At 39.1% G+C, this 144,179-nt stretch overlaps 2 protein-coding genes across 14 annotated transcripts in view; one reads left to right on the top strand and one right to left on the bottom strand.

Moving 5' to 3' along the window:
- Positions 1-21,730, top strand: part of USP13 (ubiquitin specific peptidase 13) — a 48,936-nt gene extending 27,206 nt beyond the window's left edge. Inside the window, exons 7-21 of one of the 4 annotated variants that reach the window (XM_033068272.2) lie at positions 902-996; positions 2,603-2,790; positions 4,151-4,222; positions 4,479-4,572; positions 7,676-7,801; positions 9,047-9,200; positions 10,446-10,620; positions 11,006-11,094; positions 11,454-11,576; positions 12,970-12,996; positions 13,691-13,834; positions 14,814-14,980; positions 15,473-15,635; positions 17,211-17,295; positions 17,917-21,730. In XM_033068272.2, coding sequence (XP_032924163.1) covers positions 902-996; positions 2,603-2,790; positions 4,151-4,222; positions 4,479-4,572; positions 7,676-7,801; positions 9,047-9,200; positions 10,446-10,620; positions 11,006-11,094; positions 11,454-11,576; positions 12,970-12,996; positions 13,691-13,834; positions 14,814-14,980; positions 15,473-15,635; positions 17,211-17,295; positions 17,917-18,010 — 1,796 coding nt within the window. In that variant the 3' untranslated portion in view covers positions 18,011-21,730. Of the gene's footprint in view, positions 1-901; positions 997-2,602; positions 2,791-4,150; positions 4,223-4,478; positions 4,573-7,675; positions 7,802-9,046; positions 9,201-10,445; positions 10,621-11,005; positions 11,095-11,453; positions 11,577-12,969; positions 12,997-13,690; positions 13,835-13,917; positions 14,981-15,472; positions 15,636-17,210; positions 17,296-17,916 lie in introns of those variants that run through there. The other 3 variants (XM_033068273.2, XR_004418817.1, XM_033068274.2) reach the window with 3 other exon arrangements.
- Positions 21,731-23,890: 2,160 nt separating this feature from the next.
- On the bottom strand, positions 23,891-130,450 carry PEX5L (peroxisomal biogenesis factor 5 like). 10 transcript variants are annotated; one of them, XM_033068245.2, is made up of 18 exons: positions 130,344-130,450; positions 129,349-129,455; positions 66,090-66,155; positions 64,213-64,317; positions 62,902-62,940; positions 52,241-52,352; positions 50,248-50,457; positions 49,052-49,178; positions 48,447-48,543; positions 47,947-48,021; positions 42,289-42,384; positions 35,766-35,882; positions 34,702-34,845; positions 33,838-33,908; positions 32,904-33,101; positions 31,429-31,594; positions 30,903-31,060; positions 23,891-30,268 (listed from the first exon to the last, which is right to left on the bottom strand). In XM_033068245.2, the coding sequence occupies exons 2-18, from the start codon at positions 129,367-129,369 to the stop codon at positions 30,064-30,066; spliced, it is 2,007 nt and encodes a 668-aa protein (XP_032924136.1). In that variant the 5' UTR covers positions 129,370-129,455; positions 130,344-130,450; the 3' UTR covers positions 23,891-30,063. The 10 variants fall into 10 exon arrangements, with proteins under 10 accessions (XP_032924136.1, XP_032924135.1, XP_032924133.1 ...); XM_033068244.2 differs by lacking the exon at positions 130,344-130,450 and having other exon boundaries at positions 129,349-129,730; XM_033068242.2 differs by lacking the exons at positions 47,947-48,021; positions 130,344-130,450.
- Positions 130,451-144,179: the final 13,729 nt, after the last annotated feature.

The raw sequence follows: 144,179 nt of genomic DNA, 5'->3' as shown, positions 1-144,179 counted from the left end.
GCTGAAGTAGGTGAAACCTCCTCTGAGCTCAGTGTCATTATAGGACTTGCTTGGTAAACTCTAAAAAGAATGCTTTTACTCTTATTTTTTTGTCCTTCTTTTTGATTTATTAAACTTGGTTTCATATTGAAAAATTCATCATTAGAGATACTACTTCCCTTCACAGTCTGAGCTTTGCCCTGCCAGAACGTTTATGGCCTTTTACTTAAGGCTATAAAGGCCTATCATAGAGAACTGAAATCTAAATCTCTCATACAATAAAGCAAGACACCTCACTCAGAAAACCAGCCTTTCTCCCTTACCACAAGGTTTGATTAATCTTGGAAGTCCAGTCTCGTGGTGTGTAATCAAAAAAAACCCCTCTTTATTCTAATAATTTCTCTGTTCTTCCTGCATCTCTGTGTGAAAAGGGCAAAAGAGGATTTCTTAAACTGTACTAAAAATTAAAATACTATTGTCAATAGAGAGTTGGTTTGATGTACTCACAGCTTTAATGGGTCTGTCTGTATCTAGTAGCTCTACAAAAATTAATAATCTCTTGTTGTCATGTTAAAAATGTGGGCTGGATGCATATCTGAGAACTTTGCATGCTCTGCTCCTTGCTTTCCCTACAAATTTCTAACTTTGAGGAGAGGAAATACTGTGATCCCTTTAAATGGTTTTAGGTTTAATACTGTGGAGGCATATAATTTATTCTGAGGAGAGTGCTTGAGGTGATTGTGTTGATATTTCCTGAGCTATGTTGTGTCCGTGCACTTCTCTGCTGGCCAGAACCAAACTTGGAGAATATAAACAGGAAATTTTGTATAGGCAGTCCTGTGCTGACACTGCAATGTTGGTAAACAAAGAGAAGGGATAACATTTGATACTGGGGCTCACTGGTTTCTCTCTGCCTTTGCAGATGTCTATTCCTTTGATGAAGAGGAGCCGGTTTTAGATCCACATATAGCAAAACATTTGGCACACTTTGGAATTGATATGCTGCAGATGCAAGTGGTAGGAAATCCATCTTTGATTCAGCTTGTTGTTCACTTGTTTGTTCACCTGGGGTTGGGAGAGAAACAGGAGGAGAACAACACTTATAGCTTATTTGTGATTCCTTCAGACTGTTACAACAATATTCAGTTCTGTAAAATTCAGCCAGCTAATCTGAGGATTATTGTCTGAGTTCTGAGTAAACCATTGTTCTCAAATCCAGAAGGTCCCTTCTGAAAGAGGTACCTTGTAGTCTTTAGTTTACATTTTTTACTTTTCCTGTATGATGTACCATTTGTGTTCAAGATTAAGAACCTCATTCAATTAGAGAAGAATGTCTGGAATATTAAATTACAGCGAGTGAAGGAAAGCCTATTGCATGTGTAAACAGATACAATTCAGAAGCAAAAAGAAGCTAAGCAATGGATAAGTTAAAAAGTGGCTGAAAGTTCTTTATGTAAATTTCAGTATAGATTTTGTCAATAAATACATTAGAAAATGAGAAAAATTCATTCTCTCAGGTCTAGAAAACAGCATAGTCAAAGGTGTGACATGCTAGAAAGGGACTGGGGAAAAAAGGATTCTCTGTGTGTGTCTGTATTAGTAAAGAAGTACTTTTAATTACTTATGGATGTTGATTCCAGTTCTCTTTAAATGATGTAAGAAATCAGAATAGGACATCCTTAAAAAGGCAGGTGTGGTTTTTGTGGTTGTGTTGGTTTTTTGTTTGGTTTGATTTGTTGTTTTTTGATATTATTTTTTTAACCCAAGCATATAACCTAGTGTCACTACCACAACAGAGCATGAAAATGTTAGAAAGGAAAAAAACCTACTACTGGTTAAGTGTAGTTCATTGTCCAAGTGGTGAGAAAAGGATAATAATTGAAATAATAGAGAAGAGTTAGAATGTGTTTTCAAAAGTCTTCATAATACTAATAATATTTTTGGTATACTAATGTCCTTGCCAGGATCATGAATAAAAAGTTTATTTTATCCAAATCATTCTGGAAAGCCTGTTTTACTCAGAAGCCTTGAAAACCTAGTCTTAACTGTTGCAAAGGTTTCACCTCTGGTCTTTGGTCTGTGCAATTCTTTGAGAAGTGGCAGAGTAGTGGCAGCAGTAAATGACACTGTAGTGACCTGCACCTACAGGCTGAAGGCTGAGTGTAAAGGGGAGAAACTTCAATGTCACAAATTATTGGCTTTTACCATTTGAAAGAAGGGAAGAGTTCTTGGATCTGCAGCTTTTCAGGTGGTTTGTTTGTTATAAGCAGCTTCTACAGCAGCAGCTGTTCCTGGCCATTACAAATGGAATAGGAAACCTGAAAAAATGCAGTGTTTGATGCTGAGGCCTGAGAGAAATGAAGCTCCCAGCTGGGACTGAGGTCACGACTGGGAGCACTCAAAGAGCCAGTGGCTGTGCTAAAGAGCTAAGGGTGTACTGGAGGAACAAACCACTGCCTTTCTGACCTTCATCTTGCCCTACATGCAGGATTTACGTCCCCTTGCCCATTGATTTGGCTCTTCCTTTCTTGGAGTGTAGCTCACAAAGTTGGTGGTGATGATGGCAGCAGCATAATTATGGCAGAAGTTAAAGAGACTAAGATGAAAATCTTACTGCTTTCAGACAGAGAATGGGCTAAGAGATAATGACATAAAGCCAAGAGTCTCAGAATGGGAAGTGATTCAGGAAGCTGGTGTGAAGCTCAAGCCTATGTATGGCCCAGGATACACTGGCATGAAGAACCTGGGAAATAGCTGCTACCTCAATGCTGTCATGCAAGCCATTTTCAGCATCCCAGAGTTCCAGCGAGCGTAAGTAGCTCCAAACTACTTCTTGTCACTAGCTGCTGCATTCATCCATTTGTGGTTTTTCTAAGAAAAGTGTTATTTTAATTTTTGTCTCACCTGCAAACAGGACTCTTTCAGTCAGTTCAGTGGCTGCTTGGAGGATTTAGTGATTATTTTGGTCTGTTCTGGAAACACAAAATCCAATCTGTCTTCAAAATAAAAACTTAGTGTCTCAACTTCAGTGCTGGGAAATCATATATCACCTTGTAAATTTGATGTCTCAGTTCTGCTTTTTATATACAGAGGCACCTATCCCTATTTACCTGGGTATCATCAGTATCACATTAGGGGGGTTGTACTGGCCCAGGCCAGTATCACTGCAGGAGTCATTCTGTGCTCCAGTGTGATCTGTGCCAAAAACTGGCACAAACATGTTGATATTGACCCATGCTAGTGAAAAACACTGCACCTGTTGCATACAGGTCTGGCTAAGGGGCAGAGGCACATTTTAATTTTAATTAGAATTTAAAAAAAAAATGACAAGAATAGTGTAAATGTATTCTTCCACTGAATAATTGAGAGTAGAAGGACAGAAGCACAACAGAAAGATATTAAATACTCCCAACTGATCAAAACTGAACACATCACTCCTGGGAGAGAAGCCTTTTTATAAAGTCTGTGGTTTGAAATAAAATTTAGAGTACTCTTTCCTTCCAAAGCAGCAATAGTGTATGTGCTGGAAGTGGAACTTTTAGATTTTGGAAAGCCTCCCTGGTTTTCATGTTAGAAATAACATTCTGGAGAAGAAGAGAGAGAAGACTCGTATTTATTTTCTTTGTTAGCCATATAGAGTACAGTCTGTAGATTCATTAAGTGCCAGAGATTTTTGATGAGAGAGGGACAAGCACCATGGCCATACCTACCCAACCTGTTTTTTCTTGTGCTCAAGGGCAGCAATGCTCAGAGTGCTGCTGAATGCTTCACTTTCCAGCAGGCTGGCTAGAACAGTGTTTCCCTCAGTGTTATCAGAATTGCTTCTCTTGTGAAACTCAATAGAAACATTCTTTTTACATATTTTGGTCCTGATACAAACCTGAATTTACTTGAATTTACAACGTGGTTGGGAGTAGAAAGTAAGCTGGTTCTCAGCTCTGAGGTTTTGACCAACAGTATCCTGCAACTTTTGCAAGATTAAGGAATAGAATGTAAATTTCAGATGAACAACACAGCCATATTCTTTATAGCAAGAAGCTTCCAAGTAAACCTCAATGTCCATTTTTAAATTTCTTTACAATTATTTTTGCATGACAGAAGCACTCATTGGTGTAGATTGAATAATTAAACTGCAATATTTGAATGTTTCTGCTTTGTTCTTGCTGGCCAGGTATGTGGGAAACCTTCCACGAATATTTGACTACTCCCCTCTTGATCCAACACAAGATTTCAACACTCAGATGTAAGTGACATTTCTCAGTTATTTACTTGGTCAGGTTAAATAGAATCTAACTGATTGGCAGGGCAAAAGAACACTTTTTCATGAGATCAGAAGTGAGATATGGGAGAATGAGAAGATTTGATCACTTAGTTGCAGGCAGTGATGGTTCATCAAGGAGTCAAAAGCAGTAAACTTCTTTTTTTTTTTGCTTGAAATAAGTCTTCTTTTCTGTTTTTCTCACATGTTTGTTTCCACCCCACCACTTTCTTCCTTACAGGGCTAAACTGGGACATGGGCTCCTTTCAGGCCAATATTCTAAGCCCCCCATGAAATCTGAGCTCATTGAGCAGGTGATGAAAGAAGAACACAAGGTATTTGCCTGAGTTTGTACAGCCTGGTAACTAGGTAAAAGTGATATCCTGAGAAAAGGGAACAGGTGCTGGGCATTGAGGATCCAGCATGGATGGGATGCTTAGCAAGGTGGAATGTGCAGATTACTAAGTCAGGGATAAATTAGTCAGGCACTATTTGTGCAGTGCATCAAAGCAAGCACTAGTTCTGCTGATAAAGTGCTCTGCTGCAAATGTTGTGCAAATGTTCACAGAACTTGCAACCATGGTTTATCTTCTCTGGGCAACAACAACAAAAATGTTATGCAGAGAGTCCTGGAAGCAAACTTCTAAACCCTCTTTAAATTTTTGAAAGAATGAAGAATTGTTTCCAGGAAGTGTCTGACAATACTCCACTTGATTTCAGGAGGAGCTGTCTAGATAATGCAAGATTAGCTGGTGCTGGAGATGGAGGGGCCATGGAGAGCCACAGGAGTAATAATGCATGTTTCTGCCACAGAGGGATGGTGGTGGTTGCCATAGAAGTAGATATTTCCTCTACCTTCATCTGTCAATTACTGACATAGGAATTTCTCCTGAAATCAGACTGCCAATAAGATTTTGGACAGACAGAGCATCTGGTACAGAGTAGTTTGCATGATCTGGAAGTCATGTGTTTCCCAAGGAATTGCTTTGTACAGTGGCAATTCACTGTTTTGGAACAGCAAATGAATTCTGCTTGTTCCCATTAAGTAAAGTTCAAGACTACTCAGCACTCCCCTGAGACAAAGGAGTAGTGGGACAGATCTCAGCAAATGCCATACATTGAATTATGTGTACTGACTGACCTGCTTTCCTAAATACACACAGGATGTGACTGGAAAATACTGTGCTGGAAAGTCATGGATCTGAATCCTTGGAATAAAACTACACCTCCATGTTTAACTCAGCAGCCACTATTAGATGAGATATTGAGAACTCTTTAATGACAGTTTAAAAAAACTCTGTCAGGTTGTAGTAGGCATCTACTGACAGTTCACTTTAATGAAGCTGGAGTTACATGCACAAAGTTACTTATCAAGCAATTCAGAGCATATATTAGGATTTGAAACAGCTTTTACAGCTTTTGTTGCTTGTTGTATTGATGATTTATTTACAGAAAAAGTCAGATATAGATATTTTCTCTATTCCTTCACTCTTGGAATATAAATCTATGATTTTTTCAAGTTGAGGATGCTTTTCTTGTTGTTGTTTGTGTAGCATTTTGGCATTAAATGTTTTAAAGTGCTTCTGCTTTGTGTCTATAATATAAATTATTCATTTTACTTTTATTCCTTTACTTTTTTTCCCTTTCTACATGCAAAATTCTCAATCTTTTTGAACCTTTGGAATTCATCCAAAGTTTTGGGGAATTGTTGCCTGTAAAAGCATTCATATGAGATCTGCAATGGTCCAGCACAATCTATATTTAGCTAAACTGTTTTGCAACTGTTGATGGGGAAAGTATGCCAGGTATTCTGTAAATATTCGCGGTGTTGTGGAGTTGAAATTTTTCACCACAGAAGTTTAGCCTGGAAATGGCAGAATTTTTCTTGGACCCACTTTAGGATTACAAAGAGGTTGAATGCCTAAAGGGTCATCAGCCAGGGCTTGGTTTTCTGCTTAGAGCTTTAACATTTCTTCTGATCTATTGTGGGGTTTTTTTTTGTTTCCCCTTTTATTCTGCTTGAGGTGACAATGCAAGATTCAATCCTTTTTTTGCACACTGCCACACATGGCTTGTTTCTCCTCTTCCTGCTCAAGTGGCTGAGTACAAAGTGTATAGGTGGAAACAAGGCTTGATTCCAGCTCACTGCATTGTACAGCAGGGCAAATGTGCCTTGTTCTTGCTTCTGTCATAGGAAGAAGTTTGGGATGTTGTAATGTGAGCTGCTTTATGCCCTTCTCTCCCCAGCCCTAGTTTTGATGAAAGGCAGTTGAGGACACTGATGGGCACATAACCCAGGATGCACAAATCCCTAGAGCACCTCTGTCCAAGCAATGCTGAGACTCTGTCTCTTGATGGGAGCCTTTAAGGATCATCTTAGCCTGATGTGGTTGGTGGTGTACTGCCAAAAATTGAAAAAGCTTCTAAAAGAATCTGCTTCTGATTTCAGTGGGTCAAAGAATACTGCATCCTGGTAAAACAAAAGCATTTACTCCTCTAGTGTGTATTTTATATGGCCTCCATTTCATGCTGCTTATTCTATTTTTATTTTCATATGACAGTGCAAGTGTTGTAAGGAATGAGATTGGCTGAGGTTTTAACAGCCTCTTCAGAGCTCCTAAAGATTATACTTTTGCTTGCATTGTCCAGAAAATTATTTGGTTTCATGGATGGCAAAGGCAAATCTGAGAAATAGATTCTGATCCCTTCAAAAATGTTATTTAAAAGGCATAATAGCTAGTGTTGTCTTGAGGATCTGGAATGGTTGGAGAGGTTCTTAAAGTGGTATAAAGGATTAGAAAGTCAAAACCAGGGCTGTCTTGGAAGGCAGAGATTTTCTAGTTTAGGGCAGTCTCCTCCTGATGTAACTGAATGGCCAAAGGCAGTAAGTTACGGTTTTTCAACATGACCAACACCTGGAAATTGCAAATTCATGTCTGCTCTTGACAACCCCCCTGGGAATGCATGCTGCACACATTAGTTGTTCTCTGCTTGGTTCTGCACAGCTCTCTGGAAAGGTTTTGTCCTGAGGAAAGCTGCCAGCTGATGCACCAGAGTGCTTCAGTGCTCTGGCACAGGGTTCTGAAAGCAATATCATATGTTATGTAACAGTGTAGGCTCTCAGACTTTCTGAAAACTACTAACCTTTAAAAACCTCCAGTAATCTCTTTAAAATGCCAATTGCCAAAGGACAGGTAGAGTGAGTGCTGTGGGAACTAAGCAATAAAACATATTCTAACCACCACCCCCTGCCCACCAAAATCTTGTTTCAGGACCCTTCTCATTTTTATAAAAATGGAAGAATAGGTGAAATGGAAACTATCATTCCTCCAGTGCCAGAAATGGGCCATAGATAGATTTAGTGGAGTAATTTTGAGATATTTGGTCCATGATTGAATAAAAATCACTTCTTAAAAGGTTTTTCTCTCTTTTATTTAGCCTCAACACAATGGAATATCTCCTCGAATGTTCAAGGCTTTTATAAGTAAAGGCCACCCAGAATTTTCATCTAATAGACAACAAGATGCACAGGAATTTTTCCTACATCTTATAAATCTAGTAGAGGTGAGAAAATCTGAATTGCTGCTTCTTTTTCTGGTTATATTAGACAATAAAGGCAAACCTGTTACATGAGGGGGCTCATTCTTTAGTTATATTATTTTTAGCCTGACGTGGGACTAAATAAAATGTATTTTGTTTTAGAAACCTTTGCTTCCTTAATTCTTCCTCTTCTTTACTTCAGACTCTTGCATGACCATGAACAGGGCCAGTGATGCTGCTAACAAATATAAAGAGGTCAAGCATCATTGTACAGAAAATAAGACTCATAAACATATATGATCTTTTAAATTGTTTTTCCTGTTTACCATATTGAAGTGTGTCATGGAATATTAATGAATTGGGTATTGTGATTATTATTGTTATTGTTCCAAATTCATATAATTGTTGGGAGAAAATTAATTACCCTGTCCAGCTGTTTTACAAATCCCAGCTATGTGTTACTGAATCATGGGAGGAAGGATTCCCCTGCTGAAGGCAGAGTGGCTGTTGAATATTTCTGTATAAAGCTTTCGTTCCACCAAGCTCCAGCTCAGTGCTCTGTGTAAAGGAATCATACTGTGAATTTTAATGCTGTCTTTCTAAAAAGGAATTTACAAATACATGCAGTTTTGATGTAAAGCATTTCTTGTTTACCCTTCCTCCCTCGTTTTCCCATTTTCCCCAAGAATCAAGGCTATTTATTCATGTGTTCAGTCTCTAGATGAAGTTACTCACATTTGTATGCATAATGTTCCACATCCTTAAATGCATGTACTGATTATAGGGTGGTTAGAAGAGACTTTTCTGTTTCTTGCCTGATAACAGACATTAACATGAGCAACAAAGAGGAGGTATATTATTTGCATGACATTCCCATCTGGATAATGAGCTACAAGTTGCTTGTTCTGTTTCAGTGCAGATTCAGAGTGGTAGGAGCAATTCTGTTTGCTGAGAGGATGCTCCATGTTATTTATCTGAGCTTTCTGTCTTTACTGTAACTTGCCAGCTTCCTACCTTCTGTTCTTGACTCAGGTTCTTGGGGTGCATACCCTGCAAGTTCCTGTGTGTAGAAAGATGCTGCTGTGGGTGTAGCAATTGTGGACTTCAGCGGTTTTCTCTGTAGGTGCCAGAGCTCTGCACGCACTCCAGTGTGAGCTGAGCTGCCAGATCAGTGTCTTTGTGCTTGCCTTAAAACAACCAGCAGCCTTTGGGTTTTCTGGTCATTTTAATGATGGCCACAGAAGTGATTTGGTGTAATATTCCTTTCAGAGGAACCCTGTGGGTTCGGAAAACCCCAGCGATGTTTTCCGGTTCCTGGTGGAGGAGCGCACACAGTGCTGCCAGTCCAGGAAGGTGCGCTACACGGAGAGGGTGGACTACATCATGCAGCTGCCTGTGGCCATGGAGGCAGCAACAAACAAAGGTAAAGGAGCAAACTGCTCTGCTTGACCCAGGGATTTGCCACTTTGTTCTCAGAGATCCCCACCAGCACTGAATTTCCTTTGTCCTGGAAGTGAAACTTCTGTGAAAACTTCTTCGTTATAAAAAAGGAACTGAACATCTAATGAATATCTTTTAAAAACACACACAAAAAAACCCCAAACCAAAATAACCAAAACTCAAATCTGCTTTCTATTCTTCGGCAGCAGATTATAAGATGTAATATGGCAATAGAGAATAGGGGTGGGTATAAGGTAGTTTGTCATCTATAAATCTAAAATACACAATTTGGATGTTCTGGGCTTTAGAGGAGGAGGGAAGGAGAGTGACATGTTGGATGTTGATTTAATAAGCAGGATTGTTTTTCTCTTGCCTGTGAAAAGCATCCTTGTTTTTAAAGGAGAAAATGACCAAGGAGGCTTGAAGACCTGGGAGCAGGAGGTTGTGGTTGCATCTGCAGTCAGTGGTGAAGAGCCTTGCAGAATAAATGTATGCTTGAGGTAGAAGTGAAGGGGACATCACAGGAACATGAAAGGAGATGTGCCTCTGATTTCCTACATAATCTGAACATTTAAAATATTTTAAAACCAGAAGGTTCTATTTTGATTGTTTGATGAGATCCTCTGAAATACCTTAAGGCAGAGAATTCTGCTTACTTTTTATCTAGCCTACAACTCCTTGCACTGGACAAGAAGTTTAGGAGAACTTTGTGTTCTTTGTTCATCAGTTTTGGTGATGACTCCATTGCTTATAAAAGAACATGTTATTTCCAGGTAATGACTCAGGAGACAGATTAGTTTGTGAATTTACCATATGGCACTGCTCAGCTTGCCAGTGTCAAGACTTTTTCTAGCTCATGCATAGTCCTGGCCTGTCTGAAAAATCAGATGACACAGATAGACAGCAATAGCTTTCCAACTCAGATTGAACTCTGATAAAGTGAGTGGCATTACTGTTCACATAGGATTTTGGCTGTCATGGCAAAGTTTTCATTGCCTCTGTCCTGGTATTTTCAGTTCTGTGTTGTCACCCTGAACAGAAACCTTATAGATGTGGCTCTAAGTGTAGCTCAGTGCAGACAAAAAGATTTGATGTCTGGTTAAAAACATGTAAAACTTTTATTGCTAAGTAGATTTTTGCATTTCTAAAACTTGCAGAAATAAGCCTGATGAGGAGCACATAGCCATGACAATGTTCATTAGCTTCTAGTGTTGTGTGTATTTCCCAGATGAATTAATTGCCTATGAATTGAAGAGGAGAGAAGCAGAAGCTGCAAGGAGACCTCTGCCAGAGCTGGTCCGTGCCAAGATCCCATTTAGAGCATGTCTGCAGGCCTTTTCTGAACCAAGCAATGTAGAGGATTTCTGGAGCAGTGCCCTTCAAGCAAAATCTGCAGGAGTTAAGTAAGTGTGTGTCTAGCTGCCTGTTAAAAACTGTGCTCTGTGCTTATCTTGCTACATGAGCATGGTGCAGAGAGAAACACAAAAGCACAAAAGCACAGTGAGCTCTGGCATCACATTAGTGTTGGGGCTCATCAAGGTGATGTGCAGCTCAAGCCTTGCAAGAGTTGTAATGATGAACTGAGCGGAAATTAATTGTTCTCAATGGTCAGACTCCAAGAAGTGATGCAGTCTGGTTGTTGAGAGCTTGAACTTTAAATGCTTGTAGGGTTGGATCCTTTGTATCAACAAGTGGTAGCTCATCTCTGTGTGCATGAGGAACTGAGATCTGTGCTGCTGGGGATTCTGTTGTCTGATTTCAATAATTTGTGTTTCTTGTCCTTCCCAGGACTTCCCGTTTTGCTTCTTTTCCTGAGTACTTAGTGGTGCAGATAAAGAAATTCACCTTTGGCCTTGACTGGATACCCAAAAAGCTTGGTATGTGCTTGTTTTACTTACCTTTCTATCTGAGATAATTAATAAGATGTGCACACTTGTAGTGAGAACCTGACTCAAGTCTTAAGTCTGTACTGTGAAGATCCTAATAGAATCTTCTTCCCTTTTGAAACAAATTTAACCAATCCATCAGGTCTGTGGAGTTAAAACACAGTTTCATGTAATCTGAGCTAGTTAAATTGTGCTTTGAAGTTCCAAATTTCTCAAATAACTCTTTTCAGAAAGAGAATCCTGGCTGTTCCTGTACCTTGAGTGCCAAAGTCCCCTCTCTGAAGGGTAGGTTGCACCATAAGGTCGTTTTGCTGGCTGCAGAAGCTCAGCCCATCTCTCTGCTCTTGTAGATGTTTCTATAGACATGCCAGATTTCCTGGATATCAGTCACCTTCGGGCCAGGGGCCTCCAGCCAGGAGAAGAGGAACTCCCAGACATTGCTCCTCCCATTGTCATTCCTGATGACCCAAAAGGTATTTACTGATTTATTCTCCTCTGTATTCCCCTTTCCTTCTACCACACAGGGATTCTCTTTAATCTTCACTGTTTGGAACTATGAACAAAAACCCATCTCTGTTCTTCTGTGATTGAAGACTGTTACAACACCCCACAGCCTTTCTTCCTCCCTGTTGGACAAACCTAGTTCTTCCAGCTTTTCTGTTTTGGGGATTTATTATAGAATTAGAGTGTTTTGGATTGGAAGGGATCTTAAAGATTATCTAGTTCCAACCCCCTTGCCATGGGTAGGGAGACCTTTCCCTAGAGGGTTTGGTGGTGGATGGTGCTGTCCTTGACTCTCTCCAGAAAACCTTCAGTGCATGTCCATGACTCCCCTGGAGTAAATCACTGTGCACTTCCCAGGTCCTGCACATTACAACAATACTCAATACACAAAGGACTACAGTTCAAGAGAGCAGCTTTCCAGGCATAGACTAAAACTCTAAATTTTATTAATTTTAGAAATACAAGAATTGTTAGGCCCTAGCAGCTGTGCCTGCATGCACAGTCCTCTTCCCTGGATGTACATGGGCTGCACAGCTCACTAAAAAATGCTCTGTCTCAAGGAGAAGATGGCAAACAGCTCACTATAATGTTTGTGGAGCAGAAAGAAGGAGGAGTGATTAAAATGCTATGGTGTATTTTTTTCTTAAATATTGTTTCTTTTATGCTAAAGTTCAGAAACAAGAATATTAATATATCCCCCTTCTTTATTCCCTGGGTTTCCCTGGAGAATAAAATAGTTTACAGCAAGTAAAATCATGTTTTTATGGTGTGACCTTAAACCGAGGTGGTTACACTTTCCCCCACATGGCTGAAGTCTGAGTGACTATTTAACACAAAGCCAGTTATGAAACTTCTGTCATGACATGAGTGCCCCTCTTTGCTTGGATATTTATAATAATATTTATAATACCATGCTGTATGTATGTGAAAGAAACCTAGTACCTGGAATTGTGTGCAGAGCAAGGATATGACAATCTTCAATTCTCTAAAGGTTTTAATTCCATCTCTTAGCTATGTAAGTTCCTCAGAGAGACCTGTGCCTTCTTATCCTCTTGCTGAATGGACTGACCTAGTTTTAGTGTAAATGCATGGGTGATGGTACTTTGTTTATAAGAGTCTTTCTTAGGCCAGTCAGCTTTATTTCCTGCTGGTTTATAGTATCAGTGACACTTTGCTCTGAACTGAGAGAAATATCCCTGCTCTAATTCATGGCAAAACCATCTGGGAAGTAGGGATGAAACTTCCCTGTCTCCATGAGGTCAAATATTTCTGTGAGTTTAAAAACATGGAATTGTTTTATACATATGGATCTCCTTCATATAAGCTCTTTTCCCTGTTTTTTTTCCCACTGCTGATTTTCAGATCACATGGCGAACCATTTCGTGGAGTGTACGTATCTCATTTTTCTACTGCTTAAAAAATTGTTATGCTTTTGCTCAGCTGATGGCTTCTCTCTCCTCATAGAGATGCATGAAGCCTTGCCCTGCATGCTTCCAAATAAAAGCTGATTTCTGTGCTTGTTCAGTGTTTACTTCCATGTGTGCAGGACTCTCTTGGAGAGTTAGTATAGCCAGAATATGAGCTCCTCTTCAGGAGGATCTTGCAGTTCTGGGGGTCACAGCCACTTGATGCTTGCTCCCTGTGCACTCTGATCTCACATAAAGCTGTCTGACCCTGTCATCCAGAGGCTGTCAGATCTGTTATTTCTTTGACCTGCAAGATCCTGCTTTTGAGAGGTGCTTGGTTTTGGCTGCCATCTCTAGCTGAGCTCAGCACTTGACTTCCTCACCCCTTGAAATCCAGTGCTGAGGTATTTTAAAATAAATAAAGTCATGTATGAATTCATCAAGATTTAATGATCGATGTGGGGATCTGTGTCCCTACTGAGACAAAAGATTATCAGTAAGTGCATAACAACTGCTGTAATGCTTTGTACAAGGCTGTTTTCTGATGGGTGTGGGTTTATTGAAGTGCTAAACCAAATCCAAGCAATATGTAATGTATGGCACCATGAGTAACAACAAGAAATATAATACAATGGATGAAATTAGGCTTTTATGTTTTAGAAGGTCCTTTCTTGTAGCCCTAGATATTGATGAGTCTTCAGTTATGCAGCTGGCAGAGATGGGCTTTCCTTTGGAAGCATGTCGGAAAGCTGTGTACTATACTGGCAACCTGGGTGCTGAAGTGGCTTTCAACTGGATCATTGCACACATGGAAGAACCAGGTCAGTGACTTGAGGGTGTAAGTTAAACTCAGCTCCTGGTTGTGGATTTTGGCAGTCAGTAGAAATTTTATGATGTGTGACAGAGAAACAACGGCCCCCCTTCCCCACCTGGGAAACCTGGAGGTGTGAGTGAATTTTCCTAAGCTGCTCCTGGGATGTGCAGATCTTGACCATTATGTGGTATCCTCTGCCTAGAAGAAGACAACAAACTAAGCTACACCAGAAGTCCTGTCCTCACCACTGGTGTGGGCCAGCTCTGTTTCCACCCTTTGGCTAGGTCCGTGCTGCTAAGGGGGAAGCTGACTTGTGACCAAGTGTAAGTACCAAGAATCCTGTGGTCTGGATGCTTTTCTTCCATATCAGCCTTCTCTAGCTCAGGCTGGAGCATTCATGCCATACTTGGGCTGTCTAGTGATGGATAGGGCTGCTAGATGTTCTTCACTTCCTGTGTTTCATCCATGCAAAGTTTGGACTCATGATTCAGCACTGAGTGCATCTGAGCACTCCCTTGCCAGGAAACTCCAGATTTGGTTGAGTTCACGCTTCACCATGAGCTTTTGTGTTGCTTGTGTAAATGGGGAATGAGTTTCACTTGGGCTTAGCAGGCATTTTCAGATATGGAATCAGTTCATTTTACATCTATGCACTGGGTTGTCTATAATCCTGATGCCATCATTGCTTCCATACCAATCTCTGCTGCTTTCCTGCAGTTGTTTCACTTCTGCAAGTTATGTGCCAAGTTATTCCAGTCTACTCAGTATGAGCATATTGCACCTAGATATTTTGTAATGTGCACATTCACTTTGTTGTTTTTAAGGCTTTCCACACATCTAAGTCTGAATTTAGTTGCCAGTGAAATGAACTTAAATTGATTTCAGGACTGCTTTTGAGATCCTGTGTGTTGTTTGTTTGTGTTTGTTGTTGGCTTTCCAGTTAAGTGAGGCAAAAGAAGGAACTGATGAATGTTTGTTTGTTCCAGACTTCGCTGAGCCATTGGTCACACCTGCATTTGGAGAAGTTGCTTCCAGTGGGGCAGCTGCTTTAGGAGCTGTAGGGCTAGATAACCAGCCCCCTGAAGAGATGGTTGCAATAATCATTTCCATGGGATTCCAAAGGAATCTGGCGATTCAGGCGCTGAAGGCAACAGTGAGTTCATGGTTTATTGGTGGCACTGGGGTTTTGTTTTGTCTTCTGTGATTTGTGCATGTGTGTGCTCAGATGCCTTTGAAATGTGTACAAAAATCCAATTAGTGGGTGATGAGCCTGGAACTATCCTGGCCAAGTGTGGGATGCCTGACTTCTCTGGAGTGGGGAAGGGGTTTGTGTGTTTCACTGGAATGGTAAAGTGTGAAAGGCAGTGAGGAAAACTTACCTGTTGAAAAATAACCTGGATGCCTGGAGACTATGTGTCTGCAAGATAAGAACCTGGGGCAGTGGGTCTTAGCTGTGGGATTATTTCTTTTCCATATGTCAAGCTTTTGCAGAGTGCTTGCTGGATACTATTTCCCAGGGAGGTAGAGGTATCTTAGAATTTTTAAGTGCTGTAAACATACTCCTTACTCTGTTCAAAGGCTGATGAGTGGCAGTGTGATGTTGGAGAGTGTGTTAAAGGCTGCTCTTTTGATGTTTGACTGGCAGAACAATAACTTGGAGCGTGCACTGGAGTGGATCTTCAGCCACCCTGACCCTGAGGAAGAAAGTGACCCTTCTTTGGACACGATGGATATGGAGAACAATGCTAATGCCAATATCCTTGCAGACACAGGCTCTGAGGGACCCAGGATCAAAGATGGCCCTGGAAGTAAGTTCTGCCTCACTTGGACCTGGCTGTCATTTTGTTGTGTCACACCCACTCTGTTCATAGAGCTCCTTCCTGTTTTGAAAGTGGTTATTGTGGGTGTTTTTGGACATGATCCAGACAATTTACTTCCAGTCTTGTTTCTGGGGCTGAATCCAACTCAGTGGGCTGCTGAGCTCTGTGGGCTGTGTTTGCTCAGAAAACTCTCCTTGAGCTCACTAACCCAAGCCCAAAGTTTCTTGCTACCAGAGCACGCAAGTCTCTCCTGGCATAGGTTTACTTTTTGTTCTGTTGCTATAAGATAAAATTCAAAGAAAAGCTAGAATACTTAAATCTTCAGAGGCTGAACATCCTAAAGACAACACTGCTGTTACAGACCACCTGAGTTTGTGTCTTCCTGTGGTCTGCTGGCCGATTTGATAATCCCTTCAACCAAGTCCTTATTCACAATACCACAGGTATAGTTGGTGTCCTGCATGTTTTGTTGTCTTCTGGTTGAGATCCTCTGTCATACTGCTGCTAAATAAACCACAAGATGGGGCTAATGTACAGCAGGCAAAGCTGAGAAGAACCTCCTGGAGGTGTCACAGCACTGGAGTGGTGATGCTAAGGATGTCACAGGAAGTTTTTTGAAGGTGACCAATTCTAATACCTGTAGTATGTTCTAAACTTCTACCTCTGATCTTGAATGTAAAGATCTTAGGGAAAAAAATTACCAGACAATTTGATTTTTCTGTCTCTGGTTGCTACTGTTATATTAACTTTATAAATATCAACCTTAAGTCTTTTGGAGACATGGGAAACATTGATTATCACTAGGTTAAAAAAAAACCCCAAACTTGGAATAATTATTTTTTGTGGTACTTAACCTTTATAGACTGAGACCCTTTACTGAGTGCCTGAAATCCTGATAACAACATGATTCTGTAAAATGGCTTCAGAAAGCCTTCTCCAGCAAAATCCAGGCCCATGTCCTTATGCAATATCCTGAAAGAAGATACCCTTTTCTTTTAGTGGGGATTCAGGTGAATAGCATGAATGGGTGGGGATCAAGAACCAGTGCTAAGTTCTCCAGAGACTTTAGGCATAAAATTTGTTTTTGTTTTTGTTTTTTTTTGTTAAAGGAAGAGCTTTCTTTCCTGCCCTCTCTTCTATGGGCTGCTGAATACAAACTTCTGTGTTTTTGTATTTATAGAAGGTCTGTGATCACATGCACGGATATAGCTAATTTGTGTGCAGAATGAACTCCCTGTTGGGCACTTTGTATGGTACTCTCTGTCAACTGGGAATGAATCTGCTGTTTTCTTTCCTAGTAGGGGCTGTGATCACAGCCCTGCTGTATGTGCACAGGTCTCTGTGGCTTTGATTTGGATTGGTCTGATGTTTGACAGTGACTCTGAGCCACTAGTTAAGTTTGGAACATGCTACAGTGTTAACAGAAACTGAGTTTGGGGATGCAGAGTCTGAGTTGGGAGTGCTTAGCTGCTTCTCCAGTATTAGAAACAACATTTTCCCTGGAGTCATATTGCAGTGGTAGCAGTAAAGGACTTAGGGTACCATTTATATTTCTTTAAACAGGGTATGAGCTCTTTGGGTTCATCAGCCACATGGGAACATCCACGATGAGTGGCCACTACGTTTGTCACCTCAGAAAGGAAGGAAGGTGAGTCTGCTGGGGGAGACACACAGGGTGAGAAAATGTTTGATTTGAAGCATCTGTACAGAGCAGGGCACGCTCATGGCAGACAACGTGGGCTGTTACCATCTGTAGGTTTCCCACCAAAAAAATGAAAATTATCACAGAGTCAGTTCTGGTCCCACTGAAGTCTATGGTGAAATGCACCATTGGCTCTCCTGTGCTTGCCATTCCAAATCTCTGTTCAGTCTGGGGCACTGGTTCTGTATCTGGCTTAGTTTATCTGAGCTCTCCCCAGCTTCCTTTTGTTGCCCATCAATAGAAACCCATGAACTATGGACTGATACCAGTGTTGCTGGTACTGTGGTGCTGGTTTTGACTGTGGTTTTGAGATAGTCCCATTATTTGACATTGGGAATCCCTGATTTCCCTTCATTTGAGCTGTAACTACACGTGCCACTGCGCATCCCTCCTCCTTTTCAATTCCTGACTCTGCCAGCTGGCTCTGCTGTTTCTCTGATCCTTTGTTTTCGTTGCAATGCCTAATTTTAGATTTAAACTCTTTGAGATTTGGGTCTGAGAAGTCCCTGATAAACCTGTGGTGATTTTTATACTCATGGAATGTCATCAATCTTGTTTTCCTTTCAGATGGGTGATCTACAACGACCTTAGAGTCTGTGCCTCAGAACGACCTCCCAAAGACCTGGGCTACATTTATTTTTACCACAGGATACCAAGTTAGGCCTCAAATCTATCACCTGGCCTTAAGAAGCCATAAGCCTTTTTAACCTGCCCAAAAAAAGCATACAGTAAAAACGTAAAACCAACAAAAGACCCCTTAACCCTTGGACTGCCAAAAAGCAAAGGAAAACATGGGATGTTTATAGTGTACTTACAAACAATCATTTGATGCCGCCTTAAGTGTTAGACGGAAGATTTCTATTAGGTGCTGTATAGAACATTGTTTTAAATTTATACACCTTACAGGCCATGTGGATTTCTGGTGGAATTTGCAGCTAGTGTGTGGAGAATATGGAAGCTTCAGTGTTGAGCAAAAGCAGTTCAGCCCAGCTCCTGCCTGTCCTGTCCGTGCATCCTTTGAAGACCACAAACAAATATTTGTGTCTTTGGTGACTGGGAGCCTGTGTTTTCATCCAGAGTCCAGATCATGTAGAGAAATCATTTGAAGGGAGGGGTTTTGTGGCTGTTCTTCAATGCAGAATGTCTTATTTCAGAGGTTATTTTCAGTGCAGTGAAAAGTCAGCTGAAGTTGTATCTGTTGGAATTCAGTGGAACAGTATTTGATTCGACTTTTCCAGGCATAAGCCTAAGAGACTAATGGAGACAGGAGCAATCTCCTGTCTGCGCCCTCTACATTTTTTGCCAAAGAGAAATTTTATTTTTGCAGACATAGGTTTCTTCATCTTCACTTGAATGTTAATTTTCTAAGTTCCACCAACAGCTTCAGGATTACAGATGGCTAAAAGCAGGAGAGTTTCTGACTATGAAATTAAATGCACACCCTGAGGAAAGGCAAGGCTGTTATTTAAATTCTGTTTTCTTACAGAGGAGGTGAAGAAGGGTCTAATGTCCCATTACATTTATGTCAGGGAAATTTGTATCTAGACCACTCATATTCCATCTGAAATCAACCCACTGACAAAGTACTCACAGTGCAATCCTGCTTTCTGCTAAAGATTGCTTAAATATTGACTTCTATATCTAAGTGGGAGAAATTGCTTAGTAAGTTTGCTGATGTATTGATTTACCCCTCTCTTCCTCCTTGAAAAAATCCAAAACAACAACAACCAACAAGAACAAAAACTAACCAAAAAAAAACCAAACCCTTGAATTGATATTTTTGCTTTCTTTAAACTTGCCAATGCATCAATAATCTTTCTCTTCAAGAGACACCTTCTAAAAGGGGTTTGATATCTCTGGCAGGGATGATGGGGTGGGTAGGCAGGGGCTGGCCTTTCCTGTCTTTTTTTTTTTTTTTTTTTCTTTTGGTGTGTGTTATTTAAGTGTTTTTCACAGGTGGAAGTATGTATGTGGATTTAAAAATTATATTTGAAAACACTCATTCTAGAAAAATTACAATGGTGAATGCAAAACCTTTCATGATTCCAAAAAAATGAAGGAACCCAAAGGTTGGACACTGCTTAGAGGCTGTTGCTGGAGTTGCCTTGTACGATGTTACCAAGCCCTCACAATAAATTACAGCAGTCAAAAAAAACGTTTTTTTTTTGCAGAGTGCAAGAGAGGCAGAGAGGTGTTATTAAATTTTCTCTGCAGGTAATGCCTGCAAGTTTTAATAGCAAAATTCAGGCAGCTACACATTAGAGAAGAGAACCCAAATTGAACATCTGGTTACGAGAAGGGCATTTTAGTTTTTGCAGTGTCTGGGGAAAAATAATTCTCCCTCTGGTCATAAAGCCTCACAGAGAACCAAAAAACCACTGTTGGTATTTTAATCAGGTTTTTATCTTAAAAAATTGTGAGAGAAATTCCAGTGCAATAATTCTGTAGAGTGTAAAGGTGTCTAATTGCTGGGAAAGCTCCCTGCACTTAGAGCTCTTACACACACATTAGTGCAGTGTCCTGGCACATTAATGAGTGGCCCCTGTGAGATTCAGCTGCCTTGTGCTTATTGAGCCACCAGTTCTGGGTGACATAAAAGCTGCCAGTAATTTCCTTCCTTCTTCCAGATTTTGGGTATTTGAGGACTTTACCAGGAAGTGACAGGTTTGAAAATGGGATCAGCAAATTATGCAGTGATACATCTTGTATTTAAAGTGAAAGAGCAAAACTTCTGTATATCTCTGTGTTTTTTCATTCTGGCAGTAGAAAAAGGACAAAAGGCCTTTTCCCCCCCACTTTCTTTAACTTTTCATTCTTTTTTTTTTAATTCCCATGTATATTCCAAGGAAGTTCAACACAACAGCTTCTCTCTTGCCTCATGATCTTAAAGGGCTATTTAGAAACTACCAAGATCTGGTGGCTGCTGCCTTTTATTTAGAAATGTTGTGTAAATAAAAAGGGAGGGCCCTTGGCTGGCTGTGGAAAGTGAATCGGAGCGGCTCAGATCATGGAGTTACTTTCAGTTCATCACTTTGATGTTTTACCTGCCCAAACCACAGTTAGTCAGGGGTGCAGGGAGCAGATTAGGTGAAAGGATCCAGGTTTTCTAAAATGTAGCAGTTAAAAATATGTTAGAAGTTCTTCAGTCAGGTGCTTGAGGAATTACTTTATTCTCTCCCAAAACAGTGGCCTCCCTCCTTTTTTCAAGTGGCTGGTTCACTCATCTCCCTTTGTGATGGGTTTTGTGTGAAGAGCATCATGAACCTGGAGGAACAGGATGTCAACTCCTGACTCCTCAGCCTAATGGAGGGAGAGGAGTTCTGGTGGGTTTGGGATTTTTTTAAACTCCAGCATTGCAGAAGCCCCACTCAAACTGTACTGAAGAGATGGCTGATCTGCCAGGCTGTGCCTGGATGTGCTAAACCAGAGGCACAACCTGGGCACTCCCTGTCTGGGTTCTGGAGGAGCTCCGTGAGCTGGGAGTTTCTGGACAAAAAAGAATGGTGGAAGAAAAATCACTGTGAGCTGTTTGAGACAATCTAACCCAAGAATCATGGCAAGCCAGGACTTGGCAGTAAATAATACTCTTATTTCTCAGACTTATTTTTACTTTTTTTGTATGATACATTTAAGTTAGGAGATAGGAAGGAAGAAAAAACTCAGTAACTTTTCCGTGATTTCCTCTTCTCCTCTCATTCCTAGCAGCATGCTGGATCCAGTAGACTCCTCATTCTGAGTCACAATCTCCAATCTCCAAAATATGTAGACACAAACTCCTATTTAATCTTCCTAGCTAAAATATAATTAGGATAAAAATTAATTTATTCAGAGCTGTGGTTTTAAAATGAGTGTAGATATTTCTGAACTCCAGTCACTTGTAACTCTACTGGGTTCAGTGCATTACCTCTGAGTGACTTTGGTGTAAGTGAAACCCACATCAGCCCAGGTCTGTGATTCAGGCAGCCTCCACCAGGTCCCAACACACATTCAGAATGTGGATGCATCCAGAGCTCATTTGATTTCTTTAGGAACCTCTCCAACAGATTCCTTTTGTTCTCCATCCTGGCAGCAGCCATTTTTACCCTCTTTGCTGTTTTTCATGCATTGGAAGTCTATGCAAAATATGTAACTGGACATTTCATTGTTCTCCCTGTCGCCCTTCCTACCTTAATGGCTGAGATTGGTGTCTGATTTCTACTCACTCTTCAGTGGTTTTACTGTTGTATCCTGGAAGTGTCTGTCCTGGTTTACTTTGCACCATTCAGAGTTGTTTGCTTGAAGCACTGTTAACTTTCTGGAGAGTATTTGTCTGAGATGAGAAAGGCTGTGAATGACATTGTTGCAACTGTTTTAAATTAAAAAGAAATATTCTCACATCTGGTGACTGTGTGGATTCTTGCTTCTTTATTCCTGTCTGCAGAGGAACAGACAGAATGTGTTTTGATGCTGCCTCTCACTCTTTGTGGTCACATTTGGTGTTTTACTTAAAAAAAAACTGTGCAGTGAGGTTTCTGAGAGTCTTGATTTCTTGTGACTCCTGAAATTTGTGTGGATTTAAAAAATAATACCCAAACTCTGAGTGGATATACAACATGGCAAAAAATAGAAAACAGGTTTTAAGTTATATTGGTTTGTTTGGTTTTAACTTTTAAGCTGTTGATGTCTTTGATCACAAGAGTTGGCAATGTTTGTGTGGAAGAGTGCTGTCATTTTACCCCAAATTTCTGCTTTATCATGGTCTGCAATTCCTCATACTCAGAAATGTCTTCTGCTGCTCAGTAAAGGAGAGGTCTGTTTTCCTCACATGTAAGGACTTCACATAGAAATGTGACTTTTGAGACTCTGGTAGATGCAATAGGCTGAAAAAGAAAACTGAGGGGTGACAACTTCTTATAGAATCACAGGACCAGCAGCAGGAGGAGAGGTAAGAGGTAAATTTGCTGGGCTCAGTGACACTTCTTGACATAGAAGTAGAGGACATGTGACATGTTGAGTGGTAAGAAATGTAGAGATAGTTCAGCTTCTGAAGCCTAAACTAAATGATCTGTTTCTCTTCTATCACAGATGTCCTTTGTGACCATGGCAACTCAAGCCACACTGTTCACACTTTTGGCAACTGGAAGAGGTGGGAGAGTGGCTCCCTGTACAAGCTTAAGAGCTCTGTTCAGAATTTCCAGGAATTTCCTGTATGGGATTTGTGCCTTCTAGCTTTTGCAGACTGTTTGTGGGAGGCAGGATTGGATAAGTGACAAGTTACCACCCTCTGCTCCCCCTCACTGCAGTGGGAAGCAGCCCCTTTGTGTCCCTCAGGTGTTCTACAAGCTTAACCTGAGTAAGGACAGCGCTGACAGCCATGGTGGGAAAAATTCTATAAAATTATTAAAAAGAGTTACTGCATGACTGGCAGCTGTTTGGAGTGGGTGATTATGTTTTCAGATCTCTTTACCAGTGATTTTTGAGCAGTTTTCTGTGTGGATTTGGTACTGATGCTTTTCTCCTACTGTGTTCCTGTGTCAGTGCTGTTTGCTGGTCTGGGTTCCCTATGCAGCACATAACCAAAGGATTTTCCTGCTGCTGCTTTGTCAGTGCATTTGAGCAAAAAGAACTAAACTAGCCTTAACATCTCCCAGCAAAGCACACCAGTGTCAAGAGCCCACAGTCAATTTTGTCCTAACCTAAGGGTTAATGTGGTTTTTGTGTCTGTTCCCTTTGTTTCTTGGTGGAAGGTTCTGGTTAAAGCCATAGGTTTTAGCCAGTTGTTTTTCTGACAGAGCTTTCCTTCTGCAGGCAAACCATGGCTCTGTCTTCTGTTTGTTTTTCTGGAGCAGTCCACATGTCCATGGAGAGAGTCCTGCTTTTTCCATAACCCTGTGCTGTCACTGTCACAGCCCCTCGCTGGCTGTCAGCTTTTCTGTCCACAGCAGCTCACAGGAATTCTTATCCCTCATGTCTGTGCTTATGTTGGTGTCTCACAGCAAAAGCAGAGTAGGAATGACACCATCCTTGTCAGCACTTTCACCTCATCCCATGAAAGACAGAACTGAAAAATGCTGAGAGCCAATTCCTGTGGTGGTGTATGGGAAATTGCTTGACTAGTGATTTCAGTCACTGCATGTTGGCTTTGCTTTTCATAAAGGTTAGTTTGTGATATTGTTACTTCTGTTTTAATTATTGCATGGTCTTCAGGAAAAATTCTTACCTACTTTTTTCCCATTTTCCTCATATGGGCTGTATGTGCAGAACCCTTTGGGGCAGGCCTCAGCTGGTATAAATTCCAGTTGTAAACATAATTGATCAACATGTTGAAATAAAAATCAATTCTGAAAATAACTCTGCCTCAGAGAAACAATGAATTTAGGAAAAAGGAGAACAAAAGCATCTTTTGGACCTAATTTTTAAGCAGAGAAGCATGTTCACTTGGTAAACAATAGGATAGAAGACCTCACTGAAAAACTCCTTTCAGTTGGAGACTTAGACCTCTCTTTTCAGTTTAAGTAATTAAGTCAAGACCCTTTTCAGGTTGAAAAGAGATTTTGAAATATTTGAAGCCACAGACAAAGTTTATTTTTAAAACATATTTAAAAATTGCACAGTTATAAATACAGGTAAATAAATACAATTTAATATGTGGAAAAGAACCCAAGGAAGGCATGCTTCCATTACAGTACAAAAATACTACATTAAGTGTGGTGCTCTGCAAATAGTCATCTATGACCTTAATAAATTTAACACATCCAGTATGCACATCATTCTTTTTTGAGGAAATAGATTATTTTAAACAGCAGTGCAGGGAAACACCAAATTAAAGCATCAGTAAACTATAGGTCTGTGTTTAATATTATACACAGCTGATAATGCACTAAGCATACAGAGGCAGAGTTACCTGGAGTAAGAACTGACCTTTTACCCCGTATGTTCTTACATTCAGATTCTGAACTGGGTCAATATGAGCCTTTGTAAGGGAATGTAAACATTCAGGTGTCGGGCTGAGCTCCCACCTTGCCCAGCCCTGCCCCTGCACTTCCCCAGGGATACCAGGAGTTCTGCAGCCCTGGAAGTCAGTGCAGCAGCAGGGCTCTTCACATGGCCCAGGTGGAAGGATCTGCCAACCCTGTAATCACTTCTTTCCTCTATGTTGGCTTAAAAATAAAGCCAAAAGAACTGATGCAAGATTGCAAAGGTTTTCAAACAGTTTACAGCATATAGAAGAAGCCACACAGAATGCCTCTCAAAACTATATAGTTCTATTTTACTCTAGGTATGTTATACTCTGATATATAAAATATATTTATAAATTTTTTTTTATTTTCTGAATTTACAATAGCTTACTGATATTAAAAAGGCTGTTTAAATTAAAGGTTTAGCCAATGTTGATGGCATTCTGTAAATGTAGAAGGGGAAAAGAGATCAAAGCACATCAAGTCTTGACCATGCAAGCTTGCTCAATGGGCTGTCACATATTGCAAGCATTTGTAAAGTTACAGCATATTTTAGGAAAATTTAGATTCCTTCTGTCTCTTTACCTTGCCTGATGCCTGTTACTTTGTGGGCTGAGGCTCTGAAACTTCCCATGGATTCTCTGACACACCTGCTTCTCATTTTGCCTACGTTTGCTCAAAGTGTCAGTGATGTCTTCATGCATGGCACTCCTGTTCTCTGATTTATTTCACCAGTCCAAAAATCAGTAGAACCATAATGAAGGAATCTGATTCTAGCCTAGGTAAGGTTTGAATAGTAGATAATACTGTATTGCATATCCACCATTTTTTTTTTTCACAACGTGCAGTGCATTTGGTCTTACCATTTTTGTGAATACTTGGTATATTATTAACATTTATTACATAAATTCACTGTACAGACTGCTAAGCTGACAACACTGGTGACCAGAAATCACATTTTTTCAACTGTGCAGGTAATTCATGCGAAAATAACGAATATGTCTCGTTTTGCAGATGCATGTTTGGGCAAAAGAGATCTACAACCAATTTATGCTTTGCTCCATTTCTCACTGGCTCCAACAGACAATGATTTAGGCCTCGGGCTCTGGCTGTGCCAGCAAGGACAGCAGTTGTTATTTCTGCCATGGAGGCCCTTGCTCTGGGATACCTGGCTCTTCTGTGGTTGAGACTAGAGATGAAAATGTGAAATTCCAAACAACCCAGCTTCACTGTGAAAGCTGTGCAGATTTAGCTTTTTAGTTCTTGAGAGGGTACTAAAACATGTCTGCAAAAGCTGTTAAACAGATGTCTGTTATTAATCAAGCACTTGGAGCAAACATGAAACCCACAACACAAGGTGAATTCTAAGGATGGGATTTTAAAAGGGCTCTGCATTTGGTCTAATATGAACAACTCAGATTTGAGTGGCAGATGCAAAGGAGTTGTAAAATGTTCCACAGATGATACAAATCAATAGTTTAAGAATACCCTAGGTGTGAGCCTTCTGCATGCATTCTCTAAACACATGCTCAGGTAGCATTGCTGCATGCTCAGGGTTAATATTGCATAGTGGTTACTGGTTAATGTAGTTGCATGCAATATTGTCATATGAGGTTTTGTGTCATTTGAACCTCCCCCTCAGTATTTTTACAGGTGCTGTGATTTATCAGATCATAAGAAAATGCCACTAGATACAGATGTGTTTATGTGTGTGCCTAAAAGTCCAATCAGTTCTCCAAGCTGACATAAACCAGTCTGTGGCCACAAGGCTCCTGTGGTCATTCCAGTTTAAAGAGGTCAGCCAGAAATGAGCCTTTTGCTTTCATGGCAAAGCCTCACTCCCTAAACTGTGATTCCACTGCCTGTTCAGCACATGCAGTGGTTCCAGACCAGCCCTCTCCTGGTAATACCTGCACATGAACTGATCATGCCAAGGGCTGAGCACTCTTGTGAGACTCCAGGCTTACAGGGTTCAGCAGCTTGATGGATCAGGCTTCTAGGTCATAACTATTCCTAAAGCTTTGCAGAGGACAAGGACAGTCCCAAGCTGGGGTTAGGAAAACTTTTTTTTTAATTGCATGAAATATAAAATAGAAAAAAAAATATTCAAAAACTTGGAATCAGTTACCTGGCAGTGATAAATCACCTCTGGAAAAAGAGAGGAGTAACAAGAAAGGGAAACAGAGGTGGGACATGGTGATACACCATTGCAGCACTCTAATTGGGCCTCACCTCAGAGATGCTCTACAGCACCCTGAAATGTCTGAGTCTCTCCTCTGCTGAAATCAGTAGTCTGTATGTGAAACTGCTTCCCTAGACCTGAGCAACCTTGTGTTTGTGTTACCTTCCTCCCCAGGAGAGATGTGACCTGAGCCTGCAGTGTGAGACAGTGACACTCCCCTGCTCCCAGGCAGTGAAGGAATGCTGCTTCCCATCTTCCTTCCCTGCACACCTGGGCAAGTCAGGGATGGCAGGAGGCTTTGACTTGGTCCCAGGGAGTGCTGAGAACAGGACCCAGATTTGCTGTCTCTCACTCTCAGGCTCAATCTGCTACTGTTCAGCACCTGCCTTATTTATCCCACCTCATGCTTGGTTAGCAGCACGAGTAGATGAATTTTCTGTTCAGGTTGTTAATACGCTGCAGCCTCCTCACATGTTTCCTCTTGCTGTTTCAGGCAAATATACAAACTTGTCCTGAATATTTAAGGAATGCCAAGAGGAGGTCAGCTCAAAGCTGTATCTAATCCTGTCTGCTGCACTGACAGTGCTTGGCAGAGGGGGCTAAAGGAGGATGATAAAGCCCAGGATCCTAAGGAATTGCCCAGAAGTCCCAAGAGTTGCTGGGCCTGACCTATTACAGTGAGGTGAGCTCAGTCTCCAGCCACTCCCCCACACTGCCCAGTCCAGAGCCATGTGAGATGTGCCACTGTCCCCTGTCCCCTGCCCTGCTTTAGCCTTTCCCAGGGCTGTCAGTGGCACACGGCTGACTGGCCACAGGCTACCTACAACAGCAGAGAGCAGCTGGGACAATCTCCAGGACCGTGCACCTCTTTGGACAGGCTTTGTAGCCATGTCCTGCACAGCAGAGCTGGGATGGGCTGGGGGCTGAGCCTCCCCTGGGAAGGCAGAGCTCAGATTTGTCTCAGGGTTACACACACAACTCGTGCCAGTCCCATGGGTGTGGACATAAATCAGCAGATAAATGTAGTTTTGAGCAGTGAATCCCAGGATAAATCAGAAGCTACCTACTTAGTCTGTTCTTTTTGGAGAAGTTTGGACTTTTATAAGGTTTTCCTGATGATTTCTTTGTTACTCATCCACAGGCTGGAGGAGATGTTTAGTGAACTGCCATGAGAATCAAATACCCCTTGTCCTTCTGACTCTGAGAAGTACTTTTTTCTTTTTTTGTTTATTTCAAAGATACAAAAACAAAGTCCCTGAACAGCTAATTCCTCTGGGGAAGCGCTGATTATCCTACACCACAGCACAAAGGATATTCTAGAAGAACTTGTGTGATGGCAGGGCATCAAGCAAAATCTAAGCACATATGCCTTTGCTTTACAGCCTCTTCTCAAAGCTGCCTCCCTTCTCTCTTATCACTTCCCAGATTCAATTGCACTGCACCTTCTGCTCTGCCTTATCAATAAAGAGCTGTCATCACACATCGCTGTCAAAGCAAAAGAGCAAACTGTTGTCAGCAGATATGCATACAGCAGCCCACTTAGCTGAAATGACATTCCCAGGCAGTCCCATCCTTAGAGAAAGCTGCAGGAATCAGTTATGAAACACCTGATAGATAAACAGGAATATATGTGCAAACAGTGAATTAATAAAGCACTCTTTAAAAATTTCAGTAGCTGTTTTGGCATCTCTATTCCATGGAAGAAAGTGAGTGAGGGGTAAGCCTTTTATTTTTCTAATGACAATTATTTTTATTTAACAACCTATATATGGTGGTTAGATGCAGTGATTACACTGTCTTACATGGAATTTTCCTTCAAGTGGTGGCTCAAAATAACAGACAGCTGCAAGAAACTTTAGGTTTGTACTGGTGAAACTGTCCAACTCCCACAGAGCATCTTTCTCTGTGATCTGTGCAGTTGGAGTTCTTTTTTTATCCCTCTGAGCTGGATTTTTCTTCTAATGTTGTTTATAGGAGATGTGCTATTTGCCCCACTTTAACATATTCCAGTAGCTGCTCTGCACATTGAATTCCTGACCACAGATCAACACATCTAATTAACGCTTCTTATCTTTCACTATTCAAGAAAAATATTCTAAATATCAGCAACTGAAAATCACCTCCTCAAAAATTCTCTTCTTTCTTTGATTGATGCTTTCACCCTGAGCTAAATGTGTTTGATTGTAGATGAATCAATCCATTCATCAGGGATTGGTTCTGCCCCAACCCTGCTCCCCATTCATCCAACCAGGAAAAATGAAGAGTGTGTTTATATACACGTTTGTAAGCAGCTACACATACTGGTGTTATCTAAGGATTTTTTCTGGTATCATGGAGGTCAAGGAGACTTTTGCTGCTGTTTGCCATAACAGCAGGATCAAGCCTTGGTCTCAATCCTACAAGCATTATATTGACCAGTTTCTTTAGGGAAAGTTTCCCCTTGAGCATGGTCTGCAGGCAGTAACTCCTACAAATATTTTTCTTCATTTGCAATGAAGATCTGTAGCTTGTTATGTTCTGAAATGACATCATTTGCATACAACATGTATGTGCATGCACATGCATGTACATGTGTAGTACCTGATGGATGCATATAATAATCTTTCTAGTTAATGCAGTTTATACTGTATTTGCATTTTAAAACATAAGAATATTGAAAACCCACTTATTAGATTTCAGGAAATTACATTTGGTTCTCCCTACCAACAAGGCCATCCTGTACATTCCATTGTTGGTGGCTAAAATAAAAGCAAAGCACTATTTTACAAAAAGAAAGATTAAAGTGCATAAGTACACAGAAAGGTGCAGACCCTGCCACGAGCTCCTTCAGACTGTCCCACATCAAGGACAGCTGGTTTGAACAGTAACAATTCCAGTGCAAATTGCCTCTTCTGCTGGCAGCACTTGGCTTCCCCAAATGCACCTGGCCTCATCCCATAGCCCTCCATGGACTGTGCTCCTCTTGACATTGCACATGGCTTAGGAGCCTGCACAACTGGGCTCAAATTAATCCAGGTACCTTTGGAAGCAAAAAATTGATTGCCAGCTAATAAATATATTAAAAACAGAACACATCCTTTTTACATCTATTTTCAGAGCTGTGTTAAAAATGGACCTTGAGAAGATTTTTCACCAAAGAAACCAAAGGATAAGGAATCGCCACTGTGGGGCAAAGTGGTGTCAGCATAGTGCAATGAGCTACTAAGCAGGTTCCTTGGATGCACTGCTTGCCATTCTAATGTGCAATAACTTGCAATAACCATTATCTAGGTTTCTTCTTAAGATACTTTTCTTTTTACAGCTGTATGTATATAGAGAGCTATAGCTTGCATGGGATGAAAATTCTTCAGAAATTGCTATTTCATCTAGTTCAGGGCTTTGTCCCACTAGCCACAGCTCATTTCAATCCTTTGAGTTTGAATTTATTCACGCTATTTTTGTGCTTTTGAACTTTTCCTTTATGAATAATGTCTGAAGGAATTCCCCTACTGATCTACAGTCATGATCTTTTGGAAAATGTGGTCATTTGGGGATGAGTAATAAAAAAGTTCTCTGTTTCCTATTACACTTTAATCAATTTTCGAATCCTTTTTATTACGGCTCTAGATTAAAAGCTCTTAGGAGAATGTCTAGATCACCCACGTTGGCAGCTTGAAATAGTTCTGGCTGGTCCATCATAGACAGAGCAATCCGAAGTGCTGCCCAAATATTGCCTGATAGAGCAGGGTGGGGAACCTGCTGTTGATTTCTGCTTTTTCTTTGCAAACTGAGAGCAGTGAGGAAATTGCTGACAGCCTCTCTGTAGGGAAAAAGAAGAGAAAAAAAAAAAGAAACAAGCAATATAATTTGCTTAACAACTACAGGCAAACTTTCTAAAGTTCCATGCCAGGCTTAAATAGATTATTTTACAATTTAGTTCATCAGTCCCCTTGTGTTGTTCTTGCTGGATTTTCATCAAGTGGGGGGGTGTGGCTTGGGGGTAACACAAAACTCAGTTCACCCAAACTTTTGGGGTTCTGTCTTCATTGCAGCAAAGCTCTCCTTCATCTTCTCTGTCTTAACCTGACAGCTGGGACCCTGGAAAAATCACCTTCATTCCCGAAGGATGTTTTTGATGGCATGAACTACTTAAAGCAGTTTAACTCGAGTTTCCCTTGTAAAGACAGGCTCTTACATTTTCTTTTACAAAAGCTCTTAAGAGCAGGACTATTTTAAGTGCAAGAACAATCCCATTGATTATAAGAGTACTTGCACTTAGAGCTACAAAAATTCTTTTCAGTCCTTTGTAAAAAGTTATGAGCAAATTTCACAATAGCTGAGATTATGTAGCTATATTCTGATTATTTTTTTCTTAGATACCTCCAGCTTGAAAATGAATCTTCACTTGGCAGTTGCGATGCCTGACATTTTGTTCATAGATTTTCCATGCTCACCTGTATGCCCCTAGGTTGATGCAGCTTATCCCCAGGTTGTATCTGGACCTGATGAAGCCAGGCTGTATTTCCAAAGCTCGTGTGTAAGCCTCCACAGCTTCCTCACTGCGATCCCCGTTGGCCAAGGTTGCCCCAAGGCGGTTCCACAACGTGTAATCCTGGTGAGAAAAGGAGTTTTCTATTTTAGGTGTCAAAACCCAGACATGATATCTCATCTTTGCTTGCAAAGGAAGGAGGACTGCTGAAAATAATACTATTGTATATTAATTGACAAGGAATGTGAGGTTCTGACTTGTGATCAAAGGCAATTTTCTATATCTAATAGCATTCATCAGCACACAGGTAGGAACTGGACATGCATAAATCTGCTTCTAAACAGGGCTGTCTTGTAATTAAAATTTCTATTTTGGGTCTTAGAATTTTAATGGCAGAAGTGGCATGTCATTAATAATAGCCTGATCCAGACAAGGAAAAGGAATTGGTCTGTAAAGCTAAATTTTAAAAAATGTGAAAGTATAAAATGTACCTCTGGTCGAACAGTTAAAGCAGCACTAAATGCATCTATTGCTCTGTTAAATTCTCCATTCAGGTGAAAAAGAACCCCAAGTCCTGTCTGCAGGTCAGGGTCTATCATATCACCATTCTGGTGAGCAGCCTCCAGGTACAAATCCTTTACTTCTTCAAGTAATGAGCTAGACAAGGGAGAAAAATAACTTAAAGATCCATATTACAGTTATTTACAAATATTTCAATGTTGATTGCATAACCTGAAATGAAAATCTTTGAAGTGGATTTATCACAAGTGTTACATTCCTCAAATTTGCAAACGAGCTTCTTCATCATGGCAAAGGTTTACTTCAGGGTGCTGCTGTAACTCATGCCTGAAATTAAAAAAGTTCATCTGTGAAATGAGGTCAAAGTACAGCTGTGAACCCAAGTGGATTGACATGAAGGTTTATTAAAACTATTCAAATTAGATTAGTTTCTCAGACATAAAACAATTCTTTAATGGCAAAAATAGTAGTATTTTTAAGAGGAATAGGTAAGGCACCTGCCAAGGCCCTTGAAGGAAGATGCCAAAACATGACTTCTGTGCCCACTACAGCTTCCTAAAACCTTTGCACTAACAGCACCACATGTCAGTGGGATGAAGCCAAAGCAGAATAACACACTTGGCAATCAAGCAGAACTTGCATATTTTATTTATGTTCATATGAAATTATCTTGTCAACCCAGGACTTGTAAATGATGAGGGTAAAACATAAGACCTGTCTTCAAAATGACAAGCAGTGAGATAGCTTGAGTGGTTTGGTTCTCTAAATCATGTTTATGCCTTTAATGGCTTTATTATGCATCTCACAGTCCAGAGGTACTTGTTTATTGTCCTCATGAAATCATGATGAAGGGCTGCCAAATCATGAATTTTATGTCATATAAGGTGGCTGAAGATAAATCAAATGACTGTGTTGTCTCTTGGTTAGAACCAGAACAGCTTTTAAACAAGCAGGTGCCACCTCTCATTAATCTCAGTGAACTCATGTTGCACTGCAAAACAGCTCATTCCTGGACTCTGCTGGGTTGGGATATGGGAAAACAGTGGGAACAGTGAACAGTAGGAAAAACACACACAGGTGGAGCTGGATAAAGGCTTAGTATGGATGTGGAAGCAGCTGAAGGATGAGGGTGCAGGATGTGAGAATACAAAGGCAGGAGACAGGGAGGAAAGTGATGGGAGCTGAGGAGAAGCATCTTTTTTTTTTTTTTGGTGTGTGTTTTTTTTGTGTTTGTTTGTTTTTTGATTGTTTTGTTTTTTGGGGTTTTTTAACTTCCAGGGATGGTGTAAAAGATAAAGCTTTCAGTCATTAAATCAAATATTCTCTGTTGGTTTCCCTCTCCTGCTATTAGAGACATGTTCTTCCACAGAACAGTGGGACATAGCAGGCACCATCAGTTCTAGGGATGTCACTAGTATTTCCACATGAGGATTTCCAGGGCATTTACCTTTCATCTGCTGTCTTAGACATCCTCCTGGTAAGTGCTGGGGACCCTTTTTTGCTTCTCACTATATACTTGTATTTTGGATTTTGCTTTATCCAGTTTCTCAGGGATTGATAAGCTTCTTGTTGATGGCCAGTGTTGGTATAACTCACAGCCAGGGCCATCAGAGCTTTCAGGTTGTTTGGCTGCAGTTCCAAGCACCTAGGCAGAAAATTAAAAATATATTGAGATATTTCTGCAGCCAAGCACAATGCTTGAATTGTGTCCAAAAGAATCCATGTGAAGAAAATGACAATCATCACAGCCCCTTGGATTTCTATCCAGGTAAGCTGATAAGGGACAAATCAACAAGTTTGAGTATCCTTAGGTGAAATAACTTCATGGTTATCAGTGCTGATGCAATTGAATATTGCTTCAAATAGAAACATAAAAACCCATTGCAGAAAGATAATAATAATAGTAATGCTGTTATTTTGGAGCTCACATTTTATGTACAAGAATTCTGTGATCTTCACATCTCCACCAACCTAAAAATGCTGGGAGTTTAGCATTCAGCAGCTGAAGGGAGCTCACTCCAATTAAGAAAACCTCTTCATTAAAGGACAGACTAGAGAAAATATGCCAAGTGGCTGGAATGTAAAAAAGGCACTTCATTTGCATCATGCCTAACTCATATTTATTAGGCCATGTAACTTCTCTTTTGTGTATGTACTTAAATTGTACTAAATGTACTCCATGAAATATTGCACTTATTTAATAAAACAGAAATATTAATCACTAGTCATCCCTCTGAAGTCACTGAGAGGTTCTATATCTGTGTCAATGCTCTACTCTGTCAAATAAATCACATTCCAAGATAGTAATGACATTAAATATCCCCAGGTCTCCATTACCCAACACTCATCAGACCCCAGATTTCAAACTGATCTCCCTCTACCTTTGGAGGGCCACGATGGCTGCCTGCTCATTTTCATTTTCTGCCTGTGTTATACCCAGGAACTGCCAGGCCTGCAAAAATAATAATCATTTAGTTTGTTAAATACATCCATGTGCAAACAGAGTTATGACCAACATCACTGTTAAACACAGGGGTGAGGAAAAGCAGCAGATATGTCCAGCACTAGCCACACATTTCTCTACAGTGTGCACACCAACAGTCCCAACCAATGCACTTCTGAATATCTTTGGGCTTAATAAACATTTATAGTCAATGAACACATGGGTATTCTGTCAGTGTGTAAACACACTCTGATTTCTTAAATTTGAGTTACTGTGCATTTTAAATTTTGCCACAATTTTATGGAAAACAGAGAAGAGGAATTTTTGGTTGTGTATTATATATGTTAGGAGTTTCTAGGGAGCTTGGGGTTCTCTGCTTTTTTAAAGTATGCTGTTTAATTTAATGTGCAGTAGATTCAAAGAGTCCTAGATACAGTACAAATATTTTTAACATTTCACATGAAACAGACTTTAAATGTAAACTAGTTGAAAACAGCAACACTGAAGAAATTTATATAACTTTAAGAATTTTTCAACAGTCTTGTTAAATCAAAAATATTCATCTTTTTGATAGCAGTGTTTACAAGATAGTTTGAAAGCATCATGATATGAAGGGACAACAATATTTCAAAAGCAGATTCTCGTCCTGTGAAAAACCCATTGGGATCTATTTACAGGCACACACTAATTCCTAACCCTTAGAATCCAATGTTTCAGTCGGTCCTGACTGAAAGGTTAGAGCCCAGAAATCATTCCATCATTCCATGCTGAAGGGAGCTGCCTTTTCCTTTGCAGTGAATACCTCAGCATCGTTGGGTTCCTGGAGAATTGCAGCCTCCAGGTACAGGATTGTAACAGGCAGGTCACCTTCCTTCATTTTCTTCAGTCCTTCCTCAAAAGCACCCGGCCAGTCTTTGAAGGGATTGTCAGTGTGGAAATAATAACCCTGGAGAAGAGAGATAATGGACCCGTGATGAATGACAAGTTGCAGGGAATGATGAGTCTAAAAAAATGCAATGACTCACTATTTTCCAACTGGATGTAAACAACCTTTGTTCTGTGGAAATGGCACGAGCACCCCCGTGGAATTTCAATGACAAAAAGTGTGAAAAGTCACATCACCGGGCATTTCTGTTTCCGATATTTTATTTTTACTTTAGCTCTGGAGTTATATTTACAGGTACTTATGCTGGGCTCTCCATCAAAGATAATGTCAACAACTCACAGTGCCTGAGTAGGAGCAGAACTGAACCTCTGAGCCCAGGACATCCAAGGTGATGGTAAAGAGCACACAACTCCCTGCAGTGCTCAAAACATCCTGGCTGCTCAGTTAAAATCCTGAAATCTTCAATTAACCTTCCAGTTACAAAACAGTCCTGCAAGCACCTGAGTTTATTTTAGTATTCCTTTAAGTTTTGTCTTTTTGTCTTGTCACTGCAGTGCAAAGGGTGTGTGGTAATATCAGCAACATAACAGAAATCCAATTAAAATGCGGAGTGGAAGGAAGGAAGAAAAGAGGTGGAATCTCCATAATTTCTATCCTCGACAGTGTTTGAATGTGCTGGCCCAGATATTTTTATTTGGTGCTTTTCCTTAAGTGCCTGTCTTCAGAAGTGCCCAGAAATCCAGCAGTTGCTTTGTGATCCTTACAGCTGAATTTATGCTGTGTGCAAGACTAAACATAATTCTCACTGCGGCAAGGTTCTTCCAAATCTGCCCCACCCACAGGCAGTTAAAGAGGATCAGCTCCTTGAAGTAAAATTAACTTCCATGTCCAAAAAGTTTCTTTGGGCTCTCTGGAAAAGCTGAGGCTCATCTCAGATTTGCACAGGGGGGATGTGCTGCAATAAAAAACTCGGGTGTTACCTTCTCAATGGTTGAGATGGTGACTTGCCCTGGTGCTTCCTGATTCTCTGAAATCCAGTTTCTGCGAGCCATTTCTTCCCATTCTGCTTGCATTTTATCCCAAAACTCTGTGTCAGACTAGAAGAAAAGGAGGAAAAGAGAAAATGAACAACAAAACTTTAAAATAAAAGTTGTTGGTTTTTAAAAAATTTTTGAATTTCTTTCTACCAGTGTTCTGACTGTCAGTTTTGCTGAGCAGTATTAGTTCTATTAATAATCACATGGATTGAAATTCTACATCTCCTGCTTGGAATTCCATATAATTAAATTTCATCTCTTTTATTGGAATGCATTTTGTCAACAGAAAACTCTTTATCTCAGAGGCAGCGTGTGTCCTGTTTGAAGCAGGATTTGCAGCAGCTTACACGGCATCTTATTGATGCTAACAGCAAATTGTTACATAAAATTTGAAGGCAATTAATGCTGCAAGTCCCTGGACAAAGAAAACAAAAAAATAAAAAGCAAAATCAACTAAGTGTATATGCAAAAGAACAACAATAGATAAAACAGTTTGAAAGAGAGAAAGCATTGCTTACTTTGGTATATTCAGCATAATTTTCAGCTATGAGAAAGAGAAATGCCAAAGCTTACACAGAGGGTGTTTTCACAAGGAATGTAATACAAATTGGGCTTTTTGACAAAGTGGAGAAATCTTAATACTGCATTGTATAATCTGCTGGTGAGAGGAATCTACAAGAAATTATAAAATCATACAGTAAGATTAATATTCAGCTCAAAGATGAGAGAAAAATGTACATCCAAGGGAAAGAGAAATTATGAAAAACAGATGAGATTTAGGAGGATGAATGAGATTAGCAATGACCAGAAGGAGGGAACAACTGTGGCTACTAGAAAATGATGCCAAGAAATAGAAACAGAATTAGAGAAGGGGAGAATCCAAATTAAGGTGCTGCTTTTTCAGCCTCCACACACTAGTCATAGGTCTCCAAAAAGGAGATCCATAGCAGAATATTTGTAGAGTACTAAAACCTTTCCAAAATTCTCCAGTTCCTACAAGGACATGGCCAGTGTTTCAGTGAACTGACATCACTGGGGGCACAGTTTCTCAGCTTATTTATATCAAAAATGAATAAATAAATAACACCCAAATAAATCTATTGAGATTTAGAACCATTTGAGATCAAGGTGCTAATCAAAATTAACTGAAGATTTTATGAACTGGTCAGAATAGTTTTGTGTGAATCTTTGTTACAAGGCTGACAACTTCGGTACAGCTGCACAGCCAGGCATGATCGGAAAAAGAGAGCTTAGACTGTGATTGCATGGCTCTGCAATGCTCCTTAGGTGCTGGGGATAAGGAAAACATTCTGTCTTCCATTCAGGAAGAAATTCAGGATTGTCTGAATTCAGTCTTCAATACAGGATTGTCTGAATCATGCAATTATTGGGTCTGTGAAGGAATCTGCTATGTTCCTCTGTGGAAAAGGAAATAAATTGGGAATCATTCACTCTTGGAGAGGAGGTTTCACTCCAGGCAATAGAAGTGAACTGCCCCAGTCCACTCTGTTACACCACTCCAGAATTTGCTTTCATTCCAGACTTGAAGAAAATACATTCATATAAAGAGTTATGAAATCGCACTGAAATGTCCATTTAGGATTTGAAAAGGCTGGGATAATGAATCAGATCACTCCCTCTTTAACTCTTATCAGCCATGACCAGAGGCAGTTGAATCCCTAAAAAGATCCTGTTCAACAGATGCCTCCATCAACCACTTCTCATTCAGCACAAATCTGCAGTGCCCTGAAATAAACATTCTGTGATCATGATTTAAATAGCAGTAATTTTGAGATTCAGCATGAGGTAAAAAAATGGAAATTTCCCTTTCCTTCAGATTAAAATTATTACAACTACTGAAAACTAATTATTAATGGCCTTAGTGACCCAGATTAATTTATAGAAATAATTATATATATATATATATGTATGATATTTATATCAGGATTTTTGCTTGCATTTTTCCCACAAAAATTCCTTGCGAATCAATGGTATGGAAACATCAAATCATATTTCTGCAGATAGTAAGCAAACGTATAAGTGGATATAGGTCTTAAATTCAAACTCTGCTGTTTAATGATATATTTATAACTCTCACAGAAGTTCACTGTGTTTACACTGCACATAAAAAGCGAATGAATTACTGTGCACTCGAGCAGCCACTGATTTCCATCTACAGAGAGTCAAAGGAGGAGGGAAATGCAATGAGGAGAAGATCAGCTTTGCTATAACCTCTCTCAGCTCATGCTACACTGCTTGGACTCAGCACCAGCAGTCATTTTGCAATAATGGAAAATAAGGAAAGATTTGCTGGTTTGGGTCAGGCTGCAGCACTCTGAGGATATTCAGTATGAGGGCATCTGAAACTGCTACAGCAAAGCTGCACTGAGCACCTGGAGCAGGCACTGACCCAGTGCCTGGAACCAATGTAACAGCAGAGCAGCTCAATGTCCTTGGGGAAAAGAATTGTAAATGCCACACCCATTTAAATATTGTAAATATTGCAGTCTTTACTGAAGGCCTAAGTTTATTTCAGCAATTTTTTCATTGACTTCAGTAGCAGGAGGGTTAAATTAATACTGAGCCTTTTTGAAAAACTGGCTTTGGATCAAGGCTCCTAGATCTAATTTTAGCTCTATTTGCTACACCACCAGTGCCAATTAACCTCATTTCAATGTTTTTGCCACCTTAAGGCTGGTGAAATACTTTGCACCAACCAGAAGTTTTCAGACCAGTTGAACACATTTAACACATTCTCAGATCATCTGCAGTTAAGAGGAATGACAACCAGGAAAAATGTTCGTACCATCTGACTGCTTCCAAGCAGAAAATTCTGCATTTTGTCAAAGAGGCTATTTTTACTTTTAGTATTTAAAAATATGCTGAAGCAGTAAAACAAATGGGAGGCAAAATATTTCAGGCTTTTTATTTCCTATGAGCCAATGAAAGGGGGCAGGGGATGTATTTATAAATTTACCTGTTGTCATAATTTTTAGAATTTTGCCTGTCCTGTATTGCCAAAAATTAATTTGCAATATTCCTAATTGACCAATGCATAAGAAATGTTCTGTCATTATTCTCTGAATTACTCCATTACCATGCTCTTTGGTGTGGAAGACACAGTAAGTTAAATTGTGTGCTTAACTAGGTAAGATTTCCTTGGCTGATATCTACTTGAAACAAAATCTGCAATTTTTACTGAGGTTTAAACATAAAAAATGTTTATCAAGGCAAAGATTCCCACTGTGTTTTGCAAGAGTATCAAATAAAATGCATCTGAATGTCTCAAGTTCCTAGTTCCTGGTTTAAAATATGGTTTGGCCAGTTTTAGGCACGTCCAGAGAAATGAGACAGGAATATTGGAGGTACAGAAAGGACTCCAACCAGAACTCATGGGAACCACCAAGCTGATGGTCCTGGAATATGTTTTCCTAGGCTAGAACAAACTAATCCCATCTTTTTCCTCCCATTGTCACATAATTTAGCTGTAATGTGCTCTGATGCTTCAAAGCAGTACATTATACAGCAGATGGTTCATGTGACATTGTGTTGTAAATAAAATGATGCTGGGAAGGACAGCTCAAAATTTCTTATGCATAAGCTCACAAAACAGTGTGGCATCTGCAGTTTAATCAGGGAAATGTGGAATAAGAAAATAACAAAACAGCTTTTTTTCCCCAACTCTAAGACTTCTCAGTTGGAAAATTTTGCACCTTCTTGCTTTTATTTTTATTTATTCTAACTCATCACCAGTAGGATGGTGGTTGATAAAACAATTGTTTTAATGGAATAGAAGTACAGGATGGATCTGAATCCCCACCCTGGCTTTTTTTAAAAATTCAAAAGCACCAATTTTTGGTGAATCAGAGATAATTATTACAAAGATTGTGTTAAAACATAGTTCTTGTGGCACTTGGAAATTATTGAGACAAAAAATCACGAGGCAAAAATAAAATCCAGTTTCAAGAATAACATAAAAGGTAGTGAGGTCTGCAAGCACCCAAACACTGCAAGGCAATCTGAACCCTCTCTAGTAAAAAAGCTATTTTACTTTATTCTTAAAAAGATTCCCTAATGGCATAGACACCTTTAAACCTTCTTAGGAAAGAATTACCTCACAAATCTTCATTAATCTCAAAGTTTGACATCTTAAAACCATTCCCAAAGCTCTGAAGTGAATACTGGGTGGTGGAGGATAAAGTTTGGTGTCTTCATTTACTGAATTGTTAATTAATTCCTTTCGAAGTAGGCCACAAAGAACCTGAGTTTTACTCCCTTTTCTTGATCAGTTTTCTGGCTAATCTTTCCACTTGGAGCTCTCCCAACCGAAGACTATTACAGAAACATCCAAAGCCTAAAAAAGGAAATTTTGACCTGTATATATTCTCTGCTTAAGAAAGCACTAATCTTTTTGAGATGGGTTCCAATTTATTTCAATCACTCCAGCTTTCTTACCACTTTATGTTAACTAGGATGAAAATTCAGCTCTTTTCATATGCAAATGGAATAACTGCTCTATAAGGTCTTGAAGGATCCTTTCCTTTACATTTTAACTACCTGGCCCAAGGTTCTATTTTAAGCTGAAAGAATAACTTAAGGCTGCCAGCTACAATTGGGGAAACATTTAATTTGATTCTTTTTAATAGCTATTTTTGAGACTACTTTAAAGTATTTTAACAACCTGTCTCTGTTGCCTCAGAATAACCTCTTAGTCTGCAGGGTGGGTTTTTTTTTTTAATTTTAACAATACATTCTCCTCCTTACTTTACTCTGCAAAGTAATTCAGTAATGTCTTGTAATCTGTTGTTGGACTCAACTCATTTTTCTTCCTGCTGAGTGTCTGGAAACTCCCCATCACCCAAGTTTCTGGCAGTTGCAGGAGTACTGACATGCTGAGATGTTCAGCATCAGATTCGCTGTGCTGCCTTCACAGGGCACAGCACAGCACGTCCCACCCTGAGCATCAGCCTGCAGTGCAAGTAGGAACATCTAAAACATCTAAAGCAGTGGCAGTTTGAAAGCAAGTTCCCTCCCTGCCTGCCAGGAGTGAATGTGTATGATGTGTGACATCAAAAACATCTCCTGTGCCTCACCAGCAGTTGCTGAAGAAGAAATTATTTGATCTGGAAAGAAAAAATGCCTTCTGTGCTTAGTTTATGAAAGAGCTAATTTACTGATTGTGTCCATTTCAGACTTGTATGCTGAGACCAGATTTTTTTGTGTGTGCAGTAAAATCCCAAGAAACCATGGTAGAAACTCTTCATCTCACCATAGCAAATCATGTAAAACCTAGCAATCAGCTTAATTACTTCAACAAGAAATTCTCTTTCTAGCTAGAAGCCAGTATCAGATTTAGATTTAGGCATAGTTTTTATTTCTCATCAGCCAATATTAATCTAGAATAGTTCAATTATCAACACTGGAATTAGAATGGTATAAAACTTGAGTTAGAAGAGTATTAAAATGCATGACTAAAATTTAAATCTAAACTCAAACATCCCTAAAGTGCTCTAGATGGTTTGGAGACTAATGAGCCTACAGTCCATGCTAAAAATAACCAGTTTTGAGGAACTGGTTTCACAGCTTCATCCTCTGCACCCTAAGAACTCATTTCAGAGGCTGTTACATAATTTAGCCTGAAATTCTGTCCTTGCTGGAATGGAGCTGTCTTGGCTCCTTGTGGCAATGGGATTTTGAAGGGCTGCCCAAGGAACCCCTGAGAAGATAATGATACTCCAGGCCAATACTTATATCTAATTTTTTGTTGAGTTCTGCTAAAAAAAACCTGTATTCTACTTTGTGTCTAGACAGGATCAATTTTGACTAGTGGTACAGGACAGCACTCAAGAGGTGTTTCAGATGTTGGAAATGTAGAAATTAATGAAAAAGAAACCAGAAGTGCAATAGGGGAACTATCCAAATACCTTTATCTTTTCAAACCAAATAAATTCACCAGGAAACAAGAATACTCCTGTGCTTAGCATTCTGCCACTAGTTGTAAAACTGTGAAAATGATGAAATGATGCATGGTTGGTGCTTATGTACAGCTCTGCTTTACACCAGGTAATTGTGCTGTTCATCAGTGATTCTGAGCTCTGATTTCACAGTGGAGACCTGGTTTGTGTCTGGGCTTAAAGAACTGATGGCACACAATTGCTGGGGAGAAATGTTTCCCTCCCTTTACCTGTGGTTTGGAATTAGTTACATTTATAGGGAATTTACCCATTTGTTCTAGCAATAAAAATCCAGCTCAAAAACTTGGTTCTAATGTTTTTTTGTTTCTAAGGGTTTAGGATTTCCTTTTTTAAAAGAGACAACCTGTTATTTTAAATTAATAGCTCAATGAATTGCATCTTTTCTCTGCTTAAATAATCCAGTTCCAACTTTCTCCTCTGCTTATGCTGCAAGATGAAAAAGAAATCTGTAGAACATCAGCTGAAAATGAAAACAGTAAATGAAATAATACCTCAACAGCTGCCTTTGCTCTTTCAAATTCCTCCTCCAAGGAGTGATTTCTGGAGAGAAGAGGAGTTCCCCAACGCTGCTCCTTACTTGACCGTGCCTAAAAACAAAAAAATAAATCAGAAAGGGATGATGGACTCTCTGTCACACTTCTGAGTTATTTCCTTAATTGTCTAGAGCCCCAAATGGCCTTTTTCTTGGGAAAACTATTTGTTTCCCTGCATGAATTCCTCTGAATTCTCTTACACTGTAGCAGAGACCACTTCTCACGGGAAGCAGGGTAATTTATCTTTTCCAGATTTTTCTTCTCACTCAAAATGTATGAAAGATAAAGAGACATCTGAGAAAAGGCAATGCAAGGGTTGGACTACAAAAGGAGAGAGCTGACTGTTTTTTATAAGACTTTTCCCTCCCTTGTTCCTTCTGCATTATGACTGTGGGAATGCATTCCACTGACTACAATCCAGGAAAAAAAAATTCTTTTCCCTGCCCATTTTGTGGTTTTCTTTCAGGGTTTTTTGGGATCACATTGGAGAGACAGGTTTGCCCTGGATTCCACTGGAAGGTCAAATTCTTTTTACTATCAGCACCTCTCTTATGTACCATACTATTGGCCAATCCCACTGGAAGCACTTCATAACTTTTTCCCTGTTCTTTTTCTAAAAACTGTGAGGTGGGAGGGTTTGGGTTTTTTTTAATATTTACAAAAAGCACTGTACAAAACCAAACTATATTTAAGGATGGCAGAAGAAGCACAAAGTGGCCTAATCTTGCTAAACAAAGCTCTGACTGCTAATCCTTCCCTAGTGTTTGTCAAGAGGTTAAACTCATTAGCCACTTGTGTGCCTGTGCTTCCAATTGCATTAATTTCCCCGATTATATTTCTGATGACTCTACTTGTAATATTCAATTTCTGTGAACCATACTGCTAAAAGGCTAATTTTGATCACATCAGACTCATTGGGCTGGCTCTGCAAATGTTGGAATGGGCGCTGCTGGGATGGGACATCTGTCTGAGCCCTCATATGTCACGTGGAAACACATAAACACATTTCTCTGGTTGTACACACTTTTTTTTCCTAGAATGACATTAATTTTTAAAATGAGCCCTAGGTTTTCTGTTTTGTTCCTGAGGTTTTGGTCTCTCAGTTGGAAAGTGAAGAGTGAAATGCACATAGAGTGGATGAAACACGTAAGTTAAGGAAACAACACAACACAATTTCTGTGAGCAGCACGTGGTGGTGGGGGGCACTGTGTGTGTTCTCCTGGGCTGGCCTCTGGCCTTTGCTCTGACAGGACACTCAGAGTGGGAGGGAATGTCTACACTGAGGATCTATTTCTGCTTTCACATCTTCTGCCTATAGTCCATGTCTGGAAAATAATATTTTCCTTTAGTGAGGTCAGGAAGAGATTTCAGGTTGTCATTGAAAACAAACCAAAACCCAGCCCTATACATAAAGTTCTTTTACAGATTAATAGAATTTAGGGCAGAAGAGATAACTGGTTCAGATCCTTCATTTGTCTGTGTATCACAGGATGGCATTTGTCACTCAACACCCATGGAACCAAAATGACATTCTTCAGAGAATGAACTAAGGTTATCTGGAATAAATGTCTTTGAGGAAACTGCTTGGGTTTAATTTAAAGTTATGAAGAGACCTTAATGTCATCACTTTCTCTGCAATTTGTTTAAATGTCCTCCTTGTTTCTATTATTAATTTTAATTTCAGTTTCTCTCTATTACTTCTTTTTTTCCCCATGCTTTTTAATACTCCTTACTCCTTACAGTTAATACTCCTTACTTTCTCTGTAGAAAGATATTGATAATTTTAACCAGGTCTTAGTGATACAAAGATGTTTAATGATATAAAAGCATCATAATATGCAATATTAAATATTCTCAACATGAGACATTCAGATTTTAACCTTTTTGTGTCACTTTTACTCTCTCTCTTAATTTTTTATAGCCATACAGACAAGCAAAGTGAACCCTTTATTCCAACACCTATCCTGCTGTTTCTCTATGCAGAAATCTCCTGTCTCTCACTAATTATGTTTGTTTTTACACACTCCTCTTCCCCCATTACTGCACAGGGAACTCTCATAGTGCTGTAAGCAGAGCCTGCATTCTTGCTCTGAAATGTGTGATTTTCCAAGGGCTATATTGCAATACATATTTGTACAGATGCCTTGATCACCAGCTCCTTTTAACACATCCCTTATTTTCATTTTTTTGATTCCACTGTTGCATCATATAGAAATTTTCTGAGGAATTGGCTTGTTAATTATTTTCAGATCAATAAAACTGAAGAACATAATTTCTCTTTGGAATCCCAGAATAATCTCTACGTGATTACAATTCCTAGTAAATAACTACTGCTCCTAACACTTCAGGTTGGCCAGTTTTAATCTGTTTAAAAACTGCTTTATTCACATTGTGTGGTGCCAATTTTGCAATCAGAATATGACATATTAATTCAAAACTCTTGTAGACTATCACACATCAACATTTATCAATTTAACCTGTAATCTGATCAAAGAATTAAATTTGTTTTTCTTGGCACAGGACTCTGTTGATAGGTTCTAATTATGTTCCTGGCCTTTTCATTATTTATGAGTTGGCTCCTGCAAACTGATTACTTCTGCTTTTTACCCATTTGTTTCCAGTGACTGCTATTCCTTAGGTCAAGGACAACGCTGTAAATGAGGCTGTTCAGACTGAGCTGTGCTGCAGAAGGGCAGAGTGAGCTTCCAGGGGCAGCAGAGATGGGGGGGAAGAGGGTAAGGGGCACAGAAATCCCCTCCCCTGCCACATGACAGAGTGTAGGCTTTGTCCCCACATCATCCCCCAAAAAACAGAATTTCTCCTCCATTAAACGAACAGCAGGAGGGGAAAAAAGGTCATTAACAAAAGCCACATAAGCTGCACTTGCAATGGGCAGTGCAGAGTCGTGCTGTGGGTTGTGACACCCAGAAATGAAAAGCCCCATGAGAAGCCCCAAACTTGCTGTTTTTTGCTCATTCAGGAGGTTGGGAGTGGAGTGCCAGCACTGGAGAACTGCCCAGCTGCAGCAGGGGATGGGGTGGGAGCCTGCAGCTGCCTCCCCAAGGTGGGTCAGGCTGTGGCCGAGGACTGCACTCTGTGGTGAGAATATATTTGATATTCTCACCTCTCTACAGTGGTGCTGTAGCTGATCATGGTGTCTGTGTTCAGGGACAAAACCTTCCATTCCAATGCATTTGCACACACTTTCCTGCACTTGTATTCTCCTCATGTGCTACTGAACCTTAACTTGGTGAGAAGCTTAAATTACAGCATTCACTTTTGAGCAAGTTTTCAAATAATGAGCTAAATCTGTCCCGTGCAACTCTTAACTTCCTTACAGTAAGTGGCACATCCAAGGAAAGTTAGGGCCATTTGTCTTTCTGTAGCTATTTGGGAGAAGTGGGGAATTAATTTCACATTCTAAATATTGTTGCTTCAAACTGGAGATTTCTAAGTTTTACAAGATTTGCACTATACCTTTGTCTAAGAGCATTGACATATCAGAATTAGGTACAGATTTTTAGCATGTTAGGGGTTTTGTATACTCTTTGTGAGCAATGAAATATTTAAAATATCTAGGAAAATATTTAAAGAGTTAAAATATGAGTAGACTCTATGCATAGACAATGGAACATATTATCTCCCTCTGTGGTTTATAATTTTAAGATTAAAAATAAACCTTCAAAATCCCTCCCCATCTCCCCCAAACACTGTAGGATATCTCATACCAATAAAAACATAACAAGGAACTTTTCAGAATGGCAGATAAAAGAAAGAACAAGGATACTTTGGGCCAATGCAGTTTAAGAGTTAATAACACGTAAAATATGATGTGAGTAAATGCTGAGAAGCAAGACAACCACATCAAGTGGCAGCCACCAGTGACCACTGCCCACTACAGCCTTCAAACACATTTCTCCCTTCGTAGTTCAAAGCTTGTCTTTTGTATTGGCACAAGTGCTGGTAAACAAAGGATTTTGTTAAGAAGATTGCATAATTTTAATGAAAATATGGCCTAGTTACTTAGCATTTCACTCTGAGGAGCTAAATCTAACGTGTCAAAGATGAGTGATGAGGTGATTGGGAAACTGCTGATGGAAAACTGCAGCAAGTTTGACAAGATGAAATCTTTAGGGTATGGCAGAATGTGTTGCATTTGCAAAGGTTACCCTTAAATGAGATAGACAAGACCTATAGAGGACAAAGTATGGAAAACATATGCTTTGATAAAAGCCCTAATGTGATTTCTTTTGCAAGCAGATTAAGAACTCGGTCAAGACAGATGAGCCTGTGAGTTGGGAGCTGACAACTCTGACAGTCCAAGTATGAGCAGGATGAAGCAGGCAGTGAACAAAACCACATTTCCAAATAACCTACCTAGAATAAGAACACATTCACACTTCACTTTCTCTGTATTAATAATTACCAGTTTAACATTTTGTTGCTCAAATGTACCACAGGTTTGAAACAAGCAGGTTACGACAAACCAAAACAAAACACGAAACGTACCAAGACAACAGATAAGAAATTTGGTCTCTGCTTTTTTTTCATGTTGGCTTATTCAACTTCATGGTTTTTTGTTTTGAAGTATCAGTCATTTTACAAAACATTATGGAACCTCAACTGACTGAACTTAAACTGAGTGAAAAATGTGGATTTTTGCTTCTGCAGTGGAAGAGAAAAAGGAAATAGACCATATAAAGTAGAGATACACTGCATTTGTAATTGCTTTTGCAGAAAGATACAGCATTTGAATCCTGTGACTATCTACTTGATTTAAAAACATCTTGTCTGAGCTCAAATGTTTTGGAATTTAGATCTATTGGGCTGAGGAACAGCTTCCTGAAATAGGGTCAGAGGTGCTTCCATATGAGCAGGATAAAGCACGTGAGAACACACCATCCATTTCAAGTGGATGGCTCTGTGTAATAGATCTTTTCCATTACTGAGATGTACAAATCTATTGTAGAGAAAGGAAAGATACCATGCATTACAATTATTGTGAGGCTTTCCAGAGGGAAAAACCCCCTATTTGTAATGTAGGGATCACAGGGAAGTAAAGGACACATTTCCCTACAAAAATCCCCAAAATGAATCTGATAACTGGGTTCTATTTCTACTTTCAAAAAAAACCCCCAAACAAACAAAACAAAACAAAACAAAACAAAACAAAACAAAAAAACCAACAAAACCACAAAAACCAGAAACAAGCAAACAAAAAAACCTCAAAAGTTGTATAATCCCAGGATACACATTTGGTAAGTAGAGTCTCACTGTTCCATTTTCAAATGAGACTATTATTTTTCATTAATTTCCAGATATTTTATCTGACAGAAAGTTTTTCAAGTCCAGGCCTAAAAATAGTTGTGGAAGGTGAGAAAATTATTTTCAACTAAAAGCTGATCCACCAGAAATCTCTCTCTTTCCCCTTCCAGTGGCAATGGCTGAAATATTTTAGATAAAAAGTAAAGCAGCAAAGAAGGTGTGTGAACAACCTGGTCTATTTGAATGCACATATAAATACTTGTGCAGACATACATGCAACCCTCAGTAATAATTTCCAACAAGACCTGTCCAAGACACAATACAACAGTGGAATTGGGCAAATCTACAAACCTTTAGCCCAGAGCCCTCCGTATTAGAGTTTCTTTTCCAGCAGGAAAAAGTCCTGTGACCACACTGCTCCCCCACCTGTGGAGATAAACTGCTAATGAACAGTGGTGCAATGATTGCTTCCTGCTTTCCTCAGCCATTTCCCAATTCTGGGGATTCCTGCCTGACCAAGAGACCAAAGGATAGATATTTCACATGGGTAGGGAACCACTAGAAGTCTGAATTTCAGAACTGGAGGAAGGGAAAAAAGACGGGGCTGTGAGTGTAGTTTGAAGTTTTTCCCTGTGTACAGCAAGGTCACAGCTCACTGCAGTATCAAAATCTGGATGTTTCAGATGCTGACAGTTAATTTCAGAACCTGTTCATTTCAGAGGTGTGTGAAGATATTTTCCCTGATGATCCTTAAAATATCCCTTAAATAGTTCTCCCAGAATGTCAATGGCTAGCCAGTGGGAAGTTCCTCTTTGCCTTTTTATGTTAATAAATCTACCAAATCCTCTTACCTGTATTGCAGGTGCAAGTTCTAATTCTGATGCTGAATCAGAGTCCAAGGCACTCTTGACATTAGTGAGCTCAGACTGTGATCTGTTTTCTGTGGACCTAGAAATAATGCATTTACACACTCAGCACCAGGACACTCTGCCCTATGTCTTTCAGGTTCACAAGCACACAATTATTAATTAGGCTATTTATTTCAACTGAATTGTTTAACTTGCAGTTATCAAAAGTGCCTGGACCCTTCTTTGTGTTCTCACTCCTGTAGTTCATAGACAGGGAAACTGAGGCTAGACAAAGACAAAAGACTGGGTCTCAGTACAAATCTAAAAATCAATCACCAAAATAAAGGATTCCACTGCGTGTGTCTGTAGAATTCTCACCTCCATTTTTTAAGTAATTGTGCCTGCTACTTTCCACAACATTAAAAATTGCTGGCAAAATGGCATTTTATGTGCACTTGCTTATGATACATTGTCCAAAATACGTGCTTGAACAAATTTAATGTCATCATAACATGTTTAATAATATGATTTGTTACCAAGCAAGCATTTCTGTGAATTAAGACAGCTGGGCTGGAAATATATTTTTTAAGGAAAGCAAAAAGCTGTACCATAAAATCTCTTTTGATGGAGCTCTGGATGATGATGATGTTCGCTCTGCAGAAGGGTGAACCTTGCTACTCCTGTCTCCATGAAAACTGACATCATCCCATTTCTCTATCTGTGTCTGAATATCAACTGAAAAATAAAGAATAGAAAAATATGAATCTTTTAAAGAAACTACTTCTGACAATTTTATCTCCTCTGTTAAATGTGTGTTATAGAGAAAATAATGCCAAAAATTTTAATAAAGGTCCAACATACAGAAATATTGTGTACCTGTCTAGTTGATATGATGTGAAAATATTTGGAAATTCACAGCATTTTTCTAAATCTGTTGGCATTCATGGTCAGAATGTCAGTGTAACTCTTGACTTAAAATCAGTGATTTGGATGTAATTTAGACAAATTGTAAAAATGAAGCTTCTTTTAGAGACTAACATGTAAAAATGACTATGCAGGCAACTGATATTATTCAGTTGTGTCAGACTCACTTTGCAAAGAGCAGATGTTCAGCTCCTGTTTGAAGATGAAGGTCTCTAAAAGAATTTCTGTGCTGATGAATGGAAAATTTGCTGCCTTGGTATAAATTACATTTACCTTGCAAATTTCTCAGTTGCACTGCAAGTAATTTAGTTTGGATGGAACTAAATCAAATTCACCTTTTCCAAAGCTTGTCAATTGATCAGGCTTGGCAGGATATTGAGTTGTTTTGGGGATTTTTTTTTTCAGTCTGTATAAATATATCTCTCTTGTCAAGAATGGATTTTTTTTCCTGCAGTATGAATAGATAAAGCAGTATTTACAAATATAAATGTGCATTTCTGACACCTACAATTCTGAAAAGGACATCAATATGGGTTGCGTCTCATTTGTGTTCTTTACCAATTTCTCATCACACCCCTACAGATTTTTCTACCATTTTACACACCCTGACTAAATTCCTTTCTCCAAAGAAATTTCAAAACTTTATTAGCACACTTAGTGACAACTTAATAGGCATAATAGCAAAGGTAAAATGTAAAATGTGTTCACAGTGTTTAAGGTTTAAAATGCTTCAAGTAGTTTATAATGGGGAGCAGAGGTTACACTGCTGAAATGTGGTGCAGAAAAAATTCTGGTGTTGCTCATTATTTTGTAATAGTAGCCAGGAGAAACTTGTGCTAAGCAGAGTTATGCAGCACTGATAAAATAGCTACACTCTTACCTAAATCTAGAGAAGACTTGTCTGCAACTCTGACAGCCTGGACTTTCTGCTCAGAATCCACACTGATCAGGTCAGGATTCTCTGTCTTCTTTCTGTGGGTTGAAGCTTTTAAGCCTTCACTTCTTGAAGGATTCTCTGATTTCTTTGCTTTATTTTGGGTTTGTGAGACAGGTTCACTAAGATCCAAGAGATCCAGACCTGTTGATAATACTTAGAGAAAAATGTTAAAATTCAGTGTTGTTTTAATTCAAATAGCTCCCTTTTAAAGATTTGTTTGAATTGGGGAAAAAATTATATGTTTGCATTTGGCTAGGAGTAGGTGTGTATTTCCTGGCTGAAGATGCTGACCAGTATATTAAAATATGCCTGGGGATTTCAGGTGCTTAACTGAATGCAGTTTAGTGGATTTGCAAAAAAGGATTTTCCTCTAAAAATCTTAACAACATCTGAGGTCTCATGGCTGGGCCCTTCACAGATTTTCCTCTGTTGTGAGGGCTCCCTGTTCAATTGAGCTTTTAGATAAGATTTGGTTTAATCTTATGATTTGTTAAGTCCTGGTAACAGCTGCTTAGGGCAGGGCTGTTGGGAATCCACTTGGGAATAGCTGGAGCAGGCAGCTCCCAGGGTGGAGCTGGGTCATAAGGGAATGAAGTTTATTAATGCTTTCTACTGTTGGTGTTTGGGCCATAAATACTGAATGTAAAGTCTAATGCCATTTCTATTAAGGACTGTATCAGTATGCAAGGAATATTCATTTTCAGCTTTTCTTTTAAAATTTGCCTGAAGAGTAACATTCACAATTCTTTAGCATGTAAAAGGTAGAAAAACTCCTTTTTTATCATCGTGTTACAGGGCAGGTGTTTTTGACAAATCAATTTGCATTATCTCTTGCAGTGCTTTATCTGTGTTCTTGGAAATCACTGAATTCCATCAATCTTCATAGAATAATTTTTTGTTTCATTATTAAGTAAATCTAATTAACACCCCAATCTGATAGATATTCAAGGCAGGTGTGACATTTACACACATTTTTAAAGCAAACACCATTCGTAAACAATCTGAAATAGTGCTATTAATCCCTGTAATACCTTCAGCTACATTTTCTTTACAATTGTTATCTAATTCAGTATTTAATCTTTTGTTACTAGAACTTGCATGCTGCTTTAGACCCATATTAATTAGATGCCAAGATAATTACTCAGTTGCCAGTTATTCATTTAATAATTCACAAATTTTAACTAAATGGCTTATAACAAGCCAAGTCCTTTAAGGAGGCAGCAAGACACCACAGTAGTGCTATGCTGATATTATTGTCTCAGCTGACTTGCTCAACAGCATCGATTACCTTTGCACAGACACTGAGTAGGAGGGGGCTAATTTCTAAAAATATTTCCAAAGGACAATATATTTCAAATAGAAATCAGTATAATTCAAAAGGTTTTCAGGATTCACTTTTAGTTTCTATTACCTTCTCTAGTACCTCATTGCAACACAAAGGAGTAAGACATAGATGAGATCCTTTCACTAATGAAGTGTCTGAACTCAGCCTTGGTGAAGTGTTTTGATACCTCCTCCCTTTTTCTCTCTAGCATCTCATCCAAGATTTCATTTAAAAAAATCTTTCTAGAGTAAGGAATGTGTTTGATTAAAACCACACTAAATGTGGATTTTCCCATAGGTTAAATTTTTGCAAAACCAAATACAGAGAATTGACTCAAACTCATATGTATACCCTGTGAGACTTAAAGAAATTGCATTAATTTCAGCAATGATCTGCTAGAACTGATGTGATTTGAATCACATCAGATTTCCCCTAAAATGTAATGAACAAAGTTTTTCTCCTAACAGGTCAGACAATTATCATTTAATGCCAGCTTGTGATTTTTGTGCACACAGTAACAAACCAAGAAATCACTTAACAAAAATGTGTCATAATTAAGCTAAAACTAAAACTATTTTCCTCTAGTGAGGGATAGTAAAGAATGTTGTTTACCTGCAGTATTCGATGTTACAGGCCTTGCAACAGCTTCTGGCTTAGTTTCACAGAGAAAGTCATCAATGGAGGGGCTCAGGAGGGGTCTGCTCTCTTGTTGCTCATTCACCAGCTAGCAACAAAGAACCCCAGGTCACAGAGTGTTCTTGGGATGCAGAATTTACAGAAATAAAACATTCTCACAATATCATGTGCTTTATTTTTAATTGTGAGAGTAAGATATTGCAATTAGATGATGCACAAATAGCACTGGGATTAAAATAAAAAAAGGTTTAGTTACTGTTTTGGGCAAAATTATATTCCAGTTTAACAAATCACACAAAAAATAAAGCAGCAAGATGATTTTTTCTTAGCAGCTATTGCATACTATTGCTTATAGGGCTAAAGTTCCAGGGCCTGAGGCAGCTCCCTTCAAATCCATGGTGAAATTGCCCTTCTCTATCATCAGGAGGTTAAGCAGGGCTTTTCTTGTTTTTGGAAGTGGCTTTTTTTTTCCCCCACAAGTAACATGCTTCCCCACAGAGCTTCCACAGTAGCATTTCATCTTGCAAATAAGCATTAGCCCATTAAACAATAACCTGCAGGGACAGGAAACACTTCTCTGTCATACAATGACATGAGAATGGCAGTGGATGGAGCCTGGGGAGTGTGTGAATTTTCTGCATGAGGTCTGACATCATAAACCACTTTTTTATTTATGAGCAGTTTTCCATTTTTAATTGGATGAATGCACTGGTGTTCTGCTACCTGACAGAAATCTCAGAAATTCTCTGACAGAAATTATGGGCTATTTAACGTATTAGGAATTTAAAAGATAAAAATGTACCAGTCTCAAAAATAAAAGTCTCCTCTTTGCCATCTATCTCTGGTTAGAGGATTATGACCTAAGCTGAGCTGGAGAGATGTCTGACAGTGTGCTCTGAACTTACTTTATCTTAGTATCTTAATTTCTTTATCTGAAGGAATGTTTTCCCACTGTTGCTGTTGTCTGAAGCTCTCTCAGTTTTATTTTATGCTCTCCATCTTCTTCTTGACCTTCTGTTCTACCTCTTTTTCCATTGTTGAATTTTAAAAATTTTCTCTCAGATATGTTTGAATTTTTAAATTTGGGATGCTAACATGGACTAAAACTGACTAAAAATGGTATTTACTCATCCTCCTATTTGTTAAGTGCTGGCCCTGAGCTACTCCAGCAGCAGGATTATCTCTAAAGTTATTACAGCAAACCAGATTAGATTCACTGTTGTTCAGTACTTGATTTCTGTGTTGCAAAGCTGCGGCAAAACACTGGAGCTATTGAAATAACAAGCTCACTATTTTGACGGATCAAAGATTTAAGCTGATATCCAACACTGACTTGCTGTGTGTGTGCACAAGTGCATCTGCCCATGACCTCAGAGACTGGCCCTGGAACACCAATTTCCAAAGCACCATGGAAGACAGATGAGTGATTGCTTGCCCAGCTGAGTGCAGCCCAACGTGGGATCTGAATTTAGAAACCTGGCAGTGATGCTGTCCCAAACTCCAGATGTGCATGTGCTAAACCCAGGCTGCAGATGCACCTCACCAGGGAATTAATCATGGGGGGTTTAACTCTGGATTGCCTGTCCAGGTTGCTGTCTCATTCAATGCACACAAGGCATCTGCTTAATTTGGTGAATCTCAACACTTGATTGGAAATTGCATTTATATCCAATGTACATCTTTGTTGTACATTATCCCCAGGTATACAAATTTACCTAATTATGATATTAGGACTTAAGCAGACCTAATTTTTCTTTTTATGATTTGGTGGAAGTCCTAACTCATGACTATTTTGAAAAACATGTGGATGCCTTAAGTTAAGAGTTGAGTCTTTTCCAAACTACCTTTAGTATTTTAAAATTTTATCTCAATATCAGCAAAAGTTGCTTGTATATGTTTTTATTTTTGCATTTACACAGCATAAAGAAAAGTCCTAGACCATCTGAAGAGGGACAGGAGGGAAGAAAGAAGAGGTTCTGTAGGAATCAGTGTAAATATAAAAACTTCATGGGAAATACTCTGTTTCTGTATCTGTAAGACTGTCAATAGGGCACATTATCACATAAGATTCAGATGCTTATCGAGTTTACCATTACATTCCATGGAAATTTTCTTTAATAGGAAAGAATGGGGGAAGGATGAAATGAAGAAAGATTATGAGAATCAAAGTACCCAAGATCACTCATTGAAGAATGAATAGAATAGAAAATCTGAAGAGCTACTGGAAAGGAAGTTTATTGCCCAAACCTGCTGCAGAGGTCAGAGGATAAACTCTGGGAAGAGCAGAAATAATGTTAAGAATCAGAGTCATGGAGGGGAAGGAGACAAGACTTACTAAAGATTTGAATTTTACCAAGGTCTAACTGAAGTATAAGGTCTGATTTTTTTTTTTCCCTTTTCAAAGATGGTTATAATGTCCTTAGAATTTTCCTTATTGTGTTCATTAGAATTATTACATTTTAAAAGAAGACTAAAAGAGTGTGACTTGCTCAGACTGACAAACTTTGATTGAGTAGGAATGTAGTTATTCTTCATGTACACATTAAGGGAGAGTGGTCAGATGACACTGGAGGAGCAAAGTTATTTAGCAATAGAGAAATGTTGGACTGATAACAGAGTTCTAAACTGGGCATGAGAATATCTGGTCTGGGAATTAAAAGAACTCAACTGTCACAGCAGTGAACTGCATGAACAGTTTTTCCTTGCTGTAGGGGGACAAAATGCCCACCTATTTAAAATGGCTTTTGCCAAGCCTTCTACATCACTGTTTCTGATGTGATCCCTCCTAGTCCTCTGTCCTGTGCTCCTATGGCTAAGGACTAGAAGCTATAGGAATGTCTTATTCAAAGGTTTGTTCCTGTAAAAAATAATCTGCTTTTAACTCAAATATTTTTGTCAAAACAGATTGCAAATACATGACCACATCTACTAATTCTCAATAAACACAAACTACATATGTATAGCAGTAGAAAATATTAGAAAAATACTCTTTTGACATGGAGACATTTAATGATGAATTAAGACTAAACAAGTTAGAGTGCCAAGTGATGACATTTTTTCTGTAGAGAAGTGGGCAGTGGGGTAGGTTTCTGACATTACTCTGTAAGAAATGCCACTTGTTGAGCCCTTGGTCTCACACTTGGAATTTCATTTTGCTGCCACATATACTGCACCAAATTTATCCCTAGCTTAATACTGCTCAAGTTATTAGAGTTATATCAGGCATGAATTTGGAGTAGTACATAAAAGATTTATGAGATGAAAACGATGATCTCTATTAAACCAATAATTTATGGTTCTCAAGCACCTTTCAGGTTGAAAATCCCAGAATGCCTTAAAACATTCATGAATCAAGCCTGGCACCGCTGCAGAGCTGAGGAGCAGTATCTCTGTATTGCAGGTGAGGGAAGCCAAGTGAAATTAGGGAAGTCACCCAGCACCCCTGGGGACAGGAGGGGGCTGATCCTGCACAGGATTTATATCTGCCCAATATCTGTACACATGCCATGTGGTGCAGACTCAGCCTAGAAAAAGGGGGGATCTCAGGACTAATTTAGCCAGTGGGTGCCATAAATTTTCTTATAATGTCTCTAGGAACTTAAATACTCTCTATAAGATTCACTTTAATTAAAGAAGAAGCCCACGCACTGCTGTAATTGCGGGATATGTGAAATCTGTGGAGGCTGATATTCCCTACTACCAACTCATCTGAAGACACTCATCCATAGTATATGATACTCCTAAATTCAAATGAATCTTCTGGAAACAGTGCAGCAGAAAAAGGTGGTTTTCTTACCCCAGTACTTCTACTGTAATTTTTCATTCCAAAAAGTATGTAAGTGGGGCTTTTGGGTGCTTTGGGAGAGATACTGGGAGAATCAAAAGTGTCTGATGTCAGCTCTGCTGCTCCAAAATATGCAAAGCAAGGTTCCTTTAGCAGCAACTAAGCTATGGTCCTTCCATCCCATTTTATGTCCTCTCTTACTGAATTCCTGATCCTGTTTACACAAAGCATGCTGGTTTGTTTCTTTTTAAAAACTTTACTGGGGCATAACATAATGCTAGTCTTTAAGACAAATTATTTAGACTCTAAATTGGGAGGGTTTCCAGTCAGGCATGGGCAGCTAATTAGCACCTATGTTTTGAGCACAGAGTGAACTAGTTCTCTTAAATTAAGTGCCTAAATTCCCTCCATGTTCAATAGGGAGAGATAAATGCCTAGAAAAGCAACTCCAGAGGGAGATTGTGCCTGCCCAATTTAGGCTGTCCCTCAGGAGGCTCTCAAAGGCACCTAGCTTTCCCCCTGGCTATATATGGGATTTATTTTAGAAGGACTGGCTCAAAAAGCATCTAAAATTTAGATGTAATTTGCTGCTGAAGTTGAGTTGGGTTGAAATTTGGATTGGATCTATTTTTGTTGCCTAAGCCTGACTGAATTACTCATGGCACTAATTTAGGAAACCCCCAAACTACTACTGGGTAATCCCCTGTACAGTTCAGCAGCAAAGCTGCTCCTGGGCACTGAGACATTTTCCTGTGCTGCCCACTCAGTGTGGTGAGAGGATGGCTGGGCTGCACCATGACATGCAGGAGGCTCAGAGAGTGGTAATGAACATGTGCTCATGAGCATGGGAGAAGGCAGGAAACATTTTACTCAGGTTTTCTACTGGAAAAAGATTATATTTGAACTTTGCTCTGAGAAACTTGTCTGCTCTTTGGGTGACACTGGAAAAACAGGTAAAAGAGTCAGATGAATTTCAGCAACTTGTAAGTGTTGTGCTCTGGCAGAGACACCAGCTAATTTCAATCCCTAATTATTTTTACCATACACAGCAATGGTTTCCTGACAGGTTCTCTGCACATACCTGGCACCTCATGGCCTTTGGTGGCACTCACTGGGACAAGAGGAAACAAAGAAATTGATTTCTACTACCTGGCTCTTTCTAAAAACTGATAAATGGGAACTCCAACTAAGAATGTAGTTTTTGTTTTCTAGAGCATAACTGGAAGTACTGGCCTGACAGTTGTGTCTGTGGATCATTAATGGCAGGGTAAGAACTGGAATGCCTCCTTTCCTGGTTGCAGAGGGGTGTTTAGAGAGGGAACTCCTGACAAAATCAGTAGTCTTGTGATAAAAGTTAAATTGCATGAGTTTTGTTTTTTTCTTTTCTCACTTTCCTAGTATGTTTATAAAGATTTCACAATCAAAATTACTGCTCCACACATTTTATTTACTCTTGTGTAATAATTGTGATTACTTCTTGGCTTTTTGTCCCATTCTGTGCCAGAGTGACACATTAATTTTCTCTGTCACTCTACTATGAATGTATGTCCCAACAAAGCTGGCATGAGAGCCAAATATCTGGTTTTCACCAGAAGAGAGAATGGATTCACATGGTGCATGGTATAAGTGACTTCTGCCTCATGTGAATTGTGGGATGCTCTCAAACTGAGATGAGTTGACTGCACCCTCTTGCACAGAGCACTCTGGAGTTGCTGCCTCTCTGAAGACCAGCCCTGCTCACCAGTGATGACCAGTGCTCTGCTGCTGGGTATTGGAAGTTTGTGGTGTGACCTGAGAGTCAGAGGTGACAATTCCTTACCTGTAATCACACAAGCTAAGTCACCCCCCAGGGCTTCCCACAAACAGCTGTCAGGGTTTGTATGAAGTCAGAGAAGCTGTGGGAGGGAGGCTTGCTGTAGACACTGCATTGGACATTAGAATTCATGTGCCAGCTGTGTTGTTTAAAACCTTTGCTTATCTTGCATCTCCATAAAGAGCAGCTCTTTGCTGGGTGACAACTCTTGTGTCACACCAACATGCTGCTTGTATTTCTACTGCTGACCTGGACAAGTTATGGTGTATTGTTCCAAGCTAAAATTAAACATCTCACAGCTCAGTATCTCCTTCCCTCTGTTCAACCTTGTCTGGCAAAAGGAGGTTTAACATGGGAGTTGTGTCTGGCTCCTGCATTTTGGCCTGGCTCCAGCTAAGCACTTAAACATGCTCTGCAAAACTCAAGGTTAAGCACGTGCTTAACCGTCCTGCTGGACCAGAGCCACAGGGCAAGAGGAGGAAAGTTACTCTTGTCATATTTTAACTGTGACTGACAGGTAAAGTTTGGCCTTTAACCATACAGAAATGTGATTTATTGTAAATCTGCCTGTTGCATTCATGCCTGCATGTTCCATGGACTTCTTTAAGTTAAAGGAAGCTGCTATCAAATATGGAGTGCCTCTCCTCCTGGGGGTTAGAAAATGTTATTTATCATTTGGCCATGAGTTTTCTTTGTGGTGTTACCTGGTGATTTCTGTTTTAGCCTCCTCCCTGCCCCATATCATTATCTAGGCTGAAGATTTACAGCACTGATCAAAGACAACATTTTCTCATCACCATGGATAATTTGAGATCCCTGCTATATTTTTGCATAAGGGCTGTAATTGCTTGAAAACCACATGGATTTTTTTCTTGTTCTCTCTGTGGATTTTTCTTCTCAAAGTTCTGCAGATATCTAGAGTTAGGCCGTGGGTTTGGATGTGTTACTGTTCTGGTCATAGGAACCAAATCACAAGTTCTTGTTGCATGGCCTTTCCCTGTCATGGCATGGCTGTTTGCTTTGGGGTGTTTTCAGCAGATTGCAGAGCTTCAAACTCATCTGTTTGTGAACTGCAATTCAGCAGAACACTTTCACTGTAAAAAGCAGCAAATTCAGTGAATCTAGAACTGTAGTACATGGCGTAGAACTCTTTAACAGGACAATATATTCATACTTAGAGTATTCATGAATGAAGAGCAAAAAGTTTCTGAAACGTAACTCCTTTTAATTAATATATAAACCAGAGCTAAACTTATGAATTTTATTATTCACAAAAAAAAGTTTGTCCAATGTTTCTGTCCTTAAGGAATAGTAAGGAATTTTACAATGTATGAAACAGTATGGTTAATTTTTTTTTACTTTATTAAAAAATATTACACTATCATTTCCCATGGTAATTTCAAATTAAAATTGTAATTTTGTGAAAAATGTATTTAATTTAGTTGACAGAGAGATCTATATAACTTCAGGAAAGCAGCCAATTTATGACTTTGAAGCATATTGTCAAGGCAATTTTATTGTACTCATGAGAATATTTCTGCTGAAATTATGCATATGGCCCTCAAAGCAATAAATGTTGAGCAATATTTAACTTAGAGGTAAAGAATCAATTAATATTTGTACTGCTAAGCATGCATTTATTCATTTTTATATTTCTTTTTTTGCTCTTCATGTATTTACCCTGTCCTAATAATAGATGAAAAAGAGTTATCAGTAGGACTTAGGATGTGTCCCCAGATAAACTACTCAAAGCTTTTATAATAAATCAGATTTGAGATGTATGGAACTTACTCCTAATGAATTTATCACGAATCCTTTAAAAAGAATTAAAAAATAGGATCTCAAGCCTGGTTATCCTAAGATCAGTGAATAAATTATCACTATTCTCAGAAGGCAGATTGGATTGTACAATGAATTCTTGCACTCCAGACTTTCATAATGGCAATAATTAAAACTGCCATGATTTTTGCCTTTTTTACCTGAAGGTATTTAATTTAGTTAAAATGGAGTGACTGCTGGTTTAAGTTGGTGTAAAAGAGAAGGGAAGCTAATTACATCACTGGAACATCCCATCATTCTGTTATAATCTTACTGAGAAAACATTTATGGAGTGGGCTGGAAGTCAGTGCAAGCCTAATGCTAAGAAGCTTAGAATGAACATGATTGATTCAAATGGGACTGTTAAGTTTATATGGAAAACTGTGATTATGCAATCAAATTCATGTAGTGAACCCTTGATACACACATCAGAAAATCTACTAACAACACTGGGGGCTGAATATTAGCTATGTTTAATCTGTTTCCTCTATAAAATTGAATGGAAGCATTCAAAAATCTCCTGTTAAAGATTAAAAAAACCCCAAACAATCCACCAAAACCCACAAAAAAGCCCCAGAACAAAACAAATATTAAAAAAACCTAACAAAGCAAGCAAGAAAAGAAAACTAAACCTAAGCAAAAACATACCAGCACCACCAAAATAAGTAAATAAATACATACATACACACATACAAACATACATAAAAGCAAACGAAAACCAAAACACCAAAACAGTGGAATTTAGGCAGTGGAAATGTTTGAATATTTTAGTCACAAGCCCTGAAGCAAATAGAAATGTGCTTAGATCAACTAAGTATTGGCATGCAAATGAAGTTCACTTTAAAAATAATAGTTCCTACTCTGAATGCTAGCTAATACCTTCTAGACCATAAAAAAGCCTTAAGCATCTGGTGGAGTTAATTGGGGTGTAGTAATGAAACATCTCTCTTTTTCTGACATGTGCTGTAGCCTGCATTTTTCACAGGGGAGGATGAATTTCAGCATGGTTCTTATAATGTAATTCCAGCTTTTAAAATTTCTTATTTCCAATTCAAATCCTAAACCCTGAAGTGTTCTGTGGGTTACCTTTTAAATTGTAAGTGCTCGAGACCAAGACTGTGTTCTGAGCAATGTCTGTGTTCGTCCCATAAATTCTAAGTAGGCAGCTCCTGTATTTTTCAGCTACAAGCAGAAGTGGGGAATAGCTTTCAAGAAATACTTTGCATTTCTTTTTCCTATTGGTGAAGTTTTCATGGACTTCCATTTCTGTTCTATAGAATTCCAGAGTATATTGGCCACAGGATTGTCATGGATGTGGATTCCCTCCTGCAGGACTTCTTTCTTTCTGTTGTCTTTTTGGGGATCCTACCATGAGCAGCTTTCCAACCTGTGTACTCTGATAAGGAATCTAAATTAGGTGTGATGGATCTGGACAAATAACTCCTGTGACACTGTGAGATTTCTTTTGGTTTTGCTGGCAAAATGTTTAAGCATGAGCATTTTACTGCTCAATAAAGCAGTTAATCATATTTTAAAGTATAAGTCTGGGTCAAAGTATGTGATTGAATCAGAGCCTTTGAAGTTCACTGACCTGTAGCAAATTGGGAATTTCATAGCTGACTGCACAATTCAACTTTGACTTCAGGGCATATTTAGGTTTAAATTTCTCATTAGAAAGTAATTGTGAAGCAAGATTTTTTTCTCCTGACAAATGCAAAGAAGCTGTGAAGAGGTTAAACAAGAATTTTATTTTGCAATTAAAACCAAATTTATGCATGACTTTCTCATTTATTTCTCTGCTTCAGGTAGAAGTAATTGGTTCAGAGCTTAATATCCAGGTAATCTTTGAACCTTCAGCAAGCTTTCTTACACGTTTTCTAGGTCCTTATTCATGTGAAAAAAATACCTCTATTTCATTTGTCCCAGTCTATTAGGAATTATCTTTTAAAAAGATAAAGGGAGACAGCAACATGGATAGAGTTATATTCTATAAAATCCCATTAGAACTGATAGATCACTCTCTTGATGCTTAAAGTATTAAATTTGGCAACTACTAGAATCCTTTTTCACACCAGTAAGTGTGAAGAAAGTGACTTTTATGGAAGGTAATTGAGACAGGAAGACAGGATTACAAAAAATAGATATTGAAAGGTCCACTCAATGTCAGGAATACCCCTCTGCTCACTGTACTACACTCATTACTGCTGGAATAGTGGTTGGGATTCCCAGTTGCCATATTCTGCCACAGCCCCACAGGAATCTGCAGTATTTTTCTGGTGCATGTTATTTGAAGATTTGCCTCCAGTTTTGATGATATAAAACCATATCTGATGGTATAAAATAATCTGAGAATTGGAAACATAATTTAAATTTAATTTGTAGTATTTATTCAAAAAATAGGTGTCATATTTTAAAAGCTGCTGGGAGCTTTAATATTTTAAAATGGCTTGCTAGGAGCATTACAATAAAATGGGACTATTTATCTGTCTTGTTCTGTGCTGGATATGTTTTTACCATTTTTCAGAGGAAGAGAGCAAAGAGACATATTTTAAACTACAAATTCAGGGGCCTATGTATATTATCACTATCAAAAAACAGATTTAGAGACTTCTTTATGTATCAGATTCCAGTTATGCTTCCTGTGGAGTCTGTCTCCACAGTCAGACATAATTAATTCTCCATTCATCAAGGATTTTGGAAATGGGGGATTTCACTTTTTTTTTCTCTTAGAAAAGCCAGTGCTCCTCTGTCTGGGCTTGAATCTTGCATTTCAGTTTCAGGTTTTTTGGTTTTTTGCTTAGGTAGCTGTAAGGTTGGAGCAGCACAGTTACTTAATGCATTAAATTACTCCCTAAGATGTGGACCTGCCCACACTGCGTTTGGTGAGAACTTTGGAAAGACCAGGCTTTATTCTCCTGACCCATCTGGCTTGGGAAGTTTGCAGTCAATTTGGAACTTGTTCCACCCCATGAGCAGCAACCACATCCATCTGTTTCATCATGTAAAGAGCAGAGACAGACACTGGGATGGGGATGGTGGACACAGCAGAGCGTTTTCCTGCGTGGATGGTGGGGATGAGGGGTTCACACGACACACTGCAGTGACAGCATCTCAGACCAACACTTCAGCCAGACACTTAGGGGACAAATGAAGTATGCAACGTGGTCACACAACTGCACATCACACATACATGATGCAGAGATGGCTATGGAAAATACTCACTTTTTCACTTGATTCTGCTTCCTTTTGGCTTCTGCACCCCTTTGGTGCATAGCAGGGAAGTAGGTATTTGTGTTTAGTGGAAGAAATTACACTGACTAACAGATACAAGCATTTTACTCATAAATTTATCATAGACTATTGCTGAGGAGACTGACAGACAGCCACTACAAATGGTGTGTTAAACATTTAATGAACCCAGGCTGAACTCCTGGCCCTGTTGAAGCCAATGGAAGGTTTGCATGTCAATTTTTTTTGGGTGCAGTGAAGGTTTACAGGGGACAGCATTTTATGTGGGTTGCTAATTGTTTATTAATCACTTGGTGGAAATGATGCCTTAAACAAAGCATCTTCTTCCTTGATGCAATTTCTTCATAGATATTGGAATTCACCATGAACAAAACCTGGTGTTCAACAGGGGCTGAGGAGGAGGTGTCAGACCTGGTTTCCAAATTAGTAGATGGTATTTCTAGAATGTGTATTAGTGCAGCACATCTGCGACGCTCTGCTAGAGAAGTACGTGCTGGTGTGTGTGCATCTGAGAACTTTCTGAAGTACAGTAGCTGTTATCCTAAATCGTGAGAGGAATAAAACAGCACTGTGGATTTCATTTAAGGCTCTCACATAAAAACTGCTTCCAGCAATTTCCATTCCTGATGAGCTGGAAGTATTTGTGTGCAGTAAGTATCGGCAGTAAACTAAATGCCCTTGCCTGGGGAACAAATTCTTGTACGTGAGCAACGTGAGGGAATAAAATTCACTCTCGTACAAGAGTACTGTGATTTACAGGAGTGTTCAGTCAGGGTCTTTAAGAAACTAATGGAACCACCAAATGCTTGGTGGCTACTCCAAGGTATGTGTAAGGTATAGTGTGGGGACATAAGTCCTTCCTTTGACTGAAGGTGTAGAAATGAAAGCAATGAGATGTGCAAAGTCACATATTCTGATCCAGGCCAGGAGCAGAACCCCAGAGCTTAGGAATGGGATCTGAGATATTGGAAATGACACTACTATGAACTGGTTGTTTCTTACTTTACATATACACCAAATGGGAATATTTTATACATGAATTGCAAATGAGTATTTATGGCGTGACAACTGATGGCATGAATTAGAAACGAGATTTTAAACTAGCTTTAAACAAGTTTCTGGTAACTGAACTGGGGGGGAAAATACATTTTTGTTTATATTTTCACGTCAAAACATCTAAACCCCCAATATTCACCCCAGGCTATTTTCCCCCCTCAGCGAAGCAGCGGGGCTGGGGACTCGCGCAGCGCCCGCGGCCCCCTCAGAGCCCCGCGCTCTGCCCACCTGGGATGCCACAGTGAGGAGGGGCTTTTCTTCTGCAGACTCCTCCCTCGGAATCTCCTTCATCACCATGGCCACAGCCTTATCGGCCGCCCTAGCGCCTTTGCCCTACAACAGCGAAACCAACAATGGCGCCAAGTCAGCAGCGGGCTCCGACCGCCTCCGCACGCGCTCCCGACCCGGCCCGGCCGACGCAGGCCGCGCCCGCGCCTGGAAGCAAAGCTCGGTTGGAAGCAGAACACACACGCGCTGTTCAAGAATCGTAATAAGAGTAAAAGTGTAACAAATGGTGCGTCAACCCCATGGTTAAGGAGGCAGGTGGGGTCTAGCCGTGGTCTGGTGGCTCGTTAGAGTTGCCCCAATGAAGCCAACAGGAATCCGGCACTTTCCTGCTGGGCCAAGGCCTGATGGAAGTTTCCTCGTGCCAACCTTCGGCAGGATAGGATCCCCAGAGCAGTAAGGGTTGGAGGATCAGCATATTGATTTAATTTTAGTTATCCAAAATAACACTTCATGGGTTTTTTGTTGGGTTTTTTCCTTAAAAATAGCATCAAGCAGAGTTTTCAAATAAAGCACAGTTCCTTGTTGTTCACTGAGGCAAACTCTCCCTGAAATTTGAATGTATAATCTGGACCCACAGAGTTTATAGCTCTAGTAACATTTTAAAAAGCAATTTACATCATATAAACAGTCTGGGTTTTTGCTAACAGAACATACGGAGCCAAATTCTGCCAACATAGGCATTGCTACAGCTCTTCCCAAAATTATCATTGTTGTGGAACTTACTGTAAGGTTTTTGTTTTAACTTCACTTTTCTTAAAATTCTCTTTATACATTCTAAATATTCTGGAAAAAAGTTAAGATATTTTGACATTATTTAACATACATTAGCCAAACAAAAAGTGCACCAACATTATGCGCCGTGCTGGTTGATGACATTCTTTTTATTTAATGAGGGTCTTTATCATCTTGAATTCACATGGGTTTCTGTATCTTGATCTTTGGTCTTATTTTGATCTCTCCTCTTGCAAGTGACAGAGAAGGTTGGAGCTTACACATAAACATCACAGCAGAGCTGTGTTATGCCAGTTACCCTGGGCAGGTCCTTATTATTATACTTTAAAAGCTCCCATTGATTTCCTTGGAAGTTTTAGCTGTGCAAAGACTGCAGGATCTGGCTCCATAAAATAAGTATTTTACACTGGACTTAAATATATTTAAATCCTTAAAAGTCTATTAACAAGGGGTTCTTTGCTAAAACATCATATACAAGAATTGTCTTCACTAGCAATGTATTCTGTATCAAATAAACCCCCACTACTGCTCATACCGAACTACAGATTGTTTCAGGAACATCTCATCAATTGCAGGAAAAACCATTATGTACTTTTTCAGGTTATAAATGGATTTTATTAGTGATCAGGTCAATATTAGATCAGCTTGCTTGTGCAACACATCACAGATACCCTACAGAGAGTTCTTTGCATGCTGCAAGAAATTCTCAGAGCAGAAGTGTCATAAATGATAAGCATGCTGGACTTGTGATGCCTTTGATATCCAAAGAACTGCAAAGTCATTGTAAAATTAAATATATTAAATTCAAATTGCATTGGTAAGCAATTCGTTTAATTGGTAAGCATATCAAAGGTTCTGGGCCAATTACGTGTTTGTTCATGATTCATATGACATATTCCAGGTCTATGAAGCTTGTTTCCAGTATGACACATGAGCTATCATTAGCTAGCACTAATAGCATGCTATTGGTCTTTATAAAATGTAATCCTTTTGTGCTGAGTGCTAGAACAAAATCGTTTATCAGCTAGGAAGGATGCATTGGAAAGCATGCAGTGCTTTTTATTTCTTGCAGAGTAAAAACCCACCAAAGCAAAGGTCAGGTCACTTTTTTGAAGACAGAGCCACTTTTTCTTCAAGGTTTCACCTACTGCCTGAAAAGAGTCATGATACTCGTATTAGTGCCTGCTGTTCATCCTCCACACAAGTAACTGCAAAACCCTGGGAGTGGATGACACCAAATATAAAATCTGTCTCACCAGTTTAAAGTGGCTACAATGGAGAAAAGCAACCCAAAGGATACCTCTGTGCTGTTTTTAATGAGCAGATTTCCTTTATTTGCTGGGAAAAGCAAGTGGTTTGATGGTACCTTTTTTTAAAGTTAGATCTTTAACTTTCCTGAAAGGAAAACAAACTTTCCTGTACCTAAGTCAGGCTGACATTTCTGGTTGCTCAGCCTATGGTACGTGAAATATTTTGAAACTAGAAGTTGGTAGCAATTCCCTGGATACCAAAGAGAAAGCCAATGCAGTGGAATAGCTTAAATTGTCTGATTCTGCTGGAGAGGTACACAGGGGAAAAATTCACTGGAAAATGCAACTTTTTATTCCGTTGACTAGAAATTAATATTGTTGTCCCATGTAAAGCAGATAACCTCAAAAATTTTGGTCTCTCTTTCCTGTAGTGACCACTATGTAGCCAATTCTTGCCTGCGAAGACATTAGGCTGAAGAATTGGAGAGAAATAAAACCATTTTTTCTGTGGTCGGGATAACCTTGTTACTGTTGTCAACTGTAGCTGAAATTAAAATCTCTAGCATATTTATTACAATAACTGTTGACGAATTATTATTTTTAAGGTGCTGTTTTTATAGCCTCCTTCAATACTAAGCTTTGTTTCTTAGCAAGCCAGAGTGTTATATAAATTTACCTGGTACAGCAGTTTATTGCTCAAACCCTGTAATTCTGTAACAGCTAATTTTACACATGCCAGGACTTCAAAACAAACAGTTTTTTGGTAGTAGAGATTTGCAAGGTAAGTAATTTTCTCCTGTAAACCACAGTTTAACAATTTAGTAAATAAATGTAATCATTCCTTACTGGTTTGCAATATGGAAATGGAAACAATTGTGAGGTAGTACATGACAACCCATGTGCAAATCTTGACATATGTGGATTGATGAAGTAAAAAATGTATTATTTGTTTTAATGGAACCTACTGCTAAAGAGAAAATGAAAAACATGTCAGTATTTTATTACTTGATACCTTAAAAAAGTGCAACAGTTCCTTTAGGTAGTATCTCCAAAGCAAAATAAGGAGAAGTGTTGAGAGTATTCCCTTGATGCTAAATATTTATAATTGCATTGGATTCAAAACTTAATAACACTTTCCATAGGTTTGTCCTTTGGGATCAGATAATGGGTGGTAATAGACATTTCCATAGGAGTATGCTGATTTAGCAGGATTTTATAAGGAAATACTATTTTTCTGCTGCTGTTTCTGAATAGCTCCAAATTCAATTTTGTACAAGTCACACTATTTAGATGTGGTACTTAGTAATGAGTATTTAATTAAATTACTGTGAGAGCACATTAATGTAAATTTCTAGTGCAGTATAAAGTTGATTTAAAAAAAAATTAATAAGTGATGCATATAGATTTGTAACCATGCTCATCTATAATAAAGCTTTAAGGGCTTGGGACCAGCTGATCACCTTCAGGTCCTGATGGGTGGATCAGAATGAACACATGGTAACACTTGAAACATTACTATTTTAGTGCATTACTCTATAATTCTATAATTATTTTCTTCATTACAGTGATTTGCAAATTTGTTCTTGCATATGAAAAGCCAACAGACAGTGCTTTGTAAATGTTTAACATTTTGACAACAGTATTTAGACTATAATGATTAATTGCAGAAATTCTTTGTTGTCATATATGCAATAAAAGGATTTTCTCTAAAGCCATTTTATGATTATAAGTTTGCTTTTGACAAATATTTAAGATACTTGAGTCCCAAATTCACTTTTCAGGAATGTTTATAGTACCTGTTCTTGTGAGAAAGTGAGCAGAAAGAAATGGAGTGATCAGATTTTTCTTCTCTCTTTTTTTTTTTTTTTTGCGTATGTATACATGAAGAAAGCATTCCTTCTTTACACAAACCTGTGCTGTTCCTACCGAGCACTTTCAGCTTTAATTGACACCCTGCAATGCATCCCTGTTCACAGAAATGATCTCAACATGGGCATGCTTCAATTCAAGCTTCAGTAAAATAGAAGTTTTAGGACAGCTTCCCATATAAAGGTATTTGACAGATAAAAAAATTATCTTGAGACAGTGATGGTACAGATATGACAGGATTTCTGGTTTCATGGGCATCTCCCTTTCTAGCTGAGGAGAAACAGAATGACACCTCACTGCATTTATAAATGTAGGGCCAAAAAATATGGCCAGATGTCCTGACCTTTCCCACCGGGCTATTGAATTGAAGTGTTTGAAAACAAAATAAAACCAAAACCCACCAGCTCAGGACATCTTGAAGCACTGGTCTGTACTTTAAATGTTTTTAATGGGTTAGGAGGGCCTTTGTAAAGCAAACTTTATGGAAGATGCATTAGTGAGAACTTTAAGTTTTAGGATCTGTTGTCCTCCTGTGCTGGGAGAAGGAACAGGGAGAGCTGCTGAACGTGTTGAATTTGGGAGGCTTGGCTGCTCTCCAGATCCCCCAGCAGCTGATGGATTAGAGTACCAACTAAGCAGCCTATTCCAAATGGCTTTATGCTCCACAAATCTTCCTGTTTCGTACAACTTAAAAATAAAAATGAAGGGAAAAACTTGGCTTTATTTTTTAAAATTATGCAGCGCTAAGATTTTTCCCTCTCAAAATGAGCGCACAGAGCTCTGCAATGGTACCAAGGGAGTTCCAGTGTCCACAGTACAACTGTGAGCTCTTGATTTACATAGGATCTGTTTATGACTTCAAATTTTTCCCTTCTCAGGCTCTTATGTTCATGATTTCTGCATATGTCTGTCTTATCTGTACTTTTCTACTTTTTTTTCTAGTGGTGTTATATCTTGCATTTTATATAAAATTTAAAATAATGACGAAACATATAGTGAGGCAGTTTTATGGACCAACACGAGATCGATATTTAAATAGAAAATTCTGTTTCATCAAAGCTCGTGGTAGTTTTTTATTATGAGCCTAATAAAGTCAGGTACATATCTAAGATAAATGGGAACAGAATTCCTTTAGGCAGTGCCTGGTTGACTGTGGTGAGGAAACGTTCAGTCCTGAACTGGGGGCAACATTGTCAGGTTAGACTCAGCTTTCAGAACCTGAACTACTATTTTGATATTGTATTTGCATCATTTGGAACCTCTTATCAAGCTCTCTGTTAGTGATTATCCAAACTCTTTTGACTCATGACCTTCAGTAGTTCATTTTTACAAGATTATGATGAGACAGAGTTGGCTACAGACAAGGAAGCAGCTATAGGAAGGCTTGCCCAAGAAGTAATTTACAGTTAAGCAGCTAAATCCATATTGTCTGAGTTCAAGTGTTCTACTCCTCTTTCATCCCTTTCCCCATCTTTTCATTCTTATGTTGAGTGAAGAACAGATTTCAGTGTTAATACAGGAAGATTTTGCTGCATTCAAGAAAAATGACAAAGAAAGGGACAAAAGCCGATAAAAGGCAATCAGCATAAATATTCCCATTCACCCACACTGGGTTGTGTCTTATATCCATTTAAATGTCGATAGGGTGGTTAAATTGCATTCCAGTTTGAGAAGCATTTGCATTGAAATTGCACTGTAAGGTTTTCTGTTTATTGACTCTCAGTAAATGTTGCATCACGTGTGCTCCCTTGAGAAGCTGTCTGAGTCTGAAGCCTATAGATTTATTCCCAAAGCCAAGTGGGACAGCTTCCAAAGCATCTCTGCTGAAAGCTCTGCAAGACCCATTTTGCTCTCAATAACTTGTGCACAGTTACTGTACTTAACACATCTGAACACAAGTTATGACTGGAAATTAATAAACAATTCTGTCAAATCTAACTCATTCTCTATAAACTAGTATGATTCCTGCAGGCTAGGAGGAGGAGGAGGATATGAATGAAGTTTTTTTTCTCTCTTAAAGAGTTTTATTTGGAGTATAATAGGGACTGTACAGTTAGAGATAACAACAAGATAACAATGCTGTAAAGTTGAAACAATAATGATGATGTAACTGAAAATAGTAAATCCACCTGTGAATATAGAGCAGGGTTGGTAAGGAGAAGGAGGTCTGGGACAGAACTAACTGCTTAGAGGTTGTTTAAGGATCCTTTTACGCACGAGTTATATAATGCATCTCCTTGTGATAGAAGGCTTGGATGAGACATTTTGCAGTCTTTTCTTTCTTTGCAATTGTCATTTTTTAATAAGACCATTGTGAATATGTAGAAACTATTTTTTAACACTTTTTTGATTGACTTCTTAATAATTTGGAATTGCATTACCAAAGGGATGAGTCCTTTGGTTGTACAATGGTATATGACTTCAAAAATCTTAGGAAATAGCTGCAGGATTTCTTTCATCTCTGCTTAGTCTGTCAAGGATCTTTGTGAAATCATTTGGTTTAGCAACCAGCAATTTTAAATTTGTTTGGTAGTCTTTAGCAGAGAATTAATACTGAAGTATTTTCTCTCCCATAATTTGAGTTCCTTTTATGTTGACTTTAGTATCATGGTCCACAATCATAAAATACACATAGCAACAGAATTACTTGCTATTATTTGCTGTATTGTCCTGATGTGGTGAGTTAGACTAAGAGATTCCTCTGGCACCAGTTCAAGTGAAATTCCAAGGGATCAGATCACTTTCAAAATTAACAATGGTGTCGAAAATTCTGTCTGTTGCTTAAATGTTTACTGCACACATGATGTGTAAATGATGGATTTTGCCCCCTCATTTCCTCCCAGCACATGATGTATTGCTCTTTGAAGTGGTAGGGGTTCCTCAACTCCTGCTACACAATTTTTATGGTTTGGTTTCATGAAACATTCAGAGAACTCAGACTAACTCTGCAGTCTATTTAGGAAAAGCAATGAAATAAACTGAGAAGTGGTGGTATTTTATGGGGAAAAATCATCGACTTATCAGTGAGCACAAGGCAGGACAGTCTTTGTAGGTAATGCAGAATATAAAACATTGTTCTGAGTTAACTGGAACAGGCAAGCTGTTACAAGACAGCTGTTTCTGAGCCTGTCTTTTAGAAAGTCTTTTATAGGTGTAGCAATAGGGTAACCCTCAGTGGAATTAACAGCTGTTCTTATTTAACCTCAGATAATAGTTTGAGCTACAAAGCTTGAGATGAGCATTTAACTTCTTGCATGCTTGTCACAAATGTTTACAGATATTGGGAATCTTGCTTTTGACAGTTTTACTTAGATCTGCTTTTGTATTATCCTTGCCTTTAACTCTGTCGCTGTGAAAGACATTACTCCCAGTACTCCCAGTTGTGCTGTCCTAAGAATCAAAACACTAATTTATTTGCCTTAATACAGCAAAGGCAGTGTTGACCAGAGCAAAATATGGAGTGAATAATGGCATAGCTTAAAAGTCGTGTTCATTTAAAGAAAAAAACCCAGGCAAATCCAGCTGTTTCCAGAAGCTGTTGTACCTTAACTGTAGTATCTTGATATCTCTAAAGTTTCTCAATAATAAAATGCATACGGATGTGGCAACATAGAAGTATTTTGGCCTCATGTAAAAGGTGATATTCAGGTATCTTGAAGCATTCTGCCTTCAATTTCAGAGAAAAAAGTGCAAAACTCATCTCTGGGATGAGTTCAGTCTGTGGGCTGGTTCTCTCTTGTATTCCATCTTCACTTGGGACAAATGAAAAGTGTATGATGATACTTTATGTGTAAAAGACTACTAGAAGTGTAACTGTCTGGAATATGATGCAAGTTATTTTTAAAATAAAGTTTGCAGGTTTTGATGTTTAAATAGTATAATCTGTGCTCTGCCAGCTTGGAACATAGAAGAAATGTGCATTTTTTTTTTCCAGTGGTTGCAGACTTTGTTATTCTTGTTCCAGATACCATTATTAAATCCTGCACTCCACAGTTGTACACCAGTGTAACCAGAAAAGGAGTTAGGTCCCACTAACCCCATATTTTTGGTAGTGTAGATTTTTTGAGCAGACACTCATCAGACATTAAGAATGAGAAAATGACAGACAAAGGAATAAACACAATTTAAAAAATAAAGAAATGTCTGATAGAGCTAGAAAAAAAATATCAGAATGCTTAATAATCTGATCATATCCTACAGATACAATTCTGTGAGAGTTTTAAGATAATTTTCAAGTCCTGAAACTGTGGTTTTCTGCACAGAAAGAACTGGAACTCCTCTAAAGAATATAACAGAAATGTTTATCAAAACTGTTGAAGCAGCATAACAATTGCCTGTTGTTTCCTCTTGTTTTACACAACCAGATTAGGTGTCCAATTTGCTTATTTTCATAGTCAAGGATTTACTATTTTTTTGGAAGTCCTTAAGGAAGGTATTGTTTAGCTAAGGTGGAATTATGTTGAATGAGGGTGACTGTTCAGATGACCTGTTATTTCGGAATCAGATAAAATTCTGCATTCTGTTTTGAAAAATGAGATTTGTATTTAAATGAATTGCTATATGTCTCATACTAGGTACCTAATCTTGGAACCATTTAAAAATTATATTAGTTTTTAAATTACTTATTTTGATTGTTCTGGTTTTGTTTATGAAGGATGACAGCTTGGGACTGAAGACAATTTGTAATGCATTGTCACCACTATTAACTCTTATTGAAGATTAGGATGAAAATCTCAGGATTTGAGTTCTATAAATAAGGGTAAACATTATGTGATCAAAATTCATGTCCTCAGTTTAATGTTTTCATACAGATTCTTTCATGGTTTGTGAATAACCATACAAGATTTAATTCTGTTTAGTATTTTTGTTTTCCTTCAGCTTGCTTGTTAAACACCTTGCTCAAAGGCTATTAAAAACAATGAAAGTGTTTAAAAACCTGAAATGCTAAAATATATTTAATCCCAACATAACAATATATGTGATTCTACCATGTAAAAGGATAGAAAGATGATGAGGCAGAGAATTAATGGAACAACAAAGTAACAAAGGGTAGCTGGAAGTTTGTGATTGGGTTTGATTTGCAGCAGATTGATGTTACTTTCTCATCATCTGTGATTGGACCTGTACATATTAAATAAGGAAAACATCATACTGGATTTGAAAACAACAGATCAGGATCATTTATGATTGAAAAATAATTTTAAGACTTATTATCTTGACCTATATGAGTTCTCTCCATCCATGGTTCTAAGTGCTGCCAGGATAAATTTAGCCCTTCCTGTAATAAACATTTTATTCTCACCATAATATAAACTCTTGATACCCTTGAATTTATTATGAAATTTTTTTATGCTACAACCTTAAGATTTGAGTCCTTTCTATAGTGAATGGTGTCAAAGCAGAACTCTTTTAGCACTTTGGTCATAAAGGGCCTTTATGCTGTATCCTTGACCCAAAATTCATTCTGAGCCTCTTGTGCTGTGTGTTCTTTGCAACAAAGGGTTCAGAATCTGAGTGTACTTACCTCCAGAATAAAACCTATTTTTAACCTGTATAGTAGAGTATATTTACCCCCTTTTTTTTATTCCCTAAAAAGAGTAAACTGTCACTTATCAGACAATGGCAATAGTAGGTGAGGAATTGGAATAACAGTGTGGCTGCAAAATAACTTCATGTCCCTGACCTAGACATGGCCTCTGCATGCACTTTCAGCTTTGGAATGATCTCATCTGAAGTTCCAAAGTATGTTAATGCTGCAAAAGCAGCATTAACAGCATCATATAAAAGCAGCATTAGCAGCATCATATAAACCCATTTAGAGAGGATTATGCTACTGTCCCTTCATTTGGAAACCTTCAGGGAGAAATTCTTAATATTGAGGTATTATGACTGAGCTCTTAAAAGATGTTCCTAATTCTCAAACATGTACTGTGGAGAATGGAATTTTCTACTCTAATATTGCAAATACATTTTAATTGCAAACATGAAAATGAAAAATAAGTAGGTACATTAGTAGATAATTACTTTAAGACCTAATCATAAGTTCAGCTGCCTTGGACAATTAAAAGTTCTTTCTAAGCAAAGAATCATAGAAAGATTTGAGTTAGAAGAGATCTTAAAGACCATCTAGTTCCAATTCCCTGCCATGGGCAAGGCCACCTTCTACTAGATCAGGTTGCTCAGAGTGCCATCTGGCCTGGCTATCTATCTTTACTGTTTAATATAGTTTTCTAGCATAATGGGCCACATCTGTTACATTTGTATAAATCTGCTCTTTTGTGTATATTTGCAAGTATTCCATACTCTTTTTGCTTTGGTGGATTTAATGTCATTTTCATATCAATGACAGTAATTACCACCTGGCCTGTTCTAGAAGGAGCTGAAAGCAACATCTCTATTTCTGATAGCCAGCACAGCACTGATGTTGGATATTCTCTGTAGTGTTCTGCTTGAACAGGCATTCACCCTCTCCTATAGAATTTTTTTAACCTATTTTATTTTGCATACTTATATAGCAAAAAGTATCTATTAAAGAAAATTATGTACTTATTCACTCACTGTATACACACTTTTTAAATGTGTGCTTTAAGAGTGTATAATGTTTGTAAAGCACAGTGTTTTGCAGTCCACTCGTGCTTAGGTTGGCAGAACCAAGTTCTCTGTTTTTATTTCTGTAATTCAACAGTATCACAAAATTCAGTTGTTAACTATCAGTTTGAGGATGTCTGCAGTGTAATTAAAAAGGTGGTGAGTCCACACTTTTTACAGCAGCTTAGTTTGGCTGGTAGTGTAGCAGTTTTGTTTACTAAAAACTCTGTGGGTAGCTACAACATGATAACTGTGACCAAGTAGTAAAAGCAGCTGGTAACAGCAAATGGCTCTTATGGAGAAATTCTTAATTCTCAAAACATCTTAATTAAGATTTCATATGCAAAAAAATGGCTAAATCATCAGTTATATTTTCCAAGAAGCTTCCAGTGCAATTACTTTCTTGGGATGTAAATGATGCTACTTGTATTTCAGAACTGGCTTCTGGCAAATACAAAACCCCTCGGAGGTACAGTTGCTCCAGTTAATGGATTGTGCCTCTTCAGCTGGGATGTCAGACCTAGCACCAGTCTGTCCTATCTGGTTAAAGCTAAACTAAATCTCCCCTGCACCCCAGGCACAGTAACCTAACGCTGTGGAGGTTAAGCGGCCTGACAATAGCTTGACAGCTATTGTCAGAAATATTTCTCCTCAGAGGTTCCATAAAAAATAAATCTGTCTCAATTGTGCAGTGCAGCCCTATACTCTGCTGGTGACTCCTTCCACAAGATCACATTCATTTACCAGAGACTCTTCTTGAACATCAAAATCGATCTTGGTCAAGTGAAAGATCAGGGATGAGTTAACCTTCTTCTGATGGCTTGCAGGCATCCTCAATAAATGTGCTTTTTATCAGAGAATTAGCAGGCTCATAGCTGAGGGAAAGGGGTGCAGCAGATCACTCATGTCTCATTGCAGCAAGGACTAGCCAAGGATGTGGCTGACAAACACCTGGAGAGGGGTCGGGTGTTTCTGGCACCCTGGGATGGGTGAGGTTGGTACCAGCCTGGGTGTGGAGAATAGATTGTGCGGTTTCAAACATATTTATTTATATTTTTATGTATATATATCACTGAGGAGAGCAACCGAGCCAGCATAGGGAAAGCACTGTAGATTTGCTGTTGTAGTGCTGCAGTAATTCACTATCCTGCCTCTTTCTGTATTTAGGAACAGAGAGTGGCCTTAGATAGCTTCTCTAATGACAGTGCTACGACTGACTGAGATCAGTCTATCAGTCAGCACTCTGGATTTTGTATTCACTGAAACACTCTGCTGCTTCATTTCACTCTGAAAATCTTGTAAATAAGGAAGTATCCCAACTTCACTCTTTTCCATTAAGCATGAGACACTTCATATTAATGAAACCTCAGTGAAATGATATGAAAGATGGCGTTGCCAACTCAGACCGTTAAAAACTACTTGAATAAATACACAAGCATATGCTTAGACCGGCAAGGACTGGAAGATTTTTTTCAGCCCAGATAGCACGAGCATAATTGAGGAATAAAAGAAGCAGCCGCAGATGGTGAGAGCAGTGAGAGGCCCAGTGACATGTGCTTCAACTCCAGGTTTGCTACAGGGGAGTTACTGAGGTAGGATAACACACCAGAGCTACTGCCAGAATCTCAGGCTCCAGAAAACATGCTTATTAACTAATTAGAGCTTCACATTCACAGAGTGAATTGAACCCATCCTTCCTATGGGGAGGTGCTCATGAGTTGAAAAGCAAAGTGACAAATCCGCGTCTGTCCCAAGAGATCAGTGCCAGGCAGCATCAGGCAAAGATGAGGGAATGAGGACACCCAAGAGTGAGGCAACCTGTGACACTGGCACTGTGGAGGCACTGCCTGGTCAGGGGGAGCGAGAATTACCTCCAATTCATGCCAGTTCCCAGTAGGATCGGAAAATACCAGTGCTTCCCTGGAAGGAGGGAGGGAGTCACCTGGGTCGCAAGGTGGCCGTGTTTGAAACCCTGCCAATCTGTGGTTGGTCTAAAAGCTGAACTAAGAGTGTTCACAGCAAGACCAGGATTATTATTTTTTCCCCCCTCCTGCTCATACTTTAACATGAAGTGCCCGTGGAGTCATTGGCAACTGAAAAAAATTCAAGCAGCTGATTCCTGGTCAGTGAAGTGGAAAGGACAGCTTGGAGCAGTTTTCACACACCCCTTCCTGAATTGTACTGTCCACTCCTCAGCTACACTTGAGTTTTTAAACACATTTTGTCTCATTTCATTAATAAAATAAGTTTTTTGGTCAGTAACAGCACCCATGTTGGAGAGAATTTGGTACAGTAGACTGAGAACTTTTATCTTAATACATGAAAGTCCATTTCCTTCCAAATGTTATTGTGTTATCCTGAAAGTGTTAGAAAAAACTCTCTCTTTTTATGCTCCTGTTCCCTGAATAATAGAGGAATAACTCCTCATATACCTGCTGAGGCTGTTTCTATTTTCTCTAAAGGTTTTTTTTGTGTTGGTGTTTTTGTTAAATGCTGAACTTTTATTTCTGTAGTCTGTGACAATACAGTTTAACTGTGTATTATTTCCATATATAGGCTTTAAATATTTTTTGCACTCTGTAAATATCCTTTCATTACCAAAGGTTGTGAGGTTTTAGCAACACTCTTAAAAATCTCCTGGCAAATGTGCAAAATATGCATGTTCCACTCACAAAGATAGCTGGAAATCAATTGTTAATTAAAACAAGGCATTGTCTTCTGTGCAAATGTGAGCTCTTTGAGAGTAAATGCAGACAAGAGACAGACACAATGAATGCCTCAAGTGCTTACATTTTGTGGCTAAATTTGAAATTTCAGTCTGAATTTTCCTGGTTTATTTATGATTATTTATTTATGAAAGGCTCTGTGCATGATTGGTTTTCTGTGCACAAGAAAAGGATCAAGAACAAAAGATGGTCTTTTGTTTGTCTGTAGCTGCCTAATTTAGAGCTCCTGTTACCGAGCATGATTTGTTTATGACTGTATCAAGTTAGCCATTTAACTATAATGAGGAGTATTACAGATATCACCAGATCAGCAAATTATAGATGACATTTTAAATTGTTACAAATACTGTGGGAGCCACAGGAATGAGGACTTTCTTCCCAAGGTTTTTTTTGTACTATTGAGAAAGTGGCTTTAAATTTCTGGGCTGTGTGATACCATGTGATATAATAATTCTTAGTAATTCCTAGCTTTTGAGGTTATGATATGCCTTGTGCTCACCTTAGCTAACCTCATATATAACAGATAGAAAAAGTCCTTGTTTTGTACATTACTCCTCTGAGATGTATTTATATATTATTTTTGTGGAATTTTTACTATTCTGCTTGTGAAGTGCTCTAGTGCTGCTCTTAAGACAGAGGAGCATCTTTGCTGACTCTGACCTTTCAGCTTGGAGAAAACCAAGCTCAGATGTAGACATTGTTTTGCTCCCTCCACCTTCCTCATGAGATACATCCCCAAAAACCATTCTGCTGTTCACATCAACGTGTCAGCACTTCACTTCTGCCCTGGGAGTAGATGGTGCTGAATACTCCCACGGGCAGGGATTTCAGCAGCCTGGAGAAAGGATCTCGACTGATCTGGAGGGGAATGTTTTATTTTGGGAAACTGCTACCTTTCTTCTCCTGGGCTCACACTTCAGGGCAGGTGTGATGATGTGCTGAGAGCATTTCATGAATTTTCAGTTTACATCTCCCTTCAGTGTCCTTAGGATTCTCTGCTGGACATCCTCTGGTTTTTTTTTGCTGCTACTTTTCTGCTCTTTATAGTGCAGCCCAAAAGACAGCACAGCACCTGCTACCACAGTGGTGTTCTATCAAATGTAGTAGTTGAACTCCAGAAAATCACTTGCTGTCTCCTTCAAGTATAATTTCTATAAATCCTCCTAGGAAATAATCTATAAAATAGCAATGAAGGCTAGTTTTTGATCCTTAATTTTACTTTGCAATAAATCTATCAACACTTGAGATTCGTCCTCTGAGAATTACATATCCAGTGAGTCAGAAATGCTGTTACAGAACTAAAATTAGATATTTCTGTTTCACTTTGTGTCTATCAGGATGTTTGCCCTGATGTGTATTGCCCTCTATTCTGTTTCCTATACAGAATGTCATACCTAGAAACAATGGGAACTCTTTGTATAGGGGGATGGGAAATATTCTCTATGGAAACTGCTGAGCTGGAGTTATACTGTGGACCAATAAATCTCATCTGTGGCCTTTTAGGGACACATAGCCTGTTGCAGTAGCTTTGTACAGTGTTGACATTTCTCCTACCACGTTTTTATATTGATTTAATATCATTATTTATAAAAATATATGGGAATGGTCTGGAATAATGATCACCTTACAAGATGTTCTGAATAAAGCATTTGAAGCACAGATTTATCAGGAGAACTGCTGGAACTTCTGCTCATTTGGCACTTGCACCAGTGTAAATGCTATGACAATAGCCTTGTAAATGTTCCTATCCAGACTGCACCTTCCTGTTCTGGCTTTTGAGTCTTTGGCTCATTGTCTGACTCTAAAAACCACAATGAAAAAATTATTTCTTTGACCGAGAACTAAAGTGACTATTGATGCAATGCAAAATCATGAAAGTGGTTAGCTTTGAATCAAATGGGATGCTTTATTAAGCCCAAGTTATTCTGTTACAGAGGGGACAGAAAAATACTTAGCTCAGAAAGAAATCAGTAACTGAAAATTTGGAACTAATATCTCAAAATATTTTCCACAGAAGACTGTCATCAAAAGCTGGAGATGTTATAAACCTAATATGTGCTATATTTTTCCAGAAAAATCTATGTACATCAAATGTGTATTAAAATTATATGCAACTCTAAATAGTGCTGAACAAGCCCTCTCAGTGAAAAGAAATATGGACATTTAAAACCAACTTATATATTTATTCAACCAAAAGAACTTTCTTGGTTTGTTGGGGTTTTTTTTAAACAATGCTGCTTCAGTGTTTGCTGCATTAGATGCATTTTTCTTCCTTTGTTTGGCTTGCTGCTTCTATGGATGAATTCCAAACAAAAAACTTGTATCTCCTTTCTCAATTGTTCATTTTGTAAAAACGACCTAATGCTGGCAGCAAGTGGGATAAAACCACCAGGACTAGAGGGATGTAAAGCAATTTCTGGATTTTATGGTGATGTTCAGAGCTCGACGGGAAATCTTTGCAATGCAGTTCTCATCTCTACAGTAGAACAGAACAACTTTTGAGAGCTTGATGGTTTTCTCCCTGGGGTCCTGATGGGAGATGGATGTGAGGAAACATATCTATAAAGGGCTATTAACTTCTTGAAAGTTGTTCAGAATTGTGAAGGCTGGAGTCAATACAGCAACATACTGGCTAAGAAGATTCCAGTGTGAAAGACAAATTGAAAGAAATCAGGGAATGTGGCACAAAGAGAAATGAATAAGCACAGCTGTCCCTCATCACTTTAAAGCAAAAATACTTTTCCATAGTCTATAATTTTTAAAACTAATTTCAGCTATTAATGTGAAATCAAAGATTAGACTATGCTTTTTGCAACAGCTGTGTCTGTAGCGTTTACTTTCACATATAAAATTATTGAAATAGGAGTGAAGAACCAGAAGCTTCATAGAGATGCTTTGTCTCGTCTAGGATGCTGGGAAATTATGATACAAAACAAGCTATAGAAAAATAATAGCATTTTTGCTTAGAGAAATCCAGAACTGTAGCTGTTGTTCTCTAGCAGTTCAGTTAGCAACCAGCAATTATCAAAATAGCTAGAAGCCAGTTTAAAACACTACAGATTCTCCTGTTGTGAGGTTTTATACTGCTGCCTATCTGCAGCTGGTAGTGCTGTATTACCCTAAGAACATGAATACGGTGTGTTCTGTAGATATTTCCTGAGTAATGCAATTACAAAACCAGAAACTATCCCCTGGATTGTAGTTGTAGTTACATGTGACTCTTGTATATAGATAAAAGCCTGTCTAAGGTATAACAGCCTATTTTGATGTGTGTAAGGACTAAATCTCATACATTTAAACCCTAAATGTAAGTCCCTATCAGTAGTTAGGGATGGGGCATAGGCCAGCCCTGATAAATGCTCTCAGAGCATCAACCTGCAGGTGTTTAGACTGTGGTTGTAGCTTGACACTGTGACACATTAAATGCTCCCAATCCCATTGCCTCCTCCAGCTATAAGGGGTGCTCAGTAAATCCCGTAAGCAGGAATTACATTTAGCAAAATAAAATTAATTTCCTTCTCTTGTTTTAATGGGCTGAGTTCCTGAATTAGTGGGAACATTCAGAATCCATTAAAAATAAACATCAAAAAGCAGCCTAAAGTTTGTAGTCACTCAGCATAAACCCATTTGTGATTGTAATTTCCAGCTCTAGGCTTTGCTTGGTTCCCAGCAGCAAATGAAGCTCATAATTGTATTGTGAATGATGGGGAAGTACAGTAATGAAACATCTGGAATAATTAGGGCTTGGAGAGCCTGGAGGTAGCCTCAGTCAATGTGCACAGCTGCAGCAAACCACAGCTCCTGGCTGGTAAATATTCCTTATCAGTTCTTTGAACAGGTTTTTTAAAAAACAAAAGAGTTGTTGATGAAGTTCACTATCCTATTATCAGTTTTGCCACATCTCCCCGTTCCAAATACCATCAGGGATTGTGTGTACTTAGAGAGAAGCACTTGTCTCCTGTTTTCAGGGGAACAGAGAGCTGTTGTGAAAACTGCTGACGTCAGACAGAGGAAGAGAGAACAGAGATAATGGAAATGTCAGAAGAAACGAGGAGAAGACTGATGAGATTGTCAGCCCTCATGAAGTATGTCATGTCAAAGGTGTTGGACATGATGAAGTGAGATAACAAGCACACACCACACACTGAAAGTTTCTCTGCTTACATACTGACATATCTGCAGCATGATTTTACTATTTCTAAAGCATTTTTCATAGAATGGTTGGGATTGGAAGGGACCTTAAGGACTGTCTAATTCCAGCCTTTCTGCCATGAACCATCATGCACCCACCAGCTCAGGTTATCCGGGGTCCCATCCAGTCTGGCATTCAACACTTGCAAGGATGGGACATCCACAGCTTCTCTGGGCAGCTGGTGTCTCACCACCCTCTGAGGAAAGAATTTCCTGCACTCTCAAGTCCTTCTCTGCAGGGCTGTTCTCAATGCTTGTGATTAAAGGCTCAGAGGGAAAAAACCCAGTTTTTGGGTTTTTCAGACTTTTTCAGTCTAAACTTTCCAAAGAGTCTGCCACAGAACTTGTAACATAGAGAGTTTGAAAGACATTGGGAGCAATCAAGAACCTACAGCAAGTGAAGATCAGCAAATGCAGCTGTGTTACAAGGAACTCATCATGGCAGTGCACTTGTACTTCTATTTACAGTTGCAGGTAATGATTAAAACCTGTGGATTTCAGAAGAATTCCACTCAGGTTGGGCAGTGTCAGAGCAGCTGTGGAATTGGAATACCAGCTCAGCACCTTGCTCCAACTCAGCACCTCACAATTGCAACTTGTCCTACGTGCTTGCTTTGAGGGAGGGTGAAATAGAGCTGGCTGGCTTTGGACTTGCTCTGTGTGTACTTGCATCTGCCTCTGTTTCCCTGGTGACATCTGTTTTGTAAGAATGCATTTTTAATAAATAATAATGCTATTAAAGTGGACAGGTAATTGACATATTCTTGTGCAATTTCTATTTTGTCTCCTAGTCCACGTGTTGTCTTTTTTTAGTCTTTCTTATGTTATTTTAATTGGGGGGGTTTTTTTGTGTGTTTTCAGGGAGGTAAATCTCCTATGTTTGGCAGTCTTACCAAACATATGTAAGAATATGGAGTCATGCTCCATCAAGACCTTATCACAAGGGTGGAGGGATGGTGTTTGTTCACAACCATCCAAGAATTATAATGGTTAAAAGTGCCTTTGTAAGTTCTCCTATCAGTTTATTCTCAATAGAAGCTTTGCTGTGATTTGCTAAAGCTCAACAAAATCCTGTGTCCAGTCTTTGGCAGTTTCTGGACTACAAATGAACTGAACTTCCACTTTGAGAAAGCTCAAATTGGTAGCAAACAGTGAAAACTCCTGAGCTATACAGCACAAACATGGCCTGCAGTAATCCTCTAGCTCTGCATCTCCATGCACTGCACGTGGTGAGAAAATATTGTCTCCAGCTGCTGCCTGCAAAAGACTTTCTATTCTGAGGCATAACATTTCTCTGTAGGGATACATTAGCTGAATTTATATATATAGCCTGTCAGAAGTCATAATCTAGAGAATTAAGCTTTTAAACATTTGTGAACTACCTTATATAATGAACTTCTTATCCTGTTTAAATTATTGAAAAGACTCAGTGAAGTGAGACACTTAATTTTTGTAAAGTGAAATCTTTTCAAAAAAGGACCAGTTAGAGAGAAAATTCAGCATCCTCAGAAACACAAATATCAGAGTTTCAAAGCTTCTAACTATTGCATGACTGTTTCAACAGCATGCACACATTTGCAATGAATCACATTATCCATAATGCCTTCCTAAATGTACACAAGGATGTAAATAGGTATGAAAACTTCAGCTGAAAAGTTCCATTACTTGTAAAATTTTGCAGGATTCGCGCTTCCATGTTATTTTACCCATTGCACGTGTAAATAGAGACAAGTTGCACAGGGCAACCTCTCTTGAGACTAAAGGTCTACCAAACACAGCAGTAAAAATTCCAATAAAAACTGGAATTGAATTATTAGCCTCTAGAGTTCTAAATCAGCCTTAAAAGTAGTCTGTGGAGGTTTAGTCTCTGCAATCCTCCTCTTACAGTAGATTTCCAGCTCTCAGTGTGCAGTCTGGCAGCAGTAAGTGCACTGTGGCTGGGAGCAGCTGTTCATGATGGTATCCAGCAGCTGAAAAAAACCCCACTGAGAATGCCAAAAACCAGTCTTAAAATCTACTCTAGAAAAGTCCCTCCAATCCCCTTCCCCAAAAGTACAATTCAGTCACAAAAGTTAAAATTAATTTTGGATAAAATAAGCATAAATTAAAATATAGAGAGTTTTATGCTGTTTGGGGGTTGGTTTCCCCATCTTCTCCCACTTTTTTCTCCTATCTACATCTTTGCTCCTTCTGAAACTAATCAGATGCCTTGGCACACCAGACTGTGTGGCTCCTCAGCCCTACATATGTTATAGACTCAGGATCCTCTCTCTGAAGGGCTGGGGTGTGATGGGTTGTCTCCTGTGAATCTGCCACACCTGGAAGGCCAGGTGCATCCTTCCTCCTACTTCTATTCTGGCAATTTTTCCATATGCCTTTCCTGGAGCCGGTAGCTCTCAGGTGTCAGATAAATCTTTGTCAGGAAAGCGTACTTGTGCTTTTGTTGCAGTGTCTTATAGACCAGTTTGGAGTACTTGTGATTCTATATCCTCCTCTTGGAAAATGTAGGTGGACTTTGACATTCTTACAGAAGCCAGAAATGTTGATGGATGGGTTGAAGCCAGAGTTTCTTGTGGGTGTATGCAGCCTCTGTGCCCATGAGTGACACTGAAAGACAACTGAGAGTTGTCCCCAAGCCACCCTGGCACTGTTACCAGTACCCTGTGTGGATTCTGGGAATGGCTGCAGCCTTGTCTTCTCTATCTCCTTCCTGGAAAGTGAGTTGGGAAAACTCCAGGCACCAGTGCAAGCAAGAGGAACACAAATAATCTGTTTATTTTACTTTATGTAACTCTTACCTGCCTGCTAATGCTGTGATCAGGCATTGTGGTCAGTGGAGATAAGGGACAGCACAGCATGGGGCCAGAATTGAGTCTTTGGAAGAACTACTTATAAGACTATTGGCTTCTATGACTTCCTCAGGAGCTTTCTCCAAAGGACTTACTAAATGTGCTTTGCCATAGGGACCATTTTGGTGCATGTAAAGAGTTTCATCCTTTCCAAAGTGTTTTGCTTGGTGTAGATCCACAGAACACACAGCTGAAGAGCTGGCCCAGAGAGATCTGTCAGGGTGCAGCTTTCTCCTGGGGTCCCTCTGAGAGTGTTTATAAACAATATTGCTGCTGCTGTCATAGCTATGGTTTGTGGAACAAAAACTTCTTCTGGTTAACTCAAGTGCTGTACTCTGATCCTAATCTCTCTTTTGAGTTTGATTTAATTTTTTTGCACTAGAAGTAATGGATGACTTTTATCAGGTCTGTACCTGACTATACCTGGCATTGGATCTTTGCATTTTGCTTATTGGTTTCATAGCATTTAATTAAAAATGTGTGAGGATATGTTCTTAGCTATTGCAAAATTGTCACAGTAAATGATGGATCTATGGATTTTTAAAAATCATCTTGTCCATTTCTTTTTATTTTGACTTGGCCGTATTTCTGCCATAAAAATAATTTTTAAATGGTATTTTTTTAATAGAGCACTAAAGAAATCTGCAGGCAGCATCAGAAAGCCCATTGATCTCTTGTCACTGGGTCCCACAATACTGGCTGATTATAATTTTCTTTTTATGTCAGTGGAAGCACTCCAAACTTAAACTAACTTGAGAGTTTTAATTAAATGTCATTTGCATTTGGCTGCTGCTGTCTGTGTTGGGAAGAGTGGGATGACACAGCTTCTTGGTTCCTTTAGCTGTACTGTGGTGCTGCTGAATGAAGCTTCCTTTTTGCCTACTGTAGGAAGCAAGACAAAGCAAAATACTTGTTCTTTTATTGTCACTGTTCATGCCTTCTGTCAGTGGGATACGTGGGACTTGCATCACATGAGAGGCAGGAAATCATTCATATTTAGGAAGAATATTGTTAATATTTATCCCAGGAGTCTAAATGCATTTCCCATATAAAGTCTATGATTAGATCAGTCACCATATATCAAAAATACAAATGCTGTCAGTAATTTTTTGCACTTGTTATAAGTTCAATTAATTTCTATGTCCTATAAGGGATATTATCATATGAGACTCTGCGTAAGATTATCTCCTGCAGATTTATAGATTCTTTGTATGACATAAATACAATTACTTTCCTTGGTGGGGCTAAAGGGCTTGCACCATGTGATCTCCAGAGACCTTTCCAAACTAAATTATTCTATGATTCTACTCCCTTATCTTGAATTTAACCTTTATTTCCTTTTAAGTGAAGAACTTTTAATAGCAGGCTCAAGGTGAAAGAGCACAGCCACCCATGGTGTGAGTCATTCAGTACCTGGGTGAGAATTGAGGGACAGTGTTTACCAAGTGTTTATCTAGTTGCCTGAGGTTCCTGTTCTGCAGATGCCATCTGGCAAATTACTTTCTTACAAATAGTGGGAGTATTTAATCTCCAGGGTGTCATATAAAGTACCTACTGGGCGATAATCCTGGAGACACTTGCTGCAGCACAGTGGGTCCTGACTGGGGGAAAAGCAGCTGGGAAGGAATGTCAATGAGCTGGGAATTTGAAAACACTCAAAGTGATTGAGTGAATAATTACTTGTCTGAAAGGGAAGGGTATGAATCCCCATCACTGCTACTGAACTCGAAGGAAAAAACCGAGTCCATTCAGCTCAGGGAGGTGCCAGGCCCAGCAGGATGACAGAGTTTTCTCTCTTCTTGCCCACCCTCCTGCTCTGGTAAGAGCCCTTTGAGTCCAGAGCAGGAAGGGTCCCCCAGGAGCAGCCACCCAGGAATGCTCCAATTGCAGATGGACACTGCACCAAATCCTCTTCCCCTCTCTGACACTTTGATTGACTTTTGCAAGGATGTTCTCCAGCCTCAAAGCTGATGATTTAAGATTAGCCTGGGTCAAAGAAACAAAAGCCTCTGATACATTGCAAGATTGATGGATAGGAGCAGTCTGGTGCAGTGGCTCATTAGGGTATTTCCAGAAGAAAGAAATGTTGCATTCTGTGTTTGTTATACAAGGCAATGATTTTTTAAATTATAAACTGTTTGCTTCAGTATGAAGAGAAAATGACTCTGTTTAATATTTGCTTTCCACTGATAATCTCATTAAAAGAGAGATATCACCCTCAAAGGGTAAAAAATGTCAGAATAATGAGGAATGTGCTGAACAGGCAACAGGAGCTTTTTGCTGGCAAGGTGCTAACTGGTGAAAATGTAAATGCCTGACCTTTAGATTTCTGTTGGGAGTTTTGAATGTGTCTTTGTTTTGAAAAGTGAAATTGTTACATGATTTTTTATGGAATTGATGAACTATAATGGTTGTAGAGACAAAAGCATGAAATCTATGAAAAAAGGTGAAAATTAGGCTGCTGAACAAACACATTTGGTTTTTATGTTTTGCCAGAAGACTATAAACAAGAAATAATCATAAATGATATTGGTCCCTCTCCAATAATTTCATTTTACTGATCTTTCAAAAGCTATATTACAGCTTCAGTTGTTATCCACCCATTAGAAACATTTAAAAGTGCAGGTAAACTCTGAATTCTTCTTCTGAAATAACTGAACCCTACAGAATTGCTAACTATGTTCAGGAGGATGATTCTACTAAAGAATATGTCTCCTAGGAGATAATGATCATCTTCATTTTCACGCTTCTAGAAAATTCTCAGTACCTTACAGAATCACTGAACTAAGAAATTAATTTCTGTTGCTTGTATGAGAACAATAATGTCTCCAGACTCTTCTCAAGTAGCCCTTTGTGTACTGATGTCTACATCAATTTGAGTTTTTCACATGCAAAATTCTAACAAGAAAAATGGCCACATGCTTCCAGTTCTCGATTTTCATCTCTTCTTGTGTTGTAATTGATTTAGACCACAAATTCTTCATGTTGGTGTAAATTATCACAGAAATACTGTAACAGATCCACGCTCACCAAATTTTCTTGCTGGTACACCCAGCTCCTGTGTACCTGGAGCAGCCAGGCTCTGTCTCTTCTCCTAAATATCATGTTCTTTCCACTCATATTAACAGTGAAAAAGGCACTGGCCCCTGTTTGCATCCCAGATTGAAATCCATGATGAGGCATAACATAAAACTAAACAAATCTCAATGCTAGGCTGCAAATTTTAGATAATCTTCTGACTTAGTTGTGTGTCACTCACATAACCACTGAGGTAAAACAAATCTTCCAATAAAGAAAGCATGCCTAAAAGGCTAACAGCTTAGAGTGTAAACCTTTTCCTCCAGTGAACTTTTAATATAAATGAATCATAAACTACTTTATAAAGGGTACTAGAGATGGGTTGGGTATTCCGCCTGTCCTTCTTGAGAAGTCACATGTGACCAACTCTTCATTTTCAATTCCAGACTTTTTACTCAGAATTACTGAATGGATTCTCATATAAATATATTCCAGGCTACTGAAGAATTACAAATGTGATTTCAATATTCAGCTCCTGTGTGATTTGTAACTTTCAGGATGTGGTGTTGGCTCTCCCTGTTTCGTGGTTGGATGAATGCAGTTCTAGCAAAGCCTCAAGAAATATTATCAGAGCTATAAACATTTTTTAAAAAGCTGATAGAGGAAGGCTGGCTGAGTAAGGGATCTTTACATATTCCATTCTGGGTTTCCTGAGCTGAACTTTGCCAGAGGCATTGTTACAAGGAGAAAATATCCTGTATAATATTTAATGTGGTGAAATTCAAAGCATATGTATGCGTATGCATTTCTGTGTCAGGACTTAAGCCTCAGGCATTGAGGACATTTCTTCAAGCCCTTCTGTTAAATCCATTAAGCATTAGCCTCTGCAGTGCTCTGCTAATCATCACCAAGTTTTGTAAGCTAAAGGTGATAAAACATGAAGGAGGAAAGAGTTTACCAAGCAAATAAATTTAACTGTGTGGACATAACTCACATTATCGTGTCACAGATATTGGTTCTGTTCTGGAATTGTGCTGTCTGTGCTCACACACTTTGGGTATGAATGTTACTTTGTTTTGTCTTGGGAAAAAATATAGGGAGTAGGGAAATGATATTTAATAGATGTGGTGGATGATGCTGTCAAAAGCTGAGCGGAAGAGATTTGTTGGGATGTACTTGGTGAAATTTATAATTTACTTTGACAAACTAATTCTCCTTGCCTGTGTATACTATTAATCTCTCCTTGAATTTATCTCCTTAGAAAGTTTATGAAACAATTTGTTTACTGATTTGATTAATACAAATTTCTACTGAGCTTTGGTTTTTTCTTTCCTAAACTGCTGCAGTACTTTAAGGGTGAGTAGGGCTCAGGCTTGCTGCAACTGTTTGTGTATGAACACATGGACTCTTTTAATTAAAAAAAGACCTTTTTTTTTCTTTTTTGTTCCATTTCCAAGGATGAAGGTTTTTTTTCCCACCTACTTAAAACATTTTTGGGTATTTGCCACTGCCCAATCCATAGAAGACTGAAATTTTATTGAAACTGAATAATTTGGACATATGATCTTTCCTTGAAGGCTTTCAGGGTTGCTACTGCACACACAGCCAGCTTGTGCAGAAATTTTCTAAAACCAGTTATACTGGAAATCAGATATAGATTTTTTTTTTTTGGAAGAAACGTACAAGAAAATAATACATGTTTCTTCAATTCCTTCTGCATTTTCCTACCAAAGGTACTGAACTTTCATAAATTCATTGTGAGGGAATTGCTGTATTAAATACTGAAATTTAGCAGACTCTGAAATGTGATTTAGGTCCTGGATTGCATTTCAATACAAATGTTACTCGGTGGATTGGCATTCAAACAATTTCTACAATTTACTAGAAAACTTGTCCATCTTATTCCTTTGAAAGCTTTAACTCAGAGAAACTTTTGAGTTGCAGATGCCTTAAAGTTTTGAGAATTTTTGAAAATAATGTGTGAGCAAGTGTTTCTGTTGGTTTAAATATGAGCGTTGATTGATTCCATGTGCAGTTTTTAGGTGTGTGTGTGTATATTTCCATTTCCATGTGCAATGTCAAAAGCATTCATGCTTTGGTGGGCAAAATGAGATCCAGGTAACCCCAGGAAACCAGGCTGCAGCATCCCCTTCGAGATGACAAAGTTATTTGCAGATGCTTCATGAAGCAATGCATTGTTTATTACCTTCTGCTTTTATAGACTTTTTTATGTTCTTCCTGTTTTTCTGCTCAGAAAATGATGTTATTCCAAGACCTGCCATCTTTCTGAAGACTACTCAGCCAAAATTATACGACTTGAAATAGAACTGGAAACTAATAGTGCTGCCCAAGATGCAGAAACCATTTTCTGAGAAATTTACCAGTGATAGGGCACACTATATTCAAAGATGAACCTCAGGAAACCTTCACTACAGAAGACTTTTATGGTTCTGCTTCAGAAATGTATCCACCAAGCAAATGAGCAAATAGGATTGTTAGAGAAGGTGTAGACATAAAGCTGCTTAGTAAGTCTGATTTATTGCAGTACTTTCTCAGATGTGAATGATGTTTTTAATTTTGTGTGTTTTATGTAATACCACTCACACATTTTTGTTTGAATAAATCAGGGTAAACTCTTGGGAGATTTTTATTGCTTCTAAAGATGTTTTATGAGCGAGGTTATTCTTGATCACCTTTCTGTTACTTGTGGTTATCACTGCAGTATGTGAATGCCTCACAAATATTTATCTTTGCATTCCCTTACCAGATCTGCCTGGCCCTGACAAGGACAGCATTAACCCTGCCTGTTTCAGCATATGAATGCTGGCTCTGGAAGTCATCCTGCCTGGGCATTGGAAATCACACAAACTGAATTTTAATGCTCTGGCCTGCACTGTCTAACACTCTGAAATCCAGTGCTGCCTGTTCAAACACAGATTTCTGAATTCAGAGCAAAACCAAGAGGCAGAGACACCCCGCACAAAGACATTAAGGTAAATATTTAAGTCTTTAGCAGCCTGGAATGACTCAGTGAATAGTTGCATTTTTGAAGCATCCAAGTTGACCGAAGTTGTCAGAATCCTCAGCATTATTTAGTGCGTTGCAAAACATTTTACCTTATGCTACTCCTTCAACCCCTATTTAATATATTTTTATGTTGTTTTTTATTTTTGCGCACTTGGTAGATATATGCTTCATCTTGGGCATCTGGGAAAGAATCATTGATTTTTACTACCTGGAATAACTCCACTGGCAACATCTTGCAATTTATACCCCTTTTAGCTTTCCTTACTGACAGGTGAATTCAGAAAAATAGGGGAGATCTTTTGACACTTTGGGCATCGAAATTTCTGCTGGAGGAGGAAATACAGAGTATCCTAGAATTGGCCATGAAGAACTGTTTAAATATTGAAGGCTTTGACTGTCTTTGAACTTATAAATAGTTATGGACAGCATTTTATTATCACACTTTAGTATCTAGAAACAGTGAAGAAACAAGTTCCTATCGAAGTACTGTCTTCCTTGCAAGTGCAAAAATGAAATTCTTTCATGCTGTGACTGAACATATGATCCCAAACAATTTAAAGTTGCTGATTGATTTTCTCTTGCTTCCTATAGGGTTTTTGGTTTAATACAAAGTTTGAGCAGTGGAATGCAGATCAACTGATTTTTGCCTGTGGTTAATCTCACATATGACAGTTGAGGGATACTTCTGGATTTTTTGCCCCATTTTTTTTCCACAAAATCCTTTAATTTATTCAATAACTGTCTCATAAATGACTACACAGATGACTAGATGCTGTTTCTAATATTCCTTCTTCCACAGTGTGGCCAATAAATCCACTGGTAATTACAGGGAGCTTCCTTTATGACTGTTTCTGAAATAATTCTATCGACAGCTGTTCCTCCACCTGGTGACACCTATTGACAATAACCCATTGGAAGTGCACACCTTCAGTGCCATCCACAAGGATCTGAAGAGACAGGGCAGTGCATGCCCTGTTCTGCAGGTACAGGCTGAGGAACAGAGGGATTGATTTTCTAAGGGTCAGGTAAGTGCATGGCAAAGCAGGGCTTTGAATATTTTTCTCCAGCTCATGAGCTCGCTTTCTAAACAATGAATTGTTCTTACTCTCCTGGGTGGGCAGTGTGGGCACTGTTTGTGAGTAATTTTTACTTGTAGACATGTGTGTGTTTGGAGTTGGAACCTTTGCAGAGGGAATTTTGGCCTAACAACTGTGACTTTGCTTTTGTTAACTTCATTTCTAAGTCTCTCTAGATATCAGCCATGCATTTTCCTTCTTTGAGAGTTTTCCCTTCTCTGAGCCACAGGTAGAAAACCACTGGTGTGGACTAAGAAGTAAAGGTGGTATTTTTGTCTCTATTTTGTATTTTACTATTGCAGCCTGGATGGTTTTGTACTCACTTGGACATTCTGGATCACTGCCCCTGGCTCGTGTGTTTCTTTGCAATAAACAGTTACTTCAACCCTTACCTTTGCAACCCTTATGGTAAAATTTAATTCCTTTATAGTTTTTTATCCAAATAGGACCATTACTGCATGGCAAGAAATGAGATGAGGTCTTCTCCAGTAAACTGGCTATCTTTGAGAGTAACTATCTGCCATCTGATCAGAAACCACACTGCTTCCTGTACCTTCACACTTACTCATCTTTGCAGAATCAACCCACTGAAAACTGACAGTAGAATTTTGGGTAGTTTTAATTAGAAAAACTATCTTAGGATCTACTAAGATTGCATCATCTGGAGGTGTGCAACAGTCGCCTGTCTTGCACACAAGAATTCCCACCCAGTTCAACTCTTTAAAGTCTGTCCTTCACTTACTTGCCTCTTGTACTCTCAGAGGTCTTGTTTGGGCTGAACTTCCTATCTGGAACCTCATGAACTGAGCATCAAGCAAGTGAAAAATAAAGCAAAAGTCTCCTGCTTTTCTGCTCACCTTCCTCTGATTGCTCCTTCTGTCACTGCCCTGCTCTGGGTTGTAGCAGAATTGTGAACCAGACATGAGGCAGCAGGGCAGAGCTGGAGAAAATCAGCAGCAAGGAAATGTCCAAAGATAAACTACAAACATAATTTCAAACCCAACCTGTATAATTCTTGTAACAAGAATAGATATATATAATCTGCATAGCCTTCATGTATCTTCAGTAATTTCCCCACAACTTAATTCTGAGAGGAATGATGTTTAAATAAATGTGATTAGACTCAGCTCCTGGCTCTGCAACAATCTTTCTGTGAAACTTTGCCCAGATTTTTATTGTTCCCATTTTTCACCACTAAATGGACAGTGGTAGCTTTTTGCCCTTTTGAAAAATGAGAACAAAAATTTCAAAAGTGGCAGACTTTTTGGCAGTGGACATTTAATTTAAAACACAATTCCCTTTAGATTTTCCCAACATTCTGGTTACCAAAAGATGCAGATAAAGGGGTTTTCATATTTTTAAAGTTATTTACAAAGATTAGGTTGCTGATCCTAGAGGAAGTTGGGAAGATAGTTGTTTGGTCATTCTGTGAATACTGCAAAGCCTCACCTTTAGGCACTTAATGAAGTGGGACTAAGGCTCAGACAAAAATAAATTGCTTGAGCTATAGGAAAACACTCCATGTCTGCTCATCTGCCCCAGGGATCAATACTGGATAAACACTGTTAAACATCTCCATTAATGACCTGCTTGATGGGCCACAGTGAGCCCAGCAGGGTTGCAGACACTAAATTAGGAGTGGCTGGGTCACCAAATGATTGTGCTGCTGTTTAAAGGGATCTCAAGAGACTGGAAAAATGGGATCCTGAGCTCCCCAAAGCAAAGCCCTGGACCTGGTGAGCAATAACCTCCTGCACTAGACCGTGGGCCTAGGGGTTCCTGGTGGGCACCAAATTGAGTCCAGCAAAGGGCAGTCAGGATGATGAAGAGAACTGGAGAATCTCAAATATGAGGGATGGTAGGAGAGAGCACCAGAACAGGTTGCCTAGAGAAACTGTGGAGTCTCCGTCCTTGGAGATATTCAAAATCCCGATGGACACCGTCCTTGGCAACTTGCTTTAGGTAACTCTTCTCCTAGCAGAGACCTGCACAATCTCTAGGGGTTCCTCCAACATCAACACTTGCATGATCCTGTGGAACTGATGAAGAATGACTGAAGTAACTGGGGTTGTTTTCTATTTGGTGCAGTCTAGGAGAGTGAATCCTTGTAACCTGCTGCGTTAACTCACAACGATTCCATATGTCTAGGCTCACAGTGTCCTTAATCGTACAGTTAATTTTGACAAATTTATGTAAAGCCTTGATGTGAGAATGTGTTTTTTATTTGTGGGGAATGTGGTTCTGAACCCACCCTGAAGCATTAATTGACACTTTCTCGTGAACTGTCAGATCTTATTGTGATGAGCAGGCCCAAATCTTCATGTGCTCTCACATTTGCTTTGAAAATATCCATGTTAGCTTTGAAAAATTTAAGCTTCTGTTTTTTTCTGTACAGTGTTAGCATACTTGTGTGTGAACAGTGGTAGACATGCAGAGCTCAATGTGTAAGTGTGACCTCTGGGGTGCTCTGCTTTGGCAGGATGCTTCTCCCTCTTGGAATACTTAATCCAGCTATGTTTGCAAAGCCAGTTGAGAGGCTTGGATGGAAGGTGAAACAAAGGTGCAAAGTATTACAGCCATATAATATTTACTTTCAGGCTAAAGGGCTCTGAACAGGAGAACCCAAGGGATCTTTTTTTATGACAAAAGTAACATTTCGTGCCAGGGTTTTTGCTAAGCTTACACATCTCATATCTGAGCACTTTGCAGGCCTTGCTGGTATAATTGCATCTGCAGGTGATAAAAAGAAACAACTTTTCCTGCTGAGAATATCACTAACAGATGCTGAATTCACAGCAGATTACAATAATGCCTTTGCAGTTTTTACCAAAGAGGACATGAAATTGTTGAGACTACACACTATTATGTTGGAGAAGTGTTTTATCTAACCACCCTGTGAAGAGAACTTACTAACACCTGATATGAAGTTTCAGAGTTACACACCAAGCAGCAGAGAAACTGAAAATTATAAAATCTAAAAACCTAGGCATCATTAGCATAGCAAGAATACATATTGTCCACAGTTGAGGAGTTTATTCTCCTAAGCCAGTTGAAGCCTACATACAAAAATATATCCACTATGCTAAGAAAAAAAAAAAATTATATATATATATATATATATATATATATATATATATATAAAATACATCAAACTTTCTAATTTACATTAATTTTCAGTCAAATGATTGTTCATGTGAATGCATATAGTGCAAAGTTTGGTCATTCAGGATTGTCCATGAGGAGTTAGCTTGGAGGAGTTGAAACTGAGAGAACAATTTGACCACAAAAGAGAAAACTTTGTTCTTCCAATCCTAATTAAAGCTGTCTGTTGATGTCAGATTCAGATGCTGCTTTTTCGATTCACATTAAGGCTAGTTATTGATTTCAGCACAATGAAAGAGAAGAACAGCAAAGGCAGTATTAAAGGAGATGTCTGCTGCACACGTGCACGTGTCTGGTTAGGACTTGAACAGTGTAGGGGTTGGAAATTTTGGATCTTGGTACCATGTGCAGGGTCAGAAAAGTACAGATGGAAGCTGAAAGTCAGTGAATGATTATGATGAGACACTAACAGCCAAAAAATGTTTAAAGAGAAATATCCAAAAGCCACACTAATTTATCTGTGCTCAGCCTGTACTAATAGAAACTGTTCTGCATATTACATAAAAATCTCAACGTTCATGTCTCCTGTCCCACAATAAATCTGATACAGCTTTAATTTGCATTTATTGGTATTCCTGTCCCTGTCAACAAGGGGTGCCCTGCTTTATGTACCCATCACAAGAAAGAGGTGGGAACTTAAAAGATTGTTCTAGATGAAAGCCCAGTATAAATTAACTTGCTCTAAGACATCACCAGTCACCTGTTTCTGCTTCTTGCAGGTTTCATTAAGAAGCAGATCCCTCTTTGGAATGCAGATTTGGTAACAGCTAATTAGTTTATGTAGCTAATCTTTTACACAGTCTTTCAGGTTATGAAGATAAACTAAACAAGATGAATAGAAAAAAACATCTACAGTTGCTGATAATAATCACTCCCTAGACACGTTCCCAATGTTCATTTAATGTACATTGAGACATCTTTCAAAGCCAAATACTGTTTGAGCAGCTGAGAGAAGCTGCAGAAAAACCTTGAATGGGGATTCACATCTGACTGCTTTGGACTTAAGTACAGAAGGGCTGCTTACTGTAAGATGCTTTTCAGTGCTGGAATTGGGGGCTAGGGGAGATCAGTGGGAAAGAGTGATCCAGGCCATTCTAGGGAAGGCAGAAGTAACCTGATTAATCTGTCCTGTTGTATCACGGCAAGAATGAATGCTGTATTCACCTCGGTGAAGGCAATTTTCATCTGAGTGAGATGTGGATATGAAAAAGCCCACTTACAGTAAAAAAGATCAGAAGAGATTTTTTCAGCTTGCTGTTACTTAGATTTATGTGGCACCAGTCAGGTTTCAATGAACATTGTCACTATCAAAATATTTATTCCTTTAGTAACTCTCTCTTCAGTCACGAAATTCAAAGGTACTTTCACTCTTGGCTTTAAAAGAAAAGAAGTTCTGTTTTTTCAGTGTGCTTTATTTGTAGTTCCAAGTGAAGTAAAATCAAATCAGCTTAAGCATGGCTTTTTTTTTAAACATACGTGTAAACAAATAAATGATTCTGCTTTGTATGTGCTCAAGCACTCTAGGAGTATATTTGTGGTTCCCTTTGCACACACAAGTATTTTCAATCTGAGAAGTTTTATACTTTCAAATTCCTGAGCTAGTCCTACTTGCAGGTCTGTATCTTCTGAAAATTTGCTCTCTGAAAAGAACACTGCAGATTTAGATTCAGTGTTGTCCTAATGTGGCACTGAAAGTCAAGAATTTCTGAATTCTTTAGGAATATGAACTAACTCATTAAAAATAATGAGATAGTAAAAATAAAACTGTCACTTATTCTGCTTGCTTTGTGACTTGTTAAGTCTACATTTTGAAGTTCCTCTCCACAACCAAGAAAAGCTAAACACATTTTTCCAGAATCAAAAGATGTGCAACTCTAGAGGCCGGCTGCTTTAAAAAGAACAGAATGAGACCAAAAAGCAAATTGGTGAAAATGGGAAAGGATGCAATAACATTAAAAATGAAATTAATGGAAGAAAGCTCCTTTGTGTGGTACACAGTTGTGGATGGAAGTCAGCTGTATGTGGATATTTTGTTTATTAAGCCAGGAGCACGTGTACAGGAAGGGGACAACTGATGCAGATGAGGAAGTGGCAGTTTTGTTGTGTGTAAAAATGTGCATTCAATTTGTGCTTTATTGAATGCTGTCAGTAGATGGCTGACAGTGAATGGCAAAGCATCTGTCTTTTTTATCATAATTAAATTCTCACTGATTTGCATCTCAGATTTGTTCTCTTGATAATAAGCTGTTCTGCGGATGTGACATCATCCATTGAAACTGCTTGGAACATCACACAATTATTAATATATTATCACTAAATTGATAGTGAATGGTTTTCCAAGTCATAAAACGAAGGACCAGATTATTTCACAATAAAAAGGATGTAAAATAGCTAATTACTTGGACTGAATTGCCTAAATGATTTTGTTCTGCACTTTGTGTGTTAAACACTGACAAATGAGGGCAATTAATACAGTACTAAAGTCCAGAGTGTGCACCTTGCAGCACATAGAGCTAAGAGAAGTCATTTCCTCTCCTTGGTAGAGTTGTTTTTGACAGTCAGTCTCAGGTATTAGGGCCCACCTGCTTGCATTTCAGCCAAGATTCCAACAATAAACAAGTTACCATGATTTTATTGTGTCTGCACTGGCCCATGTGTGTTGGATGTGTGGGACATCCATAAATTGTTTGTGCTGCAAAGCTCAGGAGTACTTGGGAGATCTTCCTTGTTACATGGCTTTACAGCAAGATAGTCCATATCCCTTAAACTTTACACAGTCTCCAAAAGAGATTGGTTATTTTTCAAATGTATTGAATATAAATTATATATTGTATACATGTCTTCTTCTATGCACTGCCTTTCTTTTGCTGTAACACTTTCCTTTAGGTAGGCAGATTTTAAATAGAAAATTTCGACTCTAGTCATGTAAGTTCTAATTTTAATTTCTCTAAGCAAATGCTGTCTTGCCCAAAGAGGTTCTAAGAGAGGTAAAGACTCTTTGTTTGTTTCAGAGGGTTTGGGATTTTTTTGTGGAGAAAGGAGGTTCTACACTAAAATTAATTATTTTGCAGTTTCTCAATTACTTAGGTTTTACTTCTAGACATTCCCATCTTGATAGGCTTCATTCTGCATCTGTAAAATTAACAAATAAATGTTCTTGTGTCTCTTTTGCTGCCTGGTTTAATCTGGGAGGCCTTTGGGGAGCATATCATGTTCACACAACATCCTTCTATTTCACCCAGGAGTGCCATGGTTAGAATAATCATCCTGTACCCAATTCTTTCAATTTCCAAAATTATTTAATCTTTCTCACTCCATCAGAGTGCTCACACACCATACAGTAGGATACCCTGGCATAGTGGAAACCATTCTTACTACTTTTTTATTGAAGCAAATCAAATTTGTATGGAATAAATGTTTTTCAGTGGACTGTAGAAAGCCCTGTTTATGAATATACAGAAAACCTAGTGGGAGAAAAACTAAAAAAAAAAAAAAAAAAAAAAAAAAAAAAAAAAAAAAAAAAAAAAAAAATTTGTATATATATATATACCTTGGGTTTCAGACCCTTGCTTTACTGAACACTTCATTTTTTATTTTCAGATAATCAGCAAAAGAAAGACTAAAACTCAGGTGTTTTTCCTTCCAGCGTTACTACTTTGGCTGCTGGGTTATATCCAAGTTTGCTTTTATCCCTCTTCTGACTGATGCTATGAATATTTAATCAATCCACGCACAGTGGAGCAGATTGGGCAGGAAGGATGAAAATTCCATTAATACAGCAGGTTGTCCTACATCTGCTGGCTTGGGGACACCTTGAAGGTGGCAGATGTTGTTGTGGATTCCACAGACACCCTCGGGATGAGGACTCCTCTCTTCTGGAAGTGCTGGAGAGGGCACTGCTGCTGCTCTGCTTTCTGCAGCCTCAGAGGGGCTGGGCCCCCCAGTTTAACAGCAGCAATTTGGGGATTGGATTCCCAGGAAGGGGATCTGGAGAAATCTTTCCTCTGTCTCAGTAAGAAGCCAAACCTGCCTTTTCTGAGCAGTGGATTTCCTGAGCAGCTCCAGCTCCAGCTCTGAATGACTGTGAATGGTGATTTCAGGCATTCACCTCAGGTGTCTGGGGCACAGCTTGAGCTGGGGATTTCAGACACAGTGCAACACTTCTTTGTTAGGAGATGCCATGTTCAGCACCACTGTGCCTCTGTGCTTCTCCTGCCCTGACCAGGTGCCTCAAGGAAAGATTAGAATCCTAATGAGCTAGGGTTTTCCAAAAATTTCATCTTTTCCCTCCCTTTTTAATTTTTTTTCAGCTTTAAGCATTGCTTTATGCACAACAATTTTCAGAATATTCACAACAATAAAATAAAATGGTTGCTCAGATGATCAAAATCACTGCCAATATTACATGGAGCAAACAAGCTGTGCTTTTAATGATGCAATTTGAAAAGCACATGTCAAAACACAAATGAAATGGCTTGCTAAAATCACACCAGTTAGGGTAGCAGAGCACAGTGCTGTTGGATGAAAGGCTGTAAATAAAGAGCTCTGGCTTCAGTCCTCCTTGTTAACAGCACTCCACGTGACCTTGAGCTGCACAGCCCCAGCAAACACTTGCAGGTACAGTGAAGAACTATTTTGGTCCTACTTTACAGAGGAGGTAATTTAAAGCAAAGAGAAATAAAATTACCAAAGCAGAGGACATACAGAAATACCCTTTGTTTCTTTTAGCTCAGAGGGAAGCTCTAAACCCATACCATTAATCCCACTGCATGTATGACAACAAGGGAAGAGCTGGGATGTGTGACCATGCCCATTTCTGATTCTGTTTTAGTGCACCCAGATAAGACCAGACCTATCTGAGCTAAGTGTCTCTGCTCCCATCCACCTGCAATGTTGTTCTTTTTCCTTAGAAGCCTCTAGAGGCACTTGAGATGCACTGCTTCTCCCTCAGTGTTTCAGGCAGTGCCTCATTGCAAGGTGATAAATAACTCGCCTGCGGTTTCTCGCTAATACCAGAGACAGAAATAAAAACAGCCAGAATTTTTCTCCCTATTCATTTTCAACCTAATGAATAGTGTATGGAAATATTTTCTATTAATGAACTTTGACGGAAGCTGAAGCCTGGACAGGATGGAAAGAAAATAGAGAACAGTGTCACCCTCTGTACACAGTGACACATTCCTCCCATGTAGTCCCAAAATTGTCAGCTTTGATGCTCCTTTGGATCCTTTCTTTCACCTGCATCCTGTTCTTTCTTTGCACCCTTGTGTGCTAAGGATGATCTTTCTGAGAAAGCTTACAAAGATTCTTGCCTTTCTCGGCCTAAATGCCACTTTCATGGCCTTGCTTTCAGGAAGGAATTTTCTAGCAGCAGAGTCAGAAAGAATTAGAAGACATCAAAGTCTTGTGCTTGATGAAGATGAATAAAAACATTGTGCTGGTGCAATAAGCAGTGCTGCACTCGATTTGCTTGCTGTAGATTGTCTAATAAATACCTGGTTCTTCAGACTCTCACATGTAGTTAGATGTAAATTAATTAGGATAATTTTGACTGACACTGCTGTGTTGTTTTTCTGCTGACTTATAAAAAGTTGTTTATTTTTGCTTAGATGTTCAGTTATGTTTTGCTGTGGAAAAATCTAATTGTCAGCTATTAGTGGCACTGCCAGGAATTACCATGGAGGCTGGTCTCCACTAACTAATGGGATTGCTATCTGGTATTTTCCCTACTCTCATCATTTTTCTCTCCTCTCATCAATTTATAGGTCTTTCTTTACACCTCTTAGCTTTCAGGCAATCTGCCTTTTATTCCTCTCTGACCTTTCCCTACTGGCCTCAGCAATTTCTCTCCATCCTTGCTTGGCTCTTTCTCCTTCTCTTCATTTTAAGAGCAGGTTCTCTGTCACTGTTTGACTTCTGCACTTTATTCACTGCACTTTGTTTCTCATCCTGGCACAGTCTCACCAGCAATCCAGACTCGGGCATCTCCCACACCCTGCTCCCTTTTTCTAACAGGATCTGAGAGAGGAGCAAGACTGTGCAAGGCAATGGTATTTCTGGTTATTTTATGTGTTTGATAAAAACATATACTGGCAACAGAATCTTTGCTGTTGTATGGAAACTTTAGAGTAACTACTGCTTTTGTAAAAATTACCACTCACAGCAACAGCCACAGCCAGCTCTTGGAGGAGAGGAGCATAGGGGAGGTTGGAACAAATCTTGTGCTTCCCCCCCCAAAATCTTGACCAAGGGCTTTCATTTGGCCTTACACGGAAGTTTGAAATATCAAAATAAACAAAAAAAATTTCAATTTTCCCCTCTTCTTAGTAATTGCCACACTTCTATTGTAACAGCATTGTTATCAATGTAGTAAGATTAAACTGAAATTGCCTGTATTGAGTTAGATTTTGCTGAAGAAAGCAGCTTGTACCCAAAAGCAAACTTGCTTTTTTCAAGCTGTATCAGCTAATCTAATAAAAGATACCATTTTCACAAAACTGTCTTTGCTTATGCCCATTCCTTATATCCTCCTAAATCAATAAATAAAGTTAAGGGTACCTAAAAATAAACCAGGCTTGTTTTGTGGCAGGTTCCCATGCATACCATGCAAAATATCTTAAGAATCTGGCAATACATCTGCTCAGCATTATTTCATCAGGGAGACAACTACTAGGAAGAAAACCAAGGCAGACACAAGGACCAGATTTTTTTTTCAGAATGTAACTTTTCTCACTTTGCATTAAAAGACTTATTTATGTACAGACAGTGACTCCTTGAGCCATGTAAGATGGTGTGGTAAATTGTTTACTGATTCCTTCCCTAAGAGCATCACTGTTTAGAGCAGTACAATTTCACACACCACCTGATACTGCAGATGTATTTCATTCTTGTATGCTTGATTTGTACTGAACATTTCAGTATTGCTGTAAATAAATTAAATACATGGCAGGTAAAGAGATTACAAGCACATTTCTTCAGTGTAAGCTGGAGGCTTTCAAGCAAATATCTCTTAATGATGTGTTGACTAATCCATAGCCCTGCAGTTAGTAAGGCACCCTTCCCTTGAATTTCATTCATTTAATGAAAATATTCATACTTGTATCTAACCTTTGACTCCTCATCTGAACATCTGGGATTCTGAGATGTGGTTATAACCTTACAAATGCTTATTCTGTAATTATTTGCATGGAAAAGAAATGATGAATTCATAATATTTTACTCTCCCATCTCCCTTCTTAAGTGGAACCTTATAAGGGAATGTCAGAAATTTTATAAGTCCTCGAAATGGTTCATCCCCAACTGCTGATTATGTCCCATTATTTGAAAACAAAGTACTTCTGGGTTACCACAATAAACATGAGCCCAGTGTGGTACTGGGGATGCTCTTAATCACCAAGTGCTTCAGAGACCTGAATTTTCTTTGAGTCATTCACTGACTGCCTTGTGGAGCAAGAGAAATGCCCACCAAATGACACTGACAGATATTGGCAGAATCTATCTTAGAAGATACTCTTTTATTGAGCCTCCCTAACATGCACTGCCCTGTTCCAGAGGTGTTGATTGAGATAAACAGATGGAGTATGGTCCTCACATGTAGTGTTTGGGGTTCTGAAATTCTTACTTTTTCTTCACTAGTTGATACTTAGAACTCCCAATTAGAGTTATGATTTGAGTGCAATGAGTCAGATTTAAACCAATGAACGAGGACTATTTCATTTTGCATTGGCTGCTGGAGCCATTTGGTTACCATGAATTAAAAGAGAAATCTACCTTTATCCTCAAAAAAGATACTGAAACACTATTTCCCCTAACGATATTTCAGCTAAAAGACAAAAAAACTTTTACAAAACCATCTGCTTCTTGAAGTTGCTTGTGCTTTTTTTCCTTTGCACATGTTGTGAGATAATCAAACCCCTCTGAGAAAGCAGGTTATCAACTCCATAAGCAATCTTATGTCTTTAATCCTTTTCGCCTATGTGAAAAGTAGGCAACCCGGAGGGAAAACAACAAGCCTTTCCTGGTGTCAGAACCAATCATTTACATTAGGGCTTGAAGATTGGTCTACATTTTCACTTTTCTCCACCAGCATTCAAACTTCTGTGAAGTAGAATGAGCTCAGTTGGGGAAAACAAGTTTAGAGAGTGTCAACTGAACCTTTTCTTTTTTTAAATTAACCTCCATGTACAGTAGTGGAGAAACTATTCTCTAAAATAAAAGAGTATTTACATTGATATTGCAATTAAAATTATAGTTCTCTCCAAATTTCTCCATGAGAAGCTGTCTGGAACCCTCTGGAAAGTGTTCCCCTACATATAAAATATTAAACTGATGCAAATCAAGCTTACACTGCATTATATGAAGTGAGTATTTGATAACTCCTCTGTGAGAGCTTTCAGTGCTATTGCTCTCAGATTGTGCTTAACTTTAACATAAATGATGGCAAAGTGCTGTCGTGGGTTTTACCCAGTGTCTTCAGAATCTAGGACATTACAATAAAAGCAATGTGTATAACCTGTCTTTCTATGTTAATAATAAACTACATGAATCAACAGAGTTGTTGAGAATTTTGACTGATGTGGGTCTGACCTATACCCAGCAGCTGGGCTGAGGTCACTGCACTTTACCTGTTTTGTGTGATTTCTGCCAGACTAGGAAGCAAAGAGCTCTAATTGCCTCTTCTTTCCTGGCACATGGCCTGGAAACCTGTTGTGCTGTAAAATATAATACAGGCACAGTTTGTGGAGGGCAAAGCCCAAACAACCAGTGCCTACACTCCTGTTTCCTCTCTGCTCCCTGCTCTGTGGATCCAACAAGCACAAGGCAAGAATGAAAAAGCAGGATGATGGATAGCCACGGCCAGGAGCAGACCCTGAGCTGTAAAGCACCAGCTCTCACTTCTGTCAGCTCCAGCAGCAGTGATCTGTGGTCAGACATCAGCATCCTCATTAATTCACCCTCTGTCCTGCTCCTTCCTCTGTGACTTGCACTCATGAAGCAGCTCACCAGCCCTTGCTGCACATTCCAAATATGATGTTCCCATTTAACCAGCAAGGCATAGGGGGTTCTTTGCATAAACATTGTTAGGTGCTTGTATGCACTTACAAGGCAATAATTTGACTGCAGTTATTATCCAATTAAACTGACAGAACATGACAGGAATAATAATATCAGTGTAATAACTCCAAGGGAGAAGGTGTTAGTTAAACACTGTCTGTATCCCAAATACTTTTAAAACTGAGAGTTAAGGAGATTTTAATTTTATGTTTATTTTAGGAATTACTTAGTACAATAAAGTGTCAGATACCACTGTTAGAGTTCACAAACACAGGCGAAGTCCTGTAATCAAAATTATACAAAATGAGTCATGATCAAAGTGAATTTTTTACTTTTATCTTCTTTTGCTTTTCCAAAAGTGAGTTTTGATCAAAAACAAATGATCAAATAACACAGATTCTGATCCACTCCTATGGCATGAGCTGATGCTAATTATGGCATTTGTGACATTTATGTAAGAGTGGAGCTCACAGTTGTGTAAGGGCCAGGTTGATTGACAGTGTGGCATCTGAGATTTTTTTATTGCTGTGCCAAGCAGGCCAATTTTAAGGCAATTGGGTTTGTACTGGGTGCCCAATTTAGAAATTGTGCTGAATATGAAAGTAATGGAGAAACCACAGCTCGGTGATGGTTTGACCGTGTTTGTTAAGGAGATTGGGAAGAATGTACAGGGAAAGGACTTCCCTGTGATTTCTCTGGTGCTCTGTGACACAGCACATCTGTCCATAGGCTCTTGATCAGTGGAAAAATCCTGAGCTTAGCTGGGAGCTTCCACCTGCTTCACACATCTATCTGTGCCTGCTCCCAGAATGAACCAACCAAATTCTTCTGATCTACAAAGATTAATCTGGTTTTAGGACTGTACAACTGTTTTGTCCTTGTGTTAGACTCTCCCTCCTCAGGACCTCAAGCCCCTCACTGACCCTGAATCCTAGGGTTTGGAGCACTGTATGCCAGTCTAGACAGTAACAAGAGTGGTGCAGGCTTTCCAAAAATACCACTCATGGAGCTCTCCAAAGCAGCCATGCACTGAAGTTGGACTTCTGAATAAAGGAGATGCAAGTGTTCCTTCATGTATTTAGGACTTCTCTCATGCTCTTAGATGAGTTGCTGTGCATAGATTGTCTCTGATACATGGTCCAGTAAAATGTCTTGAAGAATTTGCATAAATATTAAATAAGCAGCCCAATGATATGTAGTAAATGACTATTTGAGGGAACAAAGCCTCAGTATGATGGATTTTCTGGCTTGCAGGGGCAGATCTGATGTCATGATCTATGCTAGAGTAGTTACATTACTTCATGCTGCTGGCACTGAGAGATCCCAAGCACTTCCATCAGTAGGGAAGGCAGGAATAGCTTTGAGAGTAGTAATGTTCCCTACAATGTTAAATTAGATTGGACCCCTTGGACAGCTGTTTCTGTTGTTTGTCTGTTTGTTTTAGGAGACAACTGGGTAGATGTTAGGGTTATCTAATTATTAAGAGTGAGATTCTGTCTTGCAAGGAGGTAATCTTAAAAAAGTCTTGTTTTTTGGTAACAGGATTTGGCACAGAAAGCAGAAGCTGATGCAGTAAGTGTCTTTAGTTGACTGGTATAACTTCAGCAGGTATTTTGTGACATACAAACACATGGACTGTTACAGACACACTTTTTGTGAACATTCATGTCTTTAAATCTCCAATATTCATATAGCATCAGTGTTTTCCAGACGAGTGCTATGTAGGGAATAAACCCTGCCTGTGTCCTAGTCTGAGGAAAAGGTATGTCAAATAAATTCTCAGTGACAAATCTCCAACAAGAACTAGACTGCCTCTAATTTTTTTCCAGACAGCATCACTTATTTTTTTGACAAAAGAAATTGCTGAGAATGGCTTAAACAGCAAAACATACATATCACCCAGAGACATCAGCACAGTCTACCTGCCCTCTGCTGACTGCTTGTTTTCATATAATTCTGCATATTTTTGCATAATGGGCATGCTATAATTTCTATGAGTACATTTCCAGGTTAGAGATTTTAAAGAAAAATACCTTCTCTCTGGCAGTTATGAAAAGCTTCTTCCAAAGCTGTCATTATCATGAAATTAGTGCTGGGTTATACAATTAGGAATAGATAATGAGACAAAGCAGGCAACAGTGCTAAAAACACCCCAACCATGTGTGTTTGAAGTGTTTGTCTGGGGATGCCCTGAGGAATGCAGACTTGTCTGTCTCTTGTTTCTGTCAAGATTGCTTGGCTTTCTGAAAGATGTATTCTGAACACAGTTTTGGGCTCAGCTGAGGAACTGGAGTCTCATTCTTTGGTGTGTGCTACTGCCACTGGAAGTGGTCACTGTCCTCTGCCACCTTCTGCATCCTGCCTGGGAATTGTTGGAAGACTGCAAGCTAACAGGGTGAAAGCCTGTCAGGGACCATTATGGCAGCCTAACAGAGATTATTACAGTCCAGTGTCCAGGCCCTTTCTCTGACCTTTTACCAGATAAATAAAATCTGTAGGGTAACAGTATTTAGCTTAATTTCTCAGCTTTTTACTCAGGATTACTGCTCGTTTTTATCCATGTATGAGTTATTATTTTAAAAAGAGTCTAGATTTTGAAAAATGAAGCTTGAAAGATCTTTGAGGCTACTTTAATATAACTGCTGCCTAAATCTGAGAGGTGGGAAAATGCTGCATGTTGTGCTGCCTTCTCTGCTCACAGCTCAGGGTGACTTGGTGTTTTTGAACCACTTTTAACGTAAACAGACAATGTGTTTCAGAAAGATTTATGGTACAATTTCAGTATACTGGAGCATCAGAATGAGGAGGCAGCAATGTTAAGATTTGCAATGGAAAATGTAACTTGTGCATTTGATTAGATTGCTAACCACAAACCAGTTTGTGTTCCAAAAGCATGAATTTGTCAGATAGTTTCCTGATGGGGGACTGCTGGAGTTTTCTGTAGATCAGCCTCATTCACATATGGCATGGGCTTTCTGGAATTGCAAATGCCATGTTTCCTTCAGGCACTGGCTTTTGGGAGAGGGAAGGAACTGACTGAAGAATAAAGGCAGCATTATTGAGTGGGATTCTGGAGTCAGTGGATGTTTGTACAACCCAGCAACAGCACTCCACGGATGCAGTAAGGGGAATATTCTGCTTTTGCTCTCACAGGGAGCCTGCTGATTTCCAAGGCACCTAGGGAGCTAATTTAGGTACTGAAATTTAGGTACACAAGTTCTGATGTGTTTTACCTCTCAGTCTGCTGTATAGAACTGAAAAGTGACTTCCTTCTGTAGCTTTTACCATTTACAAGATGGAGACAGAACTACTGACCTGATTTCCAGTGACATTCCAGAAATAAGTGAGAATTGTTTAGGACACTCTACTGATAAAGTCTCAAGGTGTAAGAAGGGCAGCAGGTACAACACTTGTGTCTGCAGCAGCTCAGTGACCCTGGTGATTGCACACCAGCCTCTGCTCACACCTGGGCTCTCCCCTTCTGCCACTCACTCCTACTCCTGTCAGCAATTTAAGAACTCTTTGACCCCTGTCACACCTGCCCTTCTCTGCCTGTGTATGAATGACAAGCTGTCTGTATTTAGTGAACATTTGTCAATTTTTTTCTAAGTCATTGTGGTGATACTGGTAAAAATGGAAGAATTAAAGGCATTAAAAACTCATATTTATAACATACCCACAGACCAACAAAACCAATGAGGGCTTTATTCTCCTGATCCAAGGGCCTGAGCCCCAAAACAACTTGGAGTATAGAGTGTATAGAGGCCATCTGTCTACAATGCTATCAGACATGGTGAAATTTTGCAATAATTTTCCTATTAGGTACAATGTATTTTTCAAAAGACACTAAATCTTAGGTGATTTTAATTTTCCTTGCATGTATGTGTGGAACACAAGCAAGCCTTTGCAGTTCACTGGTGAGTGCCTGGCAGTAATGGAATTAAAGGCATTCCCTCTGCAGCTTTCTTAAGCTAATGTCTCACCCCAAATTTCATTTTGTTTTTCTCTCTCAGTATCTCTGCTCACTACAGCCAGCCAGAAAAACAGGCTGAAGCTCACTAAGATGAAGTAGCTGGGTCACACTGCAGAAAGTGCTGATGTGAGCTGTTTCTTAACAGGGTGAGCTGCTATTTTCCCACATAACCCTCTGGATGTGCTGAAACAATAGATTTTTTTTTTTAGTGTAGAATGTACATGCATCTTGGACTAAAGCTATAGATGTACAGAATAATTTTTAATTATACAGAATTTAGTATTTCCTGTCCTCTGCATTAAAAACTAAATAACTTGCTATATTGTAGTAACTAATAATTGCCACTATTTTGAGATATTATTTCAGATTATATCAAAGGATCTAAGAGAAGAACTTGACAGGCATCAGTGAATTTAACCACATGATTGATCTCTCTCAGATGGGTTGGTACAGTCCCTGAGGTGTTTTTATAAAGAGAGGAAATAAGGTACAGAGAACCTCAGAAAACAGGGGACTGAATTTACAGGCACAGTGAACCTTGCGTCGAGTGAGACTCACTCTTCAAACAGCTTGGGATCCCAGAAAAAGATCTATGGTGTACGCCAAGCTGACAACACACCAATAAATATTGGTATGAAATGTTGATTTACTGCTCATTTTCTGACACTGTGGTCTGTATAGAGTAACTTCCAGCATGACACTAAAAGTTTGTGTTCAAGACAGAGGGGTTAATAAGAAAATACTGAAGTCCACACACAGTGAAGAAGAATTTTTAGAATTGTTTTGGAGATGACATTCTGGCATTTGCTGGTTATTTTGGATTGATATCATAGATCTCTTTTAATTTTATTTATATATGATATGTATAAATACGTACATATATAAATAAAAGCTTGCTTGTCCAAAATGCACTTAGAATTTTAGCCTTAGTGATTATCTCTAGTGAAGATACAGCTATTGATTTTCTGGGGACAAGAGTACTCTAATTATGTAGAGGTTACAGTCCTACAAATTTTCATAACAACACAAAATATTTTTCCATTATAGGTCTGGTAGGAAGGGAGAATGGAAATTTTTTTGCAGTCTCTTTCTGTGACCTTCCAAACGATTCTGTTTAATCCTGCATTTATCTGCCTGAAGCATTAGTCATACAGGTTGCCTATTTGGAAAAATTCTTTGCTTCTTCTATATACAAATGATCTAAACTTCATGTGAAAACAGATTTTGATTGATTTCTCTAGTTCATTCTTAAATCAACCATTAGAAGATTAGTCACAAAGTAAAGTCACATTTTCCAAGTAACTATGGCTATAGAGCTGAGGATGTTCAAAAGTACTCAGGTTGGAAAAGGCTCCTTGCACAAACAGCTTTATTTCCCTCAAGGCTCACATTATCTTCCCAGTTCTACACAAAAACTTTATTCTTTAAATACATTTCATATTTTAGATAAAGCGAGAAATCTTTCAAGACACTTGCACTTCAGGTTGCTGTACAGATAAAGAAGATAGGGATTTATTTTAGGAAGTTTCAGGAGGGTGCAGCCTCTGCAGTGTGAACTGCAGCAGTTGTGGCCTTGCCCTCTCATTGCCATGAGCTCCATGCCAGATCGATGCCAACACCCAGAAAGTTCCCCCAGCTGCAGACTGGCAAAGAGAGTTTGGAGAGTTTGCTGCTCAGTGTTGGGGTGTTTGAAAAAAGGGTTGTCTTCCTTCTGGCATCTGCCCATTCTAATTTTTCCTTAGTGCTTAGAGCACAGCATATACAGGAGCCACAGCTTCAAGTGTAAAGATAAAAAGGTCGTGTCTCATGGCAGGGTCTTCAAGTTATTTTGTTGGAGCATTGGAAATTTGTTCTTTCTTTCCACTGTTTGATGTATTGGTAAGTCTCAGGCACTGAATTAACTCCAGCTCACAGCCACTCCATACAGAAAGCACTTTAGACACTTTTTTTTGGGGAAGTGATGGAGTGAAAGTGGAGTATGAGTATTTGAAAGAACATGTACTATTGGTCAGGAAAGTGATTTTTTAAAAGAATATCTGTGTTTTGTTACTCACACACAGCCAGGAGCAGCTAGCTCTGGCTGAGTTACACGGGGCAGCCTGGCAGAATCCAACAAGTCTGACATACTGGGAATCACAAATACCTCACAGGCTGTCTGGGTTATTAACATTTCCCACTCAGTTTCTGGGAAAACTCTACAGTATAACCTGGTATGCTGAGTTGTCAAAATGTTATTTAAATAACACTGATGGATAGCATCAGTGTAGGAGACAGGCCTCCCTTAAGCAAAACACCTGGCACTCAGTAGCTATTGATAAAGCTTTTATTTTATCATCTAGCCATTCCATTTCCAGTATTTTTAAACTGTAATTTCACCCCTAATTGTAACAAAGTAAGTTTTACAGAGACATTATCTTTCCCTGGGATTTTCCAGGTAAGGACTGACACAGTTCTCCATGTGGAAGTGTTCCTGTGACCCCCAGCTGGAGCTGGGACACAGAGTGACCGACCCTGTGCCCAGTGGGACACTCTGGGAGCAGCTGTGCTGCCACAGCAAAGGGTCAAGCCTTAGGGAACTCCTCACCAGCTTCCAACAACGGCTCAACAGGCACAGAAGGAACATTTCTGCCAAGTACTTCGGGGTCCCAGGTGAATCTTAAATGAGCTAAATGCGACATTAATGCCACATCCCAGTGGATCCAGCCTGCCCTGTCAGTGAACTGGCCAGAATTCTTGTCTGGGGTTCACTGCTGGCATTCCCAGCTGAGGGGATCCGAGTGGATTTGCTCACACACTGTGTCTTGATTAAGGCTCATTTGAATAGCTTTGTTTTGAGTAAATACAGCTGCAAGGGAAAGGTGCAGGCACACAATCTTGTTGGTGAATTATTAAGTATCAACTTTTCCTGCTGGATAAATACAGATAAAATACTTGAGAGAAAAAAAAATTGTTGGTCAAAATGTTAGAAATTCAAGGAAAGGCACAGCTTTAGCTAAGTCAGGCTGACAGCATCCAGGCTGAGATTCATTGCACTAAGGTCTGCTGAGTCTGTTCTAAATAAAACAAGTAGGTTTTGCTTCATAAACAAGTGGATTCATCTACTGATTCCCTGAAGAGAGATTTTTTTTGCCTTTGTACTGTTATGAAGATATGATAAAAACATCCCTTAAATCCTAATCCAGTATTAAAATTATATGGGAGATGTATTTTCATTAGAATTGATGATACTGAATAATTTCTGTGAAAGGAAGTAAATATCATACTGTCTGAAATATATGAGCTTCTGAAATTCAGTATTTCCTAGCTGATTAGTCCAGATAAATATTCAAGCATTCAGTAATGTACTTTTCAGGCAAGGTCACTCTATTTCTGTTTTATGTGTACACAAAACATTTCCCAATCAGTGCACTTCATTTTGGTATTAGTTTCACAGAAATTACCACTATTTATGCCAAGAAATGAGAAGGGAATTAACCCAAGAAATTAGTATCTTCATGGAGTTAACAGGACAGAAATTAATCCAGAGAACACAACTGGAAAGCATGAAATATTGTTTTAAGTGCTGGGAGTATTGGCTTGGTTATAATAAACCAAGCAGAGGTGATGGGTGATATTGAATGTAATTTCCACTGACCTGTGCTATTCTGATCTTTGTTTATCATTACCTTGGTTTACCAGCACAGGGAAATTTCCTCTTTCAGCCTCCCCCTGGTCTTTTCTTGGTTTCTAACATTCTCCTGCAGAGAGGATTGTCTCCAGCTGTAGTCTGTTCAGTGTCTTTAAATATTGATTATTCTCCTTCCCAAATCAGGACACATGCTAACCTATTTCTTTCACTGACAAGTACAAACTTCCTTGTCTTCTGCTTCCATTCTGAGTGTGGGCAGAAATGGTTCTTTCATGTTCTGCAACTGGTTGAATAACCTTATTACCATTCCATGTATGAGAGAGGAGTTTTTTATCTGTAGCCTTGTCCACATCACTGTTAGTGAGAATTGTTTCCAGGCTTAGAGACTGTCACTCTCTGTTGTGCTAATTGCACTGTAAAAACTCTCCTTGCCAGGAACTTTCTGAAAAAATGCTAAAATAGATGGATGATCAAACTACCTCAGAGGAAGTAAGGCTACATTTGGTAGAGATACACACTCCTGATACACATGTGAATAGATTTTAAATTTTCTCTGCAGAGCATCCCTCCTGCTACTGACCCAGCTGTTTTCTAAGAGTTGATCAGAATTCTCTCCCACAAGACCAGAGGTGAAATCCTCCAGAGGCAATGGACACTTTTACACTGTAAGATCACTTTGTGCCACATACAGCAAGAGGTTGCATGCCTTGAGGGTTTTTCCTCCAACTCCTCCAATTGCCACTTTTGTCCACTGTAAGTGAACTGGAAAACTGAGTTGGGAACAAGAAGCCACTTCTGACTGATTCTTTTGTGTGTTTATTTACACAGCTCCTGAGTTAGCTGCACGCTTCATGGCTATAAATGGAATTTCAAGGCTTTTCATTACAATATAGCTTACCTGAGAATTCTAAAAATATTATCTGCTTTATTATATTACTCTGAGGTACTTTCTAATGTATTTTGTGTGCGTACAAAAGGAATATTTTGTTGATGCAAAGAATACTTTGAACAGTCTGGAGAATCACTCTAGGAATATCTTGAGCAGGTGACAGTAGATTCCTCATCACTTTAAGCTTAAAATTTCCAGAGCATGTGCTGTTCTTATTCAAATGATGATCTTGAAGATCAATTGCGTCAAGTGTGTAAAGTCCATCAGCCTGTATTGTGTTACAGCTCATATGAAAGGTCAATAGATCCAGCCTAAAAATGACTCAAGGTTTTAGAACACAAATTTTTTTGGAACTTCAAGTGTGGTCCAAATGTCAAAAACCTTTGCTAGTTTTGCTATTAGTTGTGCACCTCAGTGTATGTTTGTTTATACTCTTTTAACTGGCACAGTGTTATAGTTCAGTGGGAGCTTCTGCCTAGTTTTGTCTCCAGATACATTTGTTTATAGGTGAAAAATTAAACTAGTAAACATTTCTCAATGATCGGTTTCATTTTTCATTTTTCTAGGAGGCTGAGGTTCTAGAGCAGCTAATATGTCTCCATTTCCCTTACAGCTGTTGTTAAATTGGATTAGAATTTAATTTGGAGCTCTTTTGTGTTTTCTCCTTTCTCCTTTGGGACTAACCATATGGAAAATCATAAAATAAAATATCTTGCTTGCAGCAATGAAATAACTTTCAATAAAAAGGAAAGTATTGAAGCAACTTTACTAAGTGACTAGAAATGTTCAAATGAATTACAAATGATATCTAAATGAAATTTTAGAAGAGGCTGTCTAGACCTACTGAAAAAGAACATGCTAAGTGAAGCTCTCCCTCTCAGCAGAGTAGAGCAGAGTACCACTCTAATCAAAGAACAGTTCATTCATTCATTCTACATGTCATATGATTGACTAGAAAAGAAAATCCTCCATGAGGATGAATGGTATGAAAAGGAAAATACTAAGCAAGAATCTTGTTTGGGTTTTTTTTGTAACAAGCAGAAATTTGCAGTGAGAGTAACTCAGATTTGCTCCAGAGAATAAACCACAAGTAAACAGGAAGTGGTGGCTGAGGGCTGGTTTATGGCACCCTTACTCCAAGAAAAATCTTACTCCATTAGCAGTACCATTAAATCCAGCAGTGCTACTCGGACAAAAAGCTCATTTTCATTCTTTTAAGTTGTCACAATCTGATGCCACAGGAATATAGTTTGTAAGACAGCGATGAAATGTTTTTCCATCGCTGCTCGCCTGCACATTCATAATACATCAGAAATACCCTTTTTTAAAAGCTCTGTATCTATTCTTGGCTATGAGGTTTTGATACAGAATTCACACAACATCCTGCATCCCTGATTTTTGTTCCTACCGCTCCCCACCTGGATCTGCCTGCATGTTCCATTTCGTTATGTACATCTAAGCACCGGCGTGGTCAAAAGGTTAATACGTTGCAGGGGAGGAGGAAAGGGTTCCCAAAAGGTTAGGAGCCTCCCTAAGGACTTCACAGCAGCCATGATACCTAGATTCCTTTTAGATGGTAATATTTGGCACCACACTCGCATGTTTAAATTATTATATATGCAATTTATATTCTCCTAGTTTCTCTCAAAGCCTGGCTGTTCTGAAGCAAGCTACTGCTCGGTGACAGGAGATCCAGATCTCGCTGCTCAGCCTCTGAGTGTTTGGAAATGACCCTCTTTTTTCAAAGGTGAGAAAACATTCTCATTCCTGCACCTTTCAGTCTCTCCTGCAAGCTGCCCGTTTCTGACTCTCTTTTGCATTTAGTCTCTTCACCATAAAATACAAAATCCTCTTAACAATTTTTCCCCCCCCCAAACTTACCTTGCAGTATTTTGGTAGCATATTAGCTTGCACTGGACTTTCTTCCCTGGAGCCTGGCATCAGAGTCCAAATGAGGTCATTAATCTAAAGGAGTGGAGTGGTCTCATGCTAGCCCTGGTTCCGGAGGGCGCCGCGCTCGGTCCCGTTCCAGGAGCTCTGCAGCTCAGAGCCAGGCTGGGGCTCCTCAGCAGGACTGCTAATGGTCAGGAGTGCACAGCTTGAGCACTGCTGTGTCAGTAGCAGGAAGCTTTTACTGTGCCTGGGTTCCTGTCAGTGCTACTAATTCAATCACTTACATATGCAATAAATTCACATGAAAAATTAACAAACACCTAGCCAGCAGCAGTGCCCTCTACTCATTATTTTTTTCCTAAAAAAGCAATGTAGCTTTCTCTTAAAATGATTGGATTTAATGGTTTGTTTCAGCATTTTATGAAAAAAAATTCCTTCATTACGAAATAGCTTCTCAATATTAATCCATGGCATTATTTTATTTAGCTTTTACTCCCAATATCTTCCATCAGGTTCTCCTAATTACATCTGTATCTTCCCTTGAACTAAAAGAGACTGTGCAGATGTCAGGGTGGGGTATAGCTCAGCAGCAGGGATCTACTCCACTCAAGATTTATTTGATTTGATTCTATTTTCCATCTCTAAGATCCACTACAGATAATTTTTGGTATCATTAGTAGTAATAGCTCCAAAGGCAGCGCAGCCTGACGAACAAAAAAGAACTCAGGACTCCTTTCTCCTCCTGAACAAGAATCCCTAGGGAATTGAGGTCCAAGTATCACATATTTCCTTATTACCTTTTTTGAGAGATGGGTGACGCTCCCTGGAGAACTGGTCTGGGATTCTACAAGCAGTAGCCTACAGCTAATTCAGTCTGATGACAAGGAACTGTGCTCAGAACTGAGAACAACTTAGAGCAAAAACTGTGGTCTTTAACAGCAGGTTCTGATGAAACTGTCATTCCTAACACAGCTTGAGAAAAGAGGGTGAAGTGGATGCACACAGTGTCTGCCCATGGGGCAGGCTGAGATTTATACCAGCTGTTAAAGCAGCTGGTGACCACAGTGATAATCAGGATGCCTTTGGCATATTCCTTCCCCTATAGAAGTGCTCCAGCACCTGGACTATGTGTGTCAACTGCCTGGCCCCTCTCACAGCTGCTTTTTGACACTTTAATAAACTGAAAATCCCATGGGCAAGGATGTGTCCCAAGTAATATAAAGGAATTAATCTTAAATTCCAGTGTCCACTAAAGCGTTTCCTCTGAATGTAGTTATGGAGATTAAAATATCATAATTCTCTAGAAAATGACTCTTTTTGAGGCCTTTAACTCTTCCATCATCATCATTATCATCTTCCAGTTGATATGTGTGCTAATTATCATGCCAAGATCCCTTCCCTATTCCAAATGTGCTCTGTTGTTTCTGACAGTCCTACCCCTTTATGGCCTTTTCCTTAGAGTTATTCAGACTGGTCCTACTGCTTTGCATGAACTCTTGTGTTTCAAAGCTTTTCACAACTCTGTATCTTGAAAAGCCACTTTGAATATCTAGATCAGTACAGCAGGGTTTTTTTTTTTTTTTATTTTGCAATTGCTCAATACCAGTCTATTCCTTGTTCTCTTATGATTATCATATTTTGTGTTATTAGACTTAGAAAATCACCCTGAAACCAAATAATCTTTTTTTAGAAAAAATGCTAGGGGCAATAAATTTTAATTTTTTCTGCATTATATATGAAAAATGAAGAAACCAGAATAATCTTCTACTGTAAACAACAGCAAATCCAGCAAGGTCAGCTTGTTCCTGAAGACTGCTGGTGTGGCCCAGTGCAGCAAACTGATTTGTGGAAATCAAGAGTGGTCTCACAGTGCTTTCCCATTGAATCTATTCCTTTTGTTATGGATTTGGAGTATACAACAGTTATGAGGTAAAGCACTGAATGAATTGCACTACAGTTGATTAGCCAGACATAGATGGGATTAGACTGGGACACAGTGGTGCAAAAAACCTTGCTGTAGTTTCACAGAACCGATGGATAAAAGCACAGGGGCTCCTGTGCTATCTGCTAGAGCACATGTTCCACCAGCTCCACTCCTAAAGCTCTGAGCCCTCTCTCAGCTGTTGAGCCTGGCTCAGAATGGGATTTTCCTCCTCAGCCCCTGTGGCTGGGGTTCATTTGTGCCATCCTGCCTCCCTTCCCCGTGCCCTGCTGCTACTGGGCAGGACAGAGCTGGAAACTGCTGTTTTCTGTTTTCCTTATCCATTCACAGTTCTCTGTTATTGTGACACTCATCTGCTTCTCTTCCCTCCCATTAATTATTGTTCTGTCCATGTCCTATCAGCAATATTTCAGAAGGAAGAGTTAAATTTGGGATTGCATTATTGGTATGTGTTTTCCAATTCCCTTAACTCATTTATATGGGGGGCACTGAATCAGGTACCATGCAGTTACACTCCAATTTCTAAATGAAATCTGGCAAAAAGTTTGGATTAAAATATAAAACTTATTTTTAAGAAGACTTTTCCTTTTTATAAGAATAAAACAGTGTCTTAGCAATTAAAACCAAAAGCGCTCTCCATAACTGGATGGTGTTTTTTAACACACATGCTGCCATGGTTCTCTGCCAGTACTAAGTATTAATAAGAAAGTGACAGAGGACAGGAATCTGCAATGGATTTCCTCTGGAAGCTATGTTTCTCATATTTCAGAAATGATTTTGCTGTCAATAAACACAAATTCCAGGGACTGCACCAAACTAAAGCTGCAGACAAACAAATGGTAACCAGATACACTAAATAACTGCTTCTCCTCCTAGTGAGACTCTGTAAACATAAACCAGCAAAATTAAATGTAATGTCTGTAATATATTTATTTTTCCTTTATGAAAATGATTTGAAGACAAACAAATCACAAGTGCAGTTGAATTCTTAAGCAGTGATTCTGTTTCGTTTCAAGAAGTGTCAGATATAAAGAATCCAAAAAAACCCAGAAGAAATTTGGAAACAAAAATATCTGACAGTTTGAGAGGAAGTTAAAGTACTCTGTAAAGTATTTGCAGTTCTTTGATTTGTGTGTATTGAAGTGTCAGCTGAAGTGGGGATGATGGTCCAGACATCATCTCTATGGTTTCAAAATACAACACACACCAGAATGTGTTATGTAAGTTTTTACCTGTAGATGAGTGTAAATGTTTCTACTGCACTCCTTGCAGACTTCTGTCCAAAAGAATGTGCAGTTGATAGCAGCTACTTTCTTGCCTGAAATGCTAGATGGGATTTTAGTTTATAGAACTGTTGTTTTAGCAAGAAAGACCAGTAATCAAGGACAGCCTGTTGGCAGTGATGTATTGAAAGCAACGTGCAGAACATCATAGCTGAAAAATATTGGTTGTTTATTGTGTATTAGTGTAAGCCAAGAATTCTATTTCCTTGTAAACAGAGCTGTATAAAAGCCACTAAAAACCTTATTAATCCTGTGTTTTGTATTTGCACATATGGCAACACCTTGTACATAGGTTTCAGCCACTTGCTGAATTCAGGTTTGATATTTTTGGTCTCTCTAGCCTGTGTCTATCATGTCTGGTTGGCCAGAACAGTAACATCTACTTTCTAATTCTGCAAATGACACACAGGATAGAACTCAAGGATGTTTGTGTGCATGAAGGAATAGTAAATACTTGCTTATAAATTCGCATAAAATTGCTTGGCTTGGTGCTTAGCAAATACCCAGAATCTATATGTGTAGAACCTGAGTTTTGATGTATGTGATGATTAATGAGTCTGAGTTAATTATTTGGAGTTTTATTAATATTTTTATTTCTGGTATTTGTCAGTGACTACTTCAGAAAAAGGCAGTGAAATTTGCTTTCTCTTTGACATCTTTGACATAAAACACTTTGGAAATAAACATTATTTTTTTGCGTAATGGCAGGAAAAAAATACTTATTCCCCTGCTCAGTACATTTAGTGATATGCTTTTGCATATCTTTGTCTAGTCAATAATCACTGATCTCACTTATTTGGAAACTCTTTTGCTGGTGTGAGTCTTGAAATTCTAAGGTCTGAGTAGCAGTGATGCTCAGTACACTACAGCACAGAACTGACATTGACCAAGAGCTGCAAGGCTGTAATGATAATATCAGATTGTGATGGAGTGTTCAGGGACATCTGTCTCCCTGATACATTGTGGGATGCAAATCACAGATATGAGATGGGACAGAAACTCCAGAAATCAGATCCTGAGGTACTTTTATGAGCCTGAATCAGTCCAGAAATAATTTTCTGACTCGGTACAGGGACAGAGCACTGACTCTGAGATGTGGCTTTGTGATTCCTTCCAAAAGAACAGTCCAAAGTGAGTTCAGTAGTTTTTCCTGACTAGGACTGCAAAACAGAAAATCGAATTCTTTTATTTAAGACCATATGCTCTAAATAATAAGCAATGTATTTGTTTCTGAGCTCAGGAGAGAAAAGTGAGCTGCTGGTAGTACTGAAAAAGAGCTTAGTCCTGGCTCAGCCAACATCAGGGAAAATATCCCTACTGGTCCTCATGGGTTCTAGTTTATATCCTCATGCACACAAAATCTGGTTATTAATGAAACACATTTAAGCTTCCTGGTACACAATGTTGACACAGCTGGTGATTTCCAGCCCTCAGTGCACACTTGCAGGAACATAAATACGAGACGGTGAAAGGCTTCAATGTCTCTAACATGAACCATTGGGTTTAGCTGCATGGGGGAAATACATTTCCTCTGATTGCAAAGGTTTTAGATGAAGCAAAAACATGAGTTCAGCTGAGTGGGAGACTTGGTAAGAAAGCTGGCAGAGAGAATATTCAAACTTTAGAGCTCAGCTCTACTCAAAATGATGTTTTGGCCTTGGCAAAGTGGCACTAATTTGTCACTGCCTGGGTGGGTCTCTTAGCAGGTTACTCAAGCTGTGAAGACAGTCAAGCCCTCCACAGCTGTAACAGGAAGACTTTTGACTTCTTAAAGTCGAGTATTTTGGTCTTTCTGAACAAGAATCAGGGTGTATTTCTGCTGAAGCCACAGAAAATTGAGAAGGCACTTTCTGAATGACTTCTGAAGAGAACTTCAACGGGGCAACTGAGAGGGGACCTTGTTCATTTGTATAAATATCTAAAGGGAGAGGTCAAGAGGATGGACCAGGCTCTTGTTGGTGGTGCTGAACAATAAAAGAGGAGGAAATGGGCAGAAACTAATGCACAGAAAGTTCTACCTGAACGTGAGAAAGAACTTTCCTGTGCAGTGACGGCACGCTGGATCAGACAGCCCAGAGGATGTGGAGTCTCCTTCACTGGAGACACCCCAGAACCCTCTGGACACGATCCATGTGCTCTGGGTGACCCTGCTGGAGCTGGGAAGTAGGACCAGCTGATCCACTGTGGTCCACTCCCTCCTGAACCATTCTGTGGTTCTGTTAAGACAAGGAAGATGCTGCTCCTGGGTTATTGAGGTTCAGTCTTCTGATCTCATAGGCAGCATGTCATACCAAATCTCTCAGAAACTGTGTTTCATCTTAAAAGTAATTAGGTTTTTTTGCTTTCAGTATTCTAGTTGGAAGGCTACTGGAAGTCTTGATTGCTCTAATGATCAGAAACTTTCTTCTAATTTCCAACTTAAATTTATTCACAGCTGGTTAATATCCATTTGTTTCTGTGCCAGTTTTGTTCTTAGCTAATTTAGTTTTTTCCATATCTGGTGTTTATCTCCCTGATGCATTTACATGCTGTGATTATGGTCCTGCTGAGCTGTCATTCTGCTCGATGAAATAAGCCAAAATCTTTTGGTCTCTTCTTGTAAGATAGACTTTCTCTTCTCCTTGATCATCCTTCTTTGGACCTGTTTCCATTCCTCTCTTCTGTACAAGATTCTCAACTCAAAATCTGCTACTGGCATTGTCAACTGGCACTGATTTTTTCCTGACTATTCTGGAAAAAACTCTTCTAAAACTAGATCTGCATCTGTCTTTTTTTATGGATGTATTTTATCGACAACCTTACAGTCATTATGTATGTGCAAGTTGTTCTTCTCAGTAATTTCTAAATGATAGTCCATGGCTTAGGGTAGGCTTTTTGTTATTGATGATCAGCACTATACTGTAGTGTTAAATTAAATTGTATTTTTACTGTTGAAGTATAGAAAGGTCCCTCTGTGACTGAAGTGACTGAAGCTCAGCAGTACTGAATGTTTCCCAATATTGATGTTTTCCAGCACTGAGTAATCAACAAATGCAGTCACCATCCTCCTGTTTCTGGTACCTTTATGGATGAAACATCAGAAACAACCACTTCCAACAGTGATCCACAAAAACCTTCCCTATTAAACTTTCCTCAGTCTGACATCCTTCCTTTAGTGCTCTATTTTTCATTTTCCCATGAACGAGTTTCCTGCCTTCTTTACAGATTTACTGCTATTCTTTACTTTTTCCAGCTCAATAATAATTTCTTTCGTAACACCACAACAAATGCTTACCACAGATCATATAGATCAAGCCAGTTATACTTCATTTGCCTAAAACCCCAGTTATGATAGAAAATACTGCCGAGTTTGTCTGACATTATGTTTTCCTGATAAATTCAAATAGCATTTTTTTTATTTTTATTTGCTTTGTCTAGGTTTGTTTAGTTTTCCTTGAAGTCTGTTCCCTAAAACCTTGAAGACTACAGATAGCCATATGGGTATCTGGGCTGTTAGTTGTCTTACCATTTTTCTCACCTTATCTTAAATCTGGCATATTTCCTGTTGTTCTCTTCACATTTGTAACTTGACTATAACATATTTTCTACCAAGTCTCCAATTTAATATAACACATTTGTAATAGCTGAAGAATTCATACCCTCTTAAACATTTTGGTTTTGCAGCATAAATTAGGTTATTTATAATACAGATGCCACATTGAGTATGTTTTGTTTCTTCTCCGTCTTTTTCATTATCTTTTACCAAAAAACTTCCAATGATTGTTTTAATGTACTTAAATATGTTTCTAAGATCTAAATAAGCTTCACTTTAGGCAACTTGTACTTTTTCCTTCTGCCTATGAGGAACTATCTCCATTCCCTGTGTGTTCTCCATATTCTGGGTTAAGGCACAACCTCAACAATTTAACAATTGAAAATATTAGTTGTGAAGCTTCTTAAAAAATTTTTGCTCATTTTCTTTGGGTCCAGGCTCTTAATACGACCAACATCTTTGGTTTTTGTTTCCATATTTTTGCATTGTTTTGTCTCTTGAACATCATAATTTCCCCCCTTTTATTTATCTAACACTCATTCTCATGTTCCTTTCTCAAAGTCTTCTTAAAATTGTCCTGGGTCTTAAAAGGAGTGTTAGACAACAAATAGCAAAAGATGAAAGATGTCATCTACATCTCAAGCCTGCAACTGGAAAATTATATTCCTTGTTAAACTTCCATGAATGACAGCAGAAATAACCTGTCACTTTGATGAGACACTTGTCAAGCTCTATTTTTCATTTCATTAATAATTTCTGTCACATTTCTGTCATTATTCCTATGACAGTAGTGTCCAAGGCCATATTGACAACTAAGACCATCTTCTACCGACCATAAATAATACAAATCTGTTATTTTGTTTAAAATATTAATTTTTTTTCAGATTTTAACAGGTTCTGACAGATTACTAACATCAAAATGTGATGTTTGCTCTCAGTTTTACATAATACTCAGAAATACTCAAAAAGCTTCTATTTATTATGGTCTTTATTCCTATATTAATATTAGTAAAATTGACCACAGGAAATTCTGTGAAGTTTTTTCAGCATTACTTACTGAGAACCATATTTCTGTATTTTGGGCAAGGCTTAAATAGGCAAGTATTTCCCCTCAATTGTTTTTTAATTAACAGTGGAACTTTTATTGATACACTTACTACAGAAAATGTTGAATTTGAAAATGCATTTTGTGACAGTTTTCCTGCCCTTATCCTTGAATGCTATCAAGTATTCACTACGTGATACTGTCACTTTGGAACCCGACTGGTGGCATTGGGAAGTCAGAAATTAATGTGAAAAAGGCTTGGAGGCAAATTATTGTTTTTTTACAACAATGAAATTTCAAATTAGATTCACCAATATAAACGTTAAGATACAGCTGGCTCTAATGTTGGTGAGGCAAATTTTAGAGTTTGTTTCCTCAGCTTTTGAAAACTATTAAAGTCTATAAAGCCAAATGATTGATAGCAAATGCATGACAAAATTATGAAGATCTCATTTTTAAATGTCACTGGACAAAGGCATCTGAATTTCTTTTATGTATCTCATAACAGCAAATAAAGTCATAATGTAATCAAGAAAGATAGTTTGCCTGAATTAATTGCACAGTACTTTCCTTATCATACATGCTTTTGTTGTTGTTCTAAATGCATAGATGTTATTTTGTTCTAAATGCATATTTTATTGAGAAATGCTGTCCAAATGTGTTGGTAACTTGTATTCAACACCCATATTGGGGTAAGAGGTGTAAAAAGGAAATGCTATAAAATGAACACGTTAACAGAAGACAGCACACTGCTCTAAGACAAGTGAACATGAAGCAGGAGAGTGTTCCACGTCTTACAGAGAAACAAAGACTTTGCTGTGGCTCTTTTCCTGCAGGGATTGCCAAAATAGACAAGCAAATGAGAAAAGTGAGTTTATGGGCACAGGTCTACCTTGCAAACGTCGCAGATAAAATTCAGGGTTTTTTTAAAAGCTGGCTACATCCTTTCTTGTGGCAGTCACTTCTTAAGCCTCACACAGTTTGTGAAGAAGGAGCTCTGCTCATGGCCAGATTTCCCACCATCAGTTCACCTCCTTCTACTCGTGCAGGGAGCAGAACTTGGCTGTGGAACACTTTTGTTTTGTGATCAAGGGCTGCAGAGTTCAGCCCCTGCAGAGGGAAGGAAAACACAGCACAAATGTGGCAGGAGGCACAAGATTCCAGGAAAGCCTTCAGGCCCCAGCAAGGAGGAGAGAATTAACAAACAGGACACTGAGAGGAGCAACAGCAGCAAATCTGAGTGTCCTGATAGGCAGTGGAGAAGTAGAGGAAGAAAACTGAATGCTTACATCTACCATGCCAACCTATAGAAGCAGGGTACAAAACGGTTTTTTTGAGTGGAACATTGTGCAAACTTTGGGAAAATCACATTCAGGGGCTAACATTAAAATTTGGGCTGTGCTTGTATTTCTGGGCATGGGTAAACTGATGAGATATGGATTTATTTTTTTTTCATTGCGTATAATGAGTTTCACTTACTTGATATTTTAGAATTTTCTTTATTTATATGCAAATAAACCACTGGAAGTAAAACTCATGTACCAATGACTCAGAACTTCAAAAGCCTGACGGCAATGAGCAGTGAAATATCAGACTGTTCGTAATAATTCTAATCTGGCAGAAAAATTTGCTGAATTTGGTGTTTATGATCCTTAGGCATTTTATTAGAAATATTACTGGACAATGATGAAAATCCATAGCTACAGAAAGCCACCTCCTAGTTTACATGCCATGACACTGATTTGGAAGACAAGTGTTTCTCTCAGTATGGCAGCATCACCTATTTCTGAAACAGACTGTGCAAAATTATATTCTGTGCTACAAACAACTAGTATGTACTTTGTGTGCTCGGTAGATTAATTCTGAGTATTATTTCAATGCTTTTATCTTTTTCATTTTCAACATTTGCAAAAGGAGTAGCAAATTAGCTGGATAGATGACTTTAAATAGACCTGGTCTGTACATCAATTTTTTAAAATCTTGCTTAGAAACAAGATTATTATAAACTATTATCAATATTCTAAAGCTGAGTTATGAGACTGCATTTCTTAAAGTCTAAATTTCTGTATGAATTATTTTTTCCATCTTTTCATGCCCCTTGTTCTATTTGGACAGTGCATCCTGATACAGCTGGTGGCCTTTATCCCAACTTTTTATCCCTCTCCTTTGCATAGTAAATTGTGACAATAGTGGTAGATTAAAAAAATAAAGTACAGCATGGTTCTTGAGTAAACAATGCCCTTTGGTGAAGGTTATATACTGGATTTAGACTAACATTTATATTAATATATGATAGGGACATGCTGGAAATTGTTGTTTATCTATGTTTGGAATGAAATTAATTCCAGACTAGAGGGTGGATCCTTAGTTAGTAAAAGTTCTTCCTAATTTACATCCTGTAAAAATACAGCGAGAGCCAAGAATTTCTGAGCCTTTGCAAGATTTTCTACTAGGCTCTTGTAAAACTGCTCAACAGTTTCAAGGAACACTTTTCTCTACCAGCTTTGCAAAGGCTCACAATTTTTACAGTTTCGGTCTGTGCCTTCTCCAAATGCAATTTATCATCTACTTTCTTTGAATGAACTTCCTTCTATGAAAGTGAGCTCATTAGTTTTACCTTTTTTTAATTTACAAGCAGTTCATAATCTGCTGTTCAAAACTTGCTGGAGCTGCTACTGAAATACTGGAAAATATCAAGGCAAAATGGAAAACGAAGACTGCCTGAGTATTGTGAATACTTTTAGAAAAGAGTTTCAATAATAAAATATTATCAGTTTATCATAAAGTAATTTTACCTAGGCAAGGAGTTATGATTCATTGACACCACTACAGAGCAGTTAGGATTCCAGCCATGTGCCCAGATTTTAAAATGTTGGTATTAACAGCTGAGCAGAGATTCAATTTAGCATTGAATTCAATTTTATGTTGTGCATACTCTTTATGGACCGTTTTATTAATGTTAAAATGCACATTACTTTTTTTTTATTCATAGCTGCTTAACAGCTTGGGGTTTGTTTATTTTAGGTAGCAGTGTAACCAACACTATTATAGTATTTTCAATAGGTTTCCAAGTAAACCAAAATGAGATTTGCTGTTGCAGTTAATATTGAGACTGTTCTGCTTCCCTTTCCTCAGTGAGTTAGCTGTGTCTTAAATTTTGAGAAATCAGTGCAAAAATGCCTTTTATAAAATATTTAGCAACACTTTTCAGGTCCACTAAAACATGTGAAGCCCTTGAGGTTCCATCTTGCAAGAATTTTCATGCACACTTGCTTTTTTTTAGACCCACTACGATCATAGAGGTGTGTGTTTGACAATTGAAATCGTAATGGAATGTCAATGGTTAATGTGGATCATTTCACACAAATAGGAAATGCCAATGGGACAATGCTCAATATCACAACACAAGAATTAAGGGCATGAAGCTGATTGAATATGCAATTAACAGTTTAGGAGACAAACTATCAGATCTGGAATTTGGCCAAGGCATCGTGACTTACAAGCCTGCTCCTGCAACAAAGTTCCAGAGGATCTCTGATACCCCTCCTGTGTGGTCAAGATCTCTGCTTTGTCTAAATCAAGCCATCTCAAAACATAACACTGCCATATATAAAATCCCATGCCAACATTTGGCAAAGCACTTCTTCTGTTCAAGCATTTGTGCTGGGGAAGGCTGACTAAATACAGCATCAGGGCAAACAGTTTTGAAAGCATTTATTTTGAATTTCATAGGAAGCCAAATGCTGTGCAAATCCTATTCTGTGACTGAAATTTGCCCCCTGTTCATTTATAGAACTTTCATAAAAGTCAACAGGAGGACTGGTACCAGGTCTATAATATACTGTAAAAATTTTAAAACATCTTATAGTTGGTTGTTAAATGACAGCAATTTTAGAGCAGTGACTGGGGGTTGAACTCAGCTTATGTTCTGCCTCCATCTGGTCTGCTACAGTTCTGTTGAAGATGGAAAGCAGCACACACAGGGTTGCACACGTTATCCTAAGAGACAAATACTCTTTCACCTGTTCAATTTAGCATTTAGACTTGGCTCTTATCTGTGAATCCATGTTGTTCTCCTGTATCCATCAGGTTCCATCCTGTCAGAGCCTACATCTACTGAATTAAACACGACTCCTTACATAACTGAGGTTGTACATGTGTGATCAAACAACCCGTGCATCTCATCTGAAGTTCTCTTTCTCGTCCAGAAGCCTGACCCTGGGGGCCCAGGAGGGGCAGCTGGTGCTCAGAACCCATGGCAGTCCCTGCTCTGCTCCATGAGGTTGGTAAACATGCAGAAATCAAAGGCTCAAGTTCATCAGGATGGTGAAATAGCTTTGAAAGAGCTCCCGTGGCACTGGACTTCCCTGCATCCTAGTGCTGCCCGTGGTGCTGGCTCTGAGGAAGGCCACCTCACCTCTCTCCTGGTGTTTCACCTGGAAGTGTGTGGTGCACAAGTGATCACAAAAGCAAATCCTACACAAAGGCACCTGGAAATGTGAAGGCAGGACACACCTTCCTTTTAGATGTTTTAAAATTTGGAATTCTAGCTTAGGACCTCTCTAGTATTTCTGTGTTGTGAGGCTTCACTTAGAAACAAGTAAGAAGAAAATCTAAACCTAGGTCTTTGGAATAAACAAAGTGATTTTCTGGCTTTCTGGGGAAAAAAAAACCCCAACAAACCTAATCTGTACTGTAAACAAAAAATTAAGAAGAGATACACTCATTATGGTCTGATGTGGTAACGTACTTAACTTAAATGCGAAGTATATTTCATCTACACTTGCAAAATTTGCTGAGCTTAGACAGAAATTCCCCACTGAAGTTGATAATGATTGATGCCTCTCCAAGATAGGTAAATTCCCAATCTCTGTCATTATCCTTATTACCTTGTTACGGTTGTTAAAGTTCTCCCCTTTTAGAAGAATTCCAAGAATTAGCTGAGTTACAGCAGGTTATTCGTGAAATATGGGTTCTGCAAACATCTTTTAAAATAATATGGAATTAATTCTGCAGATTTTACTTTTATATCTAACAGCAGAACAGTAGGAAAAAGGGAAATGATTACTGGAATTCTAAATCACATCCTACATTTGATCCTGATGACTTCAGAAGAGCTATTGCTTTAAAGAGTGTAGGATCAAGCATTATATATTGGCCCATCCTTCTGCATTTGGGTGTACCCTGGTAGTGAGTTTACCCAGTTAAACCCCTCACCTGCTCTTCAAGAAGTGTAAATTCTATTAAGGGCTCAGTGCTTTAAAAATTACATTATTTTTGCTTAGGAGTCCAGGGTGCTGACTAATGTGCCTGACTTAATCCACACAAATTGTTTACAGTTCACCTTATTTTAGATTAACAGGTAATTGCAAATAATTCTTCCTAAATTAGTAAAAGTCTTAGAAGAAGTCTTGGATAGTAAAAAAACACCTTTAATGCTTAAAATGTACTGCCATTTTTCTTAGTGTGAGGTTTGATAATGTATTTGTATGGTAACTTAGCTATGTTCCAACATGGTTTAATCAACATTACAGTAGATCATTTCATTGCAAAGAAATTAGATTTTTATTGTCTTTGCCTGACTCACTTAAAAGCTCTAATTAAGGATACACTAAACACGAAAATCCCTCCTAAGGCTTTAGGCTTAGTAGATGTTATCTGAAGCTCATTAATGCTTCCTGTTAGGACAAAAATATATTCAAAAGTTTAGATGATGAACTGAGGTGGGCTTTTGTTTTTAAAAACGACAAGTGTACTCAACAGGAATAGGATTTTTACTCCAGTCAGCCTTTTAAGAGAACTTGGTTAGAATTTAATTGTATTCAAGTTAGAAAAATAAAAGTATTTTGAAAGAAAAAGAAATAAATTACACCAGTCACAACATACTTGCATGTTTTGACCTTATTTTCCATTGCAAGTTTGATTTCAATCTTTTAATGACTCAGAAAATTTACAATGCTGTGAGACACCTCAAGGTTCCATTAGATTTCCTTTTATAAAGTGCTGCACCTCTGTTGAAATCTTGCAAGAGGTAACTCACAGCAAAGAACTTCTGTTTTCTTGAGGCTGTAAATACCTATTTGGTAATGTCCCATTCAGTAGCATTATTTACAGGATTGGTTTTGTGTTCTAACCTTATAATCAGAAATAAATGGTAATACACATACTCCCTCCATTGATTCCATCTCTTGTTAAAACCTGTTTGCTCTCCCATTACAAGCAGTTTTATGACACATTATCACTGCTGCGAGCAGATAACACAAACATGAAAGAGTAACGGGTGTCATTCAGCTCTGGAAGGCAGTGCTGAATCAGAACTCATCTGTACTGTCACAACCCCCTCTGGCACTGCCTGCTGTCCCCAGTGACCATCCCATGACCACTGAAATGCTGTGCAGAGCCACAAACTCGAGTGGTCAGCTCGCACCTCCCGAGGCTGCAGCTCCTCTCCAACAGCCTCAGTGCTCACACCACACACAAGGCTGGTGCCACTGTGGGTGACAAAAGCATTTGAACACCAAGCCAGACTGGGTCCAAAGCAAAGCAATGAATCTGGGAGATCAGTGTAAACCTTTACTCCACTTTGATACTTCCTCCTTCAAAACAGACCTGGCTTTCCAAGGAAGAGCCATGTGAAGGAGAGCAGGAGTCAAGGTTAAAGCCATGAGGTCCAAGGCAGCAGAATGTTTTTAGCAGGGAGGAGTGAATTCTGCCAAGGAAACGTAGATCAGTGGATCATGAGACAAGATTTCTGCCTAAAATCTTGAAGTCTCTTCACCATGTGTTTGAATTCATTCTACAGAGTCATCCCGTGGCTTAGCAAAATCAATCCTCATCCCGTGTCGGGAGGGAAGAATAGAAATCCATCACCTTTAAACACAACACACTGAGCAAATCGACAGTTTGAGTGTGGTGTGAAATCTTTGCAGATTTTGCAAAGCAAGTGCTCTGTCTTTTCCCTTATTGTTTGCCCTTCACTTGACATACAGGAAGAGATGCATCAAGAGGATGGCAGGAGACATGTGTCACTTATAGCATGCCGCAACAATGTTTGCCCTGGAATACTCCCTGGAATCTGTTTGAACAAGCAGGCATCGTACATAGAGAAACACACAGAGAACTTCACCTAGTTACAAAGTTGACAGAACCCCTTCGCCATCCTCCCCCCGGAGCAGCACCAGCCCCGGGCACGCCGCTCCCTCCGGCCCCTGAGCGGGAGCGCCGCGGTCACAGCGCACCAGGTCACTTGTTGCACGGTGCCAGGGTGGCATCTCCCCTCCGCCCGACCCACCGCGACCTGCCGGCGCCGCGCTGGAGCGGAGCCCGCTGCGAGCCCCCCGAGCCCGTACCTGCATGTGTCCCTGGTACATCCTGCCAGGACCCGGCTGCTCCGCTGCCCCGCAGGCCGGCAGCTCGGCTGGGCGCTGCGCTGGGGGCACTCCTCCCGCCCGCTCGACTACAAGAAAGAAAAAAAACAAAAAAGGGGAAAAAAAAAAAAAAAAAGAAAAAGGACAAAAAAAAAAAAAAAAAAAAAGCCTAACCCTGAAGGAGCTATTTTTGGCTAAAGCTCCGCTTGTCCTGGCAGCTCCTGCACTGGTTTCAGTACCCCGGAGCTGTTCGCCTCCCTGCTCTTGCCTCGCTGCCTCTGTTTCCCCCTGCGAGGCGGTGCCGGCGCTGCCCAGGAGCGGCTGCTCGGGGTGCGGGGCAGGCGGGCGGACCCGGGCAGGGCTGCGGGGCGGCCGGGCGGGGAGAGCCGCGGGGCGGAGCGGGGCCGCCGCTGCTGCCGGGCCTCGCCCGCCCGCCCGCGCCGCGCCTCGTCCCGCTGCAGCCGCCCCGGCCTGGCGGCCCCGGCCCCGGCCGCCCTCCCCCGCCTCCCGCCGGCAGCCCCGGCCTCCTTCCCGCCCCCCTTCCCTCCTCCTCCTTCCTTCTCTCCTCCCTTCTTCCCTCCCTCCCTCCCTCCGCAGGGGGAGCGCGCAGCATCCAGGGAACGCGCGGAGCCCCGCGGCCGCCGGGCGGAGCCCGCTGGGGTCCCGCAGGTCCCCGGCCCCACCGCCCCGCCAGCGCTGGCGGCTCCCGCTGCAGACATTAAAAGAAAAAAAAAAAACAACAAAAAAACCAACACGAATAAAAATCCCTACTAAGCATAACAGCAAAAAACCGGAGCGTCCCGGAGGCAGGACCCGGCAGAGCGGGGATGCGGCGCACGGAGCCCCCGCGGGTCGCGAAGGGAGCGCGGGGCGCAGGGAGCGGCTCCGGCGCGGGCGCATCCCGGGAGCGGTCCCTGCCCGCCGAGCGCCGCAATTAACCGGGATTCATCCGGCAAAAGCATCGGGCCGGGCCCTACCTTGTGCTCTGCGTATGAAGAGCGAACGTGATGTGTTGTGATTCCCAGAAAATATCAGGAGACTCTTGTTCTGGCTTGGTAGTATCGCTTAGTAGCGTTTTTCAACGCTTGCCAAAGACGCTGCTATATAGGCAAAAAATCTGGCACCGGCCCGTTTGTGCTAAATTCTGACCTTGCAAACTGGCACAACAGGCCTGGCTAAATCCTGCAGGAGACACCTGCATCATCTTGGATCCAGCTTTTTTCTCTACTTCGCCACCTCAAACCTGAAACTCTCAATCTGCTAAAAGGAGCAGCTGCTTTAATTTAATCCTAAATTTCTGTCCTACCCAGTGTGTCTATATTCAGTAGCACAGAAATCCTCCAGCGCCTGGAATTTGCTAGATTGTGTAATTTCTTGGCTCTGAGCTCTCAAGTTTCACTATTAAACTATGCAAAACTTTGTGATGCTTCTGATAGACCAGAGCAACCCAACCCTGAGCATGTACTGGAGCAATGCAAAATAGATTTCTTATTCCTGAAACCAGCACATTTGTATCATCACAGCTCATTTCAGCTGACTAAAAAAGCCTTTTTGAAGTGTTCCCATTCAGCTAAAAAGATGGGTTTTGCAGAACATGAGTTTGTTAAGTCTTCAGTGATGGCATAAGCAAAATCTATCCAATTATTTTTTTCACTTAGATTTAAGAGCTTCATCTTTTAGATAGATAGCAAAAGTGACAGTTCTCTTAAATCCAGTGAATAACTATCCAGCTCACTGAGATTTTCAGAGCAGCTGAAGAGTTTAGCCATGTATTGGTGATAAAACGAAACAAGAAATGAATATTTTTTTGTCTAAATCCCTTAAGCCGCTTTGAAAACCTCAATTAAGAGCTGATGAGCTTAAACTGCGTCTTTGGGATTGTCCATACATGTTAGACATCCATTACTGTAAAACTTCACAAAGGGTGACTGCACTTAGATAGGTGAAAATATCAGATTTGAATTACCATGGTTTCACTTAAAATACAAAATATGGAGAACAGATTTTTCAGATGTAAATATTTGTATCTGTCTTTGTGCTCGATTTATAAGTTTAGATCTAGGTGAAAAAAACAAGCCCTGTTTAAACTTGTAGCCCTGATGCCTTTGCTGCTTGTTGAGATTTATTAGACTCTTTAGCTTTTAGTAATCTTGGAGGTACAATTTTTCACTCGGACTACAGCAGATCCAGAGTGTCCATTCCTGTCTCAATGTGCAGGTTTCTATAGTAGCTGAATGTTTCTTAGGCACTTGAAAATATATTTTTTTTTTTTACTTTTTAAAAATTGTTATTGTTGTTTTAAGTCTTAGGCTCTTGTGTTTTCCTCAGGGGGAAAACTGGGGGAAATTTGTCAATGCCAGTGTGTAGCAGTATCTCCTTTTTCTAAATCTATGTATGTGCATCATGATTTAAATTTTTCTTACAGGGTATGAAAATCACACAGTGGAAGAGTTGCTAATTTAGCAATGGTTATTTATGCTATGTTATTTGTGAGTGAGGGACAAACATTGGTAGAATTTGTCAAGATCCAAATGCTAGAGATTAATAGTGAAGTGTGTTACAGGCATTTTTCCTAATGCATCTGAAGCGAGTGCATTCGTTGCACAATTTGTTGATGCAATGGCAAACTGATGTCACATATTGGCAGGATTGGAGTGATCCAGTAAAGCCAGATAGATCCAGCTTTTGCCTTTTTCCTTAGCAGGGGCTAAATCACTTGGCACTGGCCAGGGAGAAAGCTGGCAGAGCAGCAGTCAGTGCAGAGCAGAGATGGAGGGAGATGTGTGCAGGGACACAGGGGCTGCCAGGGGGTCCTGCTTGAGGAGCTGTTCCTCAAATAGCTCCAGCCCAGGGCACACTCACAGGTGCTCTGCTTCCACAGCTGTAAATTCTGCCTTTACTCTCGCTCTTTGCAAGCAGAAGCTTCAGTGAGATTGTTAGTCTCTCCATCTAGTCCTGATCTGGAATCAATGGATGATCTTTGTTGCTCAGTTATACTGCAATTTAAAAAATGCAGTGCTGAGTGGGACAGAAAACATTAATGTGTAATTCTGTACCATACATATAAAGGCAAGTTCTTTACAGCTTAGAAACAGGTGTGCCAGGATCCAGTATCTTTTCTGACTGCTCTGTTGATGAATGTGAAAATCTGTTTTGTTACAGAGCATAGATAATCTCATAGGGTTCACTTGCTTAAAATGCTTTGAAAACATTTTTCTTTTCTGGTCCCTTTTGGTCTGTCTGTGTGGCTGCATTAATATTTGAACCAGTGATGTCTCTGTGCTATGATCTCTCTAAGCTTTGTTATTCATTATGGCAAAAAATGGAAAAAATTATGGTAGAAAATATGAAAATCATAATGTTTGCTAAGAAAAAGAAAACTCACCATATGGCTCAACAGATTTTAATTAATATTAAATTGCCAGGGGAAATTTTGAAGGAAGTAAAATAAAAATCCTTTATTTTACAAATAAATGCTCAGATTTTGGTTTTGAATACTTTGCTGGGGCAGTTGGGACTACTGGGAAGCCTGAAGACAGTAATGAGAGTTCAGGGGCATTCTCAGAAATACAGAGAGCAGAAGGTGATTTTGGAGAAGCTGGCAGCTACCTGGCTACTGTCAAAACCCTGACACTTAACTGCCCCTGGGAGGGGATAGAGATTTCATTCCTTTAGACTTTACTGGTATTTATGTCATCCTGTAAACTTAAAAAAAATACTCTTAAATCACTAGAGTGTGAACTGCACAAGACCATTTATATAGATACCAAGTTAAGAACACTTATTCTAACATTCTTCATTTACACAGTGATTGGAATGGCAGGGTCTGTGATTTCCACACCAAGAAACCACATGGCCAGGATAAGTGATGATTTTGTTAGGAAAATCTTGCACTGATAACCAGGCCTGCAGACTTCATATAGAAAAGTGAAAATATCCTCCATGTGTTGTGTGCAACAAAGTGTTCAATGGGAGAGTTTGAAATGCAAACTGAGGGGATGAGTTGTAGCACTGGGACTTGGAGGGGCCACTTTGGGGAGCTTGTGCTCTGAATGCCCAGCAGGTTGTTGTACCCATCACTCAGGGGTGCTGCTCAGATCTCTCTGAATCTCTGGTGTTTCTCATGTGTGACAGCATCCAGCAGTAGTGCATGTTTGGTCATAAAGACCCAGATTTGCTGCTTTGTTCAATAATAGATTAATGTTCTGATGCATATACATTGTATACAGCATCAGTCTATTAGCTCATGTAGTCATGGAGATGAGTAATTTGCATACATGGAAACTCTTTGGGTTCATTTATGCCTAGTGCCTATATTTTATTAAGAAATAGATCTTTACAAAAATAAATATTTGCGTAATGCTATTTTCTACTAACTGAGAATAATTGTCCTAATTTGTGAAATTTGTGAAAACATGGAGCTGATTAAAAATTAACTACTGAAAGTAACCCAACTTAGACTCAAGTGGGGTTATAAAAAACTGTCAAAATTAATATATTAATAGTGTTAAACTTTTTCAATAAAATACAATTAGGATTTGTAATATTGCTAGTTCTGACAGATTCTAATTACACTTTATACTTTGTTTTCTAGTGGCACTTACAAGGTGTGAAAGGTACAACCACACATTAGTGAAAGTGCTAATTACATTATGTGTATTTACACATTCCTTTCCTATGCTAATGTGTTTATATATGTTTAGGGAATACATATAAAGAAGATTTTTGAGATTCTTTCCATGCTTTAATGAATAAGAAATTTGAACAAGACACAATCCAAAATTAATTTTTAAAAGCGAAATGTTTTGCTAATGATGCATATACAATGTTTAATTAAAAAGACTCAATGTAGAAACCACCAGCCACAGTAACAAATGGCAATTAGATTGTAAATAGTGGGAGTAGAATACTGACAGTATAATTCTTCATTATGTTGGAGTCACACCAGATTTATTCACCTGTAGCTCTGTATCTGTTAGTAAATACTGGCTAGAACTTGTCAGCAGAATGAAGAATAATATCACATTATTACAGATCGTAACCAGCATAATTACAAGCTCTCAGTCCTGTTTCAGTTGGACTTTCTGCTGTTGTGGCCCTGTTTCTGGGTGGCATTTCCCTTGTTGTCCCAGTTTGATGTGTGAGTGGCACTGGGGGAGCAGCCCAGCTCTGTCCTGGCCAGCTCTCCTTGTACCACTGTAGAAGCAAGGTGACTACTTCACAGGATCACAGGATTTCTGGTTGGATTGGACTTCTGCAGGTTATCCAACCCAACCCCCTGCCAAGGCATGGTCACCTGGAGCAGGTGACACAGGAACATGTCCAGGTGGGTTTGAGGTGTCTCCAGAGAGGGAGACTCAGTGCCCTCCCTGTGCAGCCCATCCCAGTGCTCTGCATCCTCCATGCAAACTTCTTCCTCATGTGAAGCTCAAAGTTCTTGTGGTTTAGTTTGCATTTACTCTGCACTCTTCTGCCCATATCTGAAACAAGTGCTGTGGAGAAATTGTGACTTCCTTGGGAAAGGTGAGCTCTGAGTGGGTTTGCCCTGAGCTCACCTTCCCTGCTTGTATTGAGCTCAGCAGGAGCTGGTGCTGCAATGTATAGCCACTGAGAGAGGATACAAGCCCTGGCCATGGAGTAACACATCATCCCCATCAAATCAGACCGTAGGAACAGGAAATTGCTCCCAGTAGGTCTGTCCTGCCTTTACCCCGCCGTGTTTATCAGCACCATAGTTACTGTTTGTCCACAGCCAGCTCCTGGCACAGGAGATTTTCTTTGCAGAGGAGCTGGTTTGGATGTGCAGTGACGCTGTTCTCCGCACAAAAATGCCTCATCCTCATACAGACAGGACATTCTGCCAGTGTAGACAAAGAAAAGAGGAAAAAGCATGTGTTTCCACTCTCACCAGGCACTTGGTTGCAGGTCCCAAGAAAGCTACATGCCATTGCTTTTGAGATTTGCTGAATTTGGACCCCAGTGTGCATCTGCTGAAGTCCACACCACCCTTTCCCTGACTCCACTGAAACTCAGTGCATGCATAGGAGCCTCATCTGCACAAGTGCTGCAGACTTGTAACCTGACCATTCCTGTTCATGGAGTTTTCATGGGAGATTTAGAACCTCCAGGGATACACTGGTCCCACAGGTGCTGTGATTGCAGTTTAGCACAAATGTATTAGGGTTGATTCTGCAGCCCCTATTGAAAGTCTTAAAATGTGGAAAGTGCACAACCCCACAGATAATCAGCTTGAGTTCTTAACTATCCTGCTATTTGAATTTTTGCTATTAACCTTATTTAAATATGCGTTGATGACGTTTATGCCCTTTGTTCTATTTGCTTTAGACAAAGTTGATGTAAAGGATATATTCCATTTTCTTTTATAGCTCTCTATACACATTTCAAGAAAATTATTGCATCTTCCTGTAATTTTCTCTTTTCTAAAAGAATAAGCAGTGCCAATTCTTTAAACCTTGTCATACAGGTTGGCTTTTCTAGACCTTGATCATCTTTTTTTGTTGCTTCTCTTAGACTAGTTTACTATAATAATGACTCAAACTGGACAAGTACCAGAAGAAATTCTTCATGTGTGTTACATGCAGTATTTCTGTTTTTACATCTCTCTGTGTGGTGTTGCAACACCAGGGTACTGTTGAGTAGTGTTAAGCCTGTGATCCTGTTACCTCTGGTGATATTACTGAATCATTTTCTTAACCTCTGTGCTTTTTGTGGTTGATTAATCCCACCTAACTTTAGAATTTTGATGCTGGGCTTAACTACTTGCATGCTGCTTCTTCAAAACCGTTTCTCCCCTTTATCTAGATGTTTTTAAATTTTTGAGCACATCCTTATCTTATTCTCTTAAGCTTTTTCTACATTTATCTTCCCTCCAAATTTAACTAATAAATCTTCTATTCCTTTAGCCAAATCATTAATTGAAATACTGAATTACATGCTGGAATACCACTCAGGAAAACCCTCTAGTCTGAGAATGAATCATCAGTAACTAAGCTAAGCAATCATGTAAGTGGGATTTTTCTAGACTATTTTTTCCACCCCACCTCTTTATGACTAGATTGTAAAGTTCTTATTAAATATACCTACTGTGTTTTGCCTGCCTGTATTACCTGTGGCAGTGCTGTACAGAAAAATCTGTCTGCAATGCTGATTAGTCCTCCCCTTATTTTCATCTAGGTATTAAAGTAATTTCTTAGTTACAGTATTTCTGCTGTAACTAGAAATAAGCTTCCTAGCTCTTTTTGCCCTATTTTTAATAATAAGCACTGTGTTTGTACTGCTTTATAAGCTCTATTTTATGCTTCTGAGATTGCTTGTATTTATGCTCAGAGTATCTGAGGGCAAGTTTGGTCAGGTGGAGTATTCTGAAGACAACTAACTTGCCTAAATACTTTCAAGCCCATGTTTTCCCATCACTACTCTTAGGTCTGTTATGTTCCCATTGCACCTGACCATCTTAGGTAATTGAAATCTATTTATTTTTTTCAGATACCAGTGGTATTTTAGTTTCATATAGCTCACTGGAAGTTCCAGAATGTGTTTTAGAAGCTGCATAAGTATGCAGGCATTTATCTACTCCAAGCTCCTGATGTCTGTGCTGGATGGGGGACAGGATCCATCCTGGCTGTGATTTACAGGTTAGCTTTGGTCTGTCTGCACTGCATTGCCATTACCTCAGTGAGTGCAATGTAAACACAGAAATTTACCCTAGATTAGGAAAAATTGCTCAGGTAGAAAGCTTGCTTATAGAGATCATGAAAGTCTGCCTTAAATGGCTGAGTATTGCTGAAAATGTTTCTGCTGTACTAGTATCTAAAACATGCTGGCCCTGAAATCTTCCTGAAAGGAAGATTTGAAAGGATTTTCTTCCAATCATTTTATTCTTGAGTACAAAAATTCTCTCCAGATCTCAAAGTGAAAATTTGGCTTTAATTAGATTTTACCCACTGGTGGTTGCTGTTGATATAGATGAGACATAGTCTCATATTAAGTGGTTTTTCTGTTTGTTGTACTTAACAAACCTTCAGAAATTACTGGATTCAGCAGAGCATCCTTTTAGAGCAACTCCACATGGTTACTGACATAAGGGACTTCTTGGCAGCAAAAGGTTGAATGTTGCCATATAAATTCAGGGTAGGCAGCATGAAAAAGATATGAGAGTACTTTGTTCCTCAGATCCTGTTCAATATAAAAGAAAGAAATATTTTTGTTGAACTAGGAATAGTCTTACTCACTGGAGAGGTACTGCATCGCAGAGGAGTTACAAAAACCCAAATACCTGGGTCTTAAGAATTGTCTTTAAACTACAGATCTCGAGGTATTTTGGGAGTAAGTGCTGTTATCAGCATTTTGTGCAGGCAGAGAAGGAGATTGGGAAATTCCATCCCTGACTGCAGAGGTTGTTAAACAGCTCGAAAAGCTGAGACATTTTATGATGAGCACTTCCAAAAACATTCATCAGGGAGCATTCAAGGAACTGCTTAAGAATGTCTCTGGACTGTTAATGTTGGTTTTTATTAATTGATACAGCACTGGGAAGGCAAATACTGTGCCAGAATTTTAAATGGGATGGCTTCATAATTACAGGCCTTTCAGCCTGGTGCCAATCTCTGGCAAAATAATGGAAGACTGATGTGGGATATTATTAGCAAAATAATCAAGAATAATGTAATATATGGCAGTACTTATTGGTTTATGGAAAATATATCTTGTTGGACTAGCTCAATAACTTTCTTCTGATATATGAAGTTTGGTTGATGAATGTTCTGGTGCTGATGTAATGGACTTTCTTGGGGCATTTGTCATGGTACCACACAACCTTTGATTAAGGAATGAGAATAATGCAAATTCAACTGGGCAACATATTAAAAAGACCTAAAACTGCTTATCTGGTAGTCTTAATATGCAAAATGGGAATTATTATCTAATAGGCTCCCTTAGGGATTGTTGGGTCATGCTCTGTTTCCCATTTCTTTTAAAGACAGGGAAATTATTTTAAAAATAATTAATGGCAAATTTATGCAGATGGAATAAATTTTGGGACTTTGGAAATAAATTTAGTGTGTGAAGTGATTAATAAATCATATACACTTCAGTAAAACCGAAGGTAAACCCCTGTCTTTTGAAGGGCAAGGAATTGGACTTTGATGATCTTAAAGGCTCTCTTCCAACTCAGGCTATTATATGGATCTGTGATTCTAAATTATATTTGCAGGATGAATGGCTGACCTGAGAAATAACAACTGAAAGATATGTGGGGGATCATGATAGATAATTGGGGGAATGGAGGGTTTTACTGTCACACCAAAGGCCTGAAGAGAACCTTCCAGTAGAAATGATGGAGCTGTCCTGTGTCAGCAGTGATGTGATAACTTCACCAACAGCTGAGTCCATGTGAAGATACAGATTCATGTGTCAAAAAGGAATAAAGAGTTGGTGAAGGCTTAGAGAATGATTAATGGACTGGACATTCTGTTCAGCAAGATATTCAAGGACTTGAACCTATTTAGTTTGAGCAGAGGTAATTTGTCCCAGCCTGTGTCTATATAAGGCACAGAATATGAGGCTGGAAAACTTCTACATAGCAGTTACAAGGAAATAAAATGGTGTAAAGTTGGAAGTTAGGCAAAGGTAGACTCTAGGTGCACATTTCTGTAATAATGGTAATAAACCATTGAAACTGTTTTTAAAGGATCATTGTGGGTTCTCTGCCTGGAGTTTTTAAAATCAAGATTCCTTGGGTTTTACTTTTTTTCTGCGAAATATATTCTACTTCAAGTAGGACTTGATTTAGACTGAACCTGCAGTTGTGTTATGGAAACATTGTGTCATGTTATTGATCATTGTGTTATTGAACATTGTGTTATTGATCATTGTTAGATCTATGATCTGTTTTTATCATTTCTAAACTGATTTAAACTCGAGACTACCCAATGGGACACTGACAGGATAGTACCTGTTCCTACTGATTCCCAGCCTAGGTTGTTATCCTCTATACCACACAATTTCCTATTAATTAAGAGAAAGACTGGAATTTCTTGACTCTGTTTTTTTTTTACACATGCCTGTACGTGTGAGAGTCCTGCTTCCATGCTCAGTGTGGGAGGTTAAAGAGAGCTCTTTCCCCATCTGTGCACCTTGCCCAGCAGCAGCTCTCTGTACTTTGAGCTGGGTGAGTGCAGCAGGGTGGAAACCCCACCAGGGCCAAGCTGAACCTCAGTCTGGGGCCTCTGGACAGCTGATGTCACTCTGGGAAGGCTCCTCTTGGAAGCCAGGGCTCATCTCCCACATACACCCAATACCAGAATGTGCTTTCCTCAGTTCCCTTGGAGCCATCAAAGCTTTTTTCATTACAGTTTTTGGCTTTCCTCTGCTGCACTGGCTCCCAAGTCATTACTTTCTTCTGCTGAGCAGGAAGTTTGTGTTTCAGATGCTCCTTTTACAAAATGCATGTTCAATTTCAACCCCCAACAATATTTTTTACTAACAATGGGGTTTTTTGGTTTTTTTTTTTTTGTTTTTTTTTTTTAGTTTTTTGTCTGTTTATTTTTATTGAAATACCTGTGTTGGTTAAACAGTCCCTATCACACAGATCAGGAACTGTGACAGACATACAGAAAAGGTGTACTGCCTAAAAGGGAAGCAATAAGGAAAGATTCTTCTGAGACCTGTTTTTGTCTGTCCCACCAGCTCAGAAATCCTGATGTCCTTGCTCAGATGCGTGAATATGAGAGGTGCTCGGAAATTTTTCAGTCCAGCTTGGCCAGTTCCAGAGTGATTCAGTGTCACCCCTTAAGTCATTTGGAATTCTCTATGTTTGATGTGGTGTCATGTGGAGAGGCAGCACAAGGATCTCTGTATTTTACAGCAGTTCACAGCAAGAGGCAGCCATGCAGAGAAGAGTGCACATCACCTGGGTGATAACAGAGCAGATCCCCATGATTTGATTCCAGCACAGGCTGGTGAGGGAGATGTGAGGGACACCCGCCAAGGGAAAAGCTGCTGGGTCACCAGCTATGCTAACACACCAGCTTCAGCCCACCTTTTCTTCTGCTGTTACAGGATTGATAGCAAGGAAGTAACTTTTAAATAGCAGGAGTTTGTACATGTGAGACTCAGAGTGTCAGACTAGTCTGCCACAAACAAACTCTGCTGCATTTTTCTTGTTGGGTTTTCTGTCATTCACGAATAACCTATGTTTCAGGCTCAGTTTTTAATGGTTCTAGGTGTATTCGTAACAGAGATATTAATTTGGACTACAGAGAGGAAAAAAAGGTAATCTTTTTTTCCACTGCTAAAAATATCGTATCTTAACATGTTGGGATGTGTAGATGGTAGCAGACAAAATTTGACTGCAGTTCTTTGAAAAAGAGGGAATGAAAAGCTCACTCTGGATTTTAAAGAAGTTTAAAGAACTTACATCAGCAGCAATCAGGTCTAACAGGCTGAGATAGGATGAGAATAATAATTTGCATCTCACACTTATGTGAGAAATATCTCTGTAAAACAAGTGATTAAAGTGCACCACTGGGCTCTGAAGTCTGTCTTTTGAAAAACTGATTATTTGAAAGCTGCCTTCTAGTTTGTCAGTGTCAGGGAAACCAGTTTTATTTTAGGAATTCTTTCATGTCTATATGATAATATAAGACACCAGAAGTATTTTTACTTTGGCTTTGGGCCAGTTTGACTACCTGCCCCAATTGTGTAGAACACAATAAAAACCCCACTGGACTAAGAAGAGGTTATTTTCAAAGCAAACATGATTTATGCAATAACACAAGACTCAGGGAAAGACATGAGACTTGCACTCACAGATCTCTTGGTGCTTTTGTAAATCTAATCCTAAAAAATAAGCCCTTCTCATTACAACCAGCTATGTAAGCTGGTCCTGCACAGCTGTGCAACTGAATAAAGGATAAAATTAAAGCTTTAAAGGACAGTTTTTACAAGTTTTAATTGTTCACTTTTTGTTTACTTTTAAAGTGAATATTTGATTCTCAGTAATGATGAATTTTCATTATTTTCAAAAAGAAACACTTCCTCACTTGTCAGGGATGTTACCTGGTCATGTAAACTGAGGGCTTAGATCAGGAATTTAAACTTCCCAGCACTGTTTCTCTTTAAACTTGTCACTAGCACAGCCTCCCTGCTGCTGCTTTCTCAACTGTAATCTGGGGCAGAGGAGTGTGCATGTCATCAGCTGCACATGTCCCAGGGCCAGCAGAGAGTTATAAACTCTGATAAAAAGCTGTTACTGACAGCTCCTCTTAATGGGGGATTTTAGATTCAGAAAGTAGCATGAGCAGCTGTGATCAGAAAAAATAAACCAACAATTACCAAAAGATACAAAACCACAGAGCTGTAAGTACAAACAAATCATTGTGTTGTGCTTGCTTTCACCATGACAGACAACCTTTCACTACAACAATACATCCACAGCTATAAAAGCTGGAAAATCCTGGAGCAGATCCTCAGCAGGGATAAATCCTTACAGCTCCATGACAACAGCATTGTGATAATTTATACCTGACAAAGGCTTGATCTTTACAGAACAACTCCACCTCTTTTGGAGTGGAATTCATCTTTTTGCAGAGAGGTATTTACCTTCCCTGGTGTAGGCTTAGCAAGTAAATCCTGCATGAGGGGTTGGAAGGCAAAGAGGTCTCGTGCTGCTTTGCTGCAGCAGAGTATTTCACCTGCTGTGTTGTTGCATTGTTCAGAGGAATGATTTGGCCTCCAAAGAATTCCTAATAGGAAAGGATTGCTAACTAATGTGAGAGTCAGCTGGTGTCCCTTGAGATGCTATAATTAATATACAGCAGATGTTGAAACTTTTCTTCAGAAGGTACTAGTGATTAAGATATCATGTGTAGTAGACATATGCATTTGCTTAGATACAAGGGAGAAAATTTGGATTATGTGAGATCCTTGTTTCAGGAGAAAGGGAGGAAGATGCATTGTGTGCTGGGAGATTTGTTTAGACAAGTTCATGGCAGAAGAATTAACTTGGGAAGTGTCTGGCTGATTAAGGGCAAAACATTGCTGAGGAGTGGAAGCTGGAGGGCATGTAGAGAATTTGTACTTTGGCAAAAGAATTACTTGATAGGTCCAAGGAGGAGACAGCAGCCTAATTTTTTTAATGCATTCCCCTTTACTCACTTTATTTGGATTACTGCATATCATCCTGGTTTGCTCTGTAACCAAAGGAATAAATGGAGGCAACTTGGAGAAAAGTTTGGGTCTTCTCTTTCTCTGCTTTGGAAGCTCTTAAATCCCTCGTCCTTCTCTGAAATATGGAGTGATTTAATCCAAACTTTTGCTTTCTTTTCTGTATTACTGCTTGTCCTCTGTTTCCTTTTGCTAAAGACACCTTGCCTATAGTGTATCTACTCCTTGTGACAGGGTGTTTCTTTCTGATGTGCTAAGAATCCTTCCAGCAGCTGATTCTGGAATATTGATGTTCCAGTCTCATTGCCTCCTCATAAATCAGATCAAGGAAATTGCTGCTTAAGCACTGCTTGTGCAAACTTTGGTTCACAAACTCAGTGGTGTTTCTGTTAATAATTCAGAAAATGCACTTAGACTCTGTAACATTGAAGTCTTTGTTCCAATGATGGATAAAAAGACTTTAATGTGTTCAATTAGAGCTGCACAATTCTTCTTGTGGTAACAGATTGTGCTATCACCCTAAGAGAGCTGTGAAGCAAGTTAATAGTGATCAAAATATCTGCTGTACCTGTATCTCAGTTTTCTAACATTACTGGCATGTTGGCTGTGCTGTCTTGCTTAAATTCCAGATAAAAAAATTATGTTCTGCCCACCTTGATTGCGACTCCTTGCAAAGCACTCAGCGCTCCTTCATCTCCCCTACTTATCCCTTATTTCTGCTCCAACCTGTTGAGCTGTCAGGCTATAGAGCTCTAATCATGATTCCTACACACAGTCTACAAGTTCACTTTCACAGCATTTTCTTAGACAAAAGGCAACATATGAGTTATTCCTTTCCAATATAGCTATATAATTTCAGTTAAAATATGAAGAGCTAAGTCAATGTGTCTGGGAGCTGTGCTGGTTCTGTGTATTCAGTATGCTTTTGCATCTGTGTCATTTGCAGTAGATAAATTCAAATAATTGCAGACCTAAAAACATTTACAAAATAACATGAGAAAAACACCTTTCATCTCTTTAAAGTGTGAACTGCAGTTCAACCAAGGTGTCACTCTTCTATTATAACTAATATACCAAAAATGCTTTCAATTTCTGTAACATTTTTCTCTTAAGCACTGCAAAACATTTTAGAAGTTTTAGAAGTTGTGGATTATCATCATCTTCGTTTGAGAGGGGAATGTACTGAATCACAGAGGAAAGCTAAATGAATTGGAGAGGAAACTTTGAAGTATTGACAACTTCAGTTTTGAAATCATCTTCTTTCTGAAATGTAAAACCATTTGTCGTTGAAGCAAAACTGTTCCCAAAATATGACTTGCATTTTTGAAAGGAAGTCAGAAGAGTGTCCATATAAACTTCAAAATACCTAAATATCATAGGTGTGACTGAAGCCATTTCTTTAGGTTGGGGAGTGATCACTTTATCACAGTTACAACCAATTCTTATTTGGTCCTTCTGTAGAAACTGAGCTGTTAAGAGAAATAAAAGTTGATTAACTGTTTCCTTTAAAAACATGGTAGAGATAAGTTGAATCAGTATTGTTACCTCTTGAGACCTTTTTTTCTTTAGTTTTGTTTATTTTTTTTTTTAAACCAGATTAGTGTAATAGATTGCTTACCTATAACTCT

This window comes from Catharus ustulatus, chromosome 10, assembly GCF_009819885.2.
Source record: "Catharus ustulatus isolate bCatUst1 chromosome 10, bCatUst1.pri.v2, whole genome shotgun sequence".
NCBI lineage: Eukaryota > Metazoa > Chordata > Aves > Passeriformes > Turdidae > Catharus > Catharus ustulatus.
This window is presented reverse-complemented; position numbering and strand designations above follow the sequence as displayed.

Excerpts from the sequence above, each read along its gene's own strand:
- PEX5L (XM_033068245.2), bottom strand. The coding sequence starts at position 129,369 with ATGTACCAGGGACACATGCAG. Across the intron at positions 34,846-35,765 it reads CCATCTCAACCATTGAGAAG|GGTTATTATTTCCACACTGA; the intron begins GTAACACCCGAG and ends TCTCTTCTCCAG. Across the intron at positions 31,595-32,903 it reads TCTAAGACAGCAGATGAAAG|CTCATTACTTGAAGAAGTAA; the intron begins GTAAATGCCCTG and ends TCCCTTGTCTAG.